Source organism: Pan paniscus, chromosome 16 (genome assembly GCF_029289425.2).
Source record: "Pan paniscus chromosome 16, NHGRI_mPanPan1-v2.0_pri, whole genome shotgun sequence".
Taxonomy (NCBI): domain Eukaryota; kingdom Metazoa; phylum Chordata; class Mammalia; order Primates; family Hominidae; genus Pan; species Pan paniscus.
Genome location: NC_073265.2, coordinates 64,219,007 through 64,337,452, shown reverse-complemented (window position 1 = coordinate 64,337,452; position 118,446 = coordinate 64,219,007). Strand labels below are relative to the sequence as shown.

General features: G+C 48.5%; 2 protein-coding genes across 10 annotated transcripts; both read right to left on the bottom strand.

Annotated features, from left to right (window-relative positions):
* Window positions 1-46,638: 46,638 nt before the first annotated feature.
* PPCDC (phosphopantothenoylcysteine decarboxylase) lies at window positions 46,639-89,552 on the bottom strand. Of its 7 annotated transcripts, XM_034939151.3 has the most exons (7): window positions 88,504-89,550; window positions 83,662-83,868; window positions 68,581-68,676; window positions 67,603-67,731; window positions 63,380-63,548; window positions 52,371-52,473; window positions 46,639-51,019 (listed from the first exon to the last, which is right to left on the bottom strand). In XM_034939151.3, exons 2-7 carry the CDS (start codon window positions 83,845-83,847, stop codon window positions 50,998-51,000), a joined length of 705 nt encoding a protein of 234 aa, XP_034795042.1. In that variant the 5' UTR covers window positions 83,848-83,868; window positions 88,504-89,550; the 3' UTR covers window positions 46,639-50,997. The 7 variants fall into 7 exon arrangements, with proteins under 7 accessions (XP_034795042.1, XP_034795043.2, XP_034795040.3 ...); XM_034939152.3 differs by lacking the exon at window positions 52,371-52,473 and having other exon boundaries at window positions 88,504-89,544; XM_034939149.3 differs by lacking the exons at window positions 46,639-51,019; window positions 52,371-52,473 and adding an exon at window positions 52,506-56,342 and having other exon boundaries at window positions 88,504-89,552.
* A 1,080-nt stretch (window positions 89,553-90,632) lies between these two features.
* Window positions 90,633-116,487, bottom strand: SCAMP5 (secretory carrier membrane protein 5). Of its 3 annotated transcripts, XM_057299935.2 has the most exons (8): window positions 116,333-116,444; window positions 104,385-104,452; window positions 100,286-100,340; window positions 99,327-99,455; window positions 95,387-95,543; window positions 94,165-94,266; window positions 93,601-93,718; window positions 90,633-93,347 (listed from the first exon to the last, which is right to left on the bottom strand). In XM_057299935.2, exons 3-8 carry the CDS (start codon window positions 100,290-100,292, stop codon window positions 93,153-93,155), a joined length of 708 nt encoding a protein of 235 aa, XP_057155918.1. In that variant the 5' UTR covers window positions 100,293-100,340; window positions 104,385-104,452; window positions 116,333-116,444; the 3' UTR covers window positions 90,633-93,152. The 3 variants fall into 3 exon arrangements, with proteins under 3 accessions (XP_057155918.1, XP_003811129.3, XP_057155917.1); XM_003811081.6 differs by lacking the exon at window positions 104,385-104,452 and having other exon boundaries at window positions 116,333-116,487; XM_057299934.2 differs by lacking the exons at window positions 104,385-104,452; window positions 116,333-116,444 and adding an exon at window positions 114,690-114,708.
* Between the last annotated feature and the right edge of the window lie 1,959 nt (window positions 116,488-118,446).

The following is a 118,446-nucleotide window of genomic DNA, read 5'->3' as shown; positions in this document are numbered from 1 at the left end:
TGGTCTTGATCTCCTGACCTCGTGATCCTCCCACCTCGGCCTCCCAAAGTGCTGGGATTACAGGCGTGAGCCACCTCGCCAGGGCTTTAATTTTTATATTTTTAGTAGAGACGGGGTTTCACCATGTTGGCCAGGATGGTCTCAATCTCTTGACTTCGTGATCTGCCTGCCTCGGCCTCCCAAAGTGCTGGGATTACAGGTGTGAGTCACTGTGCCCGGCCTAATATTCCCATTTTACGCACAAGACAACATAGACCTCAAAAAGGGAAGTAACTCTCCAAAATCACACAGCCAGTGAGTGGCAGAGCTGGAGTCCTGACTCTCTTTTCTGTTTTCACACAGCTGGCCTCAGGCCCAGGGACCTCTTGGCCTTCATGCTTCCACTTCTCCCCTCTCTCCCAGCTGACCCCACCTTGCCTTCAGACACTTTCCGCAATGTCCCTGGCTCTGAGCCCCACCCGGAGGGGATCCTTAATGTGAGCTATAGGCTTGAGCCCATGATCTCGTCACAGACTGAGCTCTCATCCTGATCACTCACTAAGCCCTGATCCTGCCACAGAATGAGTCTTGGTCCTGGTCCTAGATAAAGCACTGAACCTGGTCATAGACTGAGCCCTGATGCTGGTCACAGACTGAGCCCTAGCCCCTTGCCACCAGTTCCATTAATCATGTATACAATTAAACACAAGTCGGGCCTGGCACAGAAGTCATGGATGGCTGGGTACCATCCCTCTCCAGTGTTGCAGAAATCCTGTCTCAGGGACAGAGCTTGTGAGGCTATGGCCTGGCTAGATGCTCTGGCGTCGTTTCCCTCCATCCTCCACCAGAATTTACGCCACAGCTTGTGCCCATTCATTTCTGTCCCCTCCCGCTGCCCTCCCTGTGTGGGTGGGGGTTTGGGCAGCCCATGGTAATAAGCATGGAGCAGGGGTTGTCTGTGATGTCATTCTTGCTCAGAACAAAGCATTCCAGCATGGACAGCACTTGTCCTGGCTCCCCTGCTATATAGAACTCACTGTTCCCCACCCTAGACCCTTACCCTCACCCCTTGCCAGGCCAACATTCTCCAATATGATTTCCAGGAGCTTCCAGAATGCTGGCTTGTTACAGCTGCTGCCCTGCTCTTAGTGACCAGCATCTCCTTCAAGCAGTCCTCTGTGTCAGGTGGGAAGCCGGGCCGACTTCTGACCACCCTCAGCTCTTGTCAGCCCAGGGGAGGTGGAAGGTCAAGGGAGGGGCAGGGAAGGTGATGGAGCTGGGCAACTTGGAGGAGAGAAAGCAAGGAGGCAGAACGGGACAGGCGTCAGTGTATCACTGAGTCATAAAATGTCAGGGCAGGTGGGAAGTGGAAGGACTGGCTCTCCTCTGCTCTCCCTTGCTAAACAGATGGAGAACTGAGGCCCAAGATCCTACAGTGACTTAGGAGAAAAATGGGGCCTCACATGTGGATTACTGGTACCAAAGAACAGCAGATCCCATAGCTCCAGAGGCCAGAGGAGGACCTTAAGGGAAGGAAGACCTTCCTAATTATCTAAGGTGCCCAGCCCAGGGACCTCTGGTTGGAGGGGCACGGGGCTGTGAGTTCCCCATCGCCATGGGACTGTAGCCAGCACAGTCACAGTATGGCGGTGCAGCCCAACCCTGCCGGGGGTGGAGATTGGTTGCTTTCTTGGCCACGTTTCCTTTTGTGGGTTTGGAACCCAGATGTGCTCCCTGCATGGGATCTTGGGGTCCCAGAAGGGCCTGCTCTCCCTTCTCCCCCCACTAGATCCAGCACAGTTCCTCTGGGCAGCTCTGCTGCTGCCGCTGGCTGGCCACAAGGCACTCAGGACGTAGGAGGCATCTAGACCCACAGTCAGAGTATGTATTTGGGAAGGGAAATTGGGAGACGGTCCAGCCGAGCGGGGGCTGCTTATTGGAGCAGACTGGGTCTGAGAAAATCATGGTAGACAGGTGGGGACCTCGCCCTTCTCCAAGCCAAGGGGGTGGGCTGTGGTTTTCAGGCGCTTGGGCCCCTGCCTTGCTGCCACGCCCCAATCCTGAACTCTGCGGCCCACACCCCCCACAAAACCAAAGCCAGCTTTCTGGGCCCCAGTGGCTGTGTCTCCCTGGGCCTATTCTCTCCCCACCCGCGTGGTTTACGTGCCTCTGTGCCATGAGGCTGGCCACTCTTTGAAAGCCGAGGGTTGCAGGGTGGGTTCCTCAGGAAGTGGATTTGGGCTCGGAGTTACTGTGAGGGATGTCTGTTAGGGAGAGCTCTTGCAGACAGCACCTGGAGAAGGGAAGGCAAAGAGGCCAAACTGGGCAGAGGGAGAAGAAGTCGAGCTGCAAGACAGGCCCAACCCCGGCCTCAGCTGCCTCACTGGGAGCTCCAAATGACCTGTCACCGCCCCACACGGGGCTTAAATAGCCGGGCCTGAATTAGTACCCAGCTGGATTAGTCCTTGGATATGAGGCTGCCCAGAGAAAGGCATGGGAGGCCGAGGCAGAGGAGGCAAATCTCTGCAGCTGGGGGCAATCCCTGGAGAGCTGAGCACTCACGACCCTCCCGCCGCCAGGGCCAGTCCTTCCTGAGGTACATCTGGACATCGTGTCTCTGGGTCTACTGTCCTGGGTTTTAGTGGGCTTTTGAGAGACGCTTGTCGAATAAATGAATGCATAAATGAAATAAGCCCCTCACACATGTTGGCCTCACTCTCCTCATCTATTGAATAGGGATAATACTTTCCACACTCATGCTGTGAGGGCCAAGCTCGTTGTAAACACCAAGTGCCATGGGCCTATGAGGCCTCCCCATCTCTCCTTCAGCTGAGGCCCCGAGGTTGGGGCCAGGACACGGAGGGGTGGGGTGGGCTTGGCAGTTCGTGGTTGCTGCTTCAGGGGAAACCACAGCTGCCTCTTGCTGGGGCCGTCAGTGAGGCCCAGGGGAGGGGAAGATCACATGCAAGGTGGGCTGTGGGCACTGAGTCACCACCCAGAGGGAAGCCACGGCCTCAAGAACCCAACGCCAAAGGACAGGTGGCAGGTGAGGTGGGTGAAGAGCTAGCAGTCAGGAGCAGGTATCCGGACAGCCTCTTCACCTCAAGGTCCAGCCCTGTCCCATCTTGCAGGGGCAGCATCTACTGTATGCTACAGGAGGGGCTAGCTCAGTCACAGATCTCTGAGCAACAGGACAGAGCAAGAGCTGAGTGACCCTGGGCAAAGAGCCATCCCTCTCTAGTTCTCCCCTACCCCTGAGAAAATAGGGACAATTCTTGGGTTTGAGAAAATTCATCCATGATGTCATCATCTGAAGATTTTGCTCATACGATGCTTTTACCGCATCATTACAGTCTAGAGTGCTGCTGTTTGTCACGTTGCATTCATCTACTGATTGCTCTAATAGCTGTGAAATGTCTTCCTCTGTCAGTTTCCTTCTCTTTCCTCTTTGTAGGAAAATGAACAATTCTGAATTATTAACTGTGTGCAATGAAAGCTAAAAAAAATGCAAAGATGATATCTCTGGACTTTTTACACTTTCTTGAAAGACGGTCTAATGCTTTGGACAAGGCAATAAGAAAACTGAAAATTGGTGAAATAGCAATGACTCATGTCACTATTGAGTCATTCAGGCAATTCCATCATTCTTCTGTTTTCTTACTATTTTAGTCTTTCTTTCAAAGCATGGGTTGGGAATAATTGATGAGTAATGATGAAATAGTTCCTGAGAGAATACAATAGCAAAATGTTTTATGATATAGGAAAAATAAGATCATGAAGATCTCATAATATATTTTAGATTTACAAATGATCCAGTAGATCCATATGATAATTACAAGATAAAATAAGCTTCTTTTTTTTTTTTTTTTTTTTGAGGCAGGGTCTCCTCTGTCATCCAGGCTGGAGTGCAGTGGCTCACTGCAACTTCTGCATCCTGGGCTTAGTAATCCTCCCACCTCAGCCTCCCGAGTAGCTGGGAGTACAGGGGTGTGCCACTGAGCCCAAATAATTTTTGTATTTTTTCATAGAGGCAGGGTTTCACCCTGTTGCCCAGGCTGGTCTCGAACTCCTGAGTTTAAGCATCTGCCCTCCTTGGCCTCTGGAAATGCAGAAATTACAGGCATGAGCCACTACACCCAGCCCTTCATTCTTTTTTATTTTTTTAAAAAAAAGAAAGTGGACAGGTGCAGTCACTCATGCCTGTAATCCCAGCACTTTGAGAGGCCAAGGCAGGAGGATTACCTGAGGTCAGGAGTTTGAGACCAGTCTGCCAACATGGTGAAACACTGTCTCTACTAACAACAACAACAAAAAAATTAGCTGGGCATGGTGTCAGGCACCTGTAATCCCAGTTACTTGGGAGGCTGAGATAGGAGCATCACTTGAATCCGGGAGGTGAAGGTTGCAGTGAGCTGAGATTGTGCCATTGCACTCCAGCCTGGGCAACAAGAGCGAAACCCCATCTCAAAAAAATAAATGAATAAATAAATAAATAAAAGTTCTCTTTGGTTTTGGGAGACCTCCGTGAAAAAATAAAAGTAATAAAATAATCCTCATAAATCGTTTGAACTGCTCAAAAAAGAAACTTCAACCAGGCGTGATGGCTCATGCTTGTAATCCCAGCACTTTGGGAGGTTGAGGGAGGCAGATCACTGAGCTCAAGAGTTCAAGACCAGCCTGAGCAACATGGCAAAACCCCCTCTCTACTAAAAATAAGAATACCAAAAAATACAAAAATTAGCCAGGCGTTGTGGCACGCACCTGTTGTCCCAGCTACTTGGGAGGCTGAGGCAGGAGGATGGCTTGAACCTGTGAGGCAGAGGTTGCAGTGAGCTGAGATTGTGCCACTGCACTCTAGCCTGGGAGACAGAGTGAGATCCTGTCAAAAAAGAAAGAAAGAAAGAAAGAAAGAACGAAGGAAAGGAAAGAAGGAAGAAAGATTGGTTAAAAATTAAAATTAAAATTGGGTCTAATGGAGTCTGAAGGTATATTGAGAGTTAAAATGAAATTCCCCAAGGAGGACTTAGCTGAAGGTCCACCTCTCCCTGTGCCCAAATAGGGAGGAAAAAGTAGAGACTGTGATATTAAATGAGACCCCACCAAATGACAAATTATAAGCAAAAAATGCAAATAAATGCAAGTGAAGATGATATTGAGGACCCTGGTACTCCTGGTAAACATGGAATATGGGCTCCTTTGGGTGATTGGTATTCTAAGACAGCTGCCCCATCCTTCTTCTGGGGTCTCCCCTACAGCCCCTGTGGCTGGGAGACCCATGCCTGAAGGCTGTTCTTGCTTCCTTACTCCCTTCCCCAGCACTGACAGAATTCTCCTATTGCCCACTGGTGCCCCGAAGCTTGGCACACCAGCCATTCTGCTCTCGCTGCTGCAGGCAAGGGGCCCTCTGGCCACCCACGAGCCCTCTGGCCACCCACGACGTCCCTGTGAATCATCCTAGAGCAAGGTCAGTGACAGGCCCGGCACTGCTGGGCACTGGGAGCCCCAAGGGCTGTTTCCCACGTGGGTTTTTGTGTTTTGTTTTTTTTGAGACAGAGTCTCACTCTGTTGCCCAGGCTGGAATGCTGTGGCGTAATCTCAGCTCACTGCAACCTCTGTCTCCCGGGTTCAAGCAATTCTCAAGCCTCAGCCTCCCGACGAGTAGCTGGGACCACACGTGTGCGCCATCATGCTTGGCTAATTTTTGTATTTTTAGTAGAGACGGGGTTTCACCATGTTGGCCAGGCTGGTCTCCAACTCCTGACCTCAAGTGATCCACCAGCCTCGGCCTCCCAAAGTATTGGGATTACAGGCATGAGCCACCATGCCCAGCCTCCCACATGGGTTTATCATCAATTTACAATAGCCTCACAAGTATTGGGGAAAACTGAGGCTCAGAGAAGGACGGTGACTTGCCTGGGGTTCCCGAGCAAATCATTAACAGAGCAAGGTTCATAACCAGACCTTCTGCTACCTGTTCAGAGCCTTGTCTTCCATGTATAGGCCCAAGGAAGCTCATGCCTTCCAAGGGTGCAGGGGGCACAGGCTACTTGAGCTCATGGGCTGCCTTGGGGGCTTGAGTCCAGAAGGTTTTCTTTCATGAGAAGAGACTGGATTGTGCTTGTTCATGGGAGGTAGGAGAACCCATTTGTTAAGAGCTCAGGCTCAGGAGTTTACAGTATGTGGGTATTTATCCTGGCTGTACAACTTATTCCTGTGTGGCCCTCAGAAGGGAACCTAACCTCTCTGTGCCTTGGTTTCTTTACCTGTTGGGGTGGTGGGAGGTTGAGTCCTTTTGGTTGCCAGATCAGCAGGTCCCTTGGATTCCCTTGAGTCTGGGGGATTATTATCAGTAAGGGAGACAGGCCCTCACAGGACTCCAAGAGTAGGACCTGGACCTTGTCCAGGCATGGACCCTGGGGCTGGAGAGTGGTACTGCGTGTGGGCACTAGGGATTCAGGACAACAGGGCGTGGTGAGTGGTCCTATGGCACTTCCTGAGCTCTCTCAGCATCCGCTCCCTTCCCTCACAAACACCCCACAACCACCCTGCATTTGTTCAGCTTTTTCTTGTCCTCCCAGCTTCCGCAAACTCATTTTTTCCATTTCCTCATCTCTCAGCTTCCTGGGCATGACCTCAGAGTCCAGACAGCTTTGTGGCTGCTCTGAAACACACCCTTTCAATTTAGCCTCAACCACTCAAACCCCTGAGGGAGAAACCTGATTCCAGCCAAGGCAGACTCATTGATCTCAGATTCACCCTACCATGGTAAACAAACATAAATACTGGGCAAAATAGAATATCCAACAACAGTTTGTAGGCACTGGACAGCAGCCAATGCAGGGTTATGGTCGTTGGAGAAGGAATGCACATGAGGTGAGCCTCACTTTTTTTTTTTTTGAGACAGGGTCTCACTCTGTCCCCCAGGCTGGAGTGCAGTAGCATGATCTTGGCTCACTGCAACCTCTGCCTCCTGGATATAAGTGATTCTCCTGACTCAGCCTCCCAAGTAGCTGGGACTACAGGCGTGTGCCACCACGCCCAGCTAATTTTTGTATTTTTAGTAGAGATGAGGTTTTGCCATGTTGGCCAGGCTGGTCTCAAACTCCTGACCTCAGGTGATCCACCTGCCTCGGCCCCCCAAAGTGCTGGGATTACAGGCATGAGCCACCTCGCCTGGACAAGCCTCACATTTAAATTGCTTTCTCCATGAAGCCATTTCCCAAACTCAGGTGCAAGGAAGTGGACCAAGCAGGAAGTCACAGTCTCAATGGGCCAAGAAAATAAGTATCTGGCCGGGTGTGGTGGCTCATGCCTGTAATCCCAGCACTTTGGGAGGCCGAGGTGGGTGGAACACAAGGTCAGGAGTTTGAGACCAGCCTGCCCAACATGGTGAAACCCCATCTCTACTAAAAATGCAAAAATTGGCCGGGCAATGTGGCTCACGCCTATAATCCCAGCACTTTGGGGGGCCGAGGCGGGCGGATCATGAGGTCAGGAGTTCGAGACCAGCCTGGCCAATATGGTGAAACCCCGTCTCTACTAAAAATACAAAAATTAGCTGGGCGTGGTGGCGTGCGCCTGTACTCCCAGCTACTCAGGAGGCTGAGGCAGAAGAATCGCTTGAACCCAGGAGGCGAGCTTGCAGTGAGCCAAGATGGTGCCACTGCACTCCAGCCTGGGCAACACAGTGAGACTCTGTCTCAAAAAAAAAAAAAAAAAAAAAAAAAAGCAAAAATTAGCCAGGCGTGGTGGCGGGTGCCTGTAATCCCAGCTACTCAGGAGGCTGAGGCAGGAGAATCACTTGAAACCAGAAGGAGGAGGTTGCAGTGAGCTGAGATTGTGCCACTGCACTCCAGCCTGGGTGACACAGCGAGACTCCGTCAAAGAAAAGGAAAGGAAAAGAAAGGGAAGGGGAAGGGAAAAGGGAACACCCAGATATTTTTTGTATTTTTTGTAGAGATAGGGTTTTGCCATGTTGCCCAGGCTGGTCTCAAACTCCCGAGCTTAAGTGATCCACCTGCCTCAGCCTCCCAAAATGCTGGGATTACAGGCATGAGTCACTGCACCCAGCCAAAAAACTGACATTTTGGACTGCAAAATATATTTGAAATTAAGAACTCACTGGATAGGTTTAGCAAGAGACTATATACAGCAGAAGGCAAGACTCGTGAACTTAAAGACCAGTCAATAGAAATTATTCAAATTGAAGCACAAAGCAAAAAGAATAATAGAAGGAAAAACAGAACTGAGTATAAGAGATGCACGGGATGTGCTCAAAAGGTCTAACATACGTGTTTGGAATTCCTTAAGGAGAGAAGAGAGGGAATAGGAGAGAAGCAGTATTTGAAGAAATAATGGGCTGGGCATGGTAGCTCACGACTGTATTCCAAGCACTTTGGGAGGCTGAAGTGGGAGGATCACTTGAGCCCAGGAGTTCAAGACCAGCCTAGCCAACATGGCAAAACCCTGTCTCTACAAAAAATACAAAAATTAGCCAGGCGTGGTGGTGTACAACTGTAGTTCCAGCTACTTTAGTGGGAGGATCAGGATCACATCAGCCAGGGAGGGTGAGGCTGCAGTGAGCCATGACTGCACCACTGCACTCCAGCAGCCTGGGCAACAGAATGAGACCTTGTCTCAAAAAAAAAAAAAAGAAAAAGAAAAAGAAAGAAAAGAAAAGAAAAAGAAGGCTGGGCGTGGTGGTTCATCCCTGTAATTCCAACATTTTGGGAGGCCAAGAAGGGCGGATCACCTGAGGTCAGGAGTTCGAGACCACCCTGACCAAAATGGTGAAACTCTGTCTGTACTAAAAATACAAAAATTAGCCAGGCATGGTGGCTCGTGCCTGTAATCCCAGCTACTTGGGAGGCTGAGGCAGGAGAATCACTTGAACCCAGGAGGCAGAGGTTGCAGTGAGCCAAGATTGTGCCACTGCACTTCAGCCTGGGTGACAGAGTGAGACTCTGTCTCAACAAAAAAAAAAAAAGAAAGAAAAAAAGAAAAAGAAATAATGGCTGAGAATTCCACAAATATGATGAAAGGCATCAAGCCATAGATTCAAGAATATCAATGAGCTCCAAGCAGAGTAAGCATAAAGTAAACTACACTTAGCCTCATCACAGTCAAATTACTGAAAATCAAAGACAAAGTAGAAAGTCTTAAAAGAAACCATATTTTAAAAGAGAGAGAGAGACAGAGATACCAGCAATACAACTGATGGCAGACTATGGAAGCCAGACAATAATGAAATGACATCTTTAAAATGCTAAAAAGGGTTGGGGACAGTGGTTCACGCCTGTGATCCCAACACTTTGGGAGGCCGAGGCAGGCAGATCACTTGAGGTTAGGAGTTCAAGACCAGCCTGGCCAACATGGCAAAACCCCATCTCTACTAAAACTACAAAAATTAGCTGGGCATACTGGTGCATGCCTGTAATCTCAGCTACTCAGGAGGCTGAGGCATAAGAATCGCTTGAATCCAGGAGGCGAGGCTGCAGTGAGCCGAGATTGTGCCACTGCACTCAAACCTGGGCAACAGAGCCAGACTCTCTTCCAAAAATAAAATAAAATAAAATAAAATGCTAAAAAAAAAAAAAAAACTGCCAAGCTACAATTATATGCCCACTTCAAAAAATAAAGTAAAAGAAACATGTTGTCAGACAGACAAAAGCGGAAAGAATGTGCTTTGTTACTAGTGCACATCTGCACTATAAGAAATACTTGAGGAGGTTTGCACGGTGGCTCATGGGTCCTGTCTCAGCACTTTGGGAGGATTGTTTGATGCCAGAAATTCAAGACCATATGAGCAACATGGTAAGACCACATCTCTACAAAAAATAAAAAATTGGCCAGGAGTGGTGGTGCACACTTATAGTCCCAGCTACCCTGCAGTTCGAGGCTACAGTGAGCTGTGATTGTGCCACTGCACTCCAACCTGGGTGACAGAGCAAGACCCAGTCTCAAAAAAAAAAAAAAGAAAAGAAAAGAAAAGAAAGAAAAGAAAAACTAGAGAAGGTTTATTTTTGTTTTTGTTTTTTATTTTTTGAGACCAGGTCTCGCTCTCGCTCTGTCACCCAGGCTAGAGTGCAGTAGCGCTGTCACAGCTCACTGCATCCCTGGCCTCTCGGGCTCAGGCTATCCCCCTGCCTCAACCTCCTGAGTAGCTGAGACCACAGCCGTGCACCACCATATCCAACTAATTTTTTTTAAGTATTTGTAGAGATGAGGTCTCCCTATGTTGCCCAGGCTGAGGGAATTTTTCAGGCTGATGGAAAATGATCCCTGATGGTACTGCAAGAAGGAATGAAGAGCACAAGGAAAGAGTAAAAATGTGTCCAATGAGAATCAAATATTGGCTATTTAAAACAACATCTCATAAGATTTTTCACATAAAAGCAAGTATATGAGACCCAGTGTGGTGGCTCACACCTGTAATCTCAGCACTTTGGGATGCCCATGTGGAAGGATTACTCGATGCCAGGATTTTCAGACCAGCCTGGACAACATAACAAGACCCTATCTCTATAAAAATTTTTTAAAAAAATTAGCCAGGCACAGCAATGCATGCCTGTGGTCTCAGCTACTGTTCTCAGCTACTGGAGAGGCTAAGGCAGGAGGATCGTTTGAGCCCAGGAAGTTGAGGTTCCAGTGAGCCAAGATCATGCCACTGCCCTCCAGCTTAGGCAACACAGGAAGACCCTGTCTCAAAAAAAATCAAAAAAGTAAATATATGACAACAATAAAACCAAAGAGGGTGGGTACTAAATGGGAGTTAACTGTTATAAGGTTATTGCATCATTTAAGTATAAATTGTAAATGTTCTAACTTAATGTAGATTGAAATAAATCAAGGATGCATTTTATAATCTCTAAGATGACCACTAAAATAGTAGTAAAAGAAAATGCAATTAAAAAGCTAACAGTAGGCCAGGCACGGTGGCTCGTGCTTGTAATCCCAGCACTTTGAGAGGCTGAGGCAGGCAGATCAAGAGGTGAGGAGATTGAGACCATCCTGCCCAACATGGTGAAACCCTGTCTCTACTAAAAATACAAAAATTAGGCCAGGTGCGGTGGCTCGCGCCTGTAATCCCAGCACTTTGGGAGACCGAGGCGGGTGGATCACGAGGTCAGGAGTTCAAGACCAGCCTGGCCAAAATGGTGAAACCCCGTCTCTACTAAATATACAAAAATTAGCTGGGCATGGTGGCACATGCCTGTAATCTCAGCTACTCGGGAGGCTGAGGCAGAAAAATTGCTTGAACTGGGACCCAGGAGGCAGAGGTAGCAGTGAGCAAGATTGTGCCACTGCATTCCAGCCTGGGCTACAGAGCGAGACTCTGTCAAAAAAAAAAAAAAAATTAGCTGGGTGTGGTGGTGCACTCCTGTAATCCCAGCTACTCCAGAGGCTGAGGCAGGAGAATGGCTTGAACCTGTTGAACCCGGGAGGCGGAGCTTGCAGTGAGCCAAGATCGCACCACTGCACTCCAGCCTGGCAACAGAGCAAGACTCCATCAAAAAAAAAAAAAAAAAAAAAAGCTAACAGTAGAACAAAATGAAATTATTTAAAAAAATATTGATTAAGTCTGGGCGCAGTGGCTCACGTCTGTAATCCCAGCATTTTGGGAGGCTGAGGCGGGCAGATCACGAGGTCAGGAGATTGAGATCATCCTGGCTAACACGGTGAAACCCCATCTCTACTAAAAAAAAAACAAAAAAAATTAGCTGGGCATGGTGGCGGGCGCCTGTAGTGCCAGCTACTCGGGAGGCTGAGGCAGGAGAATGGCGTGAACACTGTCTCAAAAATAAATAAATAAATAAATATAATAAATATAAGGACATAAAAAGGTGAAAGCAAAAGGTTAGAAAGAAACATTTCATGTCAACACTAATCCCAAGAAAGCTAATATGGAAATATTATACAAACAAACAAACACAAACCAAACAAACAAAAAAAAATATATATATATATACACACACATATAGACGTAAGCTGGGCACGATGGCTCACGCCTGTAATCTCAGCACTTTGGGAGGCCAAGGCTGACGGATCACTTGAGGTCAGACATTTGAGAACAGCCTGCCAACATAGTGAAACCCCGTCTCTACTAAAAATACAAAAAATTAGCCAGGCGTGGTGGCGGGCACCTGTAGTCCCAGCTACTCAGGAGGCTGAGGCAGGAGAATGGTGTGAACCCAGGAGGTGGAGCTTGCAGTGAGCCGAGATGGCGCCACTGCACTCCAGCCTGGGTGACAGAGTGAGACTCGGTCTCAAAAAAAAAAAAATTAATCGGGCGTGGTGGCATACACCTGTAGTCTCAGCTACTCAGGAGGCTGAGGCATGAGAATTGCTTGGACATGGGGAGGCAGAAGTTGCAGTGAGCCAAGATTAAGCCACTGCACTCCAGCCTGGGAGACCTAGTGAGACACTGTCTCAAAAATAAATAAATAAATAAATATAATAAATATAAATATAAGGACATAAAAAGGTGAAAGTAAAAGGTTAGAAAGCAATATTTCATGTCAACACTAATCCCAAGAAAGCTAATACGGAAATATTATACAAACTTTAAGTCAAGAAGTATTATGAGAGAAAAAGTAGAATATTTCATAATAATCAGACTCCAAAGGAACAATCTATTTGGCCCAACTTGTCCAGCTAGTCCAGGTTACAGGAGGCTACCAGCTGTGAACCGGCGCCTAGGATGTACTAGGGCTAGGAGAACTGCCTTTGCAGCAGCTCTGAGGGTAAGGTGTGGGTCCCTTGCCATCCTGGTCACTTTTCCTCATTTGACCCCGCCCTTCCTTGTTTGATGTCTAAACCCAGAGATGCCCAACTACACTTCCTGTATCCTAGGCAGGCTCTCAGCTGCTAGGGACTCAGCCTGAATCTGGGCTACACAAATACTCCAACCTTGACTGTGAGCTGTAGTCCAACCAGGATTCCCATCCCAGGGCTGTGGCCTTACAGTGGGAATTGACAATTGTCGCTGGACAATCTGATTTTGTTGGCCTGAACCACCATTCCCATGGACAGTGACCACATGAGCTCCCAACTGGTATCTCTGCCTCTTGCCCTGTCCTAGTGGGCGGACAGGTCTTTGCCACCCACCAGTTGGGCAGGCTGGGTAGGGCAGGGCCTGCAGCTCCTGAGAGGGCTATAGTTCGTGGCTGATTCACCTTAGCCATTATCACTCAATTTCTGTAACCTCTTTCCCCTGTGCCACAGAGAAAGCGGTGGGACAGGGCAGACCATGCTCTCTGTGGCCCTGGGTTCTGGCTCCTGCCTGGATTGCTAACTCTGATGTCTGGTATTCTGCTCTTGCAGACACTATTCTCTCCCTCCAGTTCCAGCCGCTCTTGCCCCGCGAGTTGGATCCCTCCCTCTGAAACAGGAGGCGAGACATCTTTCATGGTTCCCCGTCTCTGGCGTCCCTCCCTTGCTATTCTGCCTGCCTTCACAGCCCTGCCACATGGCTGGACAGGCCTCAGCCACAGCTCCTGCCTCACTGGCTAATTCCAAGCTCTGCTCACCTGGGTGGGTCCTGACCCTGGGCTTGTTTGGGTGCAGCTGCCACTTGTATTCACTTTGCCCACAAAGTCCTCCCAAGACATATTACCCATCCTGTGGGAGTCTAATGCTTTCTGTCGGATTTTATCAGCTGTGGGTAGGACATGGCATGCCATGATTACAATGAATGATATTAATTGGTTTCATCCTTGTTCCAATGCTGTGGGTTGAAGAATACAGTCTCTGCAGACAGGCCTGGGCTCCCGTCCCACCTCAGCCACATATTACTCTGTGATTCTGGGCAAGCGACTTAACCTCTTTGAGCCTGAGCTTCCTTGTCTGTAAAATGGGTTAGTATCTGTCCCCTAGGAGGGTGGTGAGGGATAAATAAGATGATGTGTGTGAAGTGCTTGGCACAGCACCTGGCACATGGATAGTGCTTAATACTACAGACGATGGATATTGCTATGTCTGAGGAGCTCAGCTAACTGTGTTACAAATATTCTAAACACAGCATATTTCTACTCTGTTGTGGTTAGGTTTTTCTGTTTTTAAAACATTCCGTAATATATAATAATAATAAAATTAATACCTGTATACCGGCTGGGCACAGTGGCTCATGCCTATAATCCCAGCACTTTGGGAGGCAGAGGCAGGTGAATCACCTGAGGTCAGAAATTTGAGACAAGCCTGGCCAACATGGTGCAATCCCGTCTCTACTAAATATACAAAAAAATTAGCTGGGCGTGGTGGTGCACGCCTGTAATCCCAGCTACTTAGGAAGCTCAGGGAGGAGGATCGCTTCAACCTGGGAGGCAGAGGTTGCAGTGAGCCGAGATTGTGCCACTGCACTCCAGCTTGGGCAACAAAGCGAGGCTCTGTCTCAAAAAAAGAAAGAAAGAAAAAAACACCTGCATACCTACTGCTCAACTACAAAATAAAACATTCACAGTTCTTTTGAAGCCTCCTGCGTCTCCTGCCCAATCACATCCCCTCTCTCCACTCCAAGGTCACTGCCATCCTGAGAATATGGTGAAAGTGGAGGCCATGAAAGAGCAGTAAGGTGACACCCCCACCCCGCACAGCCAGTGCTGGTCTAGTGGAATCTAGGGCTCCCACACCCTCCAAAGTAAGGCACAGTGCCCCCTTCTCTAGAGTCCATGGGTGCTGAGTGGGGAACCTGGACTTCCGCCTCCACCTCACAGCAACGCGGCAGCACCTCCCCTCCTGTGCTGGAGTAGCAGCGTGGGAAGCAAGGTTTCAGTAAGACCCAGAGTCTCGTAATACCTAACATGTCTGGGTTTCAGTAGAAAATCACCAGTCAAGGACGAGAGCGGTGGCTCATGCCTGTAATCACAGCAATTTTTTTTTTTTTTTTTTTTTTTTTTTGAGACGGAGTCTCGCTCTGTCCCCCAGGCTGGAGTGCAGTGGCGCCATCTCGGCTCACTGCCAGCTCCGCCTCCCGGGTTCACGCTATTCTCCTGCCTCAGCCTCCCGAGTAGCTGGGACCACAGGCGCCCGCCACCACGCCCAGCTAATTTTTTGTATTTTTAGTAGAGACGGGGTTTCACTGTGTTAGCCAGGATGATCCCCATCTCCTGACCTCGTGAGCCACCTGCCTCGGCCTCCCAAAGTGCTGGAATTGGCCGGGCGCGGTGGCTCACGCCTGTAATCCCAGCACTTTGGGAGGCCGAGGCGGGCGAATCACGAGGTCGGCAGATCGAGAACAGCCTGGCTAACACAGTGAAACCCCGTCTCTACTAAAAATACAAAAAATTAGCCGGGCGTGGTGGCGGGCGCCTGTAGTCCCAGCTACTCGGGAGGCTGAGGCAGGAGAATGGCGTGAACCCGGGAGGCGGAGTTGGCAATGAGCCGAGATGGCGCCACTGCACTCCAGCCTGGACGACAGAGCAAGACTCCATCTCCAAAAAAAAAAAAAAAAAAAAAAAGAAAAAGAAAATCACCAGTCATGCTGAGAACCAGGAAGATCTCTCACACTGAATGTCAAAAGACAATGAATAGATGCCAACACCATGATGATGGAGATGTTAGAATTATCTGATGAAGATGTTAAAGCAGCCATTATAAAATGCTTCCGTGAGCAATTGCTAACACACTTGAAACAAAAACATAGCAAGTCTCAGCTAAGAAATAGAAGATATAGACCAGGTGCAGTGGATCCTGCCTGTAATCCCAGCACTTTGGGAGGCTGAGGTGGGCAGATTACTTGAACCCAGAAGTTTGAGACCAGCCTGGGCAACACGGCAAAACCCTGTCTCTACAACAAATTAGCCAGGTGTGGTGGTGCACACCTGTGGTCCCAGCTACTCGGGAGGCTGAGGTGGGAGGATCACTTGAGCCTGAGAGGTCAAGGCTGCAGTGAGCTGTGATCACACCACTGCATTCCAGCCTGTGCCACAGAGGAAGACTGTTTTTTGTTTGTTTGTTTGTTTAAAAAAGGTATTATTGGCCGGGCTCACGCCTGTAATCCCAGCACTTTGGGAGGCTGAGGCAGGCCGATCACGAGGTCAGGAGATCGAGACCATCCTTGCTAACACGGTGAAACCCAGTCTCTACTAAAAATACAAAAAATTAGCCGGGCGTGGTGGCGGACGCCTGTAGTCCCAGCTACTTGGGAGGCTGAGGCAGGAGAATGGCATGAAGCCGGGAGGCAGAGCTTGCAGTGAGCCTAGATCGTGCCACTGCACTCCAGCCTGGGCGATAGAGTGAGACTCCGTCTCAACAACAACAACAAAAAAGTATTCTTACAGGCATTGGCACAGAGGGACAGAGGGAGGAAGAGAGAGAGAGAGAGAAGAACCAAATAGAAATTTTATTATTTTTGTTGACCAAAAAAAAATTATATACTTATGGTATACAAATGATGTTTTGATATATGTAGACATTGTGAAATGGCTAAATCAAGCTAGTTAACATATGCAGCACCAAATGGAAATGCTCAAACTGAAAAAGACAATGACTAAAATTTTAAAGCTTAGTGGATGTGCTCAACAGAAGAACGGGAGGACAGAAGAAAGAATCCGTGAACTGAAACACAGAATAGAAATGACCTGATTGGAACCACAGGGAAAATAGACTGAAACTGAACCAGAGAGAAAATAGACTGCAGGAGGGGAAAAAAAACAGTTTCAGGGACCTATGAGACTACAAGAAAGATATAATATGTCACTGGCATCTCAAAAGGTGAGAAGAGCATGTGAGACGGGCTGTATGGTGGTGGCCGTCTGGAAAATATCATCAGCTACATCCATGTTAATGCATGGAGCTATAGTTTTCTGTTCCACTATAATATAGTATTCTATTGTGTGACTGAACCACAATTCATTTATTCACTCTACTGTAATGGGTACTTGGGCTATTTTGTTTTTGATCTAATAAACAGTGCTCTGTGACTATTCCATCCATATCTCCAGGAGTAGAACTGCTGGGTCTCAGGGTGTGTGAATGTTCACTTTTACCAAATAATGTAAAACTTTTCTTCAAAGTGAGTGTACTCACCTCTAGTCCCACTGCAGTTTAATAGTTACATTTCACCAGCATTTTGTCAGTCTTCTAATTTTTTTCCAAACTAGTGGGCATGAAATGAAAATTTGTGGTTTTATTTACATTTCCCCTTTTTACTAATGAAGGTGAGTATATTTTCATATATTTAATGGGCCATTTGTGTTTTCTGTGAAATACCTGTTTATGGTTTGTTTTGTTTTGGTTTGGTTTGGTTTTTTGAGACAGTGTCTCACTCCGTCGCCCAGGCTGGAGTGCAGTGGTGTGATCTCAGCTCATTGGAACCTCCACCTCCTGGGTTCAAGTGATTCTCCTACCTCAGCCTCCTGAGTAGCTATGATTACAGAGGACTGCCACCACGCCTGGCTAACTTTTGTATTTTTAGTAGAGATGGGGTTTCACCATGTTGGCCAGGCTGATCTTGAACTCTTGACCTCAAGTGATCTGCCCACCTCAGCCTCCCAAAGTGCTGGAATTAACAGGCATGAGCCACCACACCCAGCACCTGTTCATATTTTTAAACATTTTTCTATTGAATTTTTTGTCCTCCTAATTGATTTATAGGATCTAGGCACAAATTTTTTTTTTTTTTTTTTTTTTTTTTTTTTTTTTTTTTTTTTTGGTGAAATGTGTGCAAAGTTTTGTTATGATTTGATGGAAACAGTATTAAATCAATTTGGGGAGAAATAACAGTTTTACAGCATTGAGTCTTTCCACAAACATGGTGTTGCTCACCAATTGGTTTTCTTATTGCCTTTCAGTAAGGTGCTATAATTTTCTACATAAAGATTTTACAGGCTGGGTGTGGTGGCTCACACCTGTAATCCCAGCACTTTGGGAGTCCAAGGCGGGCAGATCATGAGGTCAGGAGATCGATACCATGCTGGTTAACACGGTGAAACCCCATCTCTACTAAAAATACAAAAAATTAGCCGGGCGTGGTGGCAGGTGCCTGTAGTACCAGCTACTTGGGAGGCTGAGGCAGGAGAATGGCTGAACCTGGGAGGCAGAGCTTGCAGTGAGCCGAGATCACGACACTGCCCTCCAGCCTCGGCAACAGAGCGAGACTCTGTCCCAAAAAAAAAAAAAAAAAAAAGATTTTACAGGGCTGGGTACAGTGGCTTATAAGATTTTACAGGACTGGGTACAATGGCTTATGCCTGTAATCCCAACACTTTAGGAGGCAAAGGTGGGTGGATTGCTTGAGCCCAGGAGTTCAAGACCAGCCCAGGCAATATAGCAAGACCCCACTTCTTTTAAAAAAAGGTTTTTACACATCTTTTGTTAGATTTATTTTCTTTTTTTTTCCTTTTTTTTTTTTGAAACGGAGTCTCGCTGTCGCCCAGGCTGGAGTGCAGTGCCGCGATCTCAGCTCACTGCAGGCTCCGCCCCCCAGGGTTTACGCCATTCTCCTGCCTCAGCCTCCCGAGTAGCTGGGACTACAGGCGCCCGCCACCTCGCCCGGCTAATTTTTTGTATTTTTAGTAGAGACGGGGTTTCACTGTGTTAGCCAGGATGGTCTCGATCTCCTGACCTCGTGATCCGCCCGCCTCAGCCTTCCAAAGTGCTGGGATTATAGGCGTGAGCCACTTCGCCCGGCCTGTTAGATTTATTTTCAATATCTTATATTTTTCATTGCTATTGTAAATTTTTAATTTGCATTTTCTAACTTGATGATGTATATACATTCATTAAACTTTAATTTATTAGATATTGAATTTATATCTGGCAACTCTGCTAAACTATTTTTTTTTGAGACGGAGTCTTGCTCTGTTGCCCAGGCTGGAGTGCAGTGAGTGGCGTGATCTCAGCTCACTGCATGCTCTGCCTCCCGGGCCATTCTCCTGCCTCAGCCTCCCGAGTAGCTGGGACTATGGGCGCCTGCCACCCTGCCCGACTAATTTTCTGTATTTTTAGTAGCGATGGGGTTTCACCGTGTTAGCCAGGATGGTCTCGATCTTCTGACCTCGTGATCTGCCCGCCTCGGCCTCCCAAAGTGCTGGGATTACAGGCATGAACCACCGCACCCGGCCCTCTGCTAAACTCTTTTTAAAAATTGAATAGACCAGCTTCTCTGGTGAATGGTATTTCTTAAAAAATGCAAATACAGTCATGCACTGCACAACAACGTCATGGTCAATGGTGGACCACATATACAACAGTGGTCCTATAAGATTATAATGGAGCTTAAAAATTACCATGGCACAAATAACCATTGTGTTACTATTTCCTTACACTATTCAGTACAGTAACATGCAGTACAGGTTTTTAGCCTAGGAGCAATAAGCTGTACACATAGCCTAGGTGTGTAGTAGGCTATCCCATCTAGTTTTGTGTAAGTACACTCCAGAATGTTTGCACAATGGCAAAATCACCTAAGGATACATTTCTCAGAATGTATCCTTATCATTAAGCAATGCATGAATGTAGTACTCTATGGAGGTATACTTTACACACAGAAAAATACACAAATTTTGAATGTATAGCTTGATACATTTTATCGTTTGCATGCCCATGTAACCGACACTCAGCTCAAGATATAGAACATTTGCATCACATCAGAAAGTTCCCTTCTGCCCTTGTCCAGCTGATATTCACATAACCCAGAGCTAACCACTGTTTTGTTTTGTTTTGTTTTGTTTTTGAGAAAGAGTCTTGCCCTGTCACCCACACTGGAGTGCAGTGTCGTGATCTTGGCTCACTGCAACCTCCACCTCCCAGGTTCAAGCAATTCTCCTGCCTCAGCCTCCCAAGTAGCTGGGGTTACAGGCGCGCACCACCACACCTGACTAATTTTTGTATTTTTAGTAGAGACGGGGTTTCACCATATTGGCCAGGCTGGTTTCGATTTCCTGACCTCAAGTGATCCGCCCACCTCAGCCTCCCAAAGTGCTGGGATTACAGGCGAGAGCCACCATGCCCGGCCCACTGTTCTAACTTTTATCACCATCAATTAGTTTTGAACTTCATAAAAATGATATTATCCTAGCACAAATTCTCCATCTGGCTTCTTCTACTTGACATAATGTGTTTGAGATGCATCCATGTTATCGCATGTATCCATAGAAGTTTGTTTTGTTACTTGCTAAGTCCTATATCATTATATGAATATATCATATTTTATTTATTCTCCTAGATGATAGGCATTTTGATTGTTTCTTGTTTTGGCCATATGAATAAAGTTGCTATGAATATTCTTGTATAAGTCTTGCAGACATTATGCCCTCATTGCTCTTAAATATATACCTCAGGGCAGAATTGCTGGGTCATAAGGTAAGTGAGTGCTTAATGTTATTCAAAGCTGCTAAACAGGTCTCCTGAGTGGTTGTGCAGTTTTACACTCACATCAGCAGTGTATGAGAGTTCCAGTTGCTCCACAGCCTTGTCAAATGTGGAATTGTTATTACTTTTTTTCACTTTAGTCATTCTGGTAGGTGCATGGTAGTAGCTTTGTGGCTTTAATTTGCATTTTCCTCATGACTAATGATGTTGAGCATCCCCTCATGTGCTTATTGGCCATTTAAGTGGCTTCTTGTGTAAGAGTCCTGTTGAAGACTTTTGCCAATTTCTAAAAATCAAGTAATTGGTCTTATTATTGATTTGTAGGCATTCTTTATATTTTCCAGATGGATTTCTTTTGGAGGGAGGGGGTCAAATATATGTTTTGCACATGTTTTCTCCCAGCCTGCAGCTTGCTTTTTCAGTTTTTTTCATGGTCCCTTTTAATGAGCAATTTTGTTGAAGTCTAGCACCTTGTATCTTGCACCTTTTTTTTTCTTTTTTCTTTTTTCTTTTTTTTTGAGACGGAGTCTTGCTCTGTCGCCCAGGCTGGAGTGCAGTGGCACGATCTCGGCTCACTGCAAGCTCCGCCTCCCAGGTTCATGCCATTCTCCTGCCTCAGCCTCCTGAGTAGCTGGGACTACAGGCGCCAGCTACCACGCCGGGCTAATTTTTTGTATTTTTAGTAGAGACGGGGTTTTGCCATGTTAGCCAGGATGGTCTTGATCTCCTGACCTCGTGATCCGCCCTCCCCGGCCTCCCAAAGTGCTGGGGTTACAAGTGTGAGCCACTGTGCCCAGCCTATTTTAGTTTATCTTTAATGGATTCAACAATAAGGCCAGGCACGATGGCTCATCCCTGTAATCCCAGCACTTTGGGAGGCTGAGGCGGGCGGATCACCTGAGGTCAGGAGTTTGAGACCAGCCTGACCAACATGGCAAAACCCCATCTCTCCTAAAAACACAAAAATTAGCCAGGTGTGGTGGCAGGCGCCTGTAGTCCCAGCTACTCAGGAGGCTGTGGCAGGAGAATCACTTGAACCTGGGAGGCGGAGGCAGCAGTCAGTCGAGATCACACCACTGCACTCCAGCGTGGGCAACAAGAGTGAAACTCCGTCTCAAAAAAAAAAAAAAAAAGAAAGTTTACAAATTCATACAGCAAGAATCAAGGAGGTGAGCCTGGGCAACAAGAGTGAAACTCCATCTCAAAAACAAAACAAAACAAAAAAAACAATACGGAAAGTTTATTAATTCATACAGCAGGAAGAGGGGAGGTGAGGGCAGCTCCAGAATGGGCTAATCTGTGACTCAGCAGCAGCGTCAGGCTCAGGCTCTTCCTGTCTTTCCTCTCCCATGCGTACTGGCTTGGTCTGTCCTAGGAAGGGCTCTGCGTATTGTCTCAGGAGAGCTGCCACAGCTCTAGGCGTCATATCCAGAAACAACAACATCCGCTATGAGAGGAAGGATGCCTAGCCCTTGGAGCCCTTTTTAAGAGCAAGGAAACATTTCCCAGAAGACTCTGCTATGGTGCCAGTGTTTGTGCCTCCTCCAAAATTCATGTTGAAATGGAATCCCCAGCGCAGCAGTATTAAGAGGTGGAGCCTTTAGGAGATGATTAGGCCACCAGGGCTCTGTCCTCACGGATGGGATTAGTGTCTTACAAAAGGGCAGGAGGGAACTAGCTAGCCTGTCTTCCTTTTGCCTTTCCACCTTTTGTGCCGTGAAGAAACAGCATTCATCTCTTTTTTGCCTTTTCATCTTTTGTGTTATGGGAGGGCACAACATTTGTCCCCTCCAGAGGACACAGCAACAAGGTCCCATCTTGGAAGCAGAGACTAAGCTCTCATCAGACACTGAATCTGCTGGTGCCCTGATTTTGGACTTCCAGCTTCTGTAGCTGTGAGCAATACAGTTATGCTATCTCTCAATTCTCCAGTCTAAGGTATTTTGTTACAGTGGCAGGAAAGGACTAATACAGTCTCCCTCCCCATCCTTTTCTCAAATCTCATTGATTCACATGCCAACTCCTAAACCAATCTCTGCAAAGAAGACTAGCCTACACCAATCAGGATTTACCCCTTAAGCTGGGTAGAATAGAATGATTTTCCTGAGCCCCTGGGAGGAGTGGGACACACACACAAACGGTGTCTGCCAGCAAGAAAGAAAGAGGTGTACAGGCAGAAACCTGATCTAGACAACAGCGACTGCCTCAGAGCCAGCGGCCCCAGAGGGTTAAGACAAAGAGTCCCTGTGCAGAAGGCAAAGATTTACTGTTAAGTACAATGGCTCCAAGGACATTTCCAAGGAAGTCAGAAGGATTGAGAGCTTCTCTCTGCCCACTTCCCATCCCCATCTCCAAGACAACTGGGCTGGACAGGTTGGAGACCTGCAGGCTAGCGCACAGCCACCCCTGGTTGGCCATGAGGTGGAAGCTAGCTCCAGAGCTGTTTATGGAGCCCATTTGAGGGCCTCCCATCCCTCCTCACATTTTAAAAATAAATTAGGACATTTTATTACATTTTCATAACTAATAAAATTAGCAGGCCGGGTACGGTGGCTCACGCCTGTAATCCCAGCACTTTGGGAGGCCAAGGCGGGCAGATCACCTGAGGTCAGGAATTCGAGACCAGCCTGGCCAACGTGGTGAAACCCTGTCTCTACTAAAGATACAAAAAAATTAGCAGGGTGTGGTGGTGCGCACCTGTAATCCCAGCTACTCAGGAGGCTGAGGCAGGAGAATTGCTTGAACCCAAGAGGCGGAGGTTGTAGTGAGCTGAGATCGTGTCACTGCACTCCAGCCTGGGCGACAGGGTGAGACTCGGTCTCAAAAAAAAAAAAATTAGCAATAATTTATCTTTTTTTTTTTTTTTTTTTAACATGAGGTTTTGCTCTGTGGCCCAGGCTGGAATGCAGTGGCGTGATCAGTCACTGTAGCCTTAACCTCCCAGGCTCAAGCAATCTTCCCTCCTCAGCCTCCTGAGTAGCTGCGACTACAGGCATGTGCCACCATGCCCAGCTAATTTTTTGATATTTTTGTAGAGATGGGGTCTCATTACATTGCTCAGGCTTGTCTCAAACTCCTGGGCTCAAGTAATCCTCTCATCTTGGCCTCCCAAAGTGCGGGATTACAGGCATGAACCGCTACACCTGGCTGCAATAATTTCTTAACATCATGTGATACCTTGTCTCATGTCACATTTCTCCAAAATTTGAGTTAGAGCGGCTTTGTTAAGACCATGATCTAATCAAAGATACGTATTTTAAAAATAGCTCTACTGAGGTATAATTGAAGTAAAAGAAACTGAATTATTTGAAGTGTACGCAAGTGTTCATAAGTGTTGACATAGGTGTGCAAATCATTACAATCAAGATGATGACCACGTGCAGGCCAAGCGTGATAGGTCACGCCTGTAAACCTAGCACTTTGGGAGGCCAAGGCAGGTGGATCACCTAAGGTCAGGAGTTTGAGACCAGCCTCGCCAACATGGTGAAACCCTGTCTCTACTAAAAATACAAAAATTAGCCAGGCATGGTGGCAGGCGCCGGTAATCCTAGCTACTTGGAAGGCTGGGGCAGGAGAATCTCTTGAGTCCAGGAGGTGGAGGTTGCAGTGAGCCGAGATTGCACCATTGCATTCCAGCCTGGGCAACAAGAGTGAAACTCCATCTCAAAAAAAAAAAAAAAAAAAGATGACCATATCTATCAGCCCCAAAGGCGCCCTTGTACTTCTTTGTTAATTTGATTCTTCACCCACCCTGCTCCCAGGCAACCACTGGTCAACTTTCTATCACCACAGGTTAATCTGCATTTTCTAGAATGTCATCTTATATTTTTATTTATTTATTATTTTTATTTTATTTATTTATTTATTTATTTTTTGAGATGGAATCTTGCTCTGTCGCCCAGGCTGGAGTGCAGTGGCACAATCTCGGCTCACTGCAATGTCCGCCTTCCAGGTTCAAGAGATTCTCCTGCCTCAGCCTCCTGAGTAGCTGGGATTACAGGCACGTGTCACCACGCCCGGCTAATTTTTTATATTTTTAGTAGAGATGGGGTTTCACCATCTTGGCCAAGCTGGTCTTGAACTCCTGACCTCGTGATCCACCTGCCTCGGCTTCCCAAAGTGCTGGGACTACAGGCGTGAGCCACTGTTCCCAACCTATTTATTTATGTTTAGACATGAGGCCTTGCTCTGTTGTCCAGGCTGGAGTGCAGTGGTATAATCACAGCTCACTGCAGCCTCAAACTCCTAGGCTCAAGTGATCCTCCTGCCTCAGCCTCCTAAGTAGCTGGGAGTGTAGGCACACAAACCACACCTGGCTAACTTTTTCCTATTTTTTTTAGAGACAGGGTCTTGCTATGTTGCTCAGGCTGGTCTCAAACTCCTGGCCTTAAGCAATCCTCCCACTTCTAGGATTTTATATAAATGGAATTATACAGGATAAGCTCTTTTTTGTCTGGCTTCATTTACTTAACATAATTGTTGAGATTCATTCACTTAGGGATCCACACCATACACACTAGTTCGTTCTTTTTTATTGCTGAGTAGTATTCCATTGTGTGGATGTTCCACCATTTGTTTACCACCCACTTGTTGATGGACATTTGGATTATTTTCAGTTTGGGGCCATTGCAAATAAAGCTGCTATGAACATTGATGTATAGTCTTTGTATGGACATATGCTTTCATTTCTTTTGAGTAAATACCTAGGAGTGGAATGGTTGGGTCACATGATAGGTGAATAATTAATCTTTTTTTTTTTTTTTTTTGAGACAAGGTCTGATATTGTTTGGCTCTGTGTCCAAATCTCATCTTTAAAAGATGAGAGTCAGTGGTTCCAAGATGGCCGAATAGGAACAGCTCCACTCTACAGCTCCCAGCATAAGCAACACAGAAGACGGGTGATTTCTGCATTCCTAACTGAGGAACACAGCTCCTCGCAAGCAACGGAACAAAGCTGGATGGAGAATTACTTTGATGAGTTGAGAGAAGAAGACTTCAGACGATCAGTAATAACAAACTTCTCCGAGCTAAAGAAGGATGTTCGAACCCATTGCAAAGAAGCTAAAAACCTTGAAAAAAGATTAGACGAATGGCTAACTAGAATAAACAGCGTAGAGAAGACCTTAAATGACCTGATGGAGCTGAAAACCATGGCACGAGAACACCATGGTGCATGCACAAGCATCAGTAGCTGATTCGATCAAGTGGAAGAAAGAGTATCAGTGATTGAAGATCAAATGAATGAAATGAAGCAAGAAGAGAAGTTTAGAGAAAAAAGAGTAAAAAGAAATAAACAAAGCCTCCAAGAAATATGTGACTGTGTGAAAAGACCAAATCTACACCTGATTGGTGTACCTGAAAGTGACGGGAAGAATGCAACCAAGTTGGAAAACACTCTTCAGGATATTATCCAGGAGAATTTCCCCAATCTAGCAAGGCAGGCCAACTTTCAAATTCAGGAAATACAGAGAATGCCACAAAGATACTCCTCGAGAAGAGCAACTCCAAGACACATAATTGTCAGATTCACCAAAGTTGAAATGAAGGAAAAAATGTTAAGGGCAGCCAGAGAGAAAGGTTGGGTTACCCACAAAGGGAAGCCCACCAGACTAACAGCTGATATCTCAGCAGAAACTCTACAAGCCAGAAGAGAGTGGGGGCCAATATTCAACATTCTTAAAGAAAAGAATTTTCAACCCAGAATTTCATATCCAGCCAAACTAAGCTTCATAAGTGAAGGAGAAATAAAATCCTTTACAGAGAAGCAAATGCTGAGAGATTTTGTCACCACCAGGCCTGCCTTACAAGAGTTCCTGAAGGAAGCACTAAATGTGGAAAGGAACAACCAGTACCAGCCACTGCAAAACCATGCCAAATTGTAAAGACCACTGATGCTAGGAAGAAACTGCATCAACTAATGAGCAAAATAACCGGCTAACATCACAATGACAGGATCAAATTCACACATAACAATATTAACCTTAAATGTAAACGGGCTAAATTCTCCAATTAAAAGACACAGACTGGCAAACTGGATAGAGTCAAGACCCATCAGTGTGCTGTATTAAGGAGACCCATCTCACGTGCAGAGACACACGTAGGCTCAAAATAAAGGGATGGAGGAAGATCTGCCAAGCAAATAGAAAACAAAAAAAAAAGCAGGGGTTGCAATCCTAGTCTCTGATAAAACAGACTTTAAACCAACAAAGATCAAAAGAGACAAAGAAGGCCATTACATAATGGTAAAGGGATCAATTCAACAAGAGCTAACTATCCTAAATATATGTGCACCCAATACAGGAGCACCCAGATTCATAAAGCAAGTCCTTAGAGACCTACAAAGAGACTTAGACTCCCACACAACAATAATGGGAGACTTTAACACCCCACTGTCAACATTAGACAGATCAATGAGACATAAAGTTAACAAGGATATCCAAGATTTGAACTCAGCTCTGCATCAAGCCAACCTAATAGACATTTATAGAACATTCCACCCCAAATCAACAGAATATACATTCTTCTCAGCACCACATCACACTTATTTGAAAATTGACCACATAGTTGGAAGTAAAGCTCTCCTCAGCAAATGTAAAAGAACAGAAATTATAACAAACTCTCTCTCAGACCACAGTGCAATCAAACTAGAACTCAGGATTAAGAAACTCATTCAAAACTGCTCAACTACATGGAAACTGAACAACCTGCTCCTGAGTGACTACTGGGTACACAACGAAATGAAGGCAGAAATAAAGATGTTCTTTGAAACCAATGAGAACAAAGACACAACATACCAGAATCTCTGGGACACATTTAAAGCAGTGTGTAGAGGGAATTTATAGCACTAAATGCCCACAAGAGAAAGCAGGAAAGATCTAAAATTGACACTCTAACATCACAATTAAAAGAACTAGAGACACAGAAGCAAACACATTCAAAAGCTAGCAGAAGGCAAGAAATAACTAAGATCAGAGCAGAACTGAAGGAGATAGAGACACAAAAAACCCTTCAAAAAAATCAATGAATCCAGGAGCTGGTTTTTTTTAAAAGATCAACAAAATTGATAGACCACTAGCAAGACTAATAAAGAAGAAAAGAGAGAAGAATCAAATAGACGCAATAAAAAATAATAAAGGGGATATCACCACCAATCCCACAGAAATACAAACTACCATCAGAGAATACTGTAAACACTTCTATGCAAATAAACTAGAAAATCTAGAAGAAATGGATAAATTCCTGGACACATACACCCTCCCAAGACTAAACGAGGAAGAAGTTGAATACCTGAATAGACCAATAACAGGCTCTGAAATTGAGGCAATAATTAATAGCCTACCAACCAAAAAAAGTCCAGGACCAGATGGATTCACAGCCGAATTCTACCAGAGGTACAAAGAGGAGCTGGTACCATTCCTTCTGAAACTATTCCAATCAATAGAAAAAGAGGGAATCCTCCCTAACTCATTTTATGAGGCCAGCATCATCCTGATACCAAAGCCTGGCAGAGACACAACAAAAAAAAGAGAATTTTAGACCAATATCTCTGATGAACATCGATGCAAAAATCCTCAATAAAATACTGGCAAACCGAATCCAGCAGCACATCAAAAAGCTTATCCACCACGATCAAGTTGGCTTCATCCCTGGGATGCAAGGCTGGTTCAACATACGCAAATCAATAAACGTAATCCATCATATAAACAGAACCAAAGACAAAAACCACACGATTATCTCAATAGATGCAGAAAAGGCCTTCGACAAAATCAAACAGCCCTTCATGCTAAAAACTCTCAATAAACTAGGTATTGATGGGATGTATCTCAAAATAATAAGAGCTATTTATGACAAACCCACAGCCAATATCGTACTGAATAGGCAAAAACTGGAAGCATTCCTTTTGAAAACTGGCACAAGACAGGGATGCCCTCTCTCACCACTCCTATTCAACATAGTGTTGGAAGTTCTGGCCAGGGCAATCAGGCAGGAGAAAGAAATAAAGGGTATTCAATTAGGAAAAGAGGAAGTCAAATTGTCCCTGTTTGCAGATGACATGATTGTATATTTAGAAAACCCCATCGTCGGCCGGGTGCGGTGGCTCACGCCTGTAATCCCAGCACTTTGGGAGGCCGAGGTGGGCGGATCACAAGGTCTAGGAGTTCGAGACCAGCCTGGCCAATATGGTGACACCCCGTCTCTACTAAAAATACAAAAATCAGCCAGGCGTGGCTGCTCGCGCCTGTAGTCCCAGCTACTCGGGAGGCTGAGGCAGGAGAATTGCTGGAACCCAGGAGGTGGAGGTTGCAGTGAGCCAAGATAGTGCCACTGCACCCCAGCCCGGGTGACAGAGTGAAACTCCGTCTCAAAAAAAAAATGTACAATTATGTATTTTTTACTATAGTCACAAAGACGTGTAACCATCCCCACTATCTGATTCCAGAATATTTTTATTACACCAAAAGAAACCTGTATCTATTAGTAGTCAGTCTTCACTGTCTCCTATCTTCATACCCTAGCAGCCACTAATCTACTTTCAGTCTCTAGAGATTTGCCTATTCTTGGCATTGCATATAAGTGGAATTATAAAATATGTGGCGTTTTGTAGCTGGCATCTTTCACTTAGCATGATGTTTTCAAGGTTTATACAAGTTGTAGCATTATCAGTATTTCATTCATTTTAATGGGCAAATAATATTCCATTGTATGGATATATCACATTTTATTTAGCCATTCATCAACTGATGAACATTGGCTTGTTTCTGCTTTTTTGCTATTATGAATAACACCATTATGAATATTTGTGTACAAATTGTTGTGTAAATATGTTTCCATTTTGGGGGGTATATACCTAAGAATGAAATTGCTAGGTCATACGGTAACACTATATTTAGCTTTTTGAGGAGTTGCCAGGCTTGTCCAAAGCAGCTGCACCATTTCACATTCCCATAGCAATGTATGAGAGTTCCAATTTCTCCACATCCTTGTCAACACTTGTTATTGTCCATCTGTTTTATTATAGCCATCCTAGTATGTGTGATGTGGCATCTCCTTGTGGGTTTGACTTGCATTTCCCTGATGGATAATAATATTTACAATCTTTTCATGTGGTGTTGTCCGTTGGTATATCTTCTTTGGAAAAATATCTGTTTAAATCCTTTGCCCAATTTTTGAGGTATTTGTCTTTTTAAGCTGTAGTTGCTATTTTATATTCTGGATACTAGTCCCTGATCATATACATAATTTGCAAATAATTTACCTCATTCTCTGTGTTGTCTTTTTACTTTCTTGATAGTGTCCTTTGAAGCCAAAAGATTTCCATTTTGATGAAGTACAATTTATCTATTTCATCTTTTGTTGCTTGTGCTTTTTCTGTTGCATGTAAGAAGGCTTTGCCTAACCTAAGATCATGAAAGTTTATGATTACGTTTTCCTCTAAGAGTTTTAGAGTTACAGCTATCATATTTAGGTATCTGAGCCATTTGCAGATTGGACTTAATTTTTGTATATGGTCTAAGGAAGGGATCAATTTCATTCTTTTGCATGTAGATATCCAGTTGTCCCAACATCAGTGATTTGATGACAAGATATTTTTCTCCGTTAAATTATCTTGGCACCCTTGTTAAAAAATCAATGGAATATAAACGTATGTGTTTACTTCTGGACTCTCAATTCTATTTCATTAATTTATATGTCTGTCCTTATGTCAGTACTACACAATGCTGATTGCTGCAGCATTGCAGGAAGTTCTGAAATCAAGAAGTGTAAGTCCTTCAATATTGTTCTTCTTTTTCAAGATTGTTTTAGCAATTCTGGGTCTGCTGCATTTTTATACAAATTTCAGAATCAGTTTTTCAATTTCTGCAAAAAGAAGCTGGGAATTTGCAAGTGTACTACTACATTGTAAGTGTAGACAAATTTAGGGGGTATTGCCATCTTAACAATATTGTCTTCCAATCCATGAATATGGAATATCATTCTATTTACTTAAGCCTTCTTTAATTTATTTCAGTGTTTTGTAGTTTGCAGCATATGAATCTTGTGTGGGTTTTTTTTTTTTTTTTTGAGACGGACTCTAACTCTGTCTCCAGGCTGGAGTGCAGTGGCACAATCTCGGCTCACTGCAACCTCCACCTCCCGGATTCAAGTGATTCTCCTGCCTCAGCCTCCCGAGTAGCTGGGACTACAGGCATGCACCACCATGCCCAGCTAATTTTTGTATTTTTAGCAGAGGTGGGGTTTCACCATGTTGGCCAGGATGGCCTCCATCTCTTTTTTTTTTTTTTTTTTTTTTTTGAGATGGAGTCTCGCTCTTTTGTCAGGCTGGAGTGCCGTGGCACGATCTCGGCCCACTGCAACCTCCGACTCCCTGGTTCAAGCGATTCTCCTGTGTCAGCCTCCCAAGTAGCTGGGATTACAGGCATGAGCCACTGCGCCCGGCCAATTTATCCTTTTTTATGCTATTGTAAATGGAATTAGTTTCTTAATTTCTGCAAGCTTGCTAAATTTATTATCTCTAATAGGTTTTTGTGGCTTCCTTAAGATTTAATAATTATTTCCATAGAACAATCGTATTATCTGAGAATAGAAGTAATTTTACGTCTTTTTCAACAGTGATGCCATTTCTTTCTTTCATTTTGGGGCAGGAAGGGAGGATCTAATTTGCGTGGCTATTATTTCCAGTACAATGTTGAACAGGTGTAGTAAGAGGAAAAATCCTTTCCTGCTGATCTTAGGGGTCAGACAGTTTCAGTCTTTCACCATTAGGTACTATATTAGTGCAGGACTTTTCGTAGATGATCTTTATCAGTTCAAAGAACTTCCTTTCTATTTCTAGCTTTCTGAGAATTTTTATCATATAAGGTATTGGATTTTTTTCAAATGCTTTTTCTGCATCACTGACCTGATTTAAAGCTTCAATCTTTTATTCTATTAATATGGTATGTAACATTGATTGATTTTCATATCTTCAGCCAACCTTACCTTCTTGGGAAAAGTCCCAATTGGCCATGTTGTACATTCTTTTTCATATGTTGCTGTATTCAGTTTGATTCTATTTGTTTTGAAGATTTTTACATCTATACTGACAAAAGATATTGGTCTGTAGTTTTCTTCATTTTTGTCTGTCTGTTTTTTCTTGTGATGTCTTTGTTTTGGGTATTGGGGAATTATTGGCTTCGTAGAATGATTTGGAAAGTGTTCTCTCGTTTTCTAAGTTTTGAAACAGTTTATAAGGAATTGTTATTAATTATTCTTCAACTGGGTCATAAAATTCACCAGTGAAGTCATCTGTGCTTGGGCTTTTCTTTGTGGAGAGTTTTTTGATTATGTATATTGATCTTGCATACTGTGATCCTGCTAAACTTGCTTGTTAGTATTCCTGGTTTTAAAGTATATTCTTACAATCTAGCAGTGTGAGTCTTCCTAATTTGTTCTTTTTCTCAAATTTTTTTGTGGATATTCAAGTTTCTTTGTATTACCATAAATATTTTAGAATCAACATATTGATTTTTATGAAAATCCTGCTGGGCTGTTGATTGGGATTACATTAAATCTACTGATCAAGTTGGGGAGAATTGGGACTTTAAAATATGGATTTTTCTGTCTCCAGGTGGATAGTGTAAAAAAGCAAACAAGAAAAAATATATATATTTTTTCCAACCCATTGCCTCTATTTAGGTCTTCTTTAGTGTCTCTTATCAATGTTTTGTTGTTTTCAGCATGTCAGTCTTGCATGTTTTGTTAGATTTATGCCAAGTATTCCTTGTTTTTCATGCTATTTAAAATGGCACCGTTTTTAAAATTCTCATTTTAATTGGGCATTCCTAATATATAGAAACATACTGATTCTTCTCTGTTGATCTTGTATCTTGTAACCTTGATAAATTTACTTATTAGTTGTAGTTGCTTTTTTGTAGATTCTTTGTGATTTTCTAAATAAACAATTCTGTATTCTACTAACAGAGACAGGTTTATTTCTTCCTTTCCAATCTGTAAGCCTTTTATTTATTTTATTATATTTTTCTTGACTTCTAGCCCTGGTTAGGACCTCCAGTTGAAAGCGGAATGGGAGTGGTAAGGGTGAACATCCTTGCTTGTTCCTGAACTTAGAGTAAAAGACTTCGGTGTTATTTTTTGTTGTTATTGTTGTTGTTTTTTGAGACAGAGTTTCACTCTTGTCACCCAGGCTGGAGTGCAATGGTGCGGCCTCTGCTCACTGCAACCTCCGCTTCAGCCTCCCGAGTAGCTGGGATTATAGGCATGCGCCACCACACCCGGCTAATTTTGTATTTTTAATAGAGACAGGGTTTCACCACGTTGGCCAGGCTGGTCTCAAACTCCTGACCTCAGGTGATCCACCCGCCTCAGCCTCCCAAAGTGCTGGGATTACAGGCGTGAGCCACCGCGCCCAGCCGACTTCAGTCTTTCACTATAAAATATGACAGTAGGTATAGGTTTTTGTGGATGTCTTTCACTGAGTTGAGGAAGTGACTTTTAATTCTTAGTTTGCTGAGAGGTTTTATCATGAATAAATGTTGATTTTCTCCCATGTCTCTTAACTTCTTTTTCATATTTCACCTTATTACCTTTCTTTGTTGAATTCTTGGTAATTTCTTAAGCTCTACTTTTCAATTTACTATTCTGTCTTCACCTTTGTCTATTCAGCTTTTTCACTTGTCTTTTGAGTCTTTTTATTTTAATTATTGCAGTTTCATTTGTAGAAGTTTTATCTGGTTCATCTTTAAATATGCCTAATTAGGCTGGGCGTGGTGGCTCACACCTGTAATCCCAGCACTTTGGGAGGCCGAGGCAGGCGGATCACTAGGTCAGGTGATCGAGACCATCCTGGCGAACACAGTGAAACCCCGTCTCTACTAAAAATACAAAAAATTAGCCAGGCATGGTGGCACGTGCCTGTAGTCCCAGCTACTCGGGAGGCTGAGGCAGAATGGCCTGAACTCAGGAGGCAGAGCTTGCAGTGAGCTGAGATTGCGCCACTGCACTCCAGCCTGGGTGACACAGCAAGACTGTATCTCAAAAAAATAAATAAATAAAAATAAATAAATATGCCTAATATTATTCGTTTCTTTCTCATATTTTCAGTATCTTTTTTCACTTCATTAAATACATTAAAATACTTATTTTCTATTCTGTGTCTCATCATTCTATCTTATGCAGTATTTGTGGGTCTCACCCCGCTATTTATTTATTGTTTCTGCTGACTCATACTCCTTGTGGTTTGTTTCCATATGAACTTATTAATTGTTAACTATGAGGTCATGTTTCTTGTAATTCTTTGTGGGAATTCTTTGAATCTGTGTTTAAAATATATTATTCCAGAAAGGCTTTTTGTTTGCTTTTGCCAGGCACCTAAAAGTACTTCCAACTCAGAACCACTTTAAACATTTTTTTGGCTTAGGGTTTTTCTGGTCATACAGGGAATATAATTTTGGGCTTTTCTCTGCATGAATGTTGGCTTTCGGACTTCCTTTTTACCCTGTATTGCTTCTCCAGCCACAACTAAGTGGATACAGCAAAGTCTTCTGTAGGTGAGTTTTTTTCCCTGTCTCTCCCCTAGGGTATTGACTTCTGAGAAGTCCCAAATTTGGAGGAGAGGAAGGGTCCGACCTCCCAGGACCAGACTTCAGGCCTTTTCTCCTCTTTCCTGATTAGTTTTGGGTCCCCTAAAAGCAGAGCCTCAGACAAAGGTTTTTGTGTAATTAATTTGGGATGTAATCCCAGGGAGTAGGAGTGAGGGCTGGAGAGAGAAACAAATAAAGAGGGAAGCCCAGGACAAGGTCGCATTTTCAAGGGGACCTCTGATAGGTGCTTGATTCCATAGGATCTTCCAAAGAGTCTTATGAAATGGGAGATACAAAAAAGACACATTGAGTATTTGCTTGTGTCACTCATTGGTCAAGAGTGGCCTCACAGACATGAACTCCCCTGAACTTGGGGTCTGCGCATGCATAATGGTCCAGGGGATTCCCGAGAGCATCCTCCCTGTGTGACTCAGACAGGAAGGGAGGGGTGGGCCCCATGTGCCCAAGGTGAGGCAGCACCTGCATGAGGCCCACGGAACACTCATCACCTCAGCAGTGGCCAGAATCAGAACTGGGGCCAAGCGGACTGAAGTGGTGCCCAGGAGGTGCCTGGCACGCTGGCCATTTACAATCCAGGGCCTCAGGAAGCACAGGCCCCAGTGCAGGCTCACCCTGATGGGGTCATGCTCTTGTTATTCTGGCTTCTGACTGGTTCCCTATTTAACATCCGTTCATCTGTGCTTTCACACAGACATATTTGATGTTTTATTCAGCATTTTTAGGAAGGGATTTCTCTACTCAATTAGTCTGCATGTTTCTGGATTCAGAAGTAAATAGTCAATATTTTCAAAATGCTTCTATATGCATTTTAATATTCCTTTAAAATTTTTCTGAGTATTGAAATCAAGCATCCCTTTCTGGAGTTCCTATAATCCACTTTTGTGCCCCTAAACAGGCCAGTCAATAATAACAACAACAACACGGCAGGTCCCAGCTTTTGAACACCTACTATGTGCTGCTATTATTGACTATATTACATTTCTATATGCTATAAACCCAATAATAATTGACGTTGTTTTATACAATTGCTTTTTACAATTAGTTAACAGAAAGAAGAAGAAATATGTATTTATACTGTCTTTTATACTTAATTACCAGCACTCTGTTTTTTCATATGGTTTTTGAGTACTGTTGGGGGTCACTTACTTAAATTCTGAAGAACTTCCTTTATTATATCTTGTAAGGTAGGTCTGGTAGCAACCAATTATGTTTATTTTTGCTTATCTGGAAATGTCTATATTTCATTTTTCTTTTTGGAATCTAGTAATGGCAACAGTGACCCATCTAGAGTGGCCATTGCCAAGACACCAGCTGCAGCAGGGAGGCATGGTCCTCACCTCTTGCTCCACAGAGCAGGCAGGAGCCCTGCCTTCCTGGGTGTGGCTGCAGCCATCCAAACCAGACTGAAGACTCAGGCATCCCTGCATTCTTGAGGGACTAGAAAGGCACCCCTTGCTTTGCAGGCTCAGAAGTGCCTGCTCCCGCTGCCTGGCTTCTCCCTGCTATTGGCACCCACTCCAATCTTGGAGCAATGTTGGGACCAAGGCCCGACACCATGAACAGCAGCAGGAAGTGGACCAATTCCTGGGCAGAAGAAAACAGGTCCCCGGTGAGGCCCCACCTTCAGGTCAGGGAAGGCCTGAAGGCTGGGGACCAGGCTGCCAATCCCACAGCTGGAGTAAGAACTGGTGCCTTTTCCAGGCCACCATGGCTGCCCATGGACCAATCATTGCACACTTCCTCCCCTCTGAGGCCCATAAAAGCCCCAGGCTCAGCCAGAGCTGAATAGACAATGGGATGACCAGCTGCAGAGACAAGCTACCCTCTCCAGGGCCTCCTCTCCGCTGAGAGAAGCAGACATCAGAGTGACCTGCCTGCAGAGGGGAACCACCCTCTCCAGGGCCTCCTCTCTGCTGAGAGTTGAACACTCAACAGGACGACCTGCCTACAGAGAGGAGCTACCCACTGTGGGTCTCCTTTGAGCTGTTCTGACACTTAATAAAGCTCCTCTTTGACTTGTTCACCCTTCACTTGTCTGCATTCCTCATTCTTCCTGGACACAGGACGAGAACTTGAGCAAAGGTGCCACCAGCCACAGGTTTCTGGCCATAAAATCGAAACCCCAAATATCCCGTAACACTAGTTTTGCTGGAAAAGACTGTTGGTCGACAGGTTATTTTCAGCAGTTTGAATGTGTAATCCCACTGCCTTCTTCCCTCCATTTTTTCTGATGAGAAGGCGGCTGTTATTGTTATTGGGATTCCCTTGGACATGACAAATCATTTTTCTCTTGTTTTCAGTGTATTCTCTTTGTCCTTAGCTTTCCAGAGTTTTAATAGAGTGTATCTGAGTGTGGCTCTCTACTACTTGGAGTTCCTTAAGATTCTTAGATGTGTAACTGAGTGGTTTTCATCATTTTTGAGAAATTTTCAGCCATTGCATCTTCAAATATATGTTGTCTTCTTTTCTTTTTCTCCTCTTTCTGATACTCCTATTATATATATTTTGGTGTACTTCATGATAGCCCACATTTCTCTAAGGCTTTGCTCATTTTTCTTCATTTCTTTTTCTCCTCGTTCTTCAGGTTGCATATTCTCTATCAATCTATCTTTAAGTTCACTGATTCTTGCTTTTGCCAGTTCAAATTGATTACTGAACTCCTCTACTGGATTTTTCATTTCAGTTATTGTAATTTCCAACTTTGGAATTTCCATTTTACTTTTTCTTATACAATTTCTATTTCTTTGTTGATATGCTCTATTTGATGAGACACTGTCATTATACTTTACTTCTTTGTCTTTTTTTTTTAGACAGAGTCTCACTCTGTCACTCAGGTTGGAGTGCAGTGGCATGATCTCAGCTCACTGCAGCCTCCATCTCCCAGGTTCAAGTGATTGTTGTGTCTCGGCCTCTCAAGTAGCTAAGATTACAGGCATGCACCACCATGCCTGGCTAATTTTTTTTTTTTATTTTAGTAGAAATGGGGTTTCACCATGTTTGCCAGGCTGGTCTCGAACTTCTGACCTTAAATGATCTGCCTGCCTTGGTATCCCAAAGTGCTGGATTACAGGCATGAGCCACTGTGTGCATGCATAATTTTTATATTTTTAGTAGAGATAGGTTTTTGCCATGTTAGGCAAGCTGGTCTTAAACTCCTGGCCTCAAGCACTCTGCCCACCTCAGCCTACCAAAGTGCCAGGATTACAGGAGTGAGCCACCAAGCCTAGCTTTTTTTTTTTTTTTTCCAGACAGTGTCTTACTCTGTCACCCAGGGTGGAGTGCAAAGGTGAGATCATGGCTCATAGCAGCTTCAAAATCCTGGGCTCAAGCACTCCTCTTGCCTCAGCCTCCCAAGTAGCTGAGACTACAGGCATGTGCCACCACATCTGGGTAATTTTAAATTTTTTTTTTTTTTTGAGACGGAGTCTTGCTCTGTTGCCCAGGCTAGAGTGCAGTGGCGCAATCTCGGCTCACTGCAAGCCCCGCCTCCCAGGTTCATGCCATTCTCCTGCCTCAGCCTCCTGAGTAGCTGGGACTACAGGCGCCCACCATCACGCCCAGCTAATTTTTTGTATTTTTTAGTATAGATGGGGTTTCACCGTGTTAGCCAGGATGGTCCCGATCTCCTGACCTCGTGATCCGCCCACCTCGGCCTCCCAAAGTGCTGGGATTACAGGCATGAGCCACCGTGCCCAGCCAATTTTAAAATTTTCTGTAGAGATGAGGCCTCTCTATGTTGCCCAGGCTGGTCTTGACTCCTGGCCTCAGGCAATCCTCTCAGCTCAGCCTCCCAAAGTGTTGGGATTACAGACATGAGCCACCATGCCCCTCCTTCCTTTACTTCTTTTTTTTTTTTGAGACAGTCTTGCTCTGTCGCCAGGCTGGAGTGCATTGGTGTGATCTTGACTCACTGCAACCTCTGCCTCCTGGGTTCATGCAATTCTCCTGTCTCAGCCTCCCAAATAGCTGGGACTACAGGCACACACCACCATGCCCAGCTAACCTTTGTATTTTTAGTAGAGGCAGGGTTTCACCATGTTGGCCAGGATGGTCTTGATCTCTTGACCTTGAGATCTGCCCACCTCGGCCTCCCAAAGTGCAGGGATTACAGGTGTGAGCCACCACACCTGGCCTCCTTTACTTCTTTAAGTGTGGTTTCCTTTAGTTGTTTAATAGCTGCTTGGAAGTCTTTGCCTGCTAAGTCTGACATTTGGACCCTCTCAAAGGCAGCTCTGTTGCCTACTTTTTTCTTGTGTATGGGTCACATGTTACTGTTTCTATGCATGTCCCATAATTTTTTGTTAAAAATTATAATTTATAATATACTTATATATAGTATATACATAGTTATATATTATGCTAAAATAATATATATTTATAGTATAAAATATATTAACATTCGCCAGGCATGGTGGCTTGCGCCTGTAATCCCGGCACTTTGGAAGGTCAAGGTGGGCGGATCACCTGAGGTCAGGAATTCAAGACCAGACTGGCCAACATGGTGAAACCTCATCTCTGCTAAAAATACAAAAATTAGCTGGGCCTGGTGGCACCACCTGTAATTCCAGCTACTTGGGAGGCTGAGGCAGGAGAATTGCTTGAATCCAGGAGGTGGGAGCTGCAGTGAGCTGAGATCATACTACTGCACCCCAGCCTGGGCAACAGAGACTTTGTCTCAAAAAAATAATAAAATAAATTAATGTTTCAGATAATAAATTGTAGCAACTCTGGATACTAACCACTACCCCTCTGCCACATGCACACAGCTTCTTGTTTTTGTTGTTTGCTTATTTATTTAGTGGCCTGGCAGGACTATTTTAGGGAAGTTTATTTCCCGGCTGTGTGCAGTTTCTGACGTCATGCCTAAGAAGCCACAGCCTTGTGCGTGTGTACTGTCACCCTGGAATGACAATGGCTTTAAGATGGCTTTCTTTGTGTCTGTTCTTGAGCTTTCTGTTAACCTGTATATTAGTATCACACAACTGTTAGCCTCTACTAACTGCTGACTGGTTCCTCTATTGTTTTATAATAAATTTCTCCACAGTCTGATCAAATTAAATTCAAGCCCCTTTGCTCTGTTGCCCAGGCTGGAGTGTAGTGGCACGAATATGGCTTACTCCAGCCTCGACCTCCTGGGCTCAAGCAATCCTCCTGCCTCAGCCTCCCGTGTTGCTGGGACCACAGGTATGTGCCACTGTCTCTGGCTAATTTTTTTTTTTTGAGATGGGGTCTCACTTTGTTGTCCAGGTTGGTCTTAAACTCCTGGCCTCAAGTGATCCTCCCACCTTGGCCTCCCAAATTGCTGGGATTACAGGTATGAGCCACTGCATCTGGCCAATAAATGTTTATTGCCATATGGCCTTAAGAAAAATTCCAGAGAATGTGAATGGTTGTTTTTAAAATTATTTTTCATCAGTTATGGTTGTTTTGTCTGCAGAGCTCCTCCTGCCAGCATTCCAGATGTCCTCTCCCTAAAATCTTCTCTTTAATCCTAGTGTTCTAAGATTTCACAATGATGAGCCTTGGTGAGAGATTTTGCTTTGTTTTATATACATTCATTTTGCTAGGCACTCAGTAGACTCTCAATTAAGCACTTCTGTCATTTCCAAAAACGTTTATTGTGTTTTTAACTCTTTATCCCCTATTATCTCTGTCCTCTTTTTCAGGAAGTTGAATCAGTCAGATGTTGAATCTCAGATTGATCTAATTTTCTTATTTTTTGTATCCTGTTGTTCATCTCTGAGTCTTTCTGTGTAACTTTCTGAAAGGTTTCCTTGATTTTATCTTTCTACCACTCTCTCACATTTTAAATTCTTGTTCTCTGATTGCTCCCCCTTCTATGGCATCCAGTTCCTGTTTTGTGGATGCAATATATCTTCCAATCTCTCTGAGATGATCAATTGCAGTTTCTTCAACATTTTCTTCCGCTCTTTGCATCATCTTTGTTTCCTCTGAGTTCCATTTGTTCTGCTGTTTTGGCCTCTCTCTTACATGTTGGAAGCTTCCCTCAAATCTTTAGAGAAGCTGAGCATGATGGTTTGTGCTTATAATCACAGCTACTCAGGAGGCTAAGGTGGGAGGATCACTTGAGGCCAGGAGTTCAAGACCAGCCTGGGCAACATAGCCAGACCCCATCTCAAAAAAAGTCTCTGGAGAGGGGCTCCTTGGTGTGGGACAGGACATCTCGCCAAGAAAGCATGCTTATGGCCCCTAGAGAGTACATTCCATGGAGGAGAAGGAGCCAGCCTTGGAGTTGGATACACCTGGCTCAAAATCCAGCTCCATATCTGCCTGCTTTTTTATTCTGATTGGATAACTCTCCTGAGCATCAATTTCCTTCTCAGTAAAATGAAGATAGTAAGACATCCTGTGGATCACACAAGAGCAAGCAAGCGCTTGTCAAAGAATAGACACTCCACAAATGTTAACTTTTCAGCCTTCCCCTTTCAGAAGTTGAACTAAGGTACTTCAGTTCATCTAAGGTACTTACCACCTGCATCGACCATTGATGTTCATTTCTCTTCCTTCTCTTTCCCTCCCTCTTTGGCCTCATATGCTCAAGGCCATGCCTCTACCAATCATGGAGGGACAGACCATCTCTGATAATAAGATTTTGCCACCATGCTGCCTTAAGCAAGTGGTTAAGAAGACATATGTTGGTGTCTGGGATCCAAGGCCTGCATCAATCACCGAAATAGCAGATGCGATGTAAAAACAAAGATTTACCTAGCAGCCCCAAGCCTGGTGTGAGACCCCTATTTACTACAGTCAAAGAGGAGACAGGAACAATATGGTCTCCAGGACTCAAGAGTCCACCCAAGGGAAACCCTCCCAGTGACAACTGGGATCTGGACCCCAGAAAAGGGCTCTTTCTCTCCCCCTCAAAGATTTGGAGGGTTGTGCCTTAGAGCAGAGGAAGCATCTTCTAGTCTTCTGGCAGCCTGGAGACCTAGCTCTCCAAGACAGCTGTTGGACTTTATGCGCCATACACCCATGCTGCCCTGCTTTCCCACCCACCTCCAGCCACCTGCCATCCCCATCTTGCTGCTCAAGTCTAGGCTGAGACTCTGTTCCTTTGGTGGTATCATCTCCCTAGCTGGGCCCTGCACCAAGGAGAGGGAAGGGACAGATTCCAGGGAAAGGGGGAAGCCAGCCAAGGAGGTCTTACCCTCCAGGTGAGAAGCTATGCATTCTGACCTCTCCCAGAGCATTCTGCACCAGGCGCCTGACTTCAAAGGCTCCCCTAAGCACAGCCTGGCCCTATTCCTTCAGATCTCTGAGCCTGCCATGGTGGGCACTCAAGACAGGTGTCTCTGGGTCTGGGATGGGAGTTTGGGCAGAGCTATGCTGCAGCCTGTGTCCACTGGGCAGGGAGTCCATACAAGGAGTTCCACACTCCTGAGCCCTCTGCTGAGAATGTCTGCCTCCAGCCCTGTGCATATCATCCCTGGGGTGGCAGGTCACCTGAGCAGAACCAGCACACTGGGTGCTCAGGGATCCTGTGCACTCTGGTGACCTCATCCTCCATCTCTGTCACCTCTCCCACATTTCTGAGGGACAACTGGGCACAGATTCTGGAACACTGTGAGTGAACTCTAAACCCCTCCATCTAATGGGCCTCAGGGGCACTTCCTACGAGCACTGCACCATGCTAGGTTGGCAGGGTGAAACAAAAACAGCAAACAGGAGGGGTCCCGGCCCTCTAGCTAGTTGGAATGTAAGGCAATTATCTGCCAAGTATCCCACAGTAAAGCTGTGGGAGCCTAGAGGACGGAGCTTTTTGGGAGAATGGGCCTGAAAAAGTTCTCGAGCTTGAGCTGGGTGGTGGTTCACAGGTGTGTGCACCTCTAAAAACATCACGCACGCCAGCCAGGTGTGGTGGCTCTCACCTGTAATTCCAGCACTTTGGGAGGCTGAGGTGGGCAGATCTCTTGAGCCCAGAAGTTCGAGACCAGCCTGGGTAACATGACAAAACCCCATCTCTACAAAAATTAACTGGGCATGGCGGCACAATCTTGTATCCTAGCTACTCAGGAGGCTGAGATGGGAAGATCACCTGAGCCCAGGAGGTCAAGGCTGGGTTGCAGCGAGCAGTGATTGCACCACTACACTCCAGCCTGGGTGACAGAGACAGACCCTGTCTCAAAAAAAAAAAAAAAACCATCACGTTGTACACTTAAGATGTGTGCACTTTACCATATGTGTTATACTTCAATTTTTTTAAAAGACTGTAACTGGCCCTGGTCTCAGAACTCAGCAGAGAGTAGACAGGCCAAGCGGGGAGTGAAAGGTAGGTGGCAGGACCTCCAGGGAAGCCAGCTCTGGAGGCCCGGTGATGGCAGTGGGAAAGAGCCATGGGCATGGGTTGGAGCCATTACCAAGAAAGAAGGTGAGGGCCTGGGGACTAACATAACGTCAGAGACAGAGGCAGCCAAGAGTGAGAGGTCTGGGGTATGAGAGCCAGGGCAGCCTTCTGTTTGGGGAACACCCAGAGACGACTGGGAAGTCCCAGTATGCACACAGTTGAAGGGGAAGTGGAGGAGGGAAGTGTTGACTTCTCAAGTTTCGAATAGGTGAGGACTGTATGGCTGACAGTTGGAGGGTCCAGAGCACCAGAACACACTCAGGACTCTGAAAGGCAGGCCCCGGGAGATAACTTCAGAGGGTGACTAGCAGCAGCCAGCCCATGGGCCTGAGACCACCACTATTCCCAATCCTTGGTTTCCCCCAAAGCAGTCTGAGCAGAAAAAAGACCTGAGTCCGCCCCAGACTAGCCTGGGTCAGCCCCACAATTTGTGAGGTCCAAAATCCTGTGTTTGGGGGACATGTGTGGTGAGTCTCCAGCACGAAGGTGGAAGGGAGGGAGCACACAGTAGATGCTCGAGCAATGGCAAGGACTGATTCTAGGCCAACCATGAAGCTAAGCAGGGGCCCTCTTCACACCTCTGGTCCTCCAGTGTCTCCTCAAACATCCCCAGAGCAGGAGGCTCACTCCCTCAGTCACTCCCTCCATTTCCATAAGCTCTAGGTGCCAGGACATTTTCCTTCTCTGGGGCTGAACTTGGCCTCCAGGTCATTTCTCAGAGTTCTAGTATAGACTCTTGTACCCTGAGGCTGCTCTTCCCTGCTCATCCAGCCTGGCTTTTGTAAAGCCTTCAGCATGCTGGCTCTTCTGCAGATGTTGGGTAGCAGGGGCCCCAAAAGGACCACAATCCTTCAGATGCAGTCTGAGCCAGAAGGAGGAAAAATCACCTCCTTTGACGTGCATGCTATACCACTATTAATGCAGCCCAAGCTATTAGCTAAGGCGGCTACATGCAGTGTGTGGTTATCATTTAGCTGATGGGAAAAAGAGGGAGTTCTTGTTTCCCAAGTACCACCTTGGCTTCCCAGAGCCTCTCCATGATCCCCACCCAGTCCCTGCCTCATTGGGCCCCTACCCAATCTGCCCTCCTTCACCCACTGCACTCTGCCCCACTCACAAAACTTTTATGTGCCCCAGCCAGCTCTTCCCCTTCCCACGTTTGCACATGTAATAGCCTGGGTCTGAAATGCTCTGGTTCATCTTCCCCTGGCGAACTCCTGGTCACTCATCTTGCTTCCACTCACCTCCTCCAGGAAGTCTTTCCTGAAAACCCCTGCCCTTGCCTAAATTAGGCTCCAAGGTTATCCCCTCTCAGTACCCCGTACTTTTCCTCCATGGTGCTTATCGGGGTGTCTACTCTTCCTTACCTGTGGGCAGCTATCTCAGAAAGGCCCCTGAGGGCAGGGAGCATGTGGATTCTTTTCCCCACTGTGTCCGCAGCACTGGGCACAGTGCCTAGCACAGAGCACATGTACATACAGTAAAGATGGACTGAGTGGACCTGTAAATGAGGCATCCTTGTTGATCTGGTTATGCAAAGCCCTCGACTGCTACACCACTCCATCCTCCCCAGGCTGAGCGAGAGGATGCAGTGTCAAGAGAGTGTGCTTTGGGGCCGGGCACGGCGGCTCACACCTGTAATCCCAGCACTTTGGGAGGCTGAGGCGGGCGGATCATGAGTTCAGGAGATCTAGACCATCCTGGCTAACACGGTGAAACCCCATCTCTACTAAAAAATACAAAAAATTAGCCGGGCATGGTGGCAGACGCCTGTAGTCCCAGCTACTCAGGAGGCTGAGGCAGGAGAATGGCATGAACCTGAGGGGCAGAGCTTGCAGTGAGCCGAGATCAGCCACTGCACTCCAGCCTGGGCGACAAAGGGAGACTCTGTCTCAAAAAAAAGAAAAAAATTCTGGCAGTTATTTGGCAGGGAGCCCTTGGACAGATGTAGTTTATTCTTTAGGGGTCTCCAGCTTGGAGTTACCCACCCCATGTTTACTGTCCAGCCCTGAAATTGGGTAGTCCACCATATATTATCCCAGCTGGGGTAGGGTGATGCCCTACTGTAACCTGTATTTGTTTTAGGGCAAAGATATTTATCTGCCTGTGAGATCTGTCTCTGATTTTTTAAATTTCCACAAGGTAAAACCTGGCAGGCATTAAATCTTATAGTCTGGGGTGCTATTGTCTTGGTCACATTAATCACCAACCTGACTGGGTAGAGAGGAGTCCGCTGCCAGTTTCCATTTTGACCTTCTGCTCTTTGTATATTAGCCCATCCCAGCCATGTTAATTTCCAGAAATGGGGCCAGCTCATGTTTTCTTTTTAGATTTTTCTTAGAGTTCACTTTAAGGGTTCCTTAAAGTTAAGAGTTAAAGTTAGACTCGGGCACTTTCCACTGATCTTTTTCCCTCCCTTCTGGGGTCTCTTTTACCAGTCCCTTGACTCGAATATAGTGAGTCCACCTCCATTCAGCTGTTTGCAGGGCCATCTCAGTGGTCAGGAGCACTTGATAGGGACCTTCCCAGCTTGGGTGGAGCTTGTCTTATTTCCAAGTCTTAATCAGCATGAAGTCACCAGGCTGGAAGTGGTGAACCACAAACTTAAGAGGTGGAGTTTGAGTTAGAAGTCTTTTTAACCTAAGGGATGACAGGGTGGAGGATATGGCCAGTATATAATTTCTTAATAATTGATCCTTGATTTCCATAGTAGGGAGATCTGTAGCTCTGCCTAAATACAGGAGCCCATATAATAACTTGTAAGGGAACAATCCCAAGTCTTTTATTGGAGCTGTGCTAATCCTGCAGAATGCTATTGGGAGATATTTGGTCCAAGCATTTTAGTTTCTAAGATTAGTTTGGTGAGATGCTTTTTGAGAGTTTGATTCATTCTTTCTACCTTTCTAGAGGAAGGGGGATGCCAAGGGGTGTGATAATCCCATCTAATTTGTAAACCTTCCATAATTCCCCTTAACACCTTTGAGGTAAAGTGGCTCTCATTGTCTGAATCAATATTTTTCACCAGGCCAAATCTAGGTGCAATCTGTTCTAATATAATTTTGACCATATACCTGGTGGTGGCTGTTGGGAGGGAAAAGGCTTCCACCCAGCTGGAAAGGTGATCTACGATCACCAGTAAATACTTTCGTCTTTCTACTTTGAGCATTTTTGTAAAATATACTTGAATGCTTTGAAATGGTCTTAGTCCGGGAGGTCTTCCTCCTGTGGCCTGTTTTCTAATTACCTTTTGGTTTATCCTTTGACAAGTTACACAATTTCCACATACTTGTTTAGTGAGGGTATAAGTCCCTATACACCCATAATTCCTAATGTTATAGGAGGCAGAAAGAAATTTAGGTAGACAAGGTAAAGTGAGTCCCCGGCAGAAAACTTTCCTTCTATTAAAAAGCAGCTCAGAAATAGCTCCCTTTCTAACCTCATGCAGTTCAAAGAAATTACTTCTCTTCTAACAAACGGCAGCCTGAAAGCTCAGCCTGTAAATCACAGATAAAGAGCTCAAGCACAGAAGGAGGGGAGTTGGGGGGGGATCGAGATTTGGGGGAAGTCTCCTGGGTAATCACCAAACTTCACTCTCATACAATGGGCCCCAGTAAAAACAGTGGGCCTTAATAAGCACATTCCTTTCCCTTTAGGCACACTAAGATAGGGAAGCTAAAAGTGGACTGGGGTGTGGGGGTGGGTGCCTGAAGCTGCAAGATACCTGGAACAGACACAGATACTCTCCCTCCCAGATAAGTGACACAATTAGGTAAAGGCTGATAGAAACTCTGCTCTAAACAGATAGCACATCTGGTCACAACCAAATCATTGGGCCCTAGGAGCATAAGACATCCCCTCCTCACTAGCCCCCTCCTCACTAGCCCATTTATGAAAACTCTGACATTTTTATTGCAACTTGGCAACCCGCTCAGGACCCCCCCTTCAACGCAGAGCTGCTCCCTCCCACGGCCACGAAATTCCTACTCCAAACCCACTCCACCTGTGCAACCCCAATCTCCCCAGCTGCGAGACCAAGAATCCTGGCATCCACCCCAGCCAACAAGGCTGCCTCACTAAGTATTGCATTACACAGGGCCTGGGGTCCCCAGAGACTCCCTTTGTATACTATAGACATTAGTTCTTTTATCAGGGGTTTACTCACACTAGCTCTCTCACACTGTCTACCTTTATTTCAGCTGTCTGCTCCTGCTCTGCAACACCTGCCACCCCACCACCTGCAGCTGCACTTCCTGGCCCACAAGGCCAGCTCTTAGTTACAAAGTTAACTTTTAAAAGGCTTTGCCTTACTGGGTTCTCTGAACTTAATCTGGAGTTTTTTTTTTTTCCATCTGATCTCTGGCCTCTGCAGGAATGCAGAGGGAGTTTTCTCTTTTTCTTGTTGAATCTCGAATGCCTTTGAGACATTTTGTGTCCTAGGAGTGGGCTCCTTGACCCCTTTAACTATCAGTTCTCTGAGGTCCTGCATTTGGGCCTGGTCCCTGGGATCATTATTATCCCATTTGGGATTGACATTTGGAAGTTTTTTGTTCGACTGTCAAGACTTCTTGCCTGGGAGGGTGTTGCCTCTTCCAGATAGTCATGGCCACTCTCCTAATCATTCCCTTTTCTTCTCCTATGAACAGGATATTTAAGATAGACATCATTTCAGCCCAGGTGTAAAAGCTAGGTCCTATGAATTTGTCCAGTTGGTCTGCTAAACCGAGGGGATCTTCTAGGAGTGGTTTCATTTCCTTCTTGAAATTCCTAACATTAGTACTTGTAAGAGGAGCATTTACAAAGCCAATCTCTCCCTGTCCCACGAGAACTTCCCTAAAAGGGAACATGCTAGATGCCTGCTGTGTGAAAGGGATAGGGAAGTTTTCAATATCCCTCTTACACTGTTCTAATTCTTTTTTTAAATTTGGATAAGGATTTAAAGGAGCAGTTGGTTCAGCTTCCCCATGGTCTCCAGGTCTTTCTTCGTCTAACCCTCCTGCTGCCCCTTGATCTTCCTGTCCCCTATTTTGTGAGACATATGGAGGGGGCATGCATGACAGGGGGTCCCAGGGCTTTTCCCTGGGTGAGGGCTTTTTACTAGGCTCTTTTTCTTCTTCTTTGAAGGGAAACATGGGGGCTAATTCCTTGATCCAGCAGAGAGCATAACATCTCTTCTTGTGAGGATGGGGTTTTATCATTCACATAGAGAATTAAAACTTGGCACACCCAATCCTCATCTGAGCCAAACTCGGGCCAAAACCCTGAAGGCTTACAAATGGGGTCTTTGGGCCAGATAAAACAGCAATGCTTTATTATCTTTTGCTTTTCCTTGTCCCTGGTTCAAGGGTTGTCCCTCCAAACCTGCCACATTCTCCCCAAAGGACTATCTGGGGGAATGTCAGAGGAGTCTCTTTGGCTCCCTCTTTCCTTTGTCCCCTAGGCCTAGAATTCCTGTTTCCCATTTTCAGTCAGTCTCTGTGTCTGAGTTTCCCTGCGTACTCAACCCCCCTTTACTGGAGGTTTCTTGCACACCCCGAGAATCGCTTCATCTGTGTCCAGCCATTTCCCTCTCGGGAGAACAGAACCACGGATTAGGACTCCGCACTCACTTTGTATCTAAGATACGTCTCAGTCACACACACACTCAACCGCCGAAAATGCCCAACCACCAAGGCAGTACTTACAGTCCAATTTTCCACCTTGGCTCACACACAAGGTTGCCTGGTTGCCACGATGCCCGCTTTTCTCCCTGCGTCATCTCAACTGTCTCCTGAATAAGTCTTGGGTTTGTCTATGGCTTCTGTGGGGAGCCGGGATGCCCGACAGAGCAGGCCACCTAAATTGAGTAGGACATGTCTCCCCTCTTGGCCAGAGTCCCACTCCATGCAGGCACAGAGATCCCAGACAGGCCCCCAGGTTGTGAGAAACATGCTCACCTGTCCAAACCCAAAGAATGGACTTAGAGGCATGAAGAACAGTTAAAGTGAGACTTCTAATAGTGGTCTTGCAAGATCAGGTGTCTTGCAGGCAGGCACGCCTGGGACAGTCACAGCAGGTAATTTATCCCTTAGCACAGAAGTCCCTCCCCCAGTTCCTCATTGGTTGAGTACTATGGGGTTACAATCTTCCCGGATATTGCCTACATTTTCTTATCCCCCTTATAAGATTATACCCCATCCCCTTCCCCACTTAAGTTTAGATTTCCCAATAATGAAACTTTTTCCCTTTTATGAGCTGACCCCTCCTCTACATTCTGTTCATTTATTGTGACCTTCTAGATGCATGAGCCCTGTGGTTTGTTACATTTTCAGGCTGGCTGCCAGTACTTAGATTTATCATGTCTTGAAAACTGACCACTTGAAATGTTTTCTTACAGGCCAAGCATGGTGGCTCATGCCTGTAATCCCAGCACTTTGGAAGGCCAAGTTGGATCGTCTGAACTCAGGAGTTCGAGACCAGACAGGGCAACATGGCAAAACCCTGTCTCTACCAAAAATACAAAAAAATTAGCTGGGCATGGTGCGACGCACCTGTGGTCCCAGCTACAGGGGAGGCTCGGGTGGGAGGATCACTTGAGACTGGGAAGCGGAGGTTGCAGTGAGCCAAAATCACACCACTGCACTCCAGCCTGGGTGACAGAGGGATACCCCATCTCAAAAAAAGAAAAAAAATGAATGAATGAAAGGAGGTTGTGGATGTGTGGGGACAGTGGGATATGGGATATGGAAACTCCCTGTACTTTCCACTCAGTTTTGCTGTGAACTTAAAACTACTTCAAATAACCTTACTAATTAAAAAAATTAATAAATGAATGAAGACATATGATCAGCCCTTGCTTATGCAACTTTGGCTTGCAGAGGCCTCAGGCCATTGTGCTTGTGTGAAGTACCGCAGGCAGACTTGTCCCCCTGAGAGCCAGCACTGGCCCAGGCCCAGGTGCGAGCAGGTGCTGTGATCCACCTGACTGGATGACTGGTGGCCTATTTCCTACCCATCTGCCTGTGATGTCAGAAGTCAAGGTGATTCCAAAGGCCATCTGAGCTTTGGCCTGTGCCCTCCATTTTCTATGCTGTGGCCACTGGTCCACTCTGGAGGGTCAGGCTGGCTTGTGAATGGAGCAAGAACTAACCCCTGAGGCTTACAAATTCTGCATGCATGCATGCCTATGCTTGCACACCTTCTGCTGCTAATCTGGAGTATTCCTGCATCCCAGACCACCACGATTCTCTGAGTTCCAGAGAGACTGAGCCAGGGCCATGGCAGAATCTATAGACCAGAGGGGACAGTCCTGGCTCCAGGATACCTGCCATTCGATGTATCAGTGTTCCTGTTCTCCAATCATAAAAATGGGGCAACTCAGGGCATGACTTCTTTCCTAGAAAATTCCCAGGCAAGCCTCTGCCTTGGTCACGCCTTCCTGGAAGCCCAGGACGATCCTTGTGGAAGCCTGGGGGGCCTCTACCCTGCCCTAAACCCCCACTACACACTCACCTTCTCTTGCAAGCCAGCCCTGGGAGAGGCCATACGGAGACTTCAGGGATTGTCTGGTGACTGGCCTGTCACCCTCCAAGACCCAAGCTTCGTTCCCTCCAGCTGGCCTCCTCCTCTGGTCTTCCTCCAATGGCCCTGGGCCTTGGAGGCAACATGACTCACAGAAAGAGCAAGGGCTTGGAGCCTGCCAGAGCTTCCTCACTTACTAGCTGTGGGACCTTGAGAAAGTTAAGTAACCGGTCAGGCGCAGTGGCTCATGCCTATAGTCCCAGCACTTTGGGAGGCCAATGCAGGTGGATCACCGGAGGTCAGGAGTTCGAGACCAGCCTGGCCAACATAGTGAAACCCCGTCTCTACTAAAACTACAAAAAATTAGCTGGGCGTGGTGATGCGCACCTGTAGTCCCAGCTACTCAGGAGGCTGAGGCAGGAGAATCACTTGAACCCGTGAGGTGGAGGCTGCAGTAAGCCGAGACTGCACCCCCAGCCTGGGCAACAGAGCAAGACTCCGTCCCAAAAAAAAGAAAGTTAAGTAACTTATTTGAACCTCAGGGTCCTCATTTGTCAAATTCTTGCTCTCAGGAGAAATGGCCAGGGGACAACAATATCCACCTTAGGGTTGCTGTGAGAATTAAATTGTAAATGGTGGCCATTGCTTCACAGAGCATGGCTTCCTTCTGGTGCTCTGTGAGTAGTGACCATACATGCTGGTTTGCCCAGAACAGTCCAGTTGATGCCTATTGTCCTGGCATGTTAATTGCCCCTTTTCACTCTCAGAAGTGCCCAGTTTAGACAAAATACAGTCAGCCTGTGTTTCTTTCTATTCCTAGCTCAGGTCCAGCCTGTGTTAGCAGCACCACTATTTCTACTTTCCCCTCTAAGAGGCCATGCTTGGTTTGTGGTTAGGTTGCTGACACACCAGGGGTTTGGTCTAGGTCCTGCTGTTGGTCACACAAAAAGCCAATGACTGAGACACAGGATTGCCAAGGAAGAAGGCTTTAATTGAGTGCTGTGGCCAAGGAGATGGGAGCTCAGTCTCAAATCCATCTCCCTGGCTAAAATTAGGGGTTTGTACAGCAGGGAAGAAACGTAACAATGTAAGGGAAAACAGGAACTCCAGAGGGGTAAGGAAGTAATCATGATAATGAGGGGCCTGGGTCTCATTGTCTGGATGCTATGCTCTGTGAGTTTCAGTTCTTTCCTACTTTTTGAGAGGCCTGGTATTTCGCTGTCTGAATCTGGTGAGTTTCAAGCTTCAAGACCAGATGTGTCCATTTCTGTTTATCAGGAAAAACTGTGTATGAGATTCTTTGATACTTTTTGAGACACCTGGTATCTCATTGTCTGAATCTGGTGAGTTTCCAGCTTTAAGACAAGATGTGTCCATTTCTGTTTATCAGGAAAAGCTGTCTATGGAACTATTGGGTCAATTTCAGTTATATCCTTCTTTCTGGGCCTCAGGTTCCTCTTATTATCATCATTTTTTAGAGATAGGGTCTCCCTACGTTGCCTAGGCTGGAGTCAGTGGCTATTCACAGGCGCAATCATGGCACACTATAGACTCAAACTCCTGGGCTAAAGCGATTTTCCTGCCTCAGCCTCTGAGTAGCCAGGATTGCCCGTGCACACCACCACACCTAGCACAGGTTATGTCTTTTTTTATTTTTTATTTTTTGAGACAGAGTCTTGCTCTGTCATCCAGGCTGGAGTGCAGTGGTGCAATCTCTGCTCACTGCAACCTCCGCCTCCTGGGTTCAAGCGATTCTCCGGCCTCAGCCTCCTGAGTAGCTGGGATTACAGGTGCATGCCACCACACCTGGCTAATTTTTGTATTTTTAGTAGAGACGGGGTTTCGCCATGTTGGTCAGGCTGGTCTCGAACTCCTGACCTCATGATCCACCCACCTCGGCCTCCCAAAGTGCTAGGATTACAGGCGTGAGTCACTGTGCCCAGCCGCTTTTTTTTTTTTTTTTTTTTTTTTGAGATGGAGTCTCGCTCTGTCACCCAGGCTGCAGTGCGGTGGCAGGATCTCCACTCACTTCAAGCTCCACCTCCCGGGTTCACACCATTCTTCTGCCTCAGCCTCCCAATTAGCTGGGACTACAGGTGCCGCCACCACGCCTGGCTAATCTTTTGTATTTTTAGTAGAGACGGGGTTTCACTGTGTTCGCCAGGATGGTCTCGATCTCCTGACCTCGTGATCTGCCCGCCTTGGCCTCCCAAAGTGCTGGGATTACAGGCATGAGCCACTGCGCCCAGCCGCCCAGCCTCTTATTTCTTAAATGGGAATAACAATGCCCATCTGGAAGGATGTTTAGGAGGCTTAAATGCAGGGTTTGGCACAGGCCAGGAGCCAGATAAACCTGAGTTCCCTTCCACAGCCTTCTCTCTCTTCCCTCCATCATGCCAGTTTCCCCCAAGCATGGCACACCAGAATTCAACTTCTCCCCTGCCAGGAGAGCAATTTCCAGAAGTTCCAGGTAACATATCAGCTCCCAAGCCAGGGCCAGGCCATGGTCTCTTCTGAGAGGAGGAAATCTTCAGGGCCAGGAGCGGTGGCTTACACCTTTAATCCCAGCAATTTGAGAGGCTGAGGCAGGAAGATTGCTTGGGTGTGGTGGCTCTCACCTGTGGTCCTGGCTACTCCTCTGGTGGCTGAGGTGTGAGGAACACCTGAGTCCAGGGAAGTCGAGGCTGTATGTGAGCCATGATCGCACCACTGCAGTCCAACCTGGATGAAAGAGTAAGACCCTGTCTCTTAAAAAAATGTTATTTACTTTTTTTTTTGAGATGGAGTCTCACTCTGTCGCCCAGGCTAGAGTGCAGTGGCACGATCTCGGCTCACTGCAACCTCTGCCTCCTGGGTTCAAGCAATTCTCTGCCTCAGCCTCCTGAGCAGCTGGGATTACAGGCACTCGCCACCACGCCCAGCTAATTTTTTATTTTTAGTAGAGACGGGGTTTTGCCGTCTTGGCCAGGTGGGTCTTGAACGCCTGACCTTGTGATTCATCTGCCTTGGCCTCCCAAAGTACTGGGATTATAGGTGTGAGCCACCACACCTGGCCAAAAAATTTTTTTAATTAAAAAAATTTTATGTCTGGTCAGGACCTAGTTAAAGTTAAAAAACTTTCTTTTTTTTAATTTTAAAGAGAGGGCCGGGTGCAGTGGCTCACACCTGTAATCCCAGCACTTTGGGAGGCCGAGGCGGGTGGATCACGAGGTCAGGAGATCGAGACCATCCTGGCTAACACGGTGAAACCCCGTCTCTACTAAAAATACAAAAAAAATTAGCCAGGCGTGGCGGCTGGTGTCTGTAGTCCCAGCTACTTTGGGAGGCTGAGGCAGGAGAATGGCATGAACCCAGAAGGCGGAGCTATCAGTGAGCCGAGATAGCGCCACTGCACTCCAGCCTGGGCGACAGAGCGAGACTCCATCTCAAAAAAAAAGAAAATTTAAAGAGAGAAAGAAAGGATCTTCAGCATCCATGTGTTCATGTTCAACTCATGTTGGCTGCTTCCAAGTCCATCGCTATGGCTGGTAACATTGTTTTGCCTACACAGATGGAAGGCACCTTTGAATTCACCTTTGAACGCTCCTTCCTCTTCCAGGAATCCAGAGGCCTGAAAGGGAGTCTGCTGGGCCTCCAGTCCCTAAGGACCTGCTGTCTAGGCTAGCAGGCAAAGCATCACCATGTAATCTCAGCAGATAAAGCCACCATGAAATGAGCCCATTGCAGCAAGGTAACGACATGCTCCCAGATTCCACCTGGATTAGCTGCATGTCCTCCAAAAGCCCTGTAGCTCACATATCTGCCTCTTGTCCTCACACCCACCCACTCCCCACATTCCTTTGCTATGAGACAACTGGTAGTTCTTCTGGCCTGATCATTCCCGTTGCCTTGCCGCGAGGGGTACCAAACCTGGCTTAAATATTGTAGAATATTTGGTTCCACCAGGAAGCTCTCAGTGTAAACAACTTGTCAGTTATTGGGGTTGATTTCTTTGCTCAGAGGCAGTTGCGTGACACTTAGGATTTTCATCCTGCCCTAGAAACCACAATACATGAAGGAAGGAAGCCATGAGCAGAAAAAGGTAATGAAGGAGCTGTCCAGTTGGGACTGAAAGGGCAGGCATCTGGGGATGTTGATGTGTGGTGGAAGGGGAGTTTCAACTGATCCCAAGGAGGTAAATGCAAATAAGGGTAGAAGTCCTGTGCAGGAGCCTGTTTGCAGGTAGCTGTAGGGCAGAAAGAGAAAACCCTAGCACACTGCACTGGCTGTGTGGCCCTCAGTTTCTTGTCTATGAAACAGCTACATATGCTAATTGACTCCATCGTGAAGCTGTTATGTGAGGAGGGTGAAATGAGATTAAAGAAACACTTTGCAATATGGAGAACATGTAACACGTACCCATAACCCAAGTCTTATCTAGGGCTCCACACAGTTCAGTCCTGCTCAGCTGCACTCAAAGAGAATCACACATTGCAAAGGGCTTTAAAAAGAACCTCAATCACAATTGTTGCAGTTAGCTGAGATTGCGCCACTGCACTCCAGCCTGGCGACAGAGCAAGATTCCATCTCAAAAAAAAAAAAAAAAAAAGAATCTTGGCCGGGCGCGGTGGCTCACGCCTGTAATCCCAGCACTTTGAGAGGCTGAGGTGGGCAGATCACAAGGTCAGGAAATCGAGACCATCCTGGTTAACACGGTGAAACCCCGTCTCTACTAAAAATACAAAAAATTAGCTGGGCATGGTGGTGGGCGCCTGTAGTCCCAGCTACTCAGGAGGCTGAGACAGAAGAATGGTGTGAACCCGGGAGGCAGAGCTTGCAGTGAGCCGAGATCGCGCCCCTGCACTCCAGCCTGGGCGACAGAGTGAGACTCTGGCTCAAAAAAAAAACAAAAAGATTCCTTCACTCCTCCGTTTGTTCCCATCTTCCCAGTTCTGTATCTCAATCTGTTTTTATTTTTATTTGTTTGAGACGGAGTCTTGCTCTTGTCATCCAGGCTGGAGTGCAATGCCACGATCTCGGTTCACTGTAACCTCTGCCTCCCAGGTTCAAGTGATTCTCCTGCCTCAGCCTCCCGAGTAGCTGGGATTACAGGCGCCTGCCACCACCCAGCTAATGTTTGTATTTTTTAAGTAGAGCCAGGGTTTTGCCATGTTGGCTAGGCTGGTCTCAAACTCCTGACCTCGTGATCCACCCGCCTTGGTCTCCCAAAGTGCTGGGATTACAGGCGTGAGCCACCACCAATCTGTTTTTCTAATCCCACACCACAAAGTGCCCAGGAACCACAGGACAGATTGTTTTTGTTTTTGTTTTGTTTTTGTTTTTTTTTTTGAGATGGAGTCTCATTCTACTGCCCAGGCCGGAGTGCAGTGGTACGATCTCAGCTCACTGCAACCTCTTCCTCCCAGGTTCAAGCAATTCTCCTGCCTCAGCCTCCTGAGTAGCTGGGATTACAGGCATGCACCACCACACCTGGCTAATTTTGTATTTTTAGTAGAGACAGGGTTTCACCATGTTGGCCAGGCTGGTCTTGAACTCCTGACCTTAAGTGATCTGCCCACCTTGGCCTCCCAAAGTGCTGGGATTACAGGCATGAGCCACTGCGCCTGGCCACAAAGACTGATTGAACAATACTGTGAGGTCAGGAGAGAGAAAAAAACTATACTATAATAAGCAAAGCAAAATTATTTTTCGTGGGTGGGGCTGAAGATTGCTATAAATCTTGCACCAACACACACATACAGTGTCATTTCGTCTCCCTCCCTCCACTGGCCACAAGGACAGTGGGTTGTTTTTTGTTTGTTTGTTTGTTTGTTGGATATTGTGTTTTGTTTTGTTTTTAGTACACACCACCTTTGGAAAAGACCGTGGTTTTTGCAGTTTTTAATGGTGTTGATTTTTCTTCACATTGTTACTTTTGTCACCCCTTTTCCAGAATCAGGGGTGTGGTCAAGGCCTTCAGCACAACCTAGATTCCCCTTCTCAGCATCCTGGCTTCCTCCTAGAGTCCAGCTTCTCAATCCAGACCCAATCTGTTCTGCACATACCGCCCCGCTGATCTTGACCGCACGCCACACTCACCATGTGTCTCCCCTACTGAACAGCTCCCAACCTCCCCAGCATGTGGAGCCGGAGTTCCTCCCTGGGTGTCCTACATCAAGCACATGGCAGCATGTCTTCACCCTTTGTATCCTTGGTCCTCCTGTAGGCCCCAGCCCAAGTTCTGTTCCGTCCGGGGGACCCATCCTGACTGCTCAATTCTGAAGTAGAGTCCATGCCACACAGTCTCACTTTCATTGTTTGCTGTTATTTGATCACTGTGAATCTTTCTCCCATAAGAACATAAGCTCCTTGAGATCAGGGATCTCAAAGGTTTATTAAAAGCACACAAGGATACTCAAAATTCATTTTCCTCTGTTAGCTTGTGACAAGAAAAGCAGACCCATTTCTACTCCAAAGGCCTTGAAGAATATCTTCAGGCCAGGCACTGTGGCTCATGCCTGTAATCACAGCACTTTGGGAGGCCAAGGCAGGAGCATCACTTGAGTCCAGGAGTTCATGACCAACCTGGGCAACATGGTAAAACCCCATCTCTGCAAAAAATAAAAAATTAGCCGGGCATGGTGTCATGTGCCTGTAGTCTCAGCTACTGGGGAGGCTAAGGTGGGAGGATCGATTGAGCCCTGGAGTTCAAGGCTACAGTGAGCTGTGATTGTGCTGCTGCACTGCAGTCAGCCCAGGTAACGGAGTGAAACCCAGTCTCAAAAACAAAAAGAAAATTTCCAGATGCCTCTGCCAAGTCTGTGTGTTTGTTTGCAGTAACTCCCTGCCATCATTTTTAAGAACTTCCAGATAAAGAACAGAAAGAGGCCAGGCTCACACCTGTAATCCCAGCACTTTGGGAGGCTGAGGCAGGTGGATCACTTAAGGCCAGGAGTTCAAGACTAGCCTGGCCAACATGGTGAAACCCCATATCTACTAAAAATACAAAAATTAGCTGGGCCGTGGTGGCGGGTGCCTGTAGTCCCAGTTACTCGGGAGTCTAAGATGGGAGGATCTCTTGAGCCCCAGAAAGTCAAGGCTGCAGTGAGCTGTGATTGTGCCACTACACTCCAGCCTGGATGACAGAGTGAGGCCCTGTCTTAAAAAACAAACAAAAAGAGCAGAAAAATCTTTTTATATTTTTATTTATTATTATTAAATTTTTTAGAGACAGAGTCTCACTCCTCACCCAGGCCGGAGTGCACTGGCATGACCATAGCTCACTGCAGCCTTGGACTCCTGGGCTCAAGCAATCCTCCCACCTCAGCCTCCTAAGTAACTGGGAATACAGGCGTGTGCCACCATGTCCAGTTAGTTGTGTTTCTTTTGGTAGAGATGGAGTCTCACTGTGTTGCCTAGGCCTGTCTCAAACTTCTGGTCTTAAACTAATCCCTCTGCCTTGGCCTCCCAAAGTGTTGGGATTACAGGTGTGAGCCACTGTGCCTGACCACAAGGAACTCTTTTTAAAATGTATTTATTGATTTTGTGGTAGATAGTATATTCGTCTGGCCCAACAATTAAAAATGAAGTCACCTCCTTTTTTTTTTTTTTGAGACGGAGTCCTGGCCTGCCTCCTATCTTTGTTTCTCAACCACTCAGTTAGTTCCCCTGCCAAGAGAAAAACAATAGACAATGTTTTTCTGTTTATCTTTTTAAAGGCATTTGATGCACACACAAGCCAATAAGAATATATCCTCCTTTTCTTTCCCCACCCCCATTTTTTCTGCACAGCATGCGACATTCTTCTGCACCTCGCTTTTTCTGTTTAACAATGTACCTCAGAAATCTTCCCAAATCAGCTTCCTCAACACTTTGTTTTATGGTTGTGTAGAGTTCCAGTGTATGAAGGAACACTAATTTATTTATCCAATCTCCTGGCTGTTAGATAGTGAGGGTGTTTCCGGTCTTTTAGCACCATATGCGAGGCTGCAATAAATCTCCTGTTCAGACATAATGTCATACAACTGAGTGTATCTGTGGGACAAATCCCTAGAAGCAGAATTGCTAGGTCAAAGGGTAAGGTGCATATGTAATTTTTCTTTTTTTTTTTTTGAGACAGAGTCTTGCTCTGTCACCTAGGTTGAAGTGCAGTGGTGCAATCTTGGCTCACTGCAACCTCCACCTCCCAGGTTGAAGCGATTCTCCTGCCTCAGCCTCCTGAGTAGCTGGGATTACAGGCATGCACCATCACGCCTGACTTTTTGTATTTTTAGTAGAGACGGGGTTTCGCCATGTTGCCAGGCTGGTCTCAAACTCCTGAGCTCAGCCAATCTGCCCGCCTTGGCCTCCCAAAATGCTGGGATTACAGGCGTGAGCCACCGTGCCTGGCCTGGTCTTTCAGTACCATATACAAGCCTGCAATAAATCTGTTTAGACATAATGTCATAGAAGTGAGTGTATCTGTGGGACAAATCCCTAGAAGTAGAATTGCTGGGTCAAAGGGTAAGGTGCATACGTAGTTTTGATAGATACTCCCAGATTGTTCTCCAGTGAAGTTGCCATCAATTTACGCTCCTACCAGCAATGCATGAGGGCACCAATTCCCCACACCCCCGCCAGTCTAACAGGCAAAAGTTTTAGGTCTAGCTTGATTTGCACCACTCCTCATGAATGTGGCTGAGTAGCTGTTTAAGGGCCCTTTGTGTGACTGGGTTTTTGGTTTTGTTTTTTGTTTTTAATGTGAATTCTTCATATCTTCTGCTCACTTTTTAATGCGTGTTCTTGGTCTTTTTTTTCTTTTTCTCTTTTTTTTTTTTTTTTTTTTTTTTGTTGAGACAGAGTCTTGCTCAGTCACCCAGGCTGGAGTTCAGTGGCATGATCTCAGCTTACTGCAACCTCCGCCTCACGGGTTCAAGCAATTCTCCTGCCTGAGCCACCCAAGTAGCTGGGACTACAGGCATGCACCACCATGTCTGGCTAATTTTTTGTATTTTAGTAGAGACAGGGTTTCACCAGGTTGGCCAGGTGGGTCTCAACTCCTTGAGCTCAGGCAATCTACCCACCTCAGCCTCCCAAAGGGCTAGGATTACAGGTGTGAGCTATTGTGCCCAGCCCTTGGTCTTTTTATCATCAATGCATAGGAGTTCTTCATATATTAGGAGAATCAGCCCTTTGTTTATGAGCTGCAGATAATTTCCCCAGCATGTTGTCCTTTGACCTTGACTTTGGGTTGTTGCTCAGTGAACCTATTTTTCTATAGTCAAATTTATCAATCTTTGCTTTTGTGGTTGCTAAATTTTGTCTCTTGCACAGAAAGGAGCAGGAACCAATAGCCCCAACACACACACCACTTTTTTGATCAGTACAAGCTTGGAGTGACTTGCTGGGTTCTGTAAGGAACAGGACAACTCCTGCTCTCCAAGAGAACCCAATGTTAGGAGGACACAAAGTAAACTGACAATTACAATTCTGTTGTAATAAATAGTGGTGGCCGGGCACGGTGGCTCACTCCTGTAATTCCAGCACTTTGGGAGGCCAAGGCAGGAAGATCATGAGGTCAGGAGTTCGAGACCAGCCTGGCCAACATGATGAAACCCCGTCTCTATTAAAAATACAAAAAAAAAAAAAAAAAATCAGGCCAGGTGCGATGGCTCACGCCTGTAATCCCAGCACTTTGGGAGGCCGAGGCGGGTGAATCACGAGGTCAGGAGATTGAGACCATCCTGGCTAACATGGTGAAACTCCGTCTCTATTAAAAATACAAAAAAAAAATTAGCCGGGCGTGGTGGTGGGCGCCTGTAGTCCCAGCTACTCAGGAGGCTGAGGCAGGAGAATGGCATGAACCAGGGAGGCGGAGCTTGCAGTGAGCCAAGATCACGCCACTGCACTCCAGCCTGGGCGACAGAGCAAGACACCGTCTAAAAATTTAAAAAAAGAAAAAGAAAAAAAAAGCTGGGCATGGTGGTGCACTCCTGTAATCCCAGCTTCTCAGGAGGCTGAAGCAGGAGAATTGCTTGAACCTGGGAGGCAGAGTTTACAGTGAGCCGAGATCGCACCACTGCACTCCAGTCTGGGCGAAAGAATGAGATTCCATCTCAAAAAATAAAAATAAATAAAAAATAATAGTGGGAAGCACCATGGCAACCTGGGCAAGGAGGTTGCAGTTGGCCAGGGAAGGCTTTCCAAAGGAGGTAGCACCCAGGTACATCCACAGGCATGTGTGGGAGTCAGTCTTGTCCCAGTAAAAGCAGCAGCATGTACACAGGCAAGAGGCCTCACCAGTTCAAGGTTGTCCAGTCTGGCAAGAGAATAGGGAGCCCTTCAGGGTTGGCATGTGGTAAAGGGCAGTGCTAGAAGGGTAGGCAGGAGCCAGATCACAAAGGGCCAGGTGTGTACTGCCCAGGAGTCTGGGCCTGACCTGAGGCAGTGGGGAGGCAGCAGCGGCACCTGACCAGCGGGGTGCAGGAAGGGCTGGAGGCGGCCCAGGGTGGAAGCTGGGCCTTGGTTTGGTGGCTTCTGCCTCCCACCCAGCAGCATCCACAGCAGCCTTGAAGGGCTCATGGCTGCCACAAAAGAGTGCACATTTCAGACCCAAATGTTCTATTCTCTGAAACTTCCAGAATTCTATAAAAAATCATCAGGGAGGCTAGAATCTTCTCTGAGAAACATTTCTCCCCAAGATGAAGGTAACTTCAAGTGCTTGGACCCCTCGTGGGGAAAGCAGTGATTGTCACTCCCCACTCAGCACCTCCTTGGCAGATGGGGCCAGCTAAATGCAGCACCTGCTCCTCTTAGCTCCAGTCTGGCTCAGGGAACAGCTGGGCTCTTTAGGCCCAGCCCAGACCCATTCATCCAGACCCCCCCCTTCAAAATGGGCAGCAGGGATGCAGGACTGCTGTGGGTGGGAGATGGAGAGGCGAACCCCCAGGGACAGGGGCCTCCAGCTGGCCTGAGTCCACAGGGATATATGTTCCCTTCTAGCCAACAAGGCGCAGTCCTGCTGAGCAGCCACAGCTGTTTTCAGAGCTCTGGGACAGTGGCCTGTGAACTTCCCTGCTCCCATGGCCTTTTCACACAGGCACTTTGTGGTTGATCTCCCTGGGTGACTGCCTTCCCTAAAATCCCTGGCATAGATCCTCGCCCACGATGAATACTCAGAAAATGGTATCAGTTTCTGTTAAAATTGGGAAGCGGCTGGGCGCGGTGGCTCACGCCTGTAATCCCAGCACTTTGGGAGGCCATGGCCAGCAGATCACTTGAGGTCAGGAGTTCGACATCAGTCTGGCCAACATGGCAAAACCCATCTCTACAAATAATACAAAAATAAGCTGGGCGTGGTGGCGGGCACCCGTAATCCCAGCTACTCAGGAGACTGACGAGAGAGAATGGCTTGAGCCGTGATCACGCCACTGCACTCCAGCCTTGGGGACAGAGCAAGACTCCGTCTCAAAAAATAAATAAAAATAAAATTGGGAAGCCTCACCATTTACTAGTGGGTTGCTGAGGGAGAGGAAGGGCAATGTGAACAAGAAGGAATTTGGAAACCCTGTAAATGGACTTTTGGGACCGTCTCCGGGTTTCAGTTACCCAGGTTCTCCCCATGCCCCATCCCCAAACCAGCCAAAGAAGTTGGTTCTTGATGCTACCATTTTAGTTATAGTTTATTTTGTGCCCTAAGGCAATTTTATCCCAAAGGGTCACCTGGTGAAGTCAAGTGCTGTTGAGATAAAGGCTGTGGAGGCTGCTGGAGCATTGATTCCAGCCAGCAGGCTTCCTGGTCCCCTCAAGGCACCTCTACTCTCAGTGCTCTCGGAGCCTACATGGGATGTCCCTCACACCTGGCCTGGAAGCCAGAGGGCAGAAAGCCAGCCTCAGCCTCAGCTCCAAATACGCAGACAAGCCCTCCCCGCTGCAGCCACACCAAATGGCAATTAAGTCAAAAGCTGGGTAGCAGAGGGTTTCTGGGCCAGAGTGCATGCTGTCTCTGGATCTACTTCCCTTGGTCATGTGTACTGGGGGGTAGGGAGGCACAGACACCCAGGCCCCTGCCTCAGGTCCAGCAAAGCTGAAAGGATGAGAACAGAGGAAACCAAGAAGCAGGCAAGAGGCCTGGGACCCAGGGCAGGGTCAACCCTCCTGGCTGCTTACCTGTCACTTGCATAAAGGGATGTGTCAACTTAGCATCCAGGATTTCCTTTTTCCCAAAATGAGACAGGGCATTGCAGTAAATGCTAGGAAAGCTCTCTGGCATATATGCATGCCTAGTTTTAACTTCCATTGATTTGACATTTACTACGTTCCAGGCACTCAGTGGCATGGGTATTCTGCACACATAATTTCACTGAATCCTCTCAACAACTCCCTGAGGGTAGGATAACAAGATAGCTGAGGCAAGTGAAGGTCAGGAAGGCTAAGTCCTGAACCAAACTGCCACTGCTAGTAAGCGGCAGAGCTGGGATTGGAACTAGGGGCTGTCTGGCTTCAGATCTTTATCCTTAACTACCATGTTATACGGGGGACTAAAGAGTGCCGGCGAGTTGTCAACCCAGACCCTTCCCCAGCCACACCTGGCAACACCCCCTGATCTCTGGGACCACAGTTGGGTTGTAGGGAAAGAATGGAGTCTCCTAAATGGTGATTTTTCTTTATTTCCCCGCACCTTCAATCTCATGGCATGGTCTGCAGGAAACCTCAGAGTCCTGCCAACTCGCAGGCTTTGCTGATTGCATGGCACCTGGGCACCCCGCCAAAGAGCTGAAACTCCCAAGGCTCAGCCAGGACTCTCCAGCTGTGGTGTTTCTAAAAGCCGTTCTGGGTGAGATGTAGAGCCGAGTTTTCCCAGTCGCTCAGTCCTCCTCCCGTGAGGACAACACTGCTTGCTCTCCTGGCTTGCCTCACCCATCCAGGAAAAGGTGGGGAGGGGCTCTAGGCAGCGGCCTCTCCTGGTTGAAAGAAACTGAGACCTGGGCCTTCCGTCCAGTTTAACCTGGAGCAGGCCTGGCCCCTGGGCAGGCTCAGAGCAGGCCCCCCATTCAGCAAATGAGGGTATCCTCCTATTTTGCCAACATCCATCTTCACCGACTTGGCCTGAACCCATTCTGAGTACAGAGGGACACCCATGACAGAAATCCCAGGTCAACTCTGCTGGAAGCCACTGTGCTGGAAGAGGACTTCTTTCACTTTGTCCACGATGGTCCCCACTTCAGCCATGGCCCCGAGACCTGGGAGCAAAATTCCGCTGTGGCCAGACAGGCCAACAGTGCCTGTAGCCCTGCAGACCCCTGCCCATTGCTCCAAGTGCTCCACCCAGAGCCCAAGGCCTGAGAGGGCAAGGTCTGTCTTTGCCTGAGCCAGACACATCAGATCTCTCCCGAGACCCCTGGCGAGACCCTGGGACTCGTTCCAGTAGCCATCCTTAACTGCGTGTGGGCTGCGTGCCAGGGACTCTACCAGGTACTTTACACATTCCATCCCATTTTACCCTACCAATCTGGAGGCAGGAATTACGATTCCCATTTTCCAGCTGAGAAAGCTAAGCTCAGAGAATGGTTTGCTAAGGTCATTAACAGGCCAGGAACTGAACTGAGATATGACCCCAAAGCTGAGCCCCTTCTACAGCCCGGGGCTATAAGCCTGGCAAGACACCCACCTTCATCTCCGCACACCAGCTTCTTGGCCACACAGGGGATCTCGACATAGCCAAAGGCCTTGAGCTGGTCTACCTGCTGCGCTGTGATCGGGTGCTCCCACATGGCGGTGTTCATGGCCGGGCAGAAGAGCAGGGGCTTGCTGCGGTCCCAGGCCCGGATGACGCAGGTCTGTGAAGAAGGCCAGGGAAGTGGGGGTCTTGCTACTCTGTCTGCCACCCTCCCCACCGCCCTCCAGACCCTGCAGCCAGCAGCCCAGCTGTAGGCTTGAGATGACTGGGCACAGCCTGCCTGCAGGGAGCTGTCTCATCCCTCAGGGGTGGGGGCTGTGTCTCCTCACCTCTCTCCACCTCCCCACAGGCTCTGGCACAGGATCCTACAAACAGGAGGTGCTCAACCAACGCTCAGACCTCCAGCAGGTATCCCTGTGCCTAAGCCTCCTCCAGGTAGGCTCACACCTCCTGGGAAAAGCAACCCTGGGGAGCAGAAGGCAGGCTTTTTTGGTTGCACCAGAAAGAAAAGGACCAGGCTGCTCCTCAGATGGGGCTCATCTACTTGACATCAGCTCTCCGAGGCCAACTAAAGTCTGGCAATGAAAACATCTGCCGTTACTAAAACCTTCTCATGTATAGGATCTCATTAACCCTCACTGAGACCTTATAAAGAAGGTGCTGTCCCATTTCACAGATAGGGAGCTGCTCCCTGAGAGGTAAGCAGTCATCCAAGCCTACACCCAGACAATGGGTACCACCCAGGCAATGTTCCACTGCACAGCCTCACCATCTCCCAAATCCAGGCCGTCCCACCAAGCCACAGACCTGAGCAGTTGTGAAAGGAGCCATCCAGCTCACAGAGTCCTTTGTGCCACGGACTTTGAAATTACGTAGCCCTGAGTTCAAATCCTGACTGTGCTCTAGCTGTGAGAGCACTAGCTGTGTGTGTATTACTAGCTGTGAGAACCTGGACATGGGACTGAAGGCCAGGGCCTGGCTTCCTCTCTAGAAAGGTCCCTCCCTGGGCAGCTGTGAGGACTGAGGTGAGAATGGCTACAAAGCTCTGAGCGCAGGGCCAGGCACAAAGCACAGGCTCCAGGGCAGTGACTCCTGGGCTTCCCACAGGCACGGGCTTCCCACAGGCACAGGCTCCCTGGGCTGGGGGCCGCCTGGGGGAGAGAGAAGCTCCCAGTGCTCTGACTACTCCAGACACCTCTTCCAGGGCTGTGAGCCCCTCAGGGTAACAGGCTGGAAACCCCTCCCCTGAAGGGAAGCTCATCTGGGAAAAGAGCGAAGGAGTCCAGAGAACAATGCCCCGATAGGACAGGACCAGCACCTCCCCCAAGTCCCACGGACAGGGAGGAAGCAGGACAGCAAACAGCCCTGGGACCTGGCTGCTTGCATCAGCCACCAGCATCAGTTTCCCACCAAGCCCTCTCAATACGGCAGCCGGGCTATGAGTGGACAGTTTCAGTCACACTTCCTCTTGGCTCCATGCCACCTGCTGCTTCTGCAGAAATCAAGAGCATACCTAGAAAAGTCGCTCCGCTGTGTGCAGGGCAGGAGCAAGGGCTGGGCTGGGCTTTCTAAGTGCCCTCAAAGCAAAGCACACCAACCAGGGTGAAAACCAGCACTCCAACTCCTCTCAGACAAGCCTCAGCTACTCTGAACCCACGAAAGCAGGCAGGAGGAGAAGAGAGCCTCGGTTCCCACGGTGACATCTCTTTGGCCAGTGCTGTGTTTAACATTTCAGGCTCTGCCCCTGGGAATTCACATGGGCAGGGGAGAAGGCCTGGATCCCAGTCAGGAGACCAGCTCCTAGCCAGACTGGTGACCCAGAGAGATTGTCTGCTCTTTCTAGGTCCGACTGCCTGTTTAGCACAAATGGGCCAGGGCCTTAGTGGGCTAGAGGACAGAGGGACACAGGCCTGGAGGCCAGGAGCACGGTCACACCTAGCATGCTGCCCTCACAGCACCCCATGCCCTGGGCGCTGGAAAGAGAGGTCTGCGGAGGGAGGAGCAGGCTCAACTTCCTTTCAGGGATGTAGGGAGAAAACAGCTACAGAGAGAGGACACAGCCACAGGCCACCAATGCCCACACTTCAAACTTTGTAAAATTCGAGATTCCTTGAAACATTTGTGACTTCGAGGGAAAACCTTTGAGGCAAATGATCTGGGGGCTGGTCTTGGGAACATGTTTCACTTCCCAGCCAACTCTGGAGGAGGGAAGCCCAGGGATTTCATGAAGTGATGGCAGCTTAGAAGGAAAAGGAGAAGCAGAGCTTGCAGGAAGAAGGAAAGCGCCCTTGCAGAGCTGGCCCAGGCCGGGGCTTAGCTCCCAGAGGCCAGTACTTTGTCACACCAGCTGCTGCTGACCCGCCAGCAGGGAGCCTGGAGATTTGGTGAGATGGTGCTGGCCACACACAACTCTGACCCAATTTGATGAGAGCAGCCAGGAAACTCAACTGTTCTAGCTGCAGCTGCCATGTCAGTTGTGGCACCAGTGCTGCTGGGAAGCCTTTTTGTTTTTTTGAGACAGAGTCTCACCTCTGTAGCCCAGGCTGGAGTACAGTGGCACAATCACAGCTCACTGCAGCCTTGACCTCCTGGACTCAAGCGATCCTCCCACCTCAGCCTCCCGAGTAGCTGGGGACCACAGGCATGCACCACCACACCTGGCTAATTTTTAAAATATGTTTTGTAGAGATGGAGTTTCACCATGTTGCTCAGGCTGGTCTCAAACTCCTGGGCTCAAGCAATTTTCCTGCCTCAGCCTCCCAAAGTGCTGGGGTTATAGGCATGAGGCACCATGCCTAGCCTTTTCCCTTTTTTTTTTTTAACTAGAGACAGGGTCTTGCTATGTTGCCCAGGCTGGAGCGCACTGGCTATTCTGGCTATTCACAGGCACAATCAAGGGGCACTGCAGCCTAGAACTCCTGGGCTTAAGCGACCCTCCCACCTCAGCCTCCCAAGTAGCTAGGACTATAGGGAAAGCCTTCTTGATGACATTGCACCCAGGCTCTCTCTTCTCTGCACTCCCTACCCCTGCTCCTGGCCACACAAGTTGTTCTTCTGCTCACCCTGTGCTCTTATTCAAATGATGCTTAAATCACTGGCAGATTCTTTGAGGAGTGCCTTAGGAGCCCATTGACAAGTATACAAGAACACTAATCTGTGACCCCAAAAAACATCCTGTCCCAGCTTCATCATCCACCTTCTTCACCACATGAAACTCTGAAAAACTCCCAGCTACTCGCAAAAGTAAAACTGCTAGTTACCGCATACATGCAGTAAGTATTTATTGGATGTCTACCACAGGCCCAGCACTATGCAAGGTGGTGACTCCATAGAAAGGACTGACTGGGGTCATTCAGGACTGTACCCCTCACCAGAGGATACTCCCTTCCCAACGGCATGGGTGATCAAGCCTGGCATTCTCCTTCCAGCCTGGGAGCTCCCTGTGTCCTGTGAGGCTCTCAGCACAGACCCCAGTACAGTACGTGGTAGGCGAAAGCTCAATAAATGAGGTGGGGGGTGGCAATTAGGGAGAAGGAGGAGAGAAATCACACCCAAATCTTCCCAGGACGATCATATAAACAAAGGCAGCTCCCCTTTAAGGGCAACAGCTCCCTGGAGGCATCTTAGGCCTAGGACAGTGCCCGCTTTGGACAGCTGGACTTCCATTTCTCCCTACCACCCATCGGCTCTCGCCACTGCCCCGTCTTTCTCCCCTCTTCCCCTCTAAGCTTCCCCTAATATATAGGAAAGCTACAAGGGTGATAAAGTGTATATGAGCCATCTATGAAGAAGTGAACCCCCAATTACATTGCCCACGTGTATACCCAGATCTGCGGAGAAGGCAGAGCTGAAGCGGGAGGCGATGGGGCTGGGCAGAGACAGTGGAAGAGCACACCCAGGCAGCCCACGAGGAGGGACAAAGAGCAAGGAAGAAGGGTCTTCCTGTGGGCACCTGGCTGGGTGCAAGGGCAGGGGAGAGGGGGACACTCCTGGGGAGCAGTGGCAGGTCACACTGACCCATCAGGACCAGGGCTGTGCCCATGTGCTACAGAGAAGGTGAGAGCACTGGGGGCGATGTGGGGAATGGCGGAGCACGATCTCCCTGGGCAGACCGGGGCCCCACAGCAGCAGGTCTCCTTGTACAAGGATGTCTGCAGCTCAGCAAACTGGGTGTGAGGCCCAGGGACGGACGAGGGCACCAGGACATCACTCACAAGCAAGTTGTCACAGATGCCACTGGCCACCTTCCCCAGAGTGTTGGCATCAAGAGGAGCCACCAGCAGGAGGTCTGCCCACCTCCGCAGGTCAATGTGCAGAACTGGGTCAGAGCGGCTCTTCCACATCTGGCAGAGGGAAGAAAAAGGGGTCAGTGTGGAGGAAGCAGGATGCAGCGCCAAGGCAGGCCAGGTACGGTAAGTCAGGAGACTGAGGAACCCACTGACCTGCCCTGCCCAGGCCAACCTCCGTTCCCTCCTGCAGCTAAGCTGGCGAGCGCTAGCCATGGAGCCAGCAGCCGAGAGAACCAGACCTGAGGAAACAAGTGCCCCTTGTCTCTCTGAGCTATTCCCTTCATGGTTTGGCTTTCAAGAGAACTGACATCTGGCAGGGAGCTCCCGGCCTGTCTGCTTGAGGCGGATGCTTGGGTTGTCCAAGCCAGTGGAAAGCTCCGGGGCAGTGAGAAATGGAGGGGGTGGGGGCGGGGAAGACAGGCCAGCCGGAAATGTTCTAGGCTAAGAATGTTTGAAAATGTCTGGCAGGGAACCCCTGTGAGGCCCACACTCAGCGTCTGGTGAATCAGCCAGTGCCCACCCATCCGCAGGGGAGATGCAGCAGAGCCCGGCGGCCGTGGGAAGTGAGGCGTTCTCTTCAGCCCTGACGCCAGGAGCCACGTGGACAAGGGTAGTGGGAACAGAGCTCCTCTGTGGTTTCATCAGCCCAGATAAGTACAAGGACACTCAACCTCAGGCACCAGGCCAAAGCCCAGCTCTGCCTGGGCCGGGAGGAGACTAGGGCCTCCTGCAGGCCAGAAGCTAGACAGATGTTTTCTTCATTGCCTCTGCCCAGAGGGCCCTGACCACAGACTTGAGCCCAGCCTGTCTGTTCCAGCTGCCAGACCATAGGCCGTAGGGAGGACTGTTCTGTCCTGCTGGTGGAAACTCAATGGAACTCAGCCCAGGGGCCCCAGCACTGACCTCCCATTCATCAGCGTCGCTGTAGAGGGTGACAGCAATGTCCTGGGGGCTGTAGAAATGTTTGGCTCTCTCAGTTGTGACCACTGCTACTTCCAGCTGTCACCAAGAAAAAGGGGGTGGCGGGGAGGGAGGAAGAAACTGTTACCAGAGCCACAGGCCTGGAGGCCACAGGAGCGTCAGGGCAGGCAAGTGCTGTCTTCACAGGCTGGCTTTAGAGAGGACTTCCCTCCTTAGCTGCAAGCCCCATGTCTGCTTAGCTACTTCTGCTGTCACCCAAAGGTCAGGCCCTACCAGGTGTGGCTGTTTCACTTCCCTATCTGAGGGGCTGCTGAGGAATGAGTCACCAACTGCCCGTATATACAAAGCTGCAAGCTCCTGCCACTCGGGCAGAGGTAGGCCCAGTGGCAGAGGCACGCAAGTGACAGGAAAGGAAGTCAAGGCCAGGGCCGCAGAGGCCACAGCAGGCAGGAGGGGCCACCCAAGGAGGCTCATAGGTCCTGAGTTCTGTGCCACACAGCAGCTCTGCCCTCTGCAGGCCAAGGCGCTGGGGGCTGGGGCACGGCATGTCCTCTGTGCATGCATGACCCGAAGAGAAAGCAGACAGTATCCCTTCACGTACTTCTAGGAACAAGTCCTCGTGGGCACAGGCTGCAGACAGGCTCCTGGAGAACCCAGCCTGTGTGTGCCCTACACTCATGGGGTGAGAATGAGGTTTACCCGGTGTACACTACCCATTCACTAAGAAATTACTAACGCAAACCAGGGCTGCCTGCAATCTGCTTAACAGAACACATGGCTGTGAGAAACAGCACCCAGGAGTGTGAAGGGCACTAGATGGGTTGGCTATCATTTGTAAAACAAGGTTTTTTTTTTTTTTTTGAGATGGGGTCTCACTTTGTCGCCCAGGCTGGAGTGCAGTGGTATGATCTCGGCTCACCACAACCTCCGCCTCCCAGGTTCAAGCCATACTCCTGCCTCAGCCTCCCGAGTAGCTGGGATTACAGGTGCACACCACCATGCCTGGCTAATTTTTGTGTTTTTAGTAGAGACGAGGTTTTTCACCATGTTGGCCAAGCTGGTCTCAAACTCCTGACCTCAGGTGATCCACCCACCCCAGTCTCCCAAAGTGCTAGTATTACAGGCGTGAGCCACCGCACCCAGCCTGTAAAACAAGAATTTAGGCTAACGAGCTGGCAAAGTACAGGGGCCCAGAGGAAGTAGCTGTTGGGGAGAGGGGGGTGTAGGGAACCACATCTTTGGGGGAAACCAATGAATCAGGAGAGGACATTTGTTTCTCTGGACATTTATCCAGAAGAAAGAAAAGTCAAGGGTGACAAGGACAGAACCATCAACCAGCCAGAGCTATAGTCATGGGCCATGTCTGGGCCAGACCCAGCCTATAGACATGCTGTTTGGCCTACACAAGATTATTAACATTTTTGAGCCAACATGTCCAAGTTGGAAGATTTCGCATAGAAAATTCAATTTCCTGAGTTCTTGTGAAAAGCTGAAGGCTAGGCGCTGCTGGACACACATTCCTACGTGAGAGCGACGTGGTGCCCTAAGGCCTGCCTCTCACTCTGTAGGACGTGCCCATGCCAATTCCACCTTGTCCTCATTCCTCCTTACTGTCTCTCCGAGGCACCCCCTCCTCGCTTGCTTCCTGCATATTGTACAGGGCAGGGTGGGTGACACAGCAGCACAGCGCCTAGGAACAAAGCTAGGACCAAGGAGTAGAAGTCTCAGAGAAGAAGACTGAGGAAGAACTTCAGAAAGTCTGGCGTTCTGAGTTCTATTGACTTGTCCATTCTCCATCTCACTCCCCCTTAGGATCTACCATGCCCAGAACCTGCAAAAAAACCTCAAGGACCTTTTCAGAGGTCCATCACTTATTTATTTATTTACAGACAGAGTCTTACTCCATTGCCCAGGATAGAGTGCAGTTGTGTGATCATGGCTCACTGCAGCCTCAACTGCCCTGGGCTCAGGTGATCCTCCCATCTCAGCCTCTTGAGTAGCTGGGACTACAGGTGCATGTCACCATGCCCAGCTAATTTTTTGTATTTTCGGTAGAGACAGTGTTTCACCATGTTGCCCAGAATTATCTCAAACTCCTAGGCTCAAGCAATCCACCCACCTTGGCCTCTCAAAGTGCTAGGATGACAAGCATGAACCACCATGCCCGGCCTAGAGGTCATTTAAACCAAACCCCCACTGAATGCTGGAGTCTCCCTAGGATGGCCCTGAATAAGCCTTGCCCAGTTCTGAGTAAGATGGCAAATGAGCAGGGCTGCATTATCCCTCCCCGGAACCCAGTCCTGGAGATGCCACTGGGCCAGCACAGGTTGGGTGAGCAGGGCAGGGCGGGGCCATGCTGAAGGCCCTGTCTCTTTTGTGGGGAAGACACAAGATAGTGATGAGGTAAAGAAGAGGGCACAATAAGTTATGGTAACCATACGAAGAATAACCTTTACCTTTCAAACCCACAGAAGGAAATTCAATCTACACATAAAGGATACGAAAGGAGAAAAAGAAGCAGAGAGAATATATGATAAAGCATTTGGCCGGGAGCAGTAATGGGATTACGCTCATGCCTGTAATCCCAGCACTTTGGAAGGCCGAGACAGGCAGACTGCTTGAGCCCAGGAGTTCAACACCAGCCTGGGCAACATGGTGAGACCCCCATCTCTACAAAAAATACAAAAATTAGCCAGGCATGGTGGTGTGCACCTGTAGTCCCAGCTATATTCGGGAAGCTGAAGTGGGCGGAGCCCTTGAGCCTGGGAAGGCAGAGGCTGCAGTGAGCAGAGATCAAGTTACTGCACTCCAGCCTGGGTGACAGGGTGAGACCCTATCTCCAAAAAAAATAAAAAAATAAAAAAATAAAAAGCAAGCAAGCATTAAATAAGACAGCATAGGTAAATCCTTATATAATAATAATTATAGTAAATATATAACAGGCTCATCTTCTGGATTAAAATTCAGATTCTTATCTTGGATGTTGTTTAATCCATCAATATCTTGTATAAAAAGATACATTTAAAGCAAAAGAACATATAAAGGTTAAATAGAAGAAAAAGCTTTTAGTTAAATAAGGTAAACTCTGCTCCCTCCCAGAAGCCCATTAAAATAAAAGTAAAGTAATTTTTTTAAAAAGATCTAAACTCAGTGGCTCACGCCTGTAATCCCAGCACTTTGGGAGACTGAGGCAGGCAGATTGCTTGAGGCCAGGAGTTCAAGACCAGTCTGGGCAACGTGGTGAAACCACATCTCTAATACAAAAAAATTAGCCAGCATCGTGGCGCACACCTATAGTCCCAGCTACTCTGGAGGCCAAGGTGGGAGGATCAGTTGAGCCCAGGAAGTCGAGGCTGCAGTGAGTCAAGATCATGCCACTGCACTCCAGCCTGGGTGACAAAGTGAGACCTTGTCAAGGAATAGAAGAGAAGAGAAGAGAACGGCCGGGCACGGTGTCTCACGCCTGTAATCCCACTTTGGGAGGCTAAGGTGGGCAGATCACCTGAGGTGGGGAGGTCGAGATCAGCCTGACCAACAAGGAGAAACCCCATCTCTACTAAAAATACAAAATTAGCCGGGTGTGGTGGCGCATGCCTGTAATCCCAGCTACTTGGGAGGCTGAGGCAGGAGAATCGCTTGAACCTGGGAGGTGGAGGTTGCAGTGAGCTGAGATCGCACCATTGCACTCCAGCCTGGGCAACAAGAGTGAAACTCCATCTCAAAAAAAAAAAAAGAAAGAAAAGAAGTAAATTCTCAAGAACAAAAAGAAGAGGAACCAACAGCAGTTAAGACGTGCCAACGCGCTTTCAGAAGATGGAAGCGAAAGGAAGCACTAGCAGAGCAGATCCTACAAGATCAGATTAGATTAGATGAGAAAAGAAAATATCCAAAGCCTACACAGTAACTGAGACACAAGCCAATTAGAGCCCAGGAGCCTAGGACTTGAGGCAGTGAGTACCACAAAGGTGAGCATGAGGCAGATAGCTGAATACAGGAGGACTTCCTGACCTGTAGAAGGTCCCCCCAGGACAGCTAAAGTCCCCCCAGGTCTTCTTCCCACCCCAGGCAGCCAAACATACTACCCTTGCAGAGTTAGCACAACAGAGGCCAAAGGAGTCCTGGAGCAGAAGTGAGTATCTACAGACCAAACAGAGACCCAAGCCTGCTTCCCCTACTTGACCCTAAGAACGCAAGGTCAACCAGGCAGGAGACTACTGATAGGGTCCTTCTGGAAAAAACAAATAACCCTGGGAGTAGGGAGATGTGGTAGGGAAGGAAACCTTCATATATGGAATTCAGAGGTCCACCAACAAAACATTTCAATACCAGATGAGTACCAAGTCCCTGGCAGTGAAGGCAGAGTTTCCAATCAACTTTTGGCACCCAAATAAGAACAGCCAAGGAGTATCATATCTGAGGAGAGTCCTCTAGCAAGAAAGAGATTACATAAACAAACAGAAAATAGAAACCCAGAGACAATGGAGGGAGAAGAAAACTTAAAGATGAGAGACTACACCCAAGAAACAAGAACATAACACTTTTTAAAATGAGTATTCAAGGAACAAAAAAGAACTCTTAGAAATTAACATTATAAATAGTGAAATAAAAAATTCAACACAAGTCTAAAAGAAATCCTCCAGAAAGGAGAAAAAAAAAGATAAAGAAACGGATAATAGTAGAAAAAAGATGAGAAAATCGAATCAATTCAGTAGGTTAAAAAAACTGACGATTAGAGTTCCAGAGAGAACAGAAAAATAGGAGAAAATTACAAAAAAAAAAAAGTTAAATTTCCCAGAAGTGACGAACCCACAGGTGAGAGCCATTTACTCTGCCTCCAGGGGTCGGAGAAGGCAACCCCACTGTTAGGTTCATGAAGAAACTAGAGCGTCATGTCTATTGGTGCAGCCTGAGCCCACAGCAGCTCTTCTGGTGGCCACGTCCCTCTGCTGATGTATGGAGTTTGCAATCAGCAAAAACTCAAAAAAATTCTTCTCATTCATGCTGCTACTAAGCCACAAGCGCCAGGCTGTATCTGAGCAGTTATTTTTCTGGTCCCAAATGCAGTCCCTCACATTTCCCTGGTAAACTTCCCCTCACCAGAGTTGTTCTGCTGTTTGCTCAGCCTACAGAGAGCTCCTGAGAGCTCAATCCTGTTGCTCCTCCTCTCAGCCAGCACCACCGTCAGTAGCCCCCAGAGACACTAATCCAAATTATGAACAGAACAAAGTCAAGGGCAGAGGCCACCCACAATGTCCACGGACGTGGGTGTGGCAGCAGAGCAAGGGGTGAGAAAGAACCAAGAAGAGACTCTTTCCAAGTTGGATCTTTCACTGGCTATAACATGCTGACAACATCCCCAGGTGGTCTAGGGAGAGGTCCTAGGATTCCATCAAAGGCCTCATCTAAATCGAAAAATACTTTGTCTACTATCCAAAACATAAACTAAAATCGATATGTCTTGTTCCTAGTGATCCCAATCTAGCTTCTCTTAGCATTTACAAGCCTCATCTGTAGCAATTTGTGGAGCTCACCTCCTTCACCTTTTTGATAAATGGACACTAGCCATCTCCTGCCCCTGGCCCCTTTGACGTTTCCCACACTTCCTGTAGGTCACCAACCACAGTACCCTAGCACCCCAGGAGAGAACTTCCCCAGGACAGGAGATGAATCACCCAGCCTCGGTTCAGGTCCCTCCTACCACCACAAGCTCAAAAGAGAAGACGAACAAAATGAGATCAAAGAATCCCCCCATTTCTTTGTTAAAAACAACAACAACAACAAAAACAGAGTCTCACTTTGTCATCTAGGCTGGAGTGCAGCGGCGCAATCTCGGCTCACTGCAACCTCCCAGGTTCAAGGAATTCTCCTGCCTCAGCCTCCCAAGTAGCTGGGATTACAGGCATGCACCACCATGCCCAGCTAATTTTTGAATTTTTACTAGAGACAGGATTTCACCATGTTGGCCAGGCTGGTCTCGAACTCCTGAGCTAGGGCAATCCACATGCCTCTGCCTCCCAAAGTGCTGGGATTATAGGCATGAGCCACCGCGCCCAGCCCCTCCCATTTCTTCTTATCCTCTGCTAATGTTACCACTGGCCTCCAGCACCAGACACTGCTTCATTGTTCTTCTTCCAAATACATAAAACAGCCCTCTCAAGCCTCCTGAGTTTTGCCATAAGCTTCAGCTCACCCTGGGGGGCTCTGGACCACATTCTTCCTTCATCTCTGTTTACATGTCCTCCCTTCCACTTAACTGTTTTCCAGCTCCTTCAACAGAAGGCTTCAGGTAGCCAGAGACCACATCTCTGCTAATACACTGCCTGCTTCTGCTCATGGGACCACCATCTTTCATTTCTAAGAGCTTCCCAACCATCCTGAACCATTTGCTACTTAAGAATGTCCCAGGTTCATCGCCTCTATTCTGAAATTTGGAAAGCTACTTCCTGAAGGTCTAGGTCCTCCACTCTCCCCAGCTCCCAAAACCATCTTCCAGTTTGCAAAGCGGAGGACCTTGCCTAGTGCTGGCCTTCAGAATCATCCCCAAATTGGGCGCCAGGCATGGTGGCTCATGCCTGTCATCCCAGCACTTTGGGAGGCAGAGACGGGCGGATTGCTTGAGTTCAGAAGTTTGGGATGAGCCTGGGCAACAGGGCAAAACTCCTTCTCTACAAAAAAAAATAATCAATCAATCATCAATCAATAAAAAAATAAAAAGAATCATCCCCAAATTGGTAATGCCCTTGATTCAGGGGTTCTCGCCTCCCTCTCAGCTCTACCCTTTCTTCCTTCCCTACACCGTCACTCAAGGTCTCAGAGCCTTTAGGCCCCCACTGTCCCCTGGGGAGCTCCACCCAGGGTCCTGTTAAGCCTCTCACCCTGCTTGAGATCTTCCCTCTAAGCTCTCTGCCTAACCTCTAAGAGGCTCCACTCTCTAGCCACCCTCCCAGGTTACAGTCACATTGTTAGGGAGCCTCCTGGGGTCAAGGTCTTCACTAAGGAGTAATGCGAAGAGTATGTGATGGGCGGGTCCTTCCTGATGCCCCACCTCTGACCCACTGAAGCAGCTGACTCTCCTTGGAGGTGACCCTGACTGACCCCAGTGCTGTCTAGCAGGCCCAGACTAGTTTTTCTGGTTTTAGAGGGATGTCACTTGATCTGATTCATCAGCCCTATGGGCTTTGTTCTTTTATTTTCATTCACTCCACCAAAAGGTCCTGGGAGCCAAGGGCTGGGCCCTGTACACATTAAAATAAATAAATAAATAAATAAAACCATGTGTTATCTTCTATGATACTAAATAATTCTGACCGTTTACTCATTTACCTTGACCTTTTCCCAGCAAATGCCAAGGAGCCCTGGCAGGGCAGAAACTCCCTGAGGGCAGGAGGCTTCCTTGGCTTTCTCTTACACCTTTGTGGGTCCTGGTAGAAGCAGCGCTGGGCATTAAAAAAGAATCCCCCATATGCTACAGAATTCCTGAAAGGCAGCTCCCGGCTTGGTCCCCTGCTGACACCACTTAGAAAAAAGTTTTTTTCCTTTTTTTTTTTTTTTGAGACACAGTCTTGCTCTGTTGCCCAGGCTGGAGTGCAAAGACACTATCTCGGCTCACTGCAACCTCTGCCTCCTGGGTTCCAGAGATTCTCCTGCCTCAGCCTCCAGAGTAGCTGGGATTACAGTTGTGCGCCACCACGCCCAGCTGATTTTTGTATTTCTAGTAGAAAGAGTGTTTCACCATGTTGGCCAGGCTGGTTTCAAAGTCCTGGCCTCAAGTGATCCGCCCACCTCAGCCTCCCAAAGTGCTGGGATTACAGGTGTGAACCACCACGATCAGCCTATCTGAGAAAAGTTTTTACAGCTAATAGTTTTAAGCTAAATCTCTTTGTGTATGTGACTGAGGCTTGGACAGACCCTATTACATAAGCTGCCTGCATTTTATCTAGCATGTATAGAGATTCCTTCCTGAAACCAGTTGGCAAGTCTAGTTTCCTTTTCTTTGCTGAAGAGACATCAGGAATCCTGATTTGGGTCTGGTCAAGAGAAATGGAATCAGGATTTAGAGTGATACCTCCCGTTTCTACTTCAGGCCCCTAGTGTGGCCAGGCTACTTCTGGGGCAGATTATCAAAGGAACTCGTGGAGAGGCGCTTTGCAGCCACAGGATGAGACAAATCCCATGGCCTGAGTCTCCACCGCCAAGCCCATTCCTGGCCTCTACCCACTAGAACCAAGAGCCAGTAGCACCACCATCCCTAAGTTAGGACAACCAAAAATGTCTCTGGACATTATCCAATGTCCCCTGGGAGGGAAAATCACCCCCGTTGAGAACCACAACTCTACAGCATTATCCGTGAAGAGCATTTCCATCTCTGCAATGATGGGAACGGCCCTACCTGTGCCGTAGGGTGTGGCAGCACTGGCCACATGTGGCCACTGAGCATCTGAGGTGTGACTGCTGTGACTGAAGAACTGAATTTTTTATTAAATTCTAATTAATTTAAATTTAAATTTGAATGTGGCAAGCGGCTGCCACATTCAAATTTACATTTATCGGATAGTACAGCTCTGGAATATACAAGAAAATTTAAATATATCAGATAGCACAGCTCTGGCATATACAAGAAAAGGAGAAGAGCCCAACTGGAACTAAGAGCTGAGTGGCTGGAGAGCAGGCGTTTCTAGTAGGGCGTGATGATGCCTCCACTGGAGACCAAGGAGGATTCTAAAGAGGAAGTGGTAGCCCCGCACTTAATCTGTGACAAGACAAGGAACCCAGGGCTTTGGTGGCCCAGTCCTCTGGGCCAGGACGCACAGCAGAGGACTCTGACGTTGGGTCTACCAGTGTTGACAATGGCATGCTCCAGATCTGTGCCCAGGTCCTAACGGCCAGCTAAGAAGCTGACACTAACCTGAGCAGGGGAGTGGTGGGTACATTCTAGGGCAAAGGATTCTTGGGGCCCAGTGCGGTTGGCACATGAGGCGCGGGAGCTGTGAAGGAGGTGGCCTCCTTAACAAAACCCCAAGGGAGTTCCAGTTGGCTCAGTGGGTTCCATGGCTCATGATGATGCCTCTACTCGGCAAACATTTACTAAGCCTCTTATATGGTGGGGGCAGGGCTGATAAGATCCAAGCTCTGGCCTCTGCTAGGGCTCAGTCTAACAGATAGGTGGGGTACAGGTAACCCCTAACTGCAAGGCAGACCAAGATAGGAATCCACAAATTCCACCATCCTCAAGCATTGGTGAGCTTGAGCAGAGAATGAGCTCCAGGTCTGAGCTCTTCAATTCACTCACTGATAGGACCCAGGAAACCTGGCCTCAAGCCCCCAGTTCTGCCAACTCACTCACTCCCTGGAAGGCCGTGGGCGAGACCCTCTTCCTCTGTCCCTGGTTTCCCCTTATGACCCATGCATGGGCCATTTAGACGACATGGTAGGGGTCCATCCAGCTCACCGTACCACCCCAGCCCTTCTGTGACCCTGACCTTTCCCACCTGGCTCTGCAGGAAACAGTCGTGCTCTCATCTGCCCCTGGGGGAGCTGGTGTTCTGGTTGTGTCAGCTCCTCATGCCAACCCTTCTGTGTGCTTCCCCAACTTCAGAAAATTCTCAAGAAGGAAACCAGGGAGGTGGTCTAGGGAGGCTCTGCACAGGAACATTGTTCTGGGCAATCAGGGAAGGACCCTGGGGTGTGGGACCCTCGGCCCAGAGGCCGACAGAGCTCTGTCCCTAGAGGAGCAGGTGACAGGGCTGCAGGCCAGAGGAGGAAGGGGCCAGCCAAGCAGGCAGAGGCACAAATAAAGGTCTCAGAGTTTCCACATCAGGACACAGAGCGGGCAGGTGGCCCCCACCCAGAAAAAAAGAGAAATCCTCAAACCAGGCCTTATGTCTTCTGCTCTTTCCTCAGTGAGCACTTTAAAAAAAAAAAAGCACAAACTTACCAAGAATGTTCCCCAATATTCCCACCAAAAGCCCCACTGACTTAAAACAAACAAACAAACAAACAAAAAAACACACACACACAAGTATACACATAGGTTACAAATTAAAACTGAACAGAATGATACAAAAATGAAAAATGCAAGTTTCCCTTCCTCCACTTGTCCCCCTTCACAAGGGTAACCACCTCCAGAGGAAAAAACTGTGCGCAGTAACTCAGTATAAGAACACACAGAAGAAATCAGGCTGCATACCAGGGGTCGGCAAACCTTCTCTATAAAGGGCCAGATGATATTTTAGGCTTTGTCGTAATGATTTAACTCTGTAGTAGCACGAATGCAGCCATAGGCAATACGTAAATGAATGGGTATGGCTGTGTTCCAATAAATTGTCTTGGACATGAAATCTGAATTTTATATCACTTTTTTTCTGAGTCATAAAATACTATTTTTCTTTTGACTTAATCATTTAAAAATGTAAAAATCAGGCCAGGCACAGTGGCACATGCTTGTAATCCCAGCACTTTGGGAGGTGGAGGCAGACAGATCACTTGAGCCCAGGAGTTTGAGACCAGCCTGGGCAACATAGCGAAATCCTGTATCTACAAAAAAAATGCAAAAAAATTAGCAGAGTGTGATGGCACGCCTGCAGTCCCAACTATTTGGGAGGCTGAGGTGGGAGGACTGCTTGAGCCTGGGAGGTCGAGGCTACAGTGAGCAGTGATCACACCACTGCACTCCAGCCTGAGCAACAGAACAAGACCCTGTCTCAAAAATAAATAATAAAAATTAAAATGTAAAAATCATTCTTAGCTGTAGGCTATACAAAAACAGGCACTGAGCCGAATTTGGCCTGGGGGGGTCCAGTTTGCTAGCTCCTACACCCTGCTTATTCCGCTTCCATCTTGATGATTGCTCCCTTCAGCACAGAGAGAGCCACCCCATTTTTCTGAATCATTGCCAAGTAATCCACTGAGAGATTGTCCCATAAATCATAAGGGCATCACAGCTCTCTACTGCTGGATATTTTGTTTGCTTCCAGTTTTGCTTTGAAATTATAAATAATGCTATAATGGACATCCTTTTACTTTGTAAATACACCCCACAGAGTTTAATCCTGTGGGTAAATCAAGGACTATGAACATGTTTTAATTTCTCTCAATATTGTCAAGTGGTCCTCCAGAAAGTCAGAATTTACTCCACACTACATATAAGCAGAGCCTTCTTTTCCTCACCCTCGACAGACCTGGATGTCCTGACAGACACCCTAGAAATGTATCCTTCTCTGAGCCCGAGGCCTGCTGACTCCTTGAGTCGGGGGTTTTCTCTATCTTTAGAAATCCCCTTTTGGCTCTGAATTCTGCTGACACCTGCCCTGGCAAAAGCTAGGGCGATGTCTGTCTTCTCCTCCCATGTTTGAAGGGTGTGGATGAAGGAGTTCAGGAAATGCCACCCCATAATATGCAGCTTTGGTATGCTGATTATTTCAAACCTGAAGGCACTGGGGAAAAAACAAATGCAGGGAGGAACTTTCTCTGAACTTCTCTTATCTGCCTAAAGAGGGATTCTCCTTGTCCTGAGTCCCCCTCCCTGAGAAAGGAAGACTGACTTATTGACAATCTGCTGAGGCATCTTTTATTATCTGAGAGGTTTTTATCTGCCTAACAAGACCGTATAATTCCTCCCCTCACCCTCCCATAACTTGTGTCGCCACCACCCCCAGAAGCCCCAAGCCCCTATTTCCTTCTGTAGCTCAGGCTGCTATACAGGCTTCAGCCATCTCACCCTTCTGGGAATCTCATATTTTGTGGTACACCCATGTGCAGATATGTAACTAAATATGGTTTTCTCCTGTTGATCTTGTTTTTTGTTGTTATTGTTTTGAGATGGAGTCTTGCTCTGTTACCCAGACTGGAGTGCAGTGGCATGATCTCAGCTCACTGCAACCTCTGCCTTCTGGGTTCAAGCGATTCTCCTGCCTCCGCCTCCTGAGTAACTGGGATTATAGGCGCCCAACACAACCGGGTAATTTTTGTATTTTTAGTAGAGCTGGGGTTTTACCATGTTGGCTAGGGTGGTCTCGAACTGGCCTCAAGTGATCCGCCCGCCTCAGCCTCCCAAAGTGAGCCACCGCACCCGGCCCTGTTAATTTTGTTTATAAGTCAGTTGAACTCATAGCCCAGCCAAGCAGCCTAGCAAGATGGAGGAAAGCCATTTTTGCTCCCCTGCATGGGCCAGGCTGCCAACCCCAGGGAAGAAACTGCCTGAGCTGACAACCCAGATTTTACTGCCACTCAATTACATGACAACTACGGAACTACAAAACCCCCGGCATCCTGAAGCTCCTGAGCCCCAGGACCTTCTCTCAGGCTGCCTTTGGGTCCTAGTCCTTTTTGCCCTCACATCTAGAATCTTCTAACACCAGTGCCAGAAGAGGCCCTGGAGATGGATCATTTGAGAACCTGCCCCTCCTTCACTGTGTGGATAAGAAAATTATGGCCAAAAAGAACGGACTTGCCCAGGGTCCCAGCGTCAGAAATGTGCTCAGCTGCCTCTCTTGTGACACGGTTGCCCACCTGCCCCAACATACTCAAGGTCATCTCTGCTAGTGACTACTCTCCCTGACTGCTGGTGTGTGTGGCTTGTGGCTAATCCATGTCTCTCCACCACCCCTCACAGTCTCCCTGATTTGGCTACCTTGACATTAGCGGCTTTCCCGGGATGTCTGGACATACTGGTCAATCAGGAATAGTGATGGGCCAGATCTGTAGAATCCCCCAGCTCCCTGCAGCCCACACCCCAGCTGTTCATGTGCTAGACAAAATCTGGATGTACCTAAGGAAGTTCCGGAAAGCCTTGAGCACCTGAACCCACGACTCAGCAGGCGAAGAGCTGAAAGTGACTGCTCCAAGGGACAATGATGCTCCTGCAGGAGATCCAGCAGGAGGCAATGTGGAGATCAGGGCCATCAGGGAGTGAAGGGGAGTGTGCAGGGATAGACGCCACCACTGGGGCCAACACAAGGCAATCCAGGGATTACCTTTGGATCCCAACACCTCACGAGGGCCCTAATAAGCAAGGCCAGGCTTGGAGAGCTGTCTCCCTGCAGATGAAAGGCATGGGCCCTCCACAAGAGCAGGTGAACTGTGGCTTCCATGGCTCTTCCCAGTGGGGTTGCCCCACACCATGTGGCTGGCCCAAAGGACATGAACAAGGGGAAAGGACAGGGTGATGGCCAGGAAACACACACAACCCAGCGCTTCAACATGCCAGGCTCTGTGCTGAGTCACTGGCACAGGACCATTTTCATCTGTGACCCCTCCCACCCCAGCCAACATCTCAGGGAGCCTGACAAGAGTCTGGGGGATGGGCAGCAGGAATCAGCCCTATTTTCAAATGGGAAAGGCAAGCTCCAAGAGGCTGAGTCGGGGAGCCCTCCCTCCCAGTTCAGTGCCCTCTGGCTGCCTCACTTTTGGCATCAACTCCAACCAGAGAGGGGAAGCCAAGTCCTGTTCCAGACATGGCCTGCCATCCCATGGGGCCCAGGCTAAAAGGCCCTGGGGTGGGCTGGAGCACCTCCCTGCTCCAGGCAACCCTTTCCTCACAACCCCCCTCCCGCCAAATGCTGGCTGCGTGGGATGGGAGGAAGCAGTAGGGTTGCCATTTCCCTCCGCTCTGAGGCTGCCCATCTGTTTCCTGGGATAGGACTCCCCGCCCCTATCCACCCCTAGTCCGGAAACTCACTTGCTCTGGGGCTATGGGAAAAGGGAACTGCATGGCTCCCTCCCTCCCCAGGGGGTGGTGGCAGAGGCCTCCCACCCTCACGGCTCTAGCTGGGCAGCTCCTACCAATGCTTCTGGGTACACAGGGGGTGGCTGGGCCTAAGCAGCACTGCCCTAAAAGTGCAGCACCCAGTGTCAGAGTGCCACGAGACTCTCCTCCCTCCCCCACTCTGGCCTGGCTGTCATCCCTGGCTGGCAGCTTCATGACTTATCCCAGCCATGGGGGTGGGGTGATGGGGTGACTTTCTGGGTGGAAGTTGGTGGAAAGTAAAAAAGTGAAACACTTCCCAGCCCAGCCCCAGCTGATGTGACCACGTGGTCATCTGTGAGTAAGCACCGCCCCCTGCTGGACATGCCAGATACGGCCACTGCACCTTGGGTGCTCAGCTGATAACGAGAGGGAAAAGCCAGGCCTGGGGCCCAGCAACTTCACAAGACTCCACCAAAAACTAGGGGCCAGTAACACCAGCAGTGTCTAAGGCAACCTATAGTTCTATGTCAAATAAGTTTAAAAGAAGGGGCCAAAACCACAGGGGCTAGGCTGGGGCAGACAGGGAAGGCTTTGCACAGAATGTGAAAAGGCGAGAGAGGAGCAGAGAGGGCAGCCAGCCCAGCAGGGCCCAGCCACGCAAAGACCAGGGGGATAAGACAGACCAACTAAGGGCCCTGGAGGTGGAACTAGGAAGTGGGGCCACTCCCTGTTAGATTTCACGCTGTTTAAAGCCTTGAACTTCTGCACCAGAACCCCAATATAGAAAATAGATCCAAGTTGAGGGTCTGGCCAAGGACGGGGGCTAGAGTCCCTCACGCCAGCACACAGTCGGGGACCCCTGGGGCAGCTCTGAACACCTGAAGGAGCAAAGTTTGAACCTAGAGCTTCAGGCAATGGGGTTTCAGAGCATTTGACTGACAAGACAACCATGAGGTCTCACGAGGAGGGAGAACACAGCCGCAGTGTTCAAGGCGGAATGAAAGCAGGGGTCGGGGAGTCCAAGGCAGGAGGGGGTACTGAGAACTTGCTGCACTTCTCCAGCCAGCCCTCCTCCCACACAGGACTTCACGGATTCTCAGGGTTAATGTATGGGAGCCCAAACCCTCCATTCACTGGGTCCTTTCCCAGTCTCCCCTCATGCTCTGTCTGTACTATCTAATCTAGACCCTGGTTACACTGGGCACTGGTCTCTGTCTCCTGAATCCTCCACAGAGCACCACACACACAGGACCTCCACAAGCATGATTAACATGATAAAGAAAAAGAAAATTGCATGTACTGCAGAGCAATGGGCCATCCCCGGGAGCACCGGCCTCCCATGCCGGAGGCTGCCATGCTTATCTGGTGAGGATACTCACCCCAGGAATGTCCAAAAGCTTTGACACCAGAAGAGGCAACTTCAGGGCTGCGACACTCCCCGTGACACCCACAAGAACATGGAATTTTCTCTCCATCAAGGGTGCAGCAGCTGGACAGGAGGCCTTTGGTTCCATGTGGGGTCTGGTGGCTTCAAGTTCTGGGAGCCTGCCAGGCCTGGGCTCCATAAAGCTGTCGGGATTTAGGATCTAAAAGGAGAACAAGGGCCACCCCCTTCATTCATACAGTCGACCAGAATGTATGGAGCACCACGTATTAGGCCCCAGGCCAGAGGCTGAGGCAGCGGAAGGGATCAGCAGTCCTGGCTTCAGGGAGCACACAGTTTGATAAGAAAGTGAGACACCTTCCCCACCCATGGGCCAGTCACAAGGGAATGATGCAGTGCTGTGGGGAAGGGCTGTACCAGGTGCGTGGCTGCTCAGGGTGACCATCTCTAGAAGTCAGAGATTGCATCCCAGAAAAAATGACGTTGGGGTTGAGTCCTGAAGGATGAGTTAGTTTTTCAGAGACAGGAAGAAATCACTTCAAAGGAAGGAACAATCTTGCAAAGGTGAAGGTCCTGAGGAGGATGGCAGGTTGGGGAACAGGGAGTGGCTTACTAGTGAGGCCGGACTGTGATGGGGGGTGGTAGAGGGGCAGGAAGTGAGACTGAAAGTCAGGGTGAGGCCAGAATGCCGTGGGCAGCGAGGGCCAGGGTGAGGAGTTTTGGTTTTAGAAAGATGGTGCTGGCACCTGGTGATAGTGTCAAAGGGACCCTGCTAGTGGAGAGACTGGAGGGCGAGAGGAGCTGCTGCGGTGGACTGGGCTGACTGGTGAAAGGAAGCGGCAGGAAGGGATGGGTTCCAAAGATGCTCGTGAGGTGGAACCCTGGGCAACAAGGAGGTTTGGGTGCTCCAGGGAGCCACGAGATTTGCCTCTCTGTCCCTGTTAATCAAGATGGGCACCACCGTACAAATCAAAGCCCAGGAAGAAACCAGCATAAAGGGGATGCAGGCCACCCCAGGAGATTGGCTGGTTTGCTTCTTCCTCTGGCTCTCAGACGTTGCTAGAAGTGTGCGCTCATAATAATATGGCTGATGGACACCAAAACCTACACGTGGCGGGTTGGGCCAGCAGAACGTGCTTCATCAGCAACCATCACTGAGGACCGATTACAAAGAACACCATGCAAAGGAATTGTGGAAAACACAGTAGCTGCCTCTGGGGAATCTGTAGGTTGAGTTTGAGAAGACAGGAATGACACCTGTCTGAAATTATTTGAGATCAGTCCTTCCCTGGGATGCACCTTTTTGGTGATCACAGACTCAATTAACACATCAGTTTCCTTGCCTCTCCCTCCACCAGCAAGCTCCCTGAATGTGTGACCGGGTCTAATTGCCAACCAGCAGTCCACTAGCCGGCAGTCCTGAACAGGTGCTGAATGAATAACTATATCCTCCAAGGCAGTGTGAGGCAGAAGACAGATACCTAGCCTGTGAATCAGAAGCCCTGGGCCCTGACCCTGGTGTGCTCCTGACCTGGAGTGACCCTGGTCCAGGGTCATTCCCTCCCTGGACCTGTCCCTTCATCTGAAAAATGCAGAGGTAGGACCAGATGATCTCTGAAGCTCCTTCCAGCAGAAACTTTGAGTCAATACATGAAAGAGAGCAGTAAGGGGCTCTCCTTCCAAGACAGAAGGTCCTAGAAGATGCACTCAAAAAAGAATCAGCGTGGCAAGGGAAACCCAGGCAGCTGCCCAGGAAGCAGTGCTGGTGAGTTGTCCAATGTCTACCTCCATGGCTGAGCATCCACAGGGGCCTGTCTCGTCTTCACTCACAGGCCCCTTGGCTCTCTAGCCTCTCTGCCCAGGATTTGCCTTCAGCACTTGAGCACAACCCACGTGGGCTGAGGATCATGTTTGGCTGCATTATCCCACTTCTCAGCAGGGGTTAAGCACAGGCTGGTTCCCTAGGGCAAGATCACCCAAAGTTTGATTTGCCAGTAATCTCAATGTCTGCTCCACTGCAGGGCCCCAACCAGGGCAATGCTTGGCCAGAGTTGGAGAACTGAGTTTACCCCAGGGAGTGGGGAGCCCTGTTAGAATCTGACAAGGTACAGAAGGGCTACCAGCCAGCTTCTTCCCAGAACACACCATTGGTAGGTGATGGAGGCACATTCTTTATTCTCCAGGGAAACCTACCTGCCAGATCGCAAACGCTGACCCTGTCCCACCCTAGCCAACTGGTGCTAGGATAGGTAGATTCCTGCAAAACCAGAAGCCAAATTTTATCTCTGAGGCCCCTGAACCTCCTCCACATCAAGCTGATCTCATTCCTAGGAAACAGGTTACAGAAAGCAGTCAGTTAAACTTGGGGCAGGAATCTGTATTAGTGACTTCAACTGCTTCCCCACAGCAGACACTATAGTCCGAAATACAGTACTTAGCCTGCTTAGCAAAGCTGTGCTAAGGATCAAACCTACCTACCTTCCTAAAAAAGAGGGTGTGTGTGTGTATGTGTGTGCTTAATATACTTGAAGAATAGAAAGTGGATCATTTAACCAACATTTGGAGGCAAGGTCCAATCAGTTCAACCTGAGAATTCCAGGAAGGGTGATGGCTGGCAGGATTCCTTCGTTTGCTTGCAAAGAGGATCAAATTCCAAACCAGTAAGTCTATTACTGTAACCAGAACCTGTTGGAATCACCTATTTGCACAGGTAGCTGTAGTACCTGACTTCCCTGGGCTCTGCTGAATTCACAGGAACTGCTGAGCAGCAAAAAGAGTTGGCAAGTGGGCAGGTTATAGGGCTACACGCTTTGATTACTGAGCCTCAAGATCCCAGGGCACTAGCCAAGCAGGTAAGCCACAGCCAGAAAAATGGCAGCTTCTCTATCCTCCAGAAAGACAGGGACAGACAGAGCAAAGAGCCTCAGCTTGTGATGTTTAAGTCTCCTCTGATGAGTTTAATTCAGGGCAGAGTTTTAGGTTTCAGGGATACCTGCCAGTCCCTATATGGGCAAAGGTGGAGCTGGCACAGAACCAGACTAAAGACAGAGCAAGGAAAGCAAGGCCAGACAGGGTATACGTTCAAGCTCAATACAGGAAGGATGAGAACTGAGCCTAAGACAAGCAGAACCAAACAAGGGAAGTGGGTGGTGGGTAGGCAGGGATCCAAGATCCATTATGAGCCTGAATCCTTTAGCCTAACATCAAAGCCCCTCACTACCGGCCGCCCAGGCTTCTGCTCCAGCTTACACCTGTAATCCCAGCAATTTAAGAGGGCAAGGTGGGAGGATTGAGCAAACCCAGGTACTCGAGACCAGCCTGGGTAACATAGCAAGACTCCAGCTCTACAAAAAATTTAAAAGTTAGTGAGGTGTGGTGGCACATGCCTGTGGTCTCAACTACTTGGGAGGCTGAGGCAGGAGGATCGCTTGAGCCTAGAAGGCTGCAGTGAGCCATGTTTGTGCCACTGCACTCCAGCCTGGGTGACAGAGAGAGACCATTTCAAAATATAATAATAGTACCACAAAAAAAAAAAGTGTGCAACTATTTACATAGCATTTACACTGTATCAGGTTTTATAAGTAATCTAGAGATTATTTAAATTATATGGAGGGCGTGGTGGCACGTGCCTGCAGTCCCAGCTACCTGGGAGGCTGAGGTGGGAGGATTATCTGAGCCCAGGGAGTTCGAAGATGCAATGAGCTATGATTGCACCACTACACTCCAGCCTGGGAGACAAGAGTGAGACCCTGACTCAAAAAAAAAAAAAAAAAAAAAAAAAAAAAGAAAAGAAAAAAGAGTATACGGGAGGGTGACGTGGTGGCTCACACCAGTAATCCCAGCATTTTGAGAGGCCAAGGAAGGAGGATAGCTTGAGCCAGGAGTTTGAGACCAGCCTGGGCAACATGGTGAGACCCTGTCTCTACAAAAATGAAATAAAATAAAAATTAGCCGGGTGTGGTTGTTTATGCCTGTGGTTCCAGCTACACAGGAGGCTGAGGCAGGAGGATCCCTTGAGCCCAGGAGGTCGAGGCTGCAGTGAGCCATGTTCCTGCCACCGCACTCCAGCCTGGGTCACAGAATGAGACCTTGTCTCAAAAAAAAAAAAAGTATACAGCAATCCCCTGCGGATACTGAGGGATGAATGTATCTAACACACACACTCACACACGTGGGCTACTAGAAAGGCAGTGACTGCGAATTGCTACTTCCCAGCCACTGTGAGAGATGTGGAAACCCCTGCTCCAGGACAACCACCACTTCCCCAACTTGGCAACCTCTCCTGCTCACCATCTAGCACCTGCTTCCAAATACTTCAAGGACAGCAGGAAGTTCTTTTCTGACAAGATTTGGCCTAATTTTTAAATAGCACTCAGCACTTTTTGGCAGGCCTAGGGCTACTTCCAACATCCCATGGCTTTCCTTTTTTAATTTTACCAACTTTTAAAATACACTTTGTACTTTGGGCAGCCCGGGTAAGCGTTCAGTGTGAGGAGCTGACACGGCCATCATTTAAACTAGATTAAACGACACTGGACAAATAATCGCAGAGCAGCACAAAGGCGGGCTGGACGGGTACAGATGCAAACCCTCCACTCAGGGCTCGGGGGTCCCTCCTGCTCCAGGCGGCCCCACCCGTACAGCCGGGAAAGTGAGGTCGCACAGATGGACGGCCGCCTACCCACGCACAGTCGCAAACAGAGCTTCATGGGCACACAGGGGAAAGTAAGGACACACACAGACAGCCGTGGACCCACGCTCGCGGACACAGCTCCCCGAACCTCCCCTCCCGCGCCGCCGCGAGAACCCAGCTTCGCAGCCCCCTTCCACTGCTCACCCGCGCCAGGCGCGTCTCGGGGCCGCTATCAAATATCGCGGTATCTCTGCCGCTCTCCCGCGGAATCTGACTGGCACGCCTCACGAGAGCACCGGGCTGGCTGTGTGTCGCGCAGCCTTCTGGGAGCTGTAGTCCACTTCTCTGCCTTCCGGGAGTTGTAGTCCACCGGGGAAATCCTGGAGCAAACCCTGGCCCTGTTCTTTGTATTGCTGGGACTCTCGGTAGGGGCTGGCATAACTGTCCGACCTCCTTTCCTCACTCCTATCAGCCCCACACACACTGCTTGTTGCTTGGGGCCTTTTTTTTTTTTTGCTGTTGTCCCAGGTTTATTGAAAATATTACAGTATCTCAAAAAGATTCAAACAGCTTCCACGTGGCGTTTTGAAATTCATCCCCACTGTTGGCTGAGTGACCTGCAGGTTGGACAGACTGCCAAAGTCCAAAAACATCAGCATTTCCTTAATGTCAGGATCTGTTAATACTTCAATGATCTCCTGATCCAGGGCTGAGACCTCAGGAACATGATTATCTCTCCTTTCTCTCTTCTCCTCCTGCAACTTGATGCAGATACCTCTCACTGAGCGCTTCAAATTAGCTTCATCACATGCATGTTGTAGCCTGCTATCTTGTTGGGGAGCTGTTTTTTTGTTTTGTTTTGTTTTGTTTTGTTTTTGAGACAGGGTCTGGCTCTGTCACCCAGACTGGAGTGCGCAGTGGTGCTATCTCCACTCACTGCAACCTCCACCTTTTGGGCTCAAGCCATCCTCCTATCTCAGCCTATGGAGTAGCCAGGACTACAGGAGTGCGCCATCATGCCGGACTAATGTTTGTATTTTTTGTAGAGACGGGTTCTTACTCTATTGCCCAGGCTGGTCTCAAACTCCTAGGCTCAAACAATCCGCCCACCTTGGCCTCCCAAAGTGCTGGGATTACAGGAGTGAGCCACCACGCTCGGCCCTGGGGAGCATTTTGCTGGAAATAATGGTGATCTCCTTGCACATGTGCTTGTTTGTGTGGAAGTTGCTGCCCGGGTGTGTGTATTACTTTTTTATGACAAAGTATAGAAAAGGGCTATCTTCAAGGTATTAGTGTGAATGGGGCCCATGTTGGCAGGTCCTTAGTAAAAGAGGGCTCATGGCACTTAATATTTACCAAGCCTCTTCTATTTTAGGTGCACAGGATACAGAGATAAATCAGATGCGTCCCTGTTCTTGAGACAAACAGGGACACAGAAAATGACAGGGTAAGATCCTCCATGAGGAAGCAACACCTCTAGGCAGGAAAGCCTTCTTGAAGGAGTGACTTGAAATGAATCTTGAAGGACAGCCAGGAGGTTAGATAGAGGATCCCAATAGCGATCCAGGTGGAAGGCATCAAATGGGCAAAGGGAAGGCGGCAGGAGAACACACACTGGCATGCTTCCCTGCCCCCTTCATTTTCTAGCCTTCACAGGCCCCAGGAACCTCTGTATTCATTGAGGTGGCTGAACCAGCTGCGGGTCCCCTGCCCTGAGCTGAGGTGGGGCCTCTGCTCTACCCCTGCCCTTAGCCGCAGTGGACCATCTGGGCCAAACCATCCCTTACGCAGGGATCCAGCCGTGTCTTTTTTTTTTTTTTGAGATGGAGTCTTGCTGTGTCGCCCAGGCTGGAGTGCAGTGGTGCGATCTCGGCTCACTGCAAGCTCCGCCTCCTGTGTTCACGCCATTCTCCCGCCTCAGCCTCCCGAGTAGCTGGGACTACAGGTGCCTGCCACCTCGCCCGCCTAATTTTTTGTATTTTTAGTAGAGATGGGGTTTCATCGTGTTAGCCAGGATGGTCTCGATCTCCTGACCTCGTGATCCACCCACCTCAGCCTCCCAAAGTGCTAGGATTACAGGTGTGAGCCACCACGCCCGGCCGATCCAGCCTGCTTCTTCTACTTCCTCCTCCCAAGGCAGGGGGCCTAGGTGGCAATTTCATCACCTACTGAAGGCTGCCTCAGAGAAGGAGCCACACAGGGTCGTATAGCTCTAGGTCTCGGGAATGACAGACCACAGATCCACCCACCCCCCATACTTTCATGCCCCTGCCCCACAGCCCGCTGTGAGGCTCCACGCAAGTCCACAGGAAGACACATGACACAGCAGAACACACAGGGCCAAATGTTCCCCTTTATTATGGTTCACTCAGTTACCAAAGACAGACACATTGGCTCAGGCAGCTCAACTGCCAGCTGGGGAACATCCAGCTCCAGAAACAGGGAGCAGCAGCGGCACCAGGAGAATGGCAAAGCAGGTCACTGGGACCCCAGAACTGACCTGGGCCCTCCTTCACCCGACCCCAGGCCAGACCTTCCTACAAAGATGAATGTGTGCCCTGCCCCCACTTCTCATACTGGTTCTCTCCCCGGGAAAGTGCATAGTTGCCTGGAGATGCAGCATCCCAGGGCCTGAACAAGCTGGGCCACACACCGGGATCAGGCTTTCCCAAGGGTAGAGCCAGAGCGTGGTCATATAGATCCAAGCCAAAGAGGCAGGTAGGACAGGAAACTGATTGGAGGTAACATCCAACAGGTCATGGGTGCTAGGCAGGGAGCTGGATCACAGGCCTCCTGGAGCTACCAGAGAGAAAAGGGAAAGGGAGCCAAAGTTCTGGGGTAGGGGAGAGGAAGGCAAAGGGAAGAAGGGCCTAGACCTAGGTACCTTTTCAGGTACCAGGGACTGTGACCATTGCTCCCAAGAGAGAAAATGGGAGAGGGGAGAGGCAATTATATTTTGTGCCCAAACCTAAAGGACCATCAGGAAGAGAATTTCCGGAGGCCCCTGGCTCAGGATGGCCTGTAAGCCTAGGTATTGGGTTCCAAGCTGAAACCAGGCCAGAGTAGCCAAGTGGGGTTTGGATTTTTGTCCAAACAGCTCAGGCAAGCTTCTGGTGGGAGAAGGGAAGGTGGGAAATGGGCAGATGCTCTTTGGGCGAGAACCCACTCCCCTTCAGGCCCCGCACACAGCTAGAGCCTCTACCAGCCATGTTCTCACATTGCTTGGAACAGAACAGCCCCATGGGCCTAAAACCACTCTCCTGAAAGTGGTAGGGAGTTCCGACTGGGTGAGGACAAACCAAGACCAAGGCCTGTAGGCAGAAGGGAGCAAGTTACCTTGATTTGGAAAACAAAACAAAAACTAAAGCCAGAGAGCCTCCCCTCCCACCCTGCCTAACCTGAAATCCCATTCAGGCTATTGTGCTTGCAGCCAGGACTGGGCCTGTGCTTCTGCTTGGGCCCTGAGTTCAAGTGCCCAGAACCGCCCTGTGACCAAGCAAGCCAGGGTGGGGGAAGGCATGCTCCCCTCTCACTGGGCCCTGCCTGCCTTCTCCTCTGACCTTCCCTCCGTGCCTAGCCCTCTGAGCCCTGTCCTACCAGATCCAAACAGAACAGCTACTGCTTCCAGGAATCCAACGGTCACCGAGAGATACCTAAATGCCCCACTGTGCTGGAGCCAGCCAGACCTTCCCCAGGGACCAATCAGTACTGACATGCCCTCTGCTCCAGCTGTGCCTTTACATCTGACAACTGCCCAGCATGTCCCAGCTCCTCAGGGAAGGCAGTAAGGCAGATGCCACCTGGCACATGGTGGGGTCAGGGTAGCAGAATCAAGCCACAGCAGCTGGGGCCATGGGGAGGAGGCAGAGGGACATAGGCAGAGGGGCTCAAGGGGGCTCTGGGGAGAGAAGGAGGAGAAGGCAGGGGAGAGAAAAGACGAGCCTGCCCCTGCAGATCAAACTCTCAGGCCCAAGCAGACTCACCCTTGCATTTTCATCCCCTGGGGGTCAGGTACCCAGGTGGGCTCTGCACCCCCAGCTGTGTGCCCCTCCTACATCAGGGGTAAGGCCCAGCTCCCCATCAGCTTCCTTGAACTGTAAATCAGATTAGATTTGGGGATCTGGGCTCAGTCCCAGGAGCAGATAAAACTGGGACACTCAGCCTTGGGGAAGACAAAGAAAAGCCACATAGGAAAGAGATAGACAGACCATGGGCAAGGGAAGATAGCACAGGGAATGTGACATCAGGGAACAGATGAGGGAGGAGGAGGCTGAAGGAGGGGAGGCCTGGAGGGATCAAAAGAGCAAGGGAATATCCCTGGCCTGTACCCACCCTCCCACCCACCACCAAGAGTGCTAAGTACTGTTACTTCCCAGGAAGACTGAAAGTAGAAACAGTTCCAGCTCATAACCCTAGGAAGGGGCCAGTCTTTCTGCTATGCATCCCCTGGCCCCGTGAGGGGTCCCTGGGCCAGGGTCAGAGGGGCCAGAGGCAAGAGGGGCAGGTGGAGGGTGGAGGTGGGGGCTGGTTTAGCTCTAAACACACATCTAGCACCACAAGAGACCTCCACTGCACACTATTTCACGAGGGGACACAGACACAGCTACTACCGCACGGGACAGCTCCACGTGCAGCCCACAGCTGAGTGCCAAGAGCAGAATCTGAAAGGTGGGGGCTGGGGGACAGACATATACATATATATATATATATATATATATAACTCTGGTCCTTTGTACAAAGTAGGGAAGGAGAAAAGGGAAGGGGGAACCCTGCTTGGTAACCACAAATGACGATGTGGCTTGAGCCCCCTGTCCCAATGGCCCCAGCTCTGCCACCTGGTAGGCGTGGCTGGTTCACATCTCATTGGAGTACGTGTAATTGGGGGTGGCGGAATACTGAGTCTGAGGCTGATTCATGGCACCCTGGGCTGCCCCCATGGCTGCGTTCTGGGCTGCCTGCTGCACGTGTGGATTCTTCCAGGCCCCTGTGGTCCACTCCTCCTGAGCTTTGCTGAAACTCCCCCCACTTCCCCGGTAAAATTTATGAACCTGTAGGAAAAAGAGCGTAAAGAAGGGTTAATCAAAGAGAAAAGGCAGCCCATCCAGGAAATAGATGGGACCCATCTGTAAAAAAAAAACAGTGCTCCCTCCCCATGAATGCCTCTGTAGGAGAGTCCTGCAGGCCATTCCAGAGTGAGTCCCTTGGAAGACCTCGGGATCCTCTTGTAACTTGGAGGAGGGCTTGTTTCAGAACACGGCCCCTTCCCAAAGCCACCTTCTCACCCTTGAGGGGACCACGTACCATGCTGAGGGCGATGAAGGAAAAGACGGCCATCACTGTGAACATGACAGTGGGAATTAGCATCACCACCGCCGAGCCAATGTTCGTTCCGAAGAAGGAGATGGTAGCAATCCAGCCGCTGCAGGAAGAGGCCAGTGTGGGGCTGCGGGCAGGATAAGAGGTGCCCAGGAGCCCCCCGCTAGAGGAAGGGACCGTCTCATTGCCACAGGGAGGAAACATATCACTGGATGCAGAGGGACCATCTTACTGATACCCAAAGAACCTGTGCCAGTGGCTCAAGAAGACCCCATCCCTGTGGCTCAGAGGTGCTCTTCAGATACAACACTTTCTTCCCCCAGGTTTTCCTATAATCCCTGACACCCCTCAGCCCCCAAGAAACCACTGCCAGGTTCTCCTTCCCTCTGATGCTATGGTTGTACTACTACACTATCCCGAATCCTCTCACTCTCCCAACAACCCATCACTCAGGCCCCATAGGCTAGGCAGCTTAGCACACAAAGGTAAGCAAAAGATACACCCACAACGCCACCCCTGCCAGCCCCAGGCCACACCCCTGCCTCTTACCAGACGCCCCAGCCTGGGATGCCCACGGCCTGGATGATGCTGATGACCAACTGAGCCATGAAGGTAAAGAAGAATGCCATGAAACTGAAGGAGCTGTCAGTCCTGCGGCAGAGGAGGTGGCTCCCGTCACCTGGGCAGAGGGCCAGGGCTTCCCTGCCTTCAAGGCCCCCAAGCCCTTCCAAGTTTAAGTGCATAATGGACAGAAGACATTTAAAGGCCTTAATTGAGAGGTCAGAATGGGTTAGTTCTACCCGTACATCTTTGCAAGTTTCCACGTGGTAGACCTGTGTGTTGCAACATTACACAGGGAGGGATTTCCCATGAACAGACCACCCACTGGTACATGGATGGACGGCCTCATTGGCATAGAAATAGATGGCTCCATTGAGGCAGGAATAAACAGTCTCATTGTCAAGGGGATGGACAACGACACCAAGACAGCTAGCTCCACTGGTACATGGATGGATGGTCTCATAGGCTCAGAGATAGAAAGTCTCATTGGCACTAGAATGGACACCCTATTGGCACCAAAACAGTAGCTAATTGGCACTTAGATGGATGGCCTGATTGGCACAAAGAGATTTAAGGCCCCATTAGCATTGAGATGGATATTCTACTGGCACCAAGACAGATAGCCTTAGTACACTGATGAATAGTCACATTGGCACAAAGATTGAAAATGCCATTTGGCACTAGGTAGACACCCACTGGCACCAAGACAGCAAGCCCCACTGATATGTGGATGGGTGTTCCCTCTGGCACACAGTTGGATGACCTCATTGCACATGAACAGTGTCAATGGTACATGGCTGGCTGGTCCCATTGGCACATGGATAGATGGTGTCCTTGGCACCAAGTCCGCTAGCCCCACAGGTACTAGGATGGGCAGCTCCACCAAGACAGGCAGCCCCACAGGCAAAATTTAACATGCAGCTGCCTGAGGAAGGGGATGACAGAAGAAAAAATAGGCCTGGTCTCTCTATATTTCCCCCACCCAAGGGTAGAGTGAGGAGGAAAGGAACTAACTCTCAGCCCTCTCACCTCAACTTGGCACCCCCAGAAAGCCCAAGCCCTACCTAGCAATCTGAGCCAAAGGTGAGCAAGGGAAAGTGAGTTTGGGGGAGGGTAAAAAAAAAAAAAAAGAAGTGAGAAAAGATATGGAGAAGAGACAGGGGAGATGGGCAGAGACGGCTAGGCACTGCGGATAGCACCAACCACTTACTTGAAGGCCTTGTAAATGGGCCGAAACCAGCAGACGTAGGAGCAGGGTGTGAAGAGGATGAGCCAGAGAAAGGCGAGGCCAAAGTTGGTGGCTCCCCCGCCTCCGATCAGCCACGCGAGACAGCCCACCAGGTTCACGGCCAGCGTGACGCTGTTCACTGCAGGCCCAGGAGCACATGCACACATAGAGACAGACACCCAGGCCCATAGAGAGACACATGAGCACCCGGACATGGGCACACACACACCAGTAACGCAACAGAGACCCACAATCAAGCCAGGCCAACAGCGCAGACAAGCACAGAGAGATGCAGACACATTCACAGATTCACACCCACACAAAAGACCCGCAACCCGTACCAACAAATACATACAGAGACACATGAGACACACATACACACACAAAGGAGTAAAGACTGTAAGAATGCAAGCTGGGAGCTTGAACCAACCCCCACCCCTCAACCCCAGCACCCACTCCTGAGAAATCTGGAGAGCACAGCCTCCAGAACCCACAGCTTCTGCCCAGCAAGCCCCTATGAAGGGCCCCAAAGCCTCAGGGTGGTAGAAATGCTCTTGTCCTTGTAAGAATGGCTTCAGCCCCTGACCCTCCCAGACTCACAGCAATCACCAAGCCCAAGACATGGGAAACCGACCTTACACTTTCTCTTTTGAGATATGGGCATGGAAAGGGAAAAATAAAAGGCCTTGTGGAAACATCTCTTCTAGCCATTGTGCCATCTACCTTGCACTTAAATGGGGCAGGCATTGGCGGCTGGAATCTCAGTCTTTATCTAATCTATTTCTTTTTTTTTTTTTTTTTTTTGAGATGGAATCTCGCTCTGTCGCCCAGGCTGGAGTGCAGTGGCGCGATCTCAGCTCACTGCAACCTCCACTTCTCAGGTTCAAGCGATTCTCCTGCTTCAGCCTCCTGAGTAGCTGGGATTACAGGTGCCTGCCATCACGCCCAGCTAATTTTTGTATTTTTAGCAGAGATGGTTTTTCGCCAAGTTGGCCAGGCTGGTCTCGAACTCCTGACCTCAGGTGATCCACCCGCCTTGGCCTCCCACAGTGCCGGATTATAGGTGTGAGTCACAGTGCCCCGCTATCTAATCTATTTCTTAGATAACACTCATGCCAGCTCCTTGAAGAAGTCTTCCTTTGCTATTGCAACCTCATCATCTCCCATCCCTCTGACCTTCTACAGACCTGGGCTGCTCTCAAGGTTCCCCAGATATAAATCCCAGCCCATCAACCAGACTAAAAGTTCCCCAAGAACAGGACCCAGGCCCCCCCTCCTCCATCCCCACCTCATCTAGCTGAACTAGGAGGCACAGTGTCACTGAGTCACGGCCAGCAGGGACCTCAAAGATTTACAGATAAAAGTGATGCTGGTACTAACACATGCGGGTCTGTGCAGCACATCATTATCTAACATCAGGGCACTCCCTTCCTTGAAAACAAAGCTAAGTCCACAAAGACCTGCTGAATAAACAAAGGAAGGAGGGCTCAACCGTGGCCTCAAACAGCCAGGCATCTGTGGTCCTGTCTTCTGAATAGAACCCTTAAGCACCTCAAGGGTTATATACATTTCCTTGGGAGTAAAGCACCTGCGGGTGCCTAGTGAGGACTTAAGGAGATATTTATAGCCCTTAAATCCAGCTTCTGGATGAGATGTTCCCAGAAGTTGAGTTCCCAGAGCCCAGGTCAGACACAGTGACCTACAAGCCTGGCCTGACCACTGCGTCACCCATCTCAGGGCCCCTCATGAGTGGGCATTTCTTCCTGTACATTTCAGCTGTATTTCCTCTATCCCTGTTCATTGCCCCAAAATCTCCTGGAGGCTTGGTGTTAAAACTGATTTTATTTGCTCTTTATATAGAAAAGACACTAACCTATTATATTGGTTCACATCTCTCCCCAGTCCAACCTGCCCCAGCTCCCTTGCTCAAACACCTCTGCTGCAATTATTCTGCTTCCTCTCTGGAATGGATACCCATGGGCTCAGCCCCTCTCTCTCTCTAGCCATCAGCTTCTTTCTGTCTTCACTCTTCTCCTTATCCAGCTTAGATTCCATAATTCATTACTCATTTTCTTATTCCCTCCCCTGCCCTGCCTTCTGGCCACACTCACCCTAGATGAACATAATTCTCATCTGTACCTGAGCTGAATGTTGCTAAGAAAAAAGGGGACCCCATGAGGAAGACTGTAAATTCACATCAGCCAACGTCAAATGAACCTTGTGTGTGGCCCAGAAATCTTAGGGGCCGGGTTTCTTTGGAGAGTGTCCTCACTCTCCGTCGACAAACATGGCCTCGTTGTGAGCCCACTCTCCACACTACATCATATTTGATGGAAAAAATGGAAGCCATCAGAGGTAACTTCCTCATTTGCTTCCCAACATCTACAGACTTACCCACACCTGTCCCATCCCCCCTTCTCTCAGGTTACATGGTGGGAGATCCCTTCTTCACTCAAAGGCCAAGCCAGGCCTTGAAACTGAGTTTGTCTGCCCCATCCTCTTCCTACCATGCCATGAGGGACCTGCTGCAAAGACAGCATATTTTACCACCTTGCCGGCACATGCAAGCATCTGCCCAGGTAGGCAGCTAAGTGCAGGCCTCACTCAGGGCAGTGTCACATATAGCAGAACCCAACTGCAGTCACATTGCGGGTATCTTGGGCTCCTGGGGCTCACACCCAGCACAGGATAGCCAGCTTGCCTTCCCCTCACATGCCTAAGAGGTACCTTCTAACTAGCCTCAGCACAGCCAAGTCCCATCCCCTCAAGAAGACACCTTTCCCACCCCCTGCTACAGATCACCAGAAATGAGGCCTTTACACTCTCAGCCTTAAAACCTTAGAACATTGATGCTAAGGTTTTCTAAATAAAGAATTCTAGATTATTTAATTATTTTTTTAGAGGCAGGCTCTTACTCTGTCACCCAGGGTGGAGTGCAGTAGCATGATCATAGCTCACTGCAGCCTTGAACTCCTGGGCTCCAGTGATCCTCCCACCTTAGTCCCCTGAGTAGCTAGGACTACAGGCATATGCCACTATTCCCAGCTAGTTTTTTTAAAGAGATGGGGTCTTGCTATGTTGCCCATACTGGTCTCAAACTCCTAGGCTCATTGGATCCTCCTGCCTTGGCCTCCTGAGTAGCTGGGACTATAAGTGTAAGCCACTACACAGGCCTAATTTTTTTATTTTCTGTAGAGACAGGGATCTTGCTGTGTTGCCTAGGCTGGTCTTAAACTCCTTACCTCAAGTGATCCTCCTGGCTCAGCCTCCCAAAGTGCCGGGATCACAGGTGTGAACCACTGTGCCTGACAGTAGACTCTTACAGGTATAGACCACCCAACACAGAGCTGCATGGAACCACAGCAATCGCCAAGCCAATACTCTCTTCCTACAAATGAGGAACCTGCTGCTTGGCAAGCACAGTGACCAGGCAAACTTGATCCCACAGCTCCCAACTCCCAGCTGAATCCTCCTCTCTTTGAGCAATCTTCCAGAGAAAGCAAGACAAATAAGGCTTTGAGGGAAGGATTCCTCTCCAAATCCAGAATCCTGAGGTCCTGACAGTCCCCAGAGGTTCCCTGGAAAGTTACTCCAGTGGAAGGGAAAGGGGAAGCAAGAAGACAGGGATTACACTGCAGAGAGGGACCCCCGTCCAGATGCTCTGTGAAAGGAGGGTGGAGGGGAAGGAAGGGAAGAGAGGCCTAGATGGGGGAGGTTGAGGGAAACTGAGGCCCAGTCGGGGAGGTGGCCCATGGAAGAAGCCTCTGGGAGCCTGGCAGGGGAAGACTTATGGTCCATGCATATGCCACAAGTGGGACTGAAGGACAGTCAGGCCTGTGGGCACCCCACCCCGCTGCCCAGCACGCCCAGTCTTCCTGCCTCCTCCAGCCACCCTGGCCCACCCCCATCCCATGGCACTCACACATCCAGAGGTAGTAGAGGCGCTTGGTCATGCTGAGATGCTGGGGAGGAATATCTGCCTCGAAGTCTTGGTAGAAACATGGCTTCAGCGGGATGAATTTGGGCAATGGTGGGAAGTTGTTCACTTTCTCTGTGGATGAGACACATTGCACAACATCACCTCCAGTCTTCCACCCGACAATCCAAGACGCCCATCCTTCCCCTGGCTGTGCTGCCCCATTGGCCCCTGTGGCCACCGGCCACTCTGCTTTCCCCACTCAGCCGTCCCTACCTCCCCGGGTCAGCTGTGATGATCCCAAAGCAGCCAAAGGCCCTGAGACAGTGTCACTCAGAATAAAAAACAATGTCACCTTGACAGACAGCATTTATTGTTTTTTAATTCTGAGTGACACTGTCTCAGGGCCTCAAGGTACCACCCTCTCAGTGGGGGCAGCTCCAGGCAGAAGAAGCGGATGCGTGAGAATCTACAGACGTGGGTTCCAGCCTCCACTCAGCATTTGTGCTCTGGGGCAAATCATCGCCCCTCTCTAGACCTCAGTTTATTTGCTGGAGTGGGGGCTGGGCTACACGGTCCCTAAAGTTCCCTCCAGCTCTGGCATTCTACACCTCTGAGCCTTCTGAACCAGATAAAAAAGGCCTCAGAGTATTAGAAAGCAATAGAGACAGAGGGGAGGAGGGCTGAGCCACTCATGCAGCTAATCAGGCAGATGGACAGTAAGACAAGGACATCAAGGTGCTCAATTCCTGGTCCATAGGACCAAAGATCTGACAGAGGGCTAGACAATGTCATGTTGAAGTTCTCAGACAGGCCTCAGTGGAGAGAGTGGGGAAAGCTTGGGGACAGTAAGATGGAAAGAACCTGGCCTCCAAAGACTAGGGGAGATAAAGGAACCAGGAAGAGGGCCATCCACGCTATGCTCACTGTCATGTCCTACCCACACAGCCTGCCCCTCTCCTTACCTGCCATGATGTTACCAGCCGGCCCAGTGGCCTGCCCACACCTCTTTGTCCTGAACTGGAAGGAAAGAAAAGCCAGAGAAGGATGAGATCAGGGCCACACCTAACCCAGTCCCTCTCTACTCCTCATCTGGGCTGCAAGCTCCCCAGGACAGGACCCAGCACATACTCCCACAGTGCCGTGAATGCAATGGAGGCAGCTCCCCTCCTCCCAGAGCCACCCTTCCACCAGCTGCATCTTACCAGCTGCTCCCGCCCTCTGCTTCAAGGCACAAAATCTACTCTCCGAAAACCCCATCCAAGGGTAGGAAAGGAACCTGGGAGGGGATCCCATACAGGGAAAGCCAAGTGACATTCTATTCCTTGACCTTGAATTATAGACTGAGCCTCGGCCTTGGTCACAGGCTAGCCTCCCTTTGCTCCTTTTGCTTTTGTTCATTTATTAGGACACTTATATGACGCTGGAAGAATGAGTGAGACAGATGTGGTCCCTGCTCTCCCCATGAAACAGTCAATCACCTCTGCAGTAAATCATACAAAAGGCAAGCACAGCCACCGTGAAAACATACACATCATGTCCTGGTGATCTAATCTGGTCTGGAGAGGCAGGGAAATTAAATTTTTTTAATTAAAAAAACTTTTTTTGAGACAGGGTCTCTCTCTGTTGCCCAGGCTGGAGTGCAGTGGTATAATCCCAGCTCACGGCAGCCTCAGCCTCCCCAGGCTCAGGTGATCCTCCAAGCGCAGCCTCCTGAGTAGCTGGAACTACAGGCATGCACCACCATGCCCAGCTAATTTTTATATTTTTTTGTAGAGATTAAGTTTCGCCATATTGCCCAGGCTAATTTGAATTCCTAGGCTCAAGCAATCCACCTGCTTCAGCCTCCCAAAGTGGTAGGATTACAGGCATGAGCCACTGCACCCAGCCTCAGGGAAATTAAATACAAGTGGTAGTAAAAACCTGAAGCATGAAGAGGAGTTCCCCGGGCAAAACAGCCTTCTAGGCAGATGGGAAAGCATCGTACAGGGACAGTTCCTTACTAGGAAGGAGCTTCACATTTTTTTTTTTCTTAGACAGGGTCTCACTCTGTCACCCAGGCTGGAGTAAAGTGGCACTCCTGGGCTCAAGCCATCCTCCTGCCTCAGCCTCTTGAGTAGCTAGACTACAGGGACAGACTACCATGCTAATTTTTTAATATTTTGTGGAGAGGAGGTCTTGCTGTGTTGCACAGCTGGTCTCAAATTCCTGGCCTCAAGCAATCCTCCCGCTTTGGACTCCCAAAGCACTGGGATTATAGGCATGAGCCACCCATCATAAGGGAAAGAAAGCCACTATGGCCAAAGCAGAGTGCAAATGAGGGGGCAGCAGATGAGGCTGGAAAGGCAAGGTGGGCAGGATGTGCTTCCTGAGACCCTTAGGAGACAAGTTTGAAGGGGTCTTGGTTTTAAGGAGTAGGGGAAAGGGAGCAATTGGAAGACTCCCTGCCCACTTAACCCCGAGTGGATGGTGAAGACCCATCATGACAAGCCTGTGTGAGACGAGGCGGAGGTTCCAGGGGAGGACGAGCAGCTGTGCTAGGGACATACAGGGTAGAGACGCTGGGGGACACCTGGACAGGGCGTCTTATAGGAATCTGGAGGGTACAAACATGCTCTGCTCCTGGGAGTTCAGCAGGAGGCCTGGCTGACCCATGCTAAGTAATCACTGGCAAGTTAAGGCCAAGGAAACCAAGCAGCAATCACCTTGTTAGAACAGTGACTTTGGTGGACATTTATATAGTCAACAGCAGAAAATGGTCCACAACCAAGTGCTAAGGCAATGCAACATTTAAAAGCTGGGCAGAAATTTGCTTAAAGTTTTGGAATAGGAAAAACTAAATCTATGGCGTTAGAAGTCAAGATAGTATTACCCTTGATGGGGCAGTGACTGGGGGCCCGGCATCTGTTCTTGGTCGGGGTTCTGGATACACAAAGGTATGGATTTTGTGAACATTCTCCAAGCATACAGTTACAACTTGTGCAATCTCCTGTGTGTTAGACTTCCATGAGAAGTTTGCTTTAAAATAAAAACTTCAGGCTGGGTGTAGTGGCTCACACCTGTAATCCCAGCATTTTGGGAGTCCGAGGCAGGAGGATCACTTGAGCCCAGTAGTTCAAGACCAGTCTGGCCAACACAGTGAGACTCCATCTCTACAAAAAATAAAAAATTAGGCAGGCACGGTGGTACGTGCCTGTAGTCCCAGTTCCTCAGGAGGCTGAAGTGGGAGGATTGCTTGAGTCCAGGAGGTAGAGGCTGCAGTGAGCCATGATTGCACCACTGCACTCCAGCCTGGGCAACAGAGCAAGACTGTCTCAAAGGAAAAAAAGCACACACACACACACACACACACAAACTTCTAGCATTCCAATCAAATTCTTCTGGACCTGATTAAAAGATCGGGCAATTACAATCTTCAGACTCTTTTGTGATATGGGATCAAATACAGATACAAAAACCCAGTAACATCTACCACAAAAAGAGAAGAGAAGGGTATGATAGAGACAATCAGGAAATGATACCCATACACAGGTGCATTAATTGCGGCACTGTTTTGAATAACAAAGGATTAGAAACCATCAATAGGGGACTGATTAAACCAATGGTAGTCATACAATGGACTGTTCCGCAGCTATTTTTAAAAATGCTTTGCAGCTGTTAAAAATTTTAAAAAGAGGAAGCAGTTCTCTGGGTACTGATATGCAAAAGTCTCCAAAAAGATGAGTAGTTAAAAAAAGCAAGATGTACAACAGTCTGTATGTTATACCTTTCATATTAAAAAAAAGGAAGAGAAGATAATAAGAATATATTTTCCTTTTAACCTAATAATCCTGCTCCTGTTAGTCATTTACCCAGATATAAGAAATGACAAACACACACGTTATTCAACATGACACTATTTGCATTAGCAAAATGCTTAAAGCAACCTAAATGTGACTATTTGAATATACGAGGTGCATCATACAATAGAGTATTATACAGATGTAAAAAAGATGCCAGCCATGGTGACTCACACCTGTAATCCCAGCACTTTCAGAGGCGAAGGCAGGAGGATCACTTGAGGTCAGGAGTTTGAGACCAGCCTGGCCAACATGGTGAAACCCCATCTCTACCAAAAAAATACAAAAATTAGCCAGGCATGATGGCATAAGCCTGTAATCCCAACTACTCAGGAGGCTGAGGTGGGAGAATCGCTTGAACCCAGGAGGCAGAGGTTGCAGTGAGCCAAGATTTCGCTGCTGCACTCCAGCCTGGGTGACAGAGTGAAACCATGTCTCAAAAAAAAAAAAAAAAAAGAATAAAGATGAGCTCAGTAAACTGCTGTGGAATGCTTTCCAGGATATATTAAGTAAAATAAAAAAAAAAAAAAGGAGAGCACAAAAAGTGTAAATCATATGCTACCCCTTATGTAAGAAAGGGGAAGTAAGAATGCACATATGAATTTGCTTATTTTTGCAAAAGAAACACAGGAAGAATCAACCAGAAAGTAATGAAATAGTCACCTACATAACGGAAGGGCTAGGATGAGTAGAGAGACTTCCATTCTTTATATACTTATTAATAAGTTTTTTTAATATACTTGTACACATAAAATGACTTCCATATTTCAAAAACTTAAACCAAAAAGAAAAGCAAACTCTAAAACTGAAACAAAAACAAATCAAGCTAACTATACTTTAAATTGATAACAATCTCACAGACAAGAAAAAAAAAAGAGCCCAAGTAACTTTTGATCACAGTAATTCTGTGTTCTCTTAGAAAGATAAACCTCAAGGGCAAAAATAACTGCAAACAGGCCGGGTGCAGTGGTTCATGACTGGAATTCCAGCACTTTGAGACACCAAGGCAGATGGATCGCTTGGGCCCAGGAGTTCGAGACCAGCCTGGGTAACACAGCAAGACCCCGTCTCTACAAAAAATACAAACATGGCCAGGCATGGTAGCTCACGCCTGTAATCCCAGCACTTTGGGAAGCCGAGGCGGGTAGATCACGAGGTCAAGAGATCAAGACCATCCTGGCCAATATGGTGAAACCCTGTTCTCTACTAAAAATACAAAAATTACCTGGGCGTGGTGGCATGTGCCTGTAGTTCCAGCTACTCGGGAGGTTGAAGCAGGAGAATTGATTAAACCTGGGAGGCAGAGGTTGCAGTGAGCCGAGACCGTGCCACTGCCCTCCAGCCCGGCGACAGAGCAAGACTCCGTCTCAAAAAAACAAAAACAAAACAAAACAAAACATTAGCGGGACATGGTGATGTGCGTCTGTAGTCCCAGCTTCTCATGAGGCTGAGGTGGGAGGATCACTTGAGCTCAGGAAGTCGAGGCTGCAGTGAAGTGTGATTGCGCCACTGCACTCCAGCCCGGGCGGCAGAGCAAGACCCTGTCTCAAAAAAAGAAAAAGAAACTGCAAACAAGTCATGAATTTTAGCAGGTTTACTCTTACTGCTGGTACTGCTGTGACGACTCTAAAGCTTTGCCCGTATACTACAGGAGAGGGCAAATGAATCAGTGTGCTGATTATTTGGGGAAGGTGGGTTCTCACTGTAGGAGGAGATACAATTCAGACCGCGGAAAGGTAAGAAAGAGCCTTGTGGTGTTGGATTCAAAGCGGAGGTATGAGTATGAACACAGAATTTTAAAAATATATATGGCTGGTCCCAAGCCAGGAAAAGGAAATACAAGGTTAGCCTGGAACATCTTGTGGTATCATAAAAAAGAAAGCACTCAATAACTAATGGAGGCAAGTCAAAAGGACACAAGAACCAGTCTGAAAGGGCTACCACCAACCAAATTTGGGACAATTAGACTATCAAAAGTAATAACCACGTGGATTTTTTTCTCTCTTTTTTTTTCTTGAGACAGAGTCGTGCTCTGTTGCCCAGGCTGGAGTGCAGCAGCATGATCTCAGCTCACTGCATCCTCCGCCTCCTGGGTTCAAGTGATTCTTCTGCTTCAGCCTCCCGAGTAGCTGGGATTACAGGCACCCGCCACCAAACCCAGCTAATTGTTTTTTTTTTTTTTTTTTTTGAGATGGAGTCTCGCTCTGTCACCCAGGCCAGAGTGCAGTGGCGTGATCTCGGCTCACTGCAAGCTCTGCCTCTCTCCTGCCTCAGCCTCCCCAGTAGCTGGGACTACAGGTGCCCGCCACCAAACCTGGCTAATTTTTTTGTATTTTTTTAGTAAAAACGGGGTTTCACCGTGTTAGCCAGGATAGTCTCGATCTCTTGACCTCGTGATCCGCCTGCCTTGGCCTCCCAAAGTGCTGGGATTACAGGCATGAGCCACAGTGCCTGGCCCACATGGATTTTTTTTTTTTTTATTAATCCATGAGTCCAAAGTGACATTATTATTTTATGTTTTAAAAGAGAGGGAGGGCCTGGCTTAGTGGCTCACATCTGTAATCCTAGCACTTTGGGAGGCCGAGGCAGGAGGATCACAAGGTCAGGAGTTCGAGACCAGCCTGGCCAACACAGTGAAACCCTGTCTATACTAAAAATACAAAAAATTAACTGGGTGTGGTGGCGGGCACCTGTAATCCCAGCTACTCCGGAGGCTGGGGCAGGAGAATAGCTTGAACCCGGGAGGCGGAGGTTTCAGTGAGCCGAGAGCACGCCACTCCACTCCAGCCCGGGTGACAGAGCTAGACTCCATCTCAAAAAAACAAAGCAAAAAAAAAAAAAGGGAGGCCGAGGCGGATCACTTGAGGTCAGGAGTTCCAGACCAGCCTGGCCAACATGGTGAAACCTTGTCTCCACCAAAAAATACAAAAAATAACCAGGCATGGTAGCACGTGCTTGTAGTCCCAACTACTCGGAAGGCTGAGGCAGGAGAATTGCTTGAACCCGGGAGGCGGAGGTTGCAGTAAGACGAGATCGCGCCACTGCACTCCAGCCTGGGCGACAGAGTGAGACTCCGTCTCAAAAAAAGAAAGAAAGAAAGAACATCATGTGCCTCCTGCTATGCTGTGCACAGAAGGACTCAAGGTCATGTATGAATACTGTTGCCAAAAAAAAAGGTTTAATCTGAAAATAATTATGAAAAAACAATCCGACAAAATCAGATTGTGGGAAATTCTACGAGACAAATGTTAATGTCATGAAAGACAGAAATTGGCAGGGGGAATTTATCTAAATTAATGGAGACAAAAGAGGCATGCAACCAAATGCAATGGGGAAGCCTGTCAGAATTTTTTTTTTTTTTTTGAAACAGAGTTTCGCTCTTATTGCCTAGGATGGAGTGCAATGGTGCAATCGTGGCTCACCGCAACCTCTGCCTCCCGAGTTCAAGCGATTCTCCTGCCTCAGCCTCTGGAGTAGCTGGGATTACAGGCATGCGCCACCACGCCCAGCTAATTTTGTAGTTTTAGTAGAGATGGTGTTTCTCCATGTTGGTCAGGCTGGTCTCGAACTCCCGACCTCAGGTGATCTGCCCACATTGGCCTCCCAAAGTGCTGGGATTACAGGCGTGAGCCACCGCACCAGCCCGGATCTTGGATTTTTTTTTTTTGAGACAAGAGTCTCACTCTGTCACCCAGGCTGGAGTGCAGTGGCACGATCTCAGCTCACTGCAAGCTCTGCCTCCCAGGTTTAAGCTATTCTCCTGCCTCAGCCTCCCAAGTAGCTGGGACTACAGGCGCACGCCACCACACCCAGCTAATTTTTGTATTTTTAGTAGAGACTGGGTTTCACCATGTTGGGCAGGATGGTCTCCATCTCTTGACTTCGTGATCCGCCCAACTCGGCCTCCCAAAGTACTGGGATTACAGGCGTGAGCCACCGCGCCCAGCCAGGTCCTGGATTTTAAAATCACAGCTATAAAGGACATTTTTAGGACAACTAGAGAAACTTGAATATAGGCTGCATAGTAGATACTACTATTCACTATTAAATTTCTTGGGTATTGTATGTGTGCATGTTTTTGTTTCTTTCTTTCTTTTTTTTTTTTTTTTTTGAGACAGGGTCTCACTCTGTCACCCAGGCTGGAGGAGTGCAGCAGAACAATCACAGCTCACTGCACTCTCAATCTCCCAGGCTCAAGAGATCCTCCAGTCTCAGTCTCCTGAGTAGCTGGGACTACAGGTGTGTGCCATCATGCCAGCTAATTTTTGTATTTTTTGCAGAGAGAAGGTTTCGCCATGTTGCCTAGGCTGATCTTGAAGTTCTGGGCTTAAGAGATCCACCCGCCTTGGCCTCCCAAAGTGCTGGGATTACAGGCGTGAGCCACCACGCTGGCCTGTAGAACACCTTTGTTCTAAGACACACGCTGGTCTTTAGAAGCAGTCTCTGGTCTGTAACTTCCTTTCAAACGGTTCTGCGAAAAAATTTTATACATATACATAAAGCAGAAACAGGCATGGTGGTGTGTGCCTGTAGTCTCAGCTACATGAGGAGCTAAGGCAAGATGATCACTTGTGCCCAGGTGTTCGAGCCTTCAGTGAACAATAACGCAAGATCCTGTCTCTAAAAAGTAAAAATAGGCCAGACGTGGTGGCTTACGCTTGTAATACCAGCACTTTGGGAGACTGAGGCGGGCGGATCACCTGAGGTCGGGAGTTCAAGACCAGCCTGACCAACATGGAGAAACCCTGTCTCTACTAAAAATACAAAATTAGCTGGGCATGGTGGTGCATGCCTGTAATCCCAGCTACTCAGGAGGCTGACGCAGGAGAATCGCTTGAACCCCGGAAGCGGAGGTTGCGGTGAGCGGAGATCACGCCATTGCTCTGCAGCCTGGGCAACAAGAGCGAAACTCCATCTCAAAAAAAAAAAAAAGTAAAAATAAAAGATAAAGCAAATGTTGCAAAATGTTAATAATTGATGGGGGAAGGGTATACAGTTGTTCACTGCATTATTTTATTTATTTATTTATTTATTTTAGATAGGGTCTCACTTTGTCACCCAGGCTGGAGTGCAGCGGTGCAATCATAGCTCACTGCAGCCTCCAACTCCTGGGCTCAAGCAATCCTCCCACCTCAGCTTCCCAAGTAGCTGGGAATACAGGTGTGCACCACCATGCCCAGCTAATTTTTTTATTTTTTGTAGAGACGAGGTCTCGCTACATTGCCCAAGCTGTTCTCAAATCCCTGGGCTCAAGCGATCTACCCGCCCTGGCTTCCCAACGTGCTGAGATTACAGGCATGAGGTCACTGTGCCCAGCCCATTGCCCTATTCTTTAAACTTTTTTGTAGCTTTGAAATTTTTCAAAATAAAAAGTGGGGGGAAATATACATATCTGTATTTGATAATATATGCACAAAGAATCTCTGGAAGGATATCAAGAAAAAAATATGGTAATTGTGGCTCTCTGGGGAACAAAGGAACTGAATGGATATAGAGTAGGTGGGAAGCAGAATATTTACTATATAACTTTATACCAGTTCCATATAATTGATGACATCATCAGTTTTAAGACGACCATTATTTTATTGACCAAAAGTAAGAAAAAACATTGCGAATTTGCAGGCCGGGCACCATGGCTCACGCCTGTAATCCCAGCACTTTGAGAGGCCGAGGTGGGCGGATCACTTGAGGTCAGGAGTTCGAGACCAGCCTGGCCAACACAGTGAAACTCTGTCTCTACTAAAAATATAAAAATTAGCCGGGTGTGACCGCGTGCGCCTGTAATCCCAGCTACACAGGAGGCTGAGGCAGGAGAATTGCTTGAGCCCAGGAGGCAGAGGTTGCAGTGAGCTGAGATCGTGCCACACTGCACTCCAGCCTGACTGACAGAGCCAGACTCAATCTCCAAAAAATAAAAATAAAAATGCAATTTGTAACTGTAAGATGCCAGAAATTTTAAAACACAGACATGAAAATGTTTTCAGAAATATCAAAATGTTCATCTTAGAACTGACAAAATTTGGAACATCTTTGTGAACTGTAAATCATATATAAATGCATTACCTATTCAAAAAAATAAAAAGTCAAGAAAGTTAAGCAGAAAAAAAAAAGGCAAGCAGAATAGGATAGTTGGGGAAGAATGAGAAGGAGCAGCTGATGAGGCAGGAGGAAAGCCCAGAGAGCGTGGAGTCTCCATAGCCAGGGGCAGAGATTGGACAAATGTGATAATGCCACTGAGGGCTCCCATGTGAAAGGATGGCACTACCGGGACTAACGCGTTCATGACACTAACAGCATTGAGTTAGCTGTGAATCCAGCAAGAATCGTTTTGGTGGTGACAGCAGTGATAGAGAAGCCTGGCTGACAATATACAGAGAGAATAGAGATAGGGTACTACCTGGGTAGGATATGGGGGTAGGGAGAGGGCCCAGGGAGGGCTGCAGCTGGGGGTCATTTTAGATGGAAATAAGCCAGAGATGTGTAGGATACATAGAAAGGTTGCAATTACAGTAGAGACAGATGTTACCTGATAGACAAAGCCCGTGAAGAGGGAGACACAGGGGCACCAGTGCAAGGAGGTGGACAAGCCTTGATCCTAACAGGTGGGAAGCCGAACAGGATCCAAGCAGATGCAGGCAGGTTTGAGGTCTTAGATGGGCAGCGAGAGCATCCTGGATGTCTGCTTCAATTTTCTGTTTTATTATTTTATTTTCACAGGCGTTCAATTTTGTTTTATTTTTTATTTGAGACAGGGTCTCGCTCTATTGCCCAGCCTGGAGTGCGGTGGTGCAATCACAGCTCACCGCAGCCTCAACCTCCTACACTCAATCCATCCTTCCACCTCAGCCACCCAAGTAGCTGGGACTACAGGTGCGTGCCACCATGCCTAGCTAATTTTTTTGTTTTGTTTATTGGTAGAGATGGGGTTTCACCATGTTGCCCAGGTTAGTCTCTTTTTTTTTTTTTTTTTTTGAGACCGACTCTTGCCCTGTTGCCCAGGCTGGAGTGCAATGGCATGATCTCAGCTCACTGCAACCTCTGCCTCCTGGGTTCAAGCGATTCTCCTGCCTCAGCCTCCCGAGTAGCTGGAATTACAGGCACGTGCCATTGCACCTGGCAAATTTTTTGTATCTTTAATAAAGACGGGGTTTCACCACATTGGCCAGGCTGGTGTCCAATTCCTGACCTCGTGATCCACCCACCTCAACCTCCCAAAGTGCTGGGATTACAGTCATAAGCCAAGGTGCCTGGCTGCCTAGGTTAGTCTTGAACTTCTGGACTCAAGAGATCCACCCGCCTCAGCCTCCCAAAGTGCTGGGATTACAGATATGAGCCACTGCACCTAGCCCAATTTTCTCTGTGATAGAGGAGACAAGATGAAGGTGAGAGGGAGGAGATAAGCATACAGGACCCAGCCAAATCAAGGAGCAATTCTGACACAGCCTAAGCACTCTGGGAGAGCAGACTCAGAAAGCTGTGGTAACACAGAACACCTCCCTGGTCTGTCTTACAGGAGTCAAGGATGGCTTCATAGATATTGGAGCTGAATTTTTTTTTTTTTTTTTTTTTTGGAGTCTCGCTGTGTCGCCCAGGCTGGAGTGCAGTGACGCGATCTCGGCTCACTTGCAAGCTCCGCCTCCCGGGTTCACGCCATTCTCCCGCCTCAGCCTCCCGAGTAGCTGGGACTACAGACACCCGCCACCACCCCCGGCTAATTTTGTTTTTGTATTTTTAGTAGAGACGGGGTTTCACCGTGTTAGCCAGGATGGTCTCGGCTATTATCGATCTCCTGACCTCGTGATCCGCCCGCCTCAGCCTCCCAAAGTGCTGGGATTACAGGCGTGAGCCACCGCGCCCGGCCTGGAGCTGAATTTTTAACAAGGAATAGGGAGTTGGCCAGGGAAAGAGAATCAGGAAAGCAGGTGTGAAGGTCAGAAGAGCTATAGCACGGCATACTTAAGGAACGAAAGAGGCAGAGGAAGGATAAATCTCAAAGTGAAGGGAGCAAAGGAAAGGCAAAATGGAGTTGAGAGGTAAATGGGGCTAGGTCATCCTGGCCTTGAAGGCCATGGGCAGTATTTGGACTTTGTCCTCAGCGTCACGGGAGCCACTGAAGGATTTTATTCTTCTTCTCTTCAAAAAAAAAAAAAAAAAAAAAAGGCTGGGTGCGGTGGCTCACGCCTGTAATCCTAGCACTCTGGGAGGCCGAGGCGGGCGGATCACGAGGTCAGGAAATTGAGACCATCCTGGCTAACACGGTGAAACCTCGTCTCTACTTAAAAAATACAAAAAATTAGCCAGGCATGGTGGCGGGCCCGTAGTCCCAGCTACTTGGGAGGCTGAGGCAGGAGAATGGCATGAACCCAGGAGGCAGAGCTTACAGTGAGCCGAGATTGTGCCACTGCACTCCAGCCTGGGGGACAGAACAAGACTCCCTCTCAAAAAAAAAAAATGGCCTTAAAGGTTTTTTAAATATGCCTAGCCCGGTGGCATGTGCCTGTAGTGCCAGCTACTCAGGAGGCTGAGGTGGGAGGATTGTGTGAGCCCAGGATTTGGATGCTACAATGAGCTATGATTGCACCTGTGAATAGTCACTGCACTACAGCCTGGGCAACATAGTGAGACCTCATCTCTAAACTAATTAGTTAATTAATATGTTGCTTTTTAGCTATGTGTAAAAATATATGCAATTAAAAAAAAATCTAAGTGCATAAAGTAGAAAAGTCTTCCCAAAATCCACCTTCTCAGATGCCACCCCTTTAACAGTCTGATCTTTAGGTTTGGTGGATTTTGTTGGCTTTCATTTTTAACGTATATAGAATCATATATGACAAAAAATGAGATCATTCTACACATCCTGTTTTATAACCTGTTTTTTTCCACTCAACAATATCTCGTGAAAGTTTTTCATGTTAATGAATACAGATCTATCTCAATCTTTTTAATGACTGGTCGACTGGGTCAACAATATCCATGGCCATGAAGCAGTCAGGTGACAAGTTGATATGGCAATCAGGAAGTGTTTTATTTTATTTATTTATTTTTGAGACAGCGTTTCTCTCTGTCAGCAGGCTGGAGTGCAGTGGCGCGATCTCGGCCCACTGCAACCTCCGTCTCCTGGGTTCAAGCAATTCCCCTGCCTCAGCCTCCCGAGTAGCTGGGACTACAGGTGCACACCACCATGCCCGGCTAACTTTTGTGTTTTTTTATTTTTGTTTTTGTTTGTTTTGTTTTTGTTTTTGTTTTTGTTTTGAGATGGAGTCTCGCTCTGTCGCCCAGGCTGGAGGGCAGTGGTGCAATCTCGGCTCACTGCAAGCTCCGCCTCGGGAAAACATGGGGGTGGTTCCACCTCCCCCACACACACCCCAACCACCCTCTACATGAGCAAAGGGCCTGGGGAGAGTAGTCCAGTTTGGAATACTCCTCCCATGGAATAGAAAGGGGAACTGATGGGAATGAGGAGAGGGGTTTCTATAAGTGATGAAGGGATGGCTGAGACTGGAGACCCTTCCTGGCAGCTCGGGTGACACACAGGCAAAGTGGCAAAGTGGTTGAGGGCATGGAGTTCAGAAAGAACACGGAAGAGGCAATTCATGAGATGGAGAAAATGGAGGTGTCTGAGAACTAGAGGTCTCCTTGAGGTCAGAGCACATAAAGCATTAGTTAGACTGTGGTCAGAGAGAAATACTAGAGTTTAAGATTTCAGAGGTGGCCACATGCCAATGAGGACCACATTCAGATGTAGTTGGTTAAAATGGTGACTGAAAGAGGCACTACCTCCCCTGAGACAATGGGACATGGAGTGGGAGACTGTGGTCCAGCACTAAAGACCTCCAGGAAAACAAGGAAGCAGAGGGAGAGGAGAAAACAACTAGAACATAGGGGCCTCAAAGGAGGAGTCTTCTCCCTAACCGGGCTCCAGCCTAACCCCTGTCCCTGGTCCCAGACAATCTCCCAAAAGTCTGCTTACAGTTCCAGAGAAGTCAGTGCAGCAAAGTATGAATAATTCAGAGCAGAAACCAGAGCACAGGGCAAAGCTGCCTTGTTTGTATATAAAGGTTAGGGCAGAGAGAATCTGGGGCTTGAGAGGGTGGTAGAAGACTAGGGTCACAGAAATGGAAGGCTCCGGGCTTCTCTGCCCTTGTTTCCGGGAAGCCTTTGAAATGGGGGGTGGGGGGTTGGAGGGGAAGACAGCAATCACTGGCCTCTGCAAACCAAAGTTCTTTTTTTTTTTTTTTGAGATGGAGTTTCACTCTGTTGCCCAGGCTGGAGTGCAGTGGCACGATCTCAGCTAACTACAACCTCCTCCACCCAGGTTCAAACTATTCTCCTGCCTCAGCTTCCCTAGTAGCTGGGATTACAGGCGTGCACCACCATGCCTGGCTAATTTTTGTATTTTTACTAGAGACACGGTTTCACCATGTTGGCCAGGCTGGTCTCGAACTCCTGACCTCAGGTGATCCACCCGCCTCGGCCTCCCCAAGTGCTGGGATTACAGGCATGAGCCACCGCGCCGGCCAAACCAAAGTTCTTAGACTACAAAACAGAAGAATTAGCAATCTGCTCAACTGATAATCTTTTATAATGGGGATGAGGGCTACATATCCCTCCAAAGATGTAGGCCTAGGGAAACACCTTAATTATCAATAAGATAGCAGATACTACCTGAATTTTGTTCATGAAACCCTGACTATAATGTATTCCATTCCTTATTGTGAAGCTAGGACAGAAGCCCCCACAGTGGGGAGACTGAGGCCTCTGGCAGCAGACGAGGGTCAAGCCTGGCTTCAGATCAGGCCAGAGTCCTAGGGCTAACTCCAGGGCTCCCTGCTCACCAGTATGGGCCCCTCATCCCTGGCACAGAAATGGTGATTCCTTTTTGCTGCCCAGAGCCAACCTGCTAAGATGGAAGTTTCCCCCTCCTGCTCTACCTCCAATCCCCTCATCCCACTCCTAGCCCCATCTTCTGCCCTGAAATCCCAGAACTATGAATAATCCTCAGAAAACAGCAGTCTCCTGGCCATGCTGTCCCTGTCCTACTGATGACTATTCAGTAGCCTCCTACAGATCTTTGCCTGGCATTCAAGGCTTTGTGCCAGTCAGCTACAAACCTCCCTCCCACCACCTTTGGCTGCTCACAGGTTGACCTGCCTCCTACACTCCCAGCCTCATGCAGGAGATCATCTCTAGCCGCCCCCTCTGCTTCCAGTGCCCCTAAACTGGCAGCACTATCAGCTCCTCTAAGTCCTGCTCCCTTCTCACATCCCACCCCTTCTGGGAAGCCTTTCCAAAAATCGCTGCGCTGCATCCCGCTGCATACATTTTGAGTCAGTCATTGGGCACTAAGTGTTCACGTCTTCTCCCATAATCTCTTCCTCACTCCCTCCTGGATGGAGTTTCCAGGAGGGACCCAGCACAGAGCACAGTCAACCCATATACTTGCTTAAGACTTGGACACTCTCCCAATGGGTGGGAGGGAGGCAATTAACGCCCTCCCCCAATCAGATTAAGCCCAAAGCTGCTGTCAAACCTGCTATATCACACTTCCTCCGGGAAACCTTCCGAAACTCCTGGCTGGCAGCAGGGAAGGAAGTGCAGCCTGTAAAGGAAATGCTGTGGGGGGCAAGGGGTGGGGATAGGGACAGGGAGGCAGAGGGATGGGGGAGGAAAGGAAAAGGAAGAGGGAGAAGAAAGGGGGGATGCTCTAAACTAGAACAAGGAGCATCCTCAAGGGAGGTCACTACTTAGTCCTATTATTTCATCCCTAGAGAAAGGTGCTAGAAAGAGACGCCCAGAGAGGGGAGGTGACTTGGGGAACTTGCTTGGAGGTGGCCACTCAGGAAGCGGTTAAAGAAACAGCCACAGAGCCCAAGGTCTCTCTCTAGAACTCCCCTCCTGGGACCACACTAACTCTCCAAGGGGTTTGCTAAACCTAAGACCCTCTTTCAGGGGCCCATTCACCAGAGACAGCCCCCTCTCAGCTCTAGAGACTTTGCCCTAAGGCTCACCAAGCCCAGAACAAACCTAAGTTAGCAAGACCTGTGTAGCCCCAAACAAAATCTCTCTGCCAATCATGCCCCTGCAAGAACCATCTCCCTCTTTCAGAGCCCTGCTCCGTGAGGCAGAACGTGTAGGGGACAGGTTGCAAATTTCTCCAGACTCCACCACCCCATGGGCAGTCACATGGCTGAGCTCCCAGGCTCAGCCCCCAACAGCTGTGCTCGTTTTCATCCCTGTGCCTTTGCCCATACATTCTCCTGGAATGCCCTCTCTTGCCTCTCCTCCCACCCAAATCCCATCACCTCTGGAAGTCTCCTATTCGCTAGCTGTCGCCTCCCTTTCTCTCTGTGTCCCTGGGAAAGTCTGCCAGGCCCTCACTGATCTCCCCATCGGGAAGCTGGGACATTACCTGTTTAAGCCGCCTGTGACAGTGAATGCTCAGTCCGAGTCTCTACTTGGTTCCCCCAACCCACAGACCAGGAGCTCCCCGAGGCGGAGGACAAGGATCGGTTCCCAAACACCTCACCTCCAACCTCGTGACCTCCGGCCAGCGTTGAAATGAGCCAAATCCGGCGCCCCCAACTCACCACCCAAAGCCCTGATGGAGCCCGCCTGGTGGCCTGGGCCAGCGCGCCCGTCGCCTCGCAACCCTGGGGCGGCTGAGGTCCGCCATCCAAAGGTCGGCCGCCCGAGGGAGGTGAGGGAAGTCAACCCGGGTCCACCTGCAGGCGCTAGTTGGAAGGAAAGGCCCAAAGGAAGCCACGGGCACCCCCTTCCAGTCGCCCCCATCCCCGGCTGCGCGCGCCATCTCCAGAAGGCCGGTTTCCAGGGAACGCCAGGTGGGGCTGGCGGGGGGGATGGAGGGCCCAAAGCTCAGGCTCCAGATCCAGGGTCTGACGTCACCCAAAGGCCCAGTTCCCTCTGCGGGAGCCACAGATGGGAATGGGGGGGCTTGGGGGGCTTGGGGGGCCTGGGTGCGCCCTGAGCGCTCTCCCCCAGCCCCAAACAGTAAAGGTCACCTCCACTCCCACCTCTCCAGCAGTTCGGCCTTCTTCCTGCATCCAAAGGTGAAGTGTAGGAGGAACAAAGCTGCAGCCAGCGACCCCCACCCCTCTCGCCCCGCGCCCAGCTTCCCTTCAACGCTCTCCTCCCAGCCTTCATGCCCAGACTCACCTGCCGCGGCCGTTCGGCTGCCGAAAGGCCGCAGCGCTGCGCTGAGCTGCGCTGCACCCGAGCGATGCGGCGCGGAGCCGGCCGCGAGCCGCTCCGGGGCTGGGGGCGGGGAGCGCGCGCGCGCGCCCGAGGCCGTCTCTGCGCGCGCCCGCGCCGCCACTGCCTGCAGCAGTCACTCTCGCGAGATTTCCGCTCTGCTCCTAAGGCTGCTCCTCCTGAGCTCGCGAGAAGGACGACCCGGCCGCCCCGGCATCTTCCAGGAGCTGTCCGAGGTGCTAGTTCCCGGGCCCCGGCCGGATCAGGTGGTTGACGGGCACTTCAGGGACAAGAGCCTGGCGTGTAGGTGGAAGGAAGAGACCCAGAGATGGGAGCCTGGCACCAGCAGCCAGAGCCTCAGCTTCCATATCTGTAAACTGGGGAGAATAACCTCCTATACCTATGCCAGGAGCCTCTGGGACGTGCCAGAAAGGAATGAGAAAGAGCTGAGAGCAGGAGAGTGTGGTGACTGCGGAAGGTCCTTCAGATCTGCAGGCGCAGGGGGAAAGAGAGAACAGAGGACGGAAGATCGGAGATGATATTCAGAGAGGCAAGGACACAGATCCACGGAAAGAAGACATAGGAGGACGAGAAAGAAGAGCTGCAAACAGAGACAGAGACACACGGAGAGAGAGACTGAGATGAGAGCTCAAGGCCTGGAGAGAAAAAAGACATGGAAAGATAAGATAGGTAAGGGAGCATAATGAAGCAAGAAAGAGGCAAGAAATAGAGACAAATTACGCAAAGGAGCAGAGAGAGAGAGAGAGAGGAGAGGCTTAGAAAAAGAAAGAGACTCAGAAAAAGGAATGAAAGAGACAGTGATATGCAGAGATGAACACCAAGAGAGAGTAGAGGCAAGGGTAAATGTTTAAAAACCCAGAGCTTTGGAGGGTTGAGAGAGACCCACTTGGAGAGATGGGCTGGGAGTGAAGACAGGATTTTATTGTGATTGGTGTTTACATAGTAAACCTCCGTGGGATCTCTACAGCCAGGGCCAGGGCCACTGTCTGTCCTGCCAGCCAATTGCTCCTTCCCCCACACCATACACCCACCCTCCACCCCCCACCCACACCATCCTAGGCCTGAAGGGGGCCTCAGTGGGTGGGAGACACTACAGGGGTTCTTTGCCTAGAATAAGGGCCCATTGTCTGGCTCCATCCTGCCAGGAGTGGGGCCTCACTCCCACAGCTGGCATGAAAATGGGGTGGCAGTGAAAAAAGGCAGACAAGAACTAGTGTGGCAGAGGGGAAAAGGAGGGAGAGAGCCTCGGTGCCTGGGAAGGGCTGAGCAGGAAGCATCATCCTGCCACCAGGCCAACCAGGAAGGAAGGGTCCTGGGCTTCGGGGCAGGACAACTGGGTTCTGTGTCAGTCCTGTCCCTGGTTGACCCACATGCTCTCTCTCCCTGCTATAATGCAAGCCAAGGCTGATTTACAGAGCTGTGGAGAGGAGCCAATGAGATGACAACTGGGAACCTGTCGAAGTTATCAAGTGTGGCTGCTACAGGGAAAATGTTGGGAGTCCATGTGGGCCTCAGGAAAGATATAGGGGTTCACATAGGCCTTTAGGAGAGATATCTGAGGTCCACACTGGGATCCACAAGGAAGATGTCTGGAAACCACATGGAATTTATAGGAGATATCTTGTGGTTCATGTAGGTCCTACAAGGGAAATATTGGGGTTCCCATCTGATGACCACGGACAATTTTTCTCCACTCAGAAGAATCAGAAGGGTCTCCTATTTGATAAACAACTAACGTAGGATGAGTGAGCAGGTCCAAAGTCAGAAGCCCACCTTTGTCCCAGTAGATTGTACCTTCCCTATTTAGGTAAATGGAAGGGAACAATGATCATTTAAACAAACGTTTACTTAATAGGCATTTGCTGGTTACCTACCATGAGAAGAAGCATACAGCAGTGGTTAAGAATATAAACCTAGAAGGCAGACCTTGCCCCTTCCCTGCAGTGTGAATTTGAGAAGGTACTAATCCTCACTGAACCTTAGTTTTCCACATATGTAAAATAAGGATGGTGATAATGGGACCCGTGTCTTAGGGTTCCTGCAAGGATGAAATGAAT

Coding starts and splice junctions, on each gene's coding strand:
- PPCDC (XM_034939149.3), bottom strand. CDS start 83,847: ATGGAGCCCAGGCCTGGCAGGCTCCCAGAACTTGAAGCCACCAGACCC. Junction 68,677..83,661: donor AGCTTTTGGACATTCCTGGG/GTGAGTATCCTC, acceptor TCTTGGTGACAG/CTGGAAGTAGCAGTGGTCAC. Junction 56,343..63,379: donor GCTGGTGTGCGGAGATGAAG/GTGGGTGTCTTG, acceptor TATTTTTTGCAG/AGATGGGGTTTTACCATGTT.
- SCAMP5 (XM_003811081.6), bottom strand. Junction 95,544..99,326: donor CCTCTACTACCTCTGGATGT/GTGAGTGCCATG, acceptor CTGGGCCTGCAG/TGAACAGCGTCACGCTGGCC. Junction 94,267..95,386: donor CCCATTTACAAGGCCTTCAA/GTAAGTGGTTGG, acceptor CCTCTGCCGCAG/GACTGACAGCTCCTTCAGTT.